Below are 144,179 nucleotides of genomic sequence, written 5' to 3' on the forward strand. Positions count from 1 at the left end.
CAGCTCGAATCCACGGGACCTTTGTCTTGCCTGTGTTTATTTTTAGTCCAGACATGCAATAAAAGAATATCCAGTCTTCAGGCTGACATCGGAGCCATCCAAAAAGAACTGGTTGTCATCAGCATATTGGCCTAGTTTATATTCCTTGCAAATCAAAATAATACCCTTAATATTAACATTTTCACGACTCGCGATATCCACGATCTCCGCTCCAAACAAAAATAGATGTGGCGAGAAATTTTTTTGCTTATACATCTGACAGGGCTGAAGCCTGTTTGAATTTCAAGTATCAGATGGTCAAGTACAGCTTTCAGTTTGTTAGTGATACATGTACTAATAATCTTAGACAAGGCAGTTAACAACGATATAGGGCGCCCTAATCGATTGGTGAATACGTATTGCGATGTACTGGAGCGTAATTAAGAAGTGGAATTAAGAACCAGAAGAAGTATTTTTCTTTGCGTGTGTGTGTGTGTGTGTGTGTGTGTGTGTGTGTGTGTGTGTGTGTGTGTGTGTGTGTGTGTGTGTGTGTTAGTGGTGTATCTATGCTTACAGATTGTGAAATCAGTCATTTCGTGGAATGACCGAAATAATTCAGTCATTTCATGAAATGACTAAGAGGGTGAGCCATTCGCGTCATTTTGTATAACAACAGTCAATACAACTTCAGTCACCGTGGTGATCCGAACAGTATTACTTTCGGGGAATAGCTTTCAGTTGGAATTCACATGGCGCGAGTGATAACCCCATTATTCCTTCCAGTGGAGGCTTTTCCCCTTTCACTGGGACGAACTTGAACTTCTGAATCATGGTGGTGAGGAAGAGGAAGAGCTCCATCCGGGCCATTGACTCCCCCAGGCAAACCCTTCGACCTTGAAATATGAAAACAAAAGTTCACTTCGTATAATATATGCATGCATATATTATATACACACACATATACACACACACACACACATGTGTGTGTGAGTGTGTGCGTGTCTGTACGTGTGTGCGTGTGTATGTGCACATGTGTTAACAGGTCTATTGCTTACTATATGATGCCGAGCGTATAGGTGCGTGCGTATGTAAATAACTCACCCAAAGAAAATGGGATAAATTCCTCTCTCTTCTGAATCTTGCCTTCACCATCAAGAAAACGGTCCGGCCGAAAGTTTTGTGGGTCTCCCCATACATCCTTGTCTTGGAGGACTGAATCAAGGTTCAATACGACTGAGATCCCTTTCGGGAAGGTGTATCCTCGGAACTGTACATCGTGTGGAACTGTGTGAGGGATAGTAACAGGAAGAATATTACCGTATCTCAAGGTTTCCATAATGGTGGCCTCTACGTAAGGAAGGTTCGTCTTGTCTTTCATGGATGGTGGTCTGCTCTGACCGACGTTTTCCAGAATCTCCTGGAAGCACTTCTCTTGTACATCCGGGTAGTTCAGGAAGTAGACCAGCGCCCAACGTATTGTGGTGGACGTTGTCTCAGAGCCCCCAGTGAACAGATCATCAACAGTCTTCGCCAGATTCTCCACTGCCAACACGAATGATAAGCTCAAATGCCCCCCATATCACCGCGAACACAACAATTACATGCCGACGAAAAACATGTTGAAATGCGAAAATGTTGTGACAGAATCAACCATGCCTTTACTTCGCTCTGTGTAGATTCAGTGTAGATTCCAAAAGAAAGTTCAACTTCCTCAGTCTGTCAAATGTTTACTGAACCAACAAAATTCTTCATCAGAGTTAAAAACAATAGCCAAAGCAAAGTCATGCTTTAACAATATGAGTAAAATAATACGGATTGTACAGCGTGAAGCCAAAATGAAGTACTAGTTACAGGTTTGAACAAATAAAGAAAAAAAACTATTCAAAATCAAACATCTCTGTCGTGGAAATAAATAATGCACATCCCAAGAACATCTGCAGATAATAATCTAATATCTAAATCTAAACCTAATGTCACTTACAATCTAATGTCGTTGTTTCTTGTTTCTGTTGGCGACGTTGAATCTCCTTCAAGTAAACATGGATGAAGTCGTCCCGATTTTCCTCATCATGATCCTTCAAGTGATCCTTAATGGAAGGTTTAATCATTAGATTTTCCACCATATCTATGCTGTCCACTGTTTTCCTGAACTTGAATGGGTCACCAGGCAAATATCGCACAGCAGGAAAAACGCTGAGTATTCCAGATATTGCGCTATTCTTAAAAAGTTCATCCATTGCTTTCAGAAACCTGACGAAGACAGGGTCGGTATATTCAAAACGTTTGCCAAAGACAATGGAACAGATGACATTTGACACGGCGTTCTGCACAAGACGTTCTATATTGAAACCCTGTCCTTTCTTTTCCTCCACGGCTAACACAAAGTGTGCAATTTCCTCGTGTATTTTGTCCTCCATGATAGTTCTTCCAGCCCCAAACGCTCGCAGAGTGTTGAGAGTAAAACGCCTCTGTTCATGCCACAAGTCCCCAGAAGTTCCGACTATTCCTGTTTGAAAAATAGAGTGAAATAGAATTCAGCTCTATGACGTTGCACAATTGTGGTCGTGCTTGTTGAAATTTAGCTGTAATATTTGAATCAAGGTGTTTGTGCTATGAATCAGTTCAGGGCCGTGGAGACCGCGGTTTCTCTATTGAGACTGGGCGACAAGACTATCGAGAAAGGTTCTGAAGAATTGGAGGAAACTTTTCATCTATACGGGGTCTGAATCTGGTCTTTGTTCACCTCACATTTCACGTTTCAAGGCCAGGAGTTATCGCGTTTCACCCTGCCTACTCAGCCTTGGCCTGTTTTGAATGATCCAGCACTGTTGCAGCGATGTGAATCTTATCATCACTATCTTTGTTGCCACAATGTTGCTATTATGTTATAGTTGTAATGAATTTGTTTTATACCGTTTTATTACTCTGTAATTAGTTCAGAATACATTTGTTAATTTATTCACATTTATTTGTTGTTTCAGACCTTTATATTTTGCACATACATCTCCCAAACTCTTCATTGTGAAACATCATAAAATTGGCTTCCACCATGGTGAATGGTGCATACATGCAAGCTGTGGTATTTGTGGTTCTTTGTATGTACGCCATTTGTACTGTGCCACCAAGGTATGTGGATCAGCTTTATAGTGGCACCTGGGTATAACATGGGTGAGCTGTACAGTGCTGCCAAGGTATGTGGATCAGCAATATAGCGGTGCCAATGTATGCCACTGATCAGTTGTACAGGTCTACCAAAGAATGGCACGAGTCAATTGTGCGGTGCCAGAAAGGTATGACATGGGTCAGCTACGTGTTGCCACAAAGGGTATGACATGGGTCAGGTGTACAGTGCAGCCAAAGTATGACAGGGTTAGCTGTATAGTGATGACCTGTGACAACTGTACGGTGCCACAAAGGCATGATATGGGTCAGCTGTTTAGTCCTGTCCGAGTGTAACATGGGTAAGCTGTATGTTGCTGCTAGCTGTTTATGTTGTGCACGTGCGAAACGTTTATGATAGTATGGAAATATCCTGCTTACAAACAAATAAAGCAACGAGTATTTTCAGTGTAACATCTATATCAATCTTTCATAGCGATTTTGCCTACATGTCAGTGATGGGCAAACATTCAAAGAATACATAACCTTTTGCGACTGTAAATTTGATTTATCTGATTTTATCACCCGAACACAGTCACCCATAGAAAATATGTGGCAGGAATGTTGTCACGTTTCTTGCTTTTTTTTCTCAAGGTTATTTGTGGTTTATATTAACCTTAATCTGGAAACAAATCTCCCAAACGCACCTCCTTAATGTGGAAACAAAGCTCCTGAGTTATACACATGAAAAGCATGCATTTAGTTCTAAAATGTGCTATATAAAGTCTTGCTAAGTTGAATTTAACACAGCTGAACTTTATACTGTCAATGTGGAGGTACGGAAAAGGCCATTTTGTGAGTACATTTCTGGTTTCAAATCAACCCTGAAAACTTGGCTTCGGTGATTTAGTGTGACGTTTTCATGCAGTTGTATGCACACTGAGGTTACAGTTGCATTGATTATCTTTATTCTCTTGTGGAGAATGTCACAGTTTAAGGCAACTACTTGTGCAGTGACCTAAGAATGTAATAAACGTATTTAGTCTCAGAAGGGTTTTATTTTCCTTTTGTCGTGATATGTGCAGAACGAACATCCATAAGGTTTCCTTTTTATTTGCGAAAGAATGTGCTGCATTCTTCATACATACCCTGATCGGTGTAAATCGATCTGTAAACGGGTCTTAACTTCATGTATATGGATGATAATGCCCGTCCATAGAAGATGATGCCAGGGAAAGATCAACAACATAACAAATATGGACTGACCTGTAATGTCACTTCATCTTAATGCCCTTGAACATAGGACATTATTCGGAGTAGTATTCACGGTCACAATGTTCGTGTCAAAATTGAATGCACGTTGTTTGTGTTCGTGTACACAAAATTTTCACTTTCATAAGCGTGTGTGTAAGTGTTTATGTGGACAACGCTGTGCAATAAGGTAAATGACAACTAACATCGTATCATGAACCACACACATTCTGCTTACAATGTATTGGCATGCTTTCAGCAATGAAAATCATCGACAAAATTAACAGTCATTATGACTGTCGTGGCTGTCATGTATTCCATGTCCTCGTCTGATCAGGAGCCTGATTCACTGATTAGATTCACTGTGAAACACCTTCAGTTTTGCTAAAATATAAACAGAACGCACCTTTTCCTTTGGAGTAGAAATCAGTCAGAAACGAGTGTCCTCTGTCGGAGAAGACGTCTGCGTCCTTGACTATGGCTTCTTTAAGGACGTTGTAGCCATTGAGGACGATGACAGGCTTGTGGAAGACATACAGACTGAAAATGTCGCCATACTTCTGTCGGAGGTTCTTAAACAAGACCCGAGAATCAGACTGCATGGAGAGGGCGTTCCCCAGGAACGGAAGGAGAGGCGGACCTGGGGGAAGTCCAGGTGCCCGCCGCATTGACAGCCATAACACTACCAGCACCACGACCAGAAATAAGGCAACTGTTGTAACTTCAAAATCCCACATGATGATTGTACGTTAATATCCAATCTCTCTAAAACCTGACACGAGAGAGCGAGACTTACTGCGACTGTCGAGTGTCACATTCCCACAACTGACTGATTTAGAAACCCAGGTTGTCAATGCTTACTGAGTGAACGAGTCACGATGTGATCATGTCGTGCACATGTGCACAAAAGGCCAAGGTCTGTCTCACAGACTCAAGAGACACCACACAAAATGAAAATATTAACCACATTTAGTAACGTTGGGAAATATACATGTCATCCGGAGGCCATATGAGCAACTTTTGAAATCTACGTATCACCTGGTTCTCAGATTTACACACATTTTTGCTAAAGTAAAGAACACACGTGTGTGCATGCGTGCGTGCGTGTGTGTGATGTAGTAGGCCGAGGGTGGGGTGGTGGTGGCGTTGGGGTGGTGGTGGATCGGTATTAGGATCCTGATAAGCCTTTCTGATGAGTAGGTAATATCCTTACTTTCAAAAAAGATGGTCACAATGTAGTAATGATTCCCGGTGTAAATTACTGCTGTAAATGTGAAAACCTGCAAGCACGTGATATGACTCCTTTTTGATTCGGAATACAGATGTTATCCCATACGGATGTTTTACTCAAATTTCAGTTACCCGACGGAATATACCGTACACCTATTTTCATTTCATCCTTGGGGAAGAATCTGTAGAGATTGCAACTGGTTACATAACTAAGCAGTTTTACTATGTATTGAAAGCTTACTACCTGACAGCATATGTGTTGTTCTTGAGTTTTCATTTTTAATTTTGCTGACGAGTGTCTGATTTGGTATACATCATTATATAATTATGTTAATCATTTAGGCATCCCAACATCATGGAATACAATGTGTACTTATTATCTGCGAGAGTACGAAACTTATTGTCTCAATCCTCTTCTGTAACTGAGAGAAACTGTTAGATGTATCGTCGTACAGTCTACATGAAATCGAAACTGAAAATTGCTAAATAAATGGAAAACTAAACTGGGTAAACATTGCTAATCGTTATTATTTATATATATATCTGTTTTAAATTATCAGTGTGCAGATCATGTCACTAACATAAAACTGATGGATGTATGGCGAAACTGGGTTCAGTCTTGAATGTTCCAAAGTAAATTTCTTCAGCTGTATCAAGGAATGATGAGGTACGCTCGTGGTTAACGAACATTTGCTTGAAAATGATAAAAAAAATACAATTGCCCCGAGGCTATAACAAATGCTTACACATAATTCACAAGTATAACAACATGAGCATCCATTTAATTCTTGTACCCCTCGGTATATATACTCTCAATCGCTTGTGTCTCCAGGTGACGGTGAATCAGTGGTTTAGGGGTCTATTGCAATTCGTGTGCATGTGCGTGTGTTGATGACGCTACATTGATGCCCTGTAACATCACTATTTGATTATGACTGACAAACACATGTTCATGATATGGTCGAAATCGTACCATGGATTAGCAGATGTATCATGACAAGTTTTTTGCAGATGGCTTCAAACTCGCGTTTACAAAAGCCTATAAGTTCGATCACAATACTTCACTTTACATTTCTGTTCTCTCAACATGCTCACGTCAAAACTTATTTAAATTCGAATTGCAGATTAAATATTAAGGCAATACCTAGTATGCCAAATTGTCGTTACCGTGACAACCCTGTGATATTTCATCTTATGTAAGAGAGTAATAAATACGATGCTAGGTATGGCATTACTACTGCAGATTACAGTATGTCATGATAATTTGTTTCAACTCTATCACTTCTAGCTGGGTATCTATACAATCATATGTGTAATGGAGAACTTGCCTCGTTACTTTTCTCAGTAATATGAATACATATGTATGTATCGTGAAACCGGCAGACACCCATGGAAGAAAGTGTTTGCCTACCTGTAACAACGATGTCCTGTATCTATAAAAGAGGCATAGCGTATAGATAAATATCATGTATTTGTATCTTGGTCCTTTAATGATGATACATACTGGGATCTTTCACAATAATCTCTCTGGCTATCAGACTTAGGGTACTTCTTATACACAACCCGTATTTCTATTATTACATCTATACAGTAACATTCTTCGAACGTTTGCCGTATACGTCAGTGAGACACATCGCACACTACCCCTTTCTCCTTTCATGCTTTCAAACGATTGTTACAAGTTCAAAGAATCCTGGTCAAAGTAGCACAACCTTAATACTACTATATATATTGTCATCACTTTCTTTCTTTATATATACTGTTAAAAAATCAGTGTTTAGTGTTTTAAGATTTAACGAATTGTTTAAATGTAAGCCAGTTGGTGGTTTTACACAGGCGTACGCACGCACACACACACACACACGCCCACACACAGAGAGCTTTTTAAACATAATAGTTATAATGGATAGAAGAAAGGGCATGTCGCAGAGGTTACAAATTTTTTTTGGCGGAAATTTTGCTCCACCAACCTACTTCTACAGGCAAACAATGGCAGGAAGTTATAACCATAGAGAAGGAGAGCCAAACCATAGAGCCAAGGAGAAAGGGATATATGTGAGTTATTTTCCAAAGACAAGTTCAGATTTGAGTACATGATGCAACAGTACCCTTACAAGGACAGTGATTGACAATACTGGCATCCTCAAGAGTACGAACAAAGGTGGAACCGAGAAATCAGCTGACCGACAACCGGTCATGTTTTCATCGACAAGTGGACAAACAGGGGAGGGCACTCTGGATACTCATCGTGATTATGGTGATGCCGACACAAACAAGTAAGATAGGGCCCTGGCCTCTCTATTCTATGCTGGAATGTAGAAGGACTGAGGAAACATGTAAATAATGAATTCTCAGACTTTAAAAACCTATGTATGCTATATGATGTGATAGGTCTGTGCGAAACATTCGTACGGCATACTGAGGAGTTTAGGGATTTTTTAGAAGGCTATCATGTGTACAACTGTGTTCGTGTTAAAGTGAAAACAGTGGGTAGGTACAGTGGTGGTGTGTCTGCTTTCGTAAAAAGATACCATGTCAGTGGTGGTTATGTTAGTCGTGTGTTCGATAATTTTGCAGATGCAATTGTTTTACTTATAAAAACCTCAAAGTTAGGACTTGATCGTGACATGATATTGATGTTTGTGTACATTCCCTCAGAATCCTCCCCAGTATATGACATCGTGGATACAGATGGAATGACACGACTATCCGGGTACATGGAGTTGATTATGCAGACCTATGATAATCATCATGTGTTGTTAGCAGGGGATTTTAATGCTAGAATGAGGGAGTTTTTAGACTACATACCAGGTGACAATTTGACGCATATATTACAAGATTGCGATGACTACCCATCTGATTATTTTGATATTCCGAGGAATACAGGAGATAATAAGCACTATAATAATTATGGTATTAAACTTGCAAATTTATGTTGTATTTTTGGTGTGCACACCTTAAATGGCAGACTCTTCAATGATCTTGCAGGTAATATGACATGTGTAACTCATAATGGTTCAAGCTTAGTAGACTATTGTATAGCTTCCAGTGATTTGTTTCAGTACTTCAATGACTTTAGGATTTTAGAACGAGATGACTCCTCCCATTTTCCACTTTCATGTACCCTGTCATGGTATAATTATGCTGATAATGGAAGAACTGATGCGGTTATATGTCCAGACACCTGTAATGTTGAGCCATGGTATAAATATATATGGAACGAGGAAAACAGGGGCACTCTTTCTGATTAATTTTCAAAAGCTGTTCATATGAGTATATGACTCCTTATATAAATCTGTGGAAGATGATGTAGTACAATGTGTTCTTGGTGTTCCAAGACTGTACCAATCAGCAGCTTTATGTGTGAGGGTAAGTTATTCTTGTCATAGAAGAGTAACACGTGGCGCCAACACCAACAGCCACCTTGGTGGGATGAGGAATTAGAGTATTACAAGCATAAGAAGCATTTGACACTGAATAGATGCAGGTGGTCCGGGATGGATTTTAGTAGCTACAGATGCCTATGGAATACATTTAAGTCCCTATTCTTAGCAAAAAGAGACATTTTTCACGCCCAACAGAGGTCACTACTTATGGAGAACAGAAAGAATCCTAAAACATTTTGGAAGATTCTGAAAAGACATAGAACTCCGATAGATCTGCCAAAAGGAATTAGTGCATACCAGTGGTTCAATCATTTTAAAAAACTGTTACATGTAGGTTCTAGAGACAGTATCGATGTTATCTCTGTTAAAGATAAGACATCTCATCTTTGCTTTGAACAGGATGCTTTGTGTTCGTATCATGGGGGAGATATAGTGATGATGGTCCAGAAGAACTGAACATTTCTTTTACTGAGTCTGGCAAATCTTAAACAAGGTAAATCACCTGGGGAGGATGGTATTCCAGGTGAGCTTTTGAAAAGCACTAAAACCTACATTGTTCCCTTATTAACACAAATCTATAATAGTCTTTTGGAATGTGGTATATTTCCAGCACAATGGGGTAAAAGTATTATCTGTCCATTATACAAGTCGGGAGATAAAAAGTGGATAATTATAGAAGGATTTCACTAATAGATACTCTGTGTAAAACCCTTGCTGCTGGTTTAGATAAGAGGCGCTTAGAACTTGGTGTGATAAGAAAAATATTATCTCAGACTTACAGGCTGGTTTCAGACCAAATCATTCAACTGTCGATCAAGTATTTTCCTTACAAGCAATGGTCCAAAAGTATCTCTCCAAGAAAAATGGTAGATTCTATTGTATATTCATTGATTTTAGGAAGGCATTTGATTGTATAAATCATAGTGTATTGTTCCAGAGTTTATATGATATTGGTGTTAGAGGTAGATTTCTGAAATTAATGATCTCAATGTATTCAGCACTTTCATCCTTTGCCAGAACACCCAGTGGAATAACAGAGTTTTTTCAGTGTAATATTGGAACTAGGCAAGGCTGTATTTTAAGTCAGATAATATTTATCATTTTCATAAATCAATTATCAGTTATGCTTGAGGAGCAATGGGGAAATGGTCTTTTCATGTCCCAAGAGTGCCCAAATGTGGTTGCATTATTTTTTGCGGATGACATTGCCGGTGTTAGTGATACTGCTGCTCAGCTTCAAAGGAAAATAAACGTTTTGGAAAGGTTTTGTGACGAGACAGGAATGAAGGTAAACATAAATAAAACTAAAATTATGGAGGTCCTCTTAGGTCCTGTGAAAAATGGTACTATAAGGGGAAGAGAATAGAGGTTGTTAATAGCTATAGATACCTTGGTGTTGTGTTTACTCCTACCATATCGTGGACTAGAGCTCAGAGTTGTATAGCATCTCAGGCAAATAAGGCCTTAATGTCATTCTATGGTTATCAGTATAAATATGGAATAGTCTCCTGTATAGATGTATTTAAAGTTTTTGATACAATGATTTTACCTATAGTTACGTATGGAGCAGAGTTGTGGGGTGTCCAGTAGTCACAAATTGTTGAAAAAGTACATACACAGTAATGCAAGAGAGTATTGAGGCTGAATAAATATACATGTAATGTTATGGCCTTGGGTGAATGTGGCAGGGTTCCCCTTCAGTATAATTACATGCTTAAGCCAGTTAAATACTGGTGTAATTTGATTACGATGGGTAACAACAGAATACCTTACCAAACTTATAGTATCCTTAAGTCACTTGATGATGTAGGGAGAATTACATGGGCATCCCATATCAGAAATATTTTATTTCATTTTGATTTTCGTATTTTGTGGATAAATCAAGACATAGGAAATGTAAAAGGGTTTATCTCACTCTTTAGGCAGAGATTGCCTGATTGTTTGAACCAAGATTGGCACCATACTGTTTCACTGTTGAACAAATGTCAGATATACTGTCAATTTAAGACAATGTTGAATGTTGAAAGATATTTATCTTTAGACATTCCATGGCATTACAAACATGTTTTAAGCCAGTTCAGATGTAATAATTTTAGACTTGCAATTGAAACGGAAAGGCATAATAATATACCCTACTGTAATAGACTTTGTTCATATTGGCATGACAAAGGCATGTCATTAGTTGAAGATGAATACCATCTTTTGATGATCTGTCAGCGTTATAAAGATGCAAGAAATGAATGCTTACACTATATTTATATGAGTAACCCGTGTAGGGAAACCTTTATAAGACTTATGTCAAGTAAGGATGTAAACGTTTTGATAAGTATTGCTAAGTTTTTGAAAAAGGTACGTAAAATTAGAAGTGCATAAACTTCAGTTACTATTCTACAACTTAGATCCAGTTGATACTTGTCAGACACTTATAGTGTCCCTTTGTACTGGACAATTGCCAGACTTTGAATGTGTATTACCACTAGAGAGTCACTTTTTACCAGCATGGAACAAAAATATATATTGATAATCTATTCTGTAATATGGGCCATGGCCCGGTATACTGAATAAAGATATCTGTCTGTCTGTCTGTCTGTCTGTCCTTAGAATAAATTAGAAATCTTTGAATACCATGTCTGAGTTCATATATTATGTAACTGTGAGGAGATGATAGTGTTAATTTCAGTGGGGGAAAACAGCTATTGACTTGGCCAGTAGGAGCTATAGCCAGTTTCATTAGAACGGTTTCCACCGATTTTATCCATTTTTGGTTGCTTTTGTTTGTACAAGCTTCAGTACATAAGATTTGGTATAAAAGTTTTGACTGTTTTTGTTCTTTACCAGATACGAGTCTAACCAAGAAACATACCATACGGAATTTGATAGTGTCAGACTTTCCATAAGTGAATTCGCCTTTTTGTTTCAGCATGATTTGTCGAATGCCAGTAGATTTTGTTCATGGATTTTAGGAGGCACATGTATTTTATATTTCATTGCGCTAGTACTGAAACGTATCCATATTTGTATACTATTTGTTTTCTTTTTCTGTCACCTGTTGTATTGGTGAGCTCTGTTTTGATAGGATGTGCTGAATAAAAGGAGTTGCTCAATATTTGAACATTTTTTTCACCCTCATAGACATACCTATGTCTCGAATAATCGATTAGTCGGATTTATTACTTGGTCTCCAGCGATTTGGCTCATCGAGATTTGACTGTAGTTAATAAGGGGTGGTCTTCAAAGCTCTCCGTTTATGACATATAATAGCGTGCTTCTGTTAACGGGAAGAAGTTTGCGTAAGAAGTTAAGAAGTAAACATGAACGGATTGTATATATTTAGTTTTCAAAACCCCAGATTTTGCAGCCGTATAGCGGAATTGGCTTAACCATGGCATCAAAGAGATGCAGAAGGCATTTTAGGTTAAATATGCGACCTTTCGCAGAACGATATACATTGGCTTAGTAGCAGATTCCGAAAGGGCTTTTATAGAGGTGTTAAAAGAATTATTGTTCGTAAAAATTGGTTACAAGATACGTATAATCTTTGACATATTCGATGTCTGCACCATTCATTAGCATGATTTTACTCATATCTCTTTTTGTACAGAACTTTTGTACAAAAACGATTTTTTTTGTTTTGCTCGCGTTGATGGCTAAACTCCATGTTTTACTGTAAAGTGTAAGTGCCTCAAATCATTTCCAGATTTGGTGGTTCAAGGGTAATAATACTGTGTGGTCAGCAAAAAGAAGCGCGAATAACACGAAGGACATATCTAACATTCCGTCGAGTGACTTAGCCTTAACAGAATGACTGGGTCAAATTTGAGAATGTAAAAACGGTTGCGGTTGTTAAAAAACAGTGAGAATACCATTGTGGAGAGTAAGTAAAATTTGAAAACAGACATGAATGGATAGCATTGTACACGTTAACAACAATTCAAATTTACATGCCATCAATACCTTGTGCTGGTAACCTTTTCCATAAACCAATGCGTCCAACTTTGTCAAAAGATTTCTGAAAATCAAAATAGTCATAGGTCTGCTCCAAGGAAGGGAATATTTATCTTGTGACAATGACCTATCCGACGAGGACATTTACAGTAACACATTTACTTGTGTGATACTTACTAGAACTCTGAGTTTATGAACCGGACAATCAAGACGAATTTCACAAAAGGCAACATCCAACATGCCTATGCTATACTCAGAGAACGCTATCTGGGCTCTCTGGTTATAATGGCTACACGATTAAAAACTATTTTTCATTATAAAGTCTCACAGAATATATGATTTGATATGCCATTGCTTGTTATCGTATACCTTTGCATTAGTGAAGAAAATGTGGACAACCATAAAGTTTATGTATTGTTATATTACAGTAAAAGTTGAGCGGATGGAGATATAACATGGTTCAGGCACTATGAGAGTATTAAGGAAAGTCACATGCAATGCATACTCATGTATTTACTGTTTTGCAATTCATCTTTGGAAATACCTGACAATGCAGTCAGGGCATACATGAACGGAGTGCTTGCACGTACGAAAATGTACGGTGAGCATATGTTTCAAAGGTATAGATTTGTATGCAATATATGCCCAAAGTTTAGAAATATCTGCAAACATACGAAAACCCGGTCATTGAATGTATTTCTTAATGTATGCACGTTTATTTCAGTGGTGTACTATCCGGCTTTTGGTCCTGTGTAGAGTATGAGAGAGTAATGCTCAAATCTAACGTGATTCGGCTGGTACAAATTGTCCCACTTTTACGCCACACTCTGCAATATTCCAGCTATATGGCGGCGGTCTGTAAATAATCGAGTATCGATTAGACAATCCATAAATCAGCAGCATGAGCATCGATCTACGCAACTGGGAATCGATGACATGTGTCAACCAAGTTAGCGAGTCTAATCACCCGATCCCGTTAGTCGCCCCTTACGACTAGAATAGTCGCCATTTATGACAAGCATGGATTGCTGAAGGCCAATTCTAACCCGGACATTCACGGGTCAGACACACCGTCAGTATATGTAGTAGTCTCATTAGTGATTTCCAGAAACCTTGAACTTGTTTACACTCCCGAAATAAGTGGGTTATCATGTCAAGTACATATTGAAGGGAGAGGTGTCCTTAAAGTAGTTTTTTTTTATAAGAATGACTTTGATAAACGCCTGTGAATAATTCTGAATTGGAGCGATCTCAGTTTGGTATCTAAAGCTGTTTTTTATGTGTTTTACATTCATTTCTACCAAAGTACATGCATATATGACTAAATCAAGGTGAATGTCCCATGCTTTCAAGATACTTTGCGTCTTACAAAATATTCGGGAGGACAAAGCATAGATCTGTAAACCGTTTTACAGCTGGTAATCTGGAACTAGAAATAACGGAGAGCTGTACTTCTTGGCAGGCTTCTGGACGAACATCTTCACTTCAGGATTACAGACCCGTTATGGTCCGGGGTAGAATAGGCCTTCAGCAACCCATGCTTATCATGAAAAGCGACTGCTTATCGTAAGAGGCGACAAACGGGATCGGGTGGTCAGGTTCGCTGACTTGACTGATACATGTCATCGGTTCAGAATTGCGCGCATCGAGACTCATGATGTTGATTTGTGGATTGTCTGATCCAGACTCGATTATTTACGGACCATCGCCATATAGCTGGAATATTGCTGTGTGTGGCGTAAAACTAAACTCACTCACTCAGGACTATATCTAAAGCAGTATCTCAACAAGCAGAGCACAGTGATTGGTGATTGCAAGGTGTAAGGGAATCGGTGGAGTTGACTTCAACGTTTTCACCAAGTTGTATGATAATGTTGTCTTACCAATTATTACATATGGAACTGCAATATGAGGTCAGAAAAGCTTCATTATATCAACGCTGTCCAGTACAGAGCAGGTGGGTTCTTTCTGGGAGTTGGGTGCTATACCCCTTATGATGCAGTCCCCGGTGGGCTAGGGTGGCTTCCCCTTGGGATAAACGATTGTGTGTGTGTGTGTGTGTGTGTGTGTGTGTGTGTGTGTGTGTGTGTGTGTGTGTGTGTGCATTCAAACGATATGTTTATGTATTTTATGAAATATATAGACTAACGGCCAAATGAAACGCCACCAAACTAAAACAATTGTAAATTGTTAAAATAATTGTCAGTCACACAACATGTCTATTCCCAGTGGACATTTGCACTTGCATTTCGTGTTTTGTTAATTATATCCCGAATTTACACCAATAAAACGGACACTATGACTACACCTATCAGAGAGGTGCACAAAGCCCGTAGTCTAAAATAACAGTTGTCCGACTTTGATTTTGTTGAAGACGGCTGAGCGGGTTAGGCGGTTGACTATGTGTGCTGGCAATTAGGTGCACCTTACGTCACTGTGACGTTCATACATACCTACATACATACACACACACACACACACACACACACACACACACACACACACACACACACACACACACACACACACACACACACATACATATTGGACAAAATATACCCAAACAAACACACACAAATCCCAAAAACAGAAACCCAGTGTACTTGATACTTTATTTGATGCTCCTTTCAGTAAATAATTAACGCAACTGACATTTCCAAAAAGGCTGTCGTGACTATTGAAACACTTTTTCAATTTGGCTAAAATACAAAGAACACGTACCTTTTCCCTTTGTTACAAAGCCCATTAAAGTAGAGTGCTGTCTGTCGCAGAAGACGTAAGCGTTCTTGACCATGACTTCTTTAAGGACGATGTAGCCATTGAGGACGATGAGAGACTTATGGAAGACATACAGACTGAAGATGTCGCCATACTTCTGTCCGAGGTTCTTAAGCAAAACCTGGGGATCAGTACCCATCGACAGGGCGTGCCCCACGAACGGAAAGAGAGGTTCGCCGGGCGAAAGTCCAGGTGCTCGCCGCGTTGATAGCACTACCAGCACCACGTCCAGAAATAAGGGAACTGTTATAACTCCAAAATCCAATATTTTTGTCCGCTAGTTTCCAATCTGTCTTGGACCAGACCAGAGACAGAACGAGATTTAGTACATCGGTCGAGTCGCGCATTCTCAGTATTGACTGTGATACGGTTTATCGGTGTTTACACAGTGAATCAGCCAAAAAATGTGCATGTCGTGGACATGTGCCAAGGAGCCTAAACCTATGATGGATTAAATGACAGTTTAACCGGATGGAGTGTACATGGTGACAGAGAAACCATTAGACGTCATACACTCGCAGAATACAGAAATAAAATATGAAATTAAATATCGTTTGGATTTATCCGTTGTGTCGTAAGAGCGAATATTTTTGTTGCTTAAAGGTCACATGCAGCCAAAAAATCAAACATACTTAAAACACATTTATCACTTATTCATGACATATAATATACATTGCTGCTTTTGAAAAAAACAAATAAACACAATTATAAGCGTACAATCGCGATTCAGAAGTACAATATTTTGTACTTGGGCTTACTTCCCCCGAAACGAAGTCCTCGGGAGACCGAACACAGTCATAGCGGGTGGATATGCACTCAAGTGTAACGACGGCTTCCGATTGGCTGTTTCATTTGCTGATATGCTGAGGGTTCATTGTGTGTACAGAAAGATGATCTGTTTGATGGGCATTTTGGAAGTATAGCCAGTCACAAGGGAGTAAGATTCTTCATGGATAACAACTTCTTTTTGTGTACTTGATGCGTCGTTTCAGTATGGATTCATATACTGTCGTCAAACAAAATCATATACACGAAAAGAAGTCGTTATCCACGAAGAATAACTGTTATACATGAAGAGTGTATATAGAGATGTTGGGTTTGGAAAATACATGTTCTCTGAATTTGCGCTCGATCCAATCAAAAATCATGTCAGTAGAGATGGTAAACTACTGCGTGGCTGGAATCTGCCATTCGTCCAAGTACAAAGCAGGACTTGAAACTGACAAGAGTTTGCACCAGTTTACGTCAGATCCAGTCATCCGAAAAAAATGAATGTAGTTTGTTTGCTACCCACAGACATAAAAACATGTCATATGTATCACACGTGCCTAATTACATAATGTGGCAGACACGGGACTCGGGTGCACGAGTCATAAATCAACTTATTTTCTTTATGTCGTGTAGTCTGATAGGTGTTAAGTTCAAATTGCACGTGGTCAGTGACTGAAGCTGTGTATTGCATGTTGTCTTTAGCAGACAGGCAGACAGACATGTTGGTGTGAATAAACCTGAGACACTGAGCTTTCTCTGTGACAGAGACTGTTTACCACAATCAACAAGTTGTTTTACGTAACGAGCAGATTATTTACTTGTTTGTGTACACAACCAAGATTAGACTACTGCTCACGACCTCAGACGCTGGGCATGCATACTGTTTCAAGCTCCGCGAACCTATTCACTGCGCATGCGTTATGGACGCAGCGTAGCACAGCTGTTGAAACCAGTTTTCCACCCAGCGCTGGGGGGAATTTAGTGAAACGTTTGAACTCCAATTTCCCGGGCTTTTTTTTCAACTTTATAGGTTGAATTGGCATTTTTTATGATTTGTTTCGGTAAGTGCACACCGAAAGGTACCAGAATCTGCAAAGTTGTGTTTTACGTTGCATGTGACCTTTAACTGTGTATAGAAACGGTAGCCACAATACAGGTCTTGCTTATGTACAAATTATGCTTCTTATGCTCAGTTTGCATGACCAAGACAGTCATTATTTGACTAATTTCAGTAGTTTCTCTGGACTTGTCTTAATCCTTTCAAATTTCGATAGCTCCGTTGAACCAAACATAACGGGAAACCTTTATTTTGTTCTTTATATCGGTAGTTTAGCGGTAATAACAGAAACACATCGGCCCTATCGGAAGCAATGTCGGTAATACTGGTGCCGATGATTACGAACAGCATGAACGTGCGCCATGAAGAAGTTTATGAGCCATAATTTTTCTTGCTACGAAGTGCAATTGACAAATTTAAACACATTTTACAAAAAAAATGATGTTATATCTGGCGCACGTTCGTAATCATCGGCACGACCTCGATGTTCAGATGTAAACAAACTACAGGGGCATGACTTGTGACGCTCTCCTAGAGTGACTATCTTTTCCTAAAAACATAAGCTATTGCCCCGACAACACCTCATACCTAAACGCATTCAACACGGGTGGTCAAAGATGGATAAGTATAAAAATGTAATAGTAGAAACTAAAAACAAATCTCACCGAGACGGGTGCTTCTTCCAACGTTTTGCTGCGTGAGTTTCCGCTCGCGACCGAAAAATCTCCGAAGATGGCCGATCGTGTTTCCAGTATTACCGACATTGCTTCCGATAGGGCCGATGTGTTTCTGTTATTACCGCTAAACTACCGATATCGCTGCAATTGTTTCGCGAGTGGGCTGCGTTTGTTTACATTTGAGATGCAATTCCTTCAAATTTGCTGTAATTCCTTCAATTACTTAGGGGGGCCTGAAGCTTAACGTTCTTCAGATGTTCCAAGACTCATCAATCGTGAGTTCCAAATTTAGAATCGTTCACCACCATATGAAGACCGCATAATGTAATACGCTATTTGTACAGAATGGACTCAACTAGTATTATATCAAGACTACCTTCTCGGCATGTTACTGCAGGTCTTTTGGATAAGTCGGTGTTACGTTACACATTATATGTCGAGTAGGCTGTTTTCTGAGCATTCATGCATTTAATAGTACTGTTGTCCCCATGTATATCAATGCCTGTCACTCCAAGAAGTAGGACGTTACGTCGTTTCATTGCACAGTTCCGGGTCTCAATCGCATTAAAATAACATAAAAAAATCCATATATACACAACAACAGCATCAAAGTATAGCAATCTCGAGAATAACATGCAATCCCTTTTCCTATTTATTTCACGTATGCTTGAAGGTATAAAAGAACGGCAGGCCCTGTTTGTTCGTAATGTCGGTACACGCAGTCTACGGGCTGAAGAGAGAATGGAATATTCCGAAAATAGAACATGAGTCGGGTCTGTTAGAATTTTGTTTGTCATTTAGATAATTTGCTGCTCCTGAAAATATCCGATACATTCGGTAGACCCAGTCTTTTGATGAAGTGTTAAGAATTTTGAGCTATTTGGTTTTGTTTTGAACAGACAGGTTCCCATACCAGCAGAGAAAATCAAATGTTAGGACGGGCTGGATAAAACTTCTATAATGGTCTAACTTGAAGTGTTTTAATCTCCATAGAAAATGTCACAGATGCTTGAATTTATTTATATACTTGTTAGTGTTGAATTTCATTATCGTTTTGAATCTAAAATAATGCCAGTCGCGAGATATTTGTATTCATCAACAACTTCAGTGTCTTTATTATTTATGTTTACTGGTGAGTTAGATAACTTAACTTTCCCGGAATCAATTATTATTTCTTTTGTTTTTTACATTTAAAAACAGAAAATTTAAATTGCACCACTCAACAAAGTCACTAAATTAATTTCTATAATATGCCTCAGATTTACTTATTATTCCCACCAGTGTGGCATCATCCGCAAATTTAACAGTAAAGGCAAATTGAGAGATACATGTACATCTACAATTGTTTGTGTAAGGAGTGAATACAAAAGGCGAAATAACACATCCTTGCTGAGCACCTGTGGCTGTATCAACACGTGATGAAAAAGTACCATTTACACAAACAAACTGCAGTCTATCGACAAGGCAAGAATCGATCCATCTGATCAAATTTGGGTTAACATTCATATCTAACAGTTCCTTCATTAATATATGAGGTTGAATGGTGTTAAATACCGAGCTGACGTTGGCAAAAAAAATTCTTACATATGTACCACAGTTTTCTAAATGTTGATAAATGCTGTTCAAAAGTGTAATTGTCGCATCTTCTACACCCCTGCTGGCTCTGTAAGAAAATTGCAGTCGGTCTAAAAGCGGATTTACTTGATTCCATAATATATTTTAATCAAACGTTCAAGGCATTTCATGGCAATAAAAGTCTGCAGTCATTTGTCTGCAATCATTGTTGATCGAGGGATCTGGTTCTTTTTGGCACAAGAACAATCCTAGATGTCTTTTTTAAAAAAATGGGAACAGTTTGAGTATTTATTGAAATTTGAAATAATGTTTGAAATTTGCATTCTTTCGATACCTCACGAATTCACGTGATATTCACTTGCAGTTATCCATAGGCCGTTTATGAGTCTTTGAACTACCTTCACATTGGTGTAGATTACGCATCTACATGCACAGCCAGTAATGAGGGACACATGTGACTAAAATGTTCGCGTTTACAGATGTCCCATATATTGATAACAGCATGGGGCGAGTCATTTTATGGGTCGTTTAAGAGTCATTAAACAAAACGTGTGTAAGAAATATCTGCTGTCTATAGTTCGATGCAGAACATTAATTGTGTGCATGCGTGAATCAGAGTTTCTCGTGTACAGCTGATATAAATATGGCGCTGTTCATGTTTTCAACGTGTGAACAACATATATACTTTGTTTCTGTACCAGAATCATAATCAGACGTAGCCCAGTCTAATACTTTGTAGATTTACGTCTCTTAAACACGGCAGGTTTGTGCAAGTTAGTTTGTAGGTTGACAAGAACCACACCTGTTTCTTTTCACTAAAATGCTCTACGCCTGAGCTCTGCGTGACTTTACACCTTCCTTCTACAGTAATCTAACACAACGTGATATACGTGGATTGCTGTTAAAAGCGGTTTTAACGTAGTTTATACCTCCATTTATCCCTGAACCTTACCTACAGTGACAAGGTCATGTACTTGTTTAAGTGCCTGACTGTGAGGGTCTGGGTTCGAATCCTAAATAGGACTCAACTCCAGAAAAAGTGATAGAATTACTTTTGTACTTTCATAAGGAAGTGTAATTCCTAATGTAACATATTTTACATTTGTCCACTTTCTAAATGACATTGTGTGATCTTAGCTTTCGGCCGTGGGAGCCGTGCCAGTTAACAGTTATCAGAGAGGTATACAAAGTCCGCAGTCTAGACAACCAGTCGCCCGACTTTCATTTTTGTGTGAGTCGCGGGGGCTGAGCGGGACTTTGCATGCTAACGATTGGATACCTGACTCGGAGAGTGTGGGTTCGAATCCCGTATGGGGCTCAACACAAAAAAGTATTAGAATTTGTACTTTACTAAGAAAGTGTTATCCTAAATATAACATGTTACATTTGACCACTTTCTAAATGGCATTGTGTAATCATAGAAATGGTAGGCTGGTTTGTTGAGTGTTTGTGCCAGTGTCAGACCACCTCCACGATCCAGTGGCTAGTGCATGTACACGGAGGGTCGGGTTCGATCCCTGGCCGTCATACTGAAAGACCAGGGCCTCGTTCCTCAAAGCGATTGTAGCACTAGGACAGTCGTCATTCTGTGTTAAAGTATGGGAGTAATGATCAACAGTCTATGTTAAAGTATGGGATTTACACTCACCTTAGCGTTACGACAGTCGTAAGTCTATGTTAAAGTATGAGTTACGATCACCTTAGCTCTACGACAGTCAGAACATGGTGAGCCTAAACTATACTCTCGATGTCTAATGTGTGTAAAGTTACCATTTAATTGTGATGGGATCTTCAGTAAATCCACATCCAAAGTTTCACATATGTGGGTAATGTAGTTCACGACATATGAGTCACCACAACACATTGGGGTATAATATTAGTAAAATGTCATTTGGTACCCCTTGGATAATGGTATGTCCTCAAGAAATATCATATAAGATATGTTCAGAATGATATAGAATATATCCCTGTCATAATCAACAGCCAAAGATTTGGATTACTTGATTTAGATTTAGACATGGACTGTCACTGACTACACTGCAACATCACCTGTCTGCAGTACTATCATCAGTCGCCACAGCACATCATCACTTGGCTACACCACATCATCACTTGGCTACAGTACATCTTTTGGTTACACTACATCATCACTTGGTCTACTTTCAGCATGACTCGCCAGCAGCACGTCATCACTGAGCAGGAGTAAGCACTCAATCGAAAGCCGTACATGAACACTCCCCTGTCGTAACAATACTGTCCGATCAACATCCTTCGCTTGCAGTACACTCTCGTTAACGTAGTGATTTTATTAAATCAAAACACAAATACTCCAACTGCAAAACATCTCTTTATAAAGCTGAATGCAGCTGATGTTCTAAAGAGTATAAGAAGTGCATGAACAAGCATATCAAGCAATATAAAAATTGATTTTATCAACTGATTCGAGGAAAGCAAAAGCATACGGCTAAAGAACTTTCGAAAATGTTTACAAAAAGTAAAGTCTACAAAAGAAAGGGAGATAAGTCATATGGACCCAAACGCATATGAACCAAATGCGACATTCATCAGATTCGGTAGCCTGATTGGTAAGTATTGTGAATAACAGACTTAACACTTTTTATAAAACATTAACGTATTACATCTTGCCCAGACGGGTTTCACAAATGTCCACTCAACAAATGACAACACCTTTGTTGTGAATATGCTCAACCAATTACTAAAAAGTAGCAAAAGCGTTCGATGATGTTTGGAGGTTTGGGCTACTCAACAATGTAATTAATGGTAGATTTTTAACTCTTGTTCAAATAATGTATGATAATATTAAATCGTTTGTACTGTCCTTACTAATGATAGATGATTCTGCCCCGTAAATGTTTAATGCCAGTGGTTAACTTCTCAGGTAGAATCAATCCTAAAGGGTCAATTTTACCGAAGTTGGAAAGCTGAGATAGACAACAGCCCTGAAGGTTTCTATTACAAATACATTAAAAATCTTTAGAAAATTATCTCCTCCTTCCACCTATGTATATTTACCAGTTTTAAAATACGAAACGTGTAACCATAACGTATATGTTGAAGTTGGCCGTTGCCATGGCATTGATCGTCAAAACAGAACCTGCAGTCTCTGTATCTATAGATCACTTGCTGTAGCAGATAATTTTCATTATTTATTTAAATGCGAAGCTGTTACTGAACAAAGAAATAAATACATTCCCATTAAATGCTTAATATCTTTCCCTAACCTAATAACGTATAAAGCATAAAACTACAAACCCCATACACTGACAACGAGCACTGGGCCGCCGGGCCGCCGATTATATGTCGCTGATCAAATGATCTTCTTGTTCCTATTGTATCGCAACGTTGGTAGGTTGGCTGGTTTGTTTAATTTGTTGTGTATCGCTGCACTCCGCAATATTCCAGCTGTACGGCAGCGGTCTGTAAATAATCGACCAGGCAATCCAGTGATCAACATCATAAGCATCGTTCTACGCAATTGTGATACAATGACCACCCGATCCCATTAGTCGCCCCGTCCGGCAAGCCTGGGTAACTGAAGACCAGTTCTAACACGGATGGTCACGAGTATAGAGAGGATCTAGGCATAGTGTTCTTGTTAACATTGTGATGATCCGAACAGTATTACTTTCGGGGGATAGCTCGTAGTTGGAATTCAGGTGGCGCATTTGTTAAACCCAGTATTCCTTCCAGTGGAGGCTTTACCCCGTTCACTGGGACGAACTTGAACTTCTGAATCATGGTGGTGAGGAAGAGGAAGAGCTCCATCCGGGCCATTGCTTCTCCCAGGCAAATCCTTCGACCTTAAAATATGAAAACAAAAGTTCAGTTCTATTACCGTATGTATGTATGTATGTATGTATGTATGTATGTATGTATGTATGTATGTATGTATGTATGTATGTATGTATGTATGTATGTATGTATGTATGTATGTATGTATGTATGGATGGATGGATGGATGGATGGATGGATGGATGGATGGATGGATGGATGCATGCATGCATGCATGCATGCATGCATGTATATATGGATGTATGTGTGTATGTGTGTGTGAGAGTGAGTGTGTGTGTGAGTGAGTGTGTGTGTGTGTACGCGCGTGCGCACGTGCGTGTGTATGCATGCACGTATTCATGTATGTATGCACGTACGTGTGTGTGTGTTTTCGTGTGTGTGTGTGTGTGTGTGTGTGCATGTGTGTGTGTGTGTCCATGCCACACTATGAAAGGAGCGTATGTGCATGTACTTATGTATGTGCATACAGGTCTGTTGCATACGATATGTAGCTTTTATATGTAACTCACCCAAAGAAAATGGGATAAAATCCTCTCTCTTCTGAATCTTGCCTTCGCCATCAAGGAAACGATCCGGCCGAAAGTTTTGTGGGTCTCCCCATACACCCTTGTCTTGGAGGACTGAATCAAGGTTCAACAGGATTGTGACCCCTTTCGGGAAGGCGTATCCTCGGAACTGTACATCTTGTGGAACTGTGTGAGGGCCAGCAACAGGGGCAATATTGCCGTATCTCAAGGTTTCCATAATGGTGGCCTCAACGTAAGGAAGGTTCGTCTTGTCTTTCATGGATGGTGGTCTGCTCTGACCGACGTTTTCCAGAATCTCCTGGAAGCACTTCTCTTGTACATCCGGGTAGTGTAGGAAGTAGACTAGCGCCCAACGTATTGTGGTGGACGTTGTTTCTGTGCCCGCAGTGAACAGATCAGAAATAGTCTGCGCCAGATTCTCCACTGCCAACATGAATGTAATCTTTAGTTTAAGTTCAAATGACAAATGTAAATTACCCATATAAACACAACACAGAAACACAACAACTACATGCGGAGGAAATGCAAAAATACTGTAACAGAATTGGCCATGTTTTCACTAAAAGATTCTAAAAGAAAGTTCAGCTTCCCCAGTCAGTCAGATTGACAAAATTCTCGATCAAAGTTAAAATGAAAGGCCAAATATAAAAAGAAATAATATGTGTTAGATATATATATATACCAAATTATATATATATATATATATAATATATATATATATACCAAATTCATTACACCATTATCTAAAATGATGTATTAGTTATATGTTTGAACAAATAAAGGAAAACAAAAAATTTAAAGTAAGTATCCAGCGGACCTCTCTGTACATACCATGAACATCTTCAGATTATAAAACACACGTACAGTCTAAAGTCGTTGTTTCTTGTTTCTGTTGGCGACGTCGCATCTCCTTCAAGTACACATGGATGAAGTCGTCCCGATTTTCCTCATCGTGATCCTTTAAGTGATTCTTAATGGAAGGATTAATTAGCAAATTTTTCACAAGATCTATGCTGTCCATTACTTTCCTGAACTTGAATGGGTCACCAGGCAAATATCGCACAAAAGGAAAAACGCTCAGTATTCCAGTTACTGCGCTATATTTAAAAAAATCATCCATTGCTTTCAGAAACTTGACGAAGACAGGGTCGGTATATTCAAAACGTTTTCCAAAGACAATGGAACAGATAATATTTGATACGGCATTCTGCGCTAAACGGTCTATGTGGAAACCTTGGCCTTTCTGTTCTTCTATGGCCAAGACAAACTGTGCGATTTCCTCGTGTATTTTGTCCTCCATGATCATTCTTCCAGCCCCAAACTCTCGCAAAGTGTTGAGAGCAAAGCGCCTCTGTTCATGCCACAAGTCCCCGGAAGATCCGACTACTCCTGTTTGCAAAATATAGTGAAATAGAATTCAACCCTATGCCGTAGCATAAATGGCACTGTATGTATGTGTATTGGAGACATTTGTAGAACAGTGTTGTATGTGAATCACGTTGTTTCTGTTAAGACTCATTTCGGGACGGCGGTGACCTGGTTACTATATCAAGACTGGGAGACAGGATTATCGAGTAAGGTTCTGGGCTTACTCTGGAATATACCAGTCCAGTGATGTCAGAAGAACTAGAGCAAACTTTTCATGTACACAAAACGGATCTCAGTCTGGTCTTTGCCAACTCACATACTCAGGTGTTTTGCCTATTTTGAATGCTAAAGCACTGTTGCAGCGATGTGAATCTTACCATCAATATCTTTGTAGCTACAGTCAATGTTATTATATTATAGTTATATTGAATTTGTATTGCCACGCTGTTTCATACCGTCATTGTAATTTCTTTGTATAACGAGGTATAACATTGTTCAGGTATATAATGCTGGGAAGGTATGACATTAGTGAGCTGTATTGTACCAACAAGGTATGACATGAATCAGCCGTATAATGCTGAAAAGGTGTGACACGGGTCATTTGTACAGTGCTGCCAAGGTATGACATAGTTCAACTGTATGTTGCTGCCAAGGTATGATGTGGGTCAGCTGTATGTTGCTGCTAAGGTATGACGTGGGTCAACTGTATGTTGCTGCTAAGGTATGACGTGGCTTAGCTGTATGCTGCCGCCAAGGTATGACATGGGTAAGCTGTATGTTGCAGCCAAGGTATGACATTAGGGCAACTGTCTAGCGCTGTGAAGATATGACGTGGGTCAGCTGTATAGTGCTGCCAATGCATGACATGGGTCAGCTGTATGATCCTACCAAGGTATGACAGGAGTCAGCTGTATAGTGCTGCCAAGGTATGACGTGGGTCAGCTGTATGTTGCTGCCAAGGTATGACGTGGGTCAACTGTATGTTGCTGCTAAGGTATGACGTGGCTTTGCTGTATGCTGCCGCCAAGGTATGACATGGGTAAGCTGTATGTTGCAGCCAAGGTATGACATTAGGGCAACTGTCTAGCGCTGTGAAGATATGACGTGGGTCAGCTGTATAGTGCTGCCAAGGTTTGACATAGGTCAGCTGTACGTTAATGCCAAGGTATGTGGGTCAGCTGTATGTTGCTGCCAAGGTATGACATGGGTAAGCTGTATGTTGCTGCCAAGGTATGACATGGGTCAGCTGTAAAGTGCTGTGAAGGTATGATATGGGTCAGCTGTACTTTGCTGCCAAGGTATGACATGGGTGAACTGTATGTCGCTGCGAAGGTATGACATGGGTCAACTGGAAAGTGTTGTGAAGGTATGACATGGGTCAACTGTATAGTGCTGTAGAGGTATATATGACCTGAGTCGGCTGTTTAGTGTTGCTGTGCGTTGATGGTATGCACGTGCTAAATGCCTATGATGGTATGGAAATACATAAAGGTAACAACGGGCGTAAACATGGCTTCTAAATGTTTATCATAGTAAAGCCTATTCACTGGATAAAAGAGTTATGTCCAGAACATTTCACATCTGTCAAAATTTAATAATTTCGTATCTCTGTGATTATTGATGGTAGATGTTAAATTCACACTACAACGTCACACGTCTCTAAAAATCAAGATTACAGTTCAATATATCGCAACTTGTGACCGAGGCTGGTTCGGGTAACACCGAAAACACAGCATTCGACAGTTCTTGATGTACGGAGCCATCGTGTACATTCCATACACGGCAAGTCTCGCCTGTATGGAAGCTGTTCGTCTCCAAGTTTCAATTATCGAGTTTAGGCAAGTCGCAAGGATAATGAGTCTTTTATCGAATCAGTAGGAGTGAGTGAGTCAATATTTAACGTCACATCGGCAAAGTCTCAGCCATATCGTGACGAGTCATCAGTAGGAAGCTTGTATCAAATATATATAGCATAGACCAAAATACTATCGAAAACGCGTGACATTGTGCCGTTAAACACTCTGTTTTTGTCGTTCAGATGCCCTCTGTAAACCTACTATATCGAATTTTCACTTTCACCATCAATGCAGTACAAAAAGGTAAATGACACAACCAAACACAAATTGCTTACGATGGTTTTAGCAATGACGATTATTGGCACTATTAACGTTTTCATTATGGCTGCCGTGGCTGTCATGGTCCAATGGTTAGAGCCACTCTTAAAACACCTTTAGTTCAGTTAAAATTTGAAGAAAACGCACCTTTTCTCCTTGCGAAGAAATCAGTCAAAAATGTGTGTGGCCTGTCAGAGAAGACGTTGGCGTTCTTGACTATGGCTTCTTTAAGGACGTTGTAGCCATTGAGGACGATGACAGGCTTGTGAAAGACATACAGACTGAAAATGTCGCCATACTTCTGTCGAAGGTTCTTAAACAAAACACGGGAATCAGTCTCCATTGACAGGGCGTTCCCCAGGAACGGAAGGAGAGGGGGACCAGGGGGAAGTCCAGTGGCGCGCCTCGTTGACAGCCATAACACTGTCAGCACCACGACCAGAAATAAGGCAACTGTTGTAAATCCAAAATCCCACATGATGATTGTGCGCTGGCTTCCAACCTGTGTGAAAGCTGACTGGAGAGAGCGAGACTAAGTACAGCTGTCGAGTGGCACATTACCACGACTGTCTGATTTAAAAGGACGCCCCTTATCAATGTTTGCAGAGTGAGTCAACCAATCAGCGTATATGTCGTGCACATGCCTTGTACATGTGGGGTTCTTGAGAGGCACTGAGAAGTCTTGTGCATGTGTCAAGAGGCCAAGGTCTGACTCCCAGTTACGGATAGGTGCAACACACCGTCAGTGTATGTATTTACCTTCCAACTAAATGAAATAAACACTGTGGTTGTTTGTTTCATAAAGTCAGCTCAGTAGTGAATTCTAGAAGCCTTAAATTTGTTTACGCTTCCAAATTAAGTTGGTTATCGTTTCAGCTTCACACTGAAAAAAGAGCATACGTTTCTATATGTATAGTAGCTGTTATATAAAAATGAGTTAGTTAAAGAACATTCAGTGAATAGTTCCGACTTTGAGTCATTTCAATTTGATACCTTATGTTTTATGAAGTGCTTTTATAATTCAGTTCTTTTTATGTTTAAATTTAAGGTGAATGTCCTTTTCATTCGTGATTAACTAGAGACACTTTGCACATGTTTGTTGACAACAACCTGGATTAACTGTGTAAAAGCTGTGTATTTGTCTTTTTTGTATACACTTTTAGCACACAGATGTCCATTATACTGATAACATTATGGGGCGGGGTATTTAAAGGATCAGTTAGGCGTTCATGTATAAATCGTGTGTAATAACTGCTATCTTTACTTTGATGAATTTGCTCAAACTTTGACCTATAGATGTCCCATATACTGACAACAATGTGCCACGGATCATTTTATAGGCCGTTAAGGAGTGTGTATAACAACTGCTTCATATACATCGTCTACAGCCGATGTAAATACAGGACGTTCATTTTCTCATGTGTGTACAATGTACTTTGTTTCTGTGATAGTATCATAATGACATGTGATCCAGTCGTCTAAGTTGCAGCTATTCGCGGTGTAGAGTTGCGTCCCTTGAGCACACCTATGAAACCTATGAGTGTTGTTTCGGATCCTGGTTTGTCATAAGTTCGTTTCTAGGTTTGTCGCCACCACGTTTCTTTCACCACAATGGTAAAGTTTGAGCCCTCCTACATTGATTGATCTAACGACGTGATGTTAGCGGAATACTGTTAAAAGCGGCTTTAACTAATTAGCTCATAACTCAAATTTCCTCTGAACCTAAGCTGCAGTGCGTTGTGCAGCTTTACACAGGTTGTACACTCCGCAAGACCCGTGCTTTTGTCATGATCCCCCCCCCCCCTTGGAAGGAACTACTCCACCCCACTGGGCACCCAAGTTGGCAATCAACTCATTTAGTGGGTATAACTACATTGTTGGCATTGTGGGTATTTGGTTCTGTGGAGGTCAGAGGGTAGCAGAGAGGGAAGGAAATGAAGTTAGTTATAATAGTAATATAGTAATAGTCCGCTTATATGGAGCTCATATCCAGGCACATTGCTTGCTCACGGCACAATGTACATTACTGTCCTCCAGTCAAAGGCTGTTAAAAGGACGCTATCATACTTCCCTATGCTTCTTCAGCTCACTGGGGATCATACAGCTATGCTGTCTCGTAGACACAATGAACTGAACACTCAGAGTTCCAGCACATCCTCACGGGCACCCATTTTACAGCTGGGTGAACTGAGACAATGTGCATCTTTAAACCTTGTCTACTAATGCTACGCAAGTGTGCCCACCTTGGGACCTGAACCTAGGTGCCTCCACCGGGGAGGAGACCCGTGTAGGTCCCGGGGTAGAATAGGTCTTCTGCAACCCATGCTTGCAACAAAAGGCGACTATGCTTGTCGTAGGAGGTGACTAACGGGATTGCGTTGTGGGGCTCGCTGACTTGGTTGACACATCATCGGTTCCCAAATGCAAAGGTCGATGCTCATGCTATTGATCACCGGATTGTCTGGTCTTACTCTTGATTATTTACAGGCCGTCGCCATATAGCTGGAATATTGCTCAGTGCGGCATGTAAAGAAACGCATTCATTTACACTATCCACACTATTACACTATATAAATATCCACGTAAGACTGGACTTAATGCTACATATTCAATACATAGTCGTTATTCTTGAAGTGGATTAACGGTCTGACGTGGCCCTGTGTGTGTTGTATTTACATGACATAATAAAATCTGTTCATGTTAAGATGTAGAGATCAACACTGTAACACATTTTTGTACACAAGCACAACCCTAACACTGTGAAAGATTTGGGCTTTACAGGAATTCTGAATTATAGACGTTTCTAGGTTCATTTTGAGAAACAGTGCCCCTGTAAAGAAAGTGGCACTCATACGTCTGTTGGTCTCAACCAAAAATCCTGAAAAGGAAGACTAGTTAAAACAGTCCTCCCTGAATGGGGTACGTTTCCACTTATGTCGTAATATGATCAGTTCCGTGCAGAAAGTCACGAAAGATTCGGCTTCAGAAAGTATTACGCCTTGTAAGTGTCTTATTGATCGAAAGCTTCATTTCATCGTTCCCTGAATACTTAGAGGGGTGTTCATGATATCAACCACTGGATTGTTTGGTCCAGACGACGTTTTTCATAGACTATTGTTGTACAGCTGGAACATTTCTTGAGCGTGTCCTTCAATAACAGGGAAACAAGTGCGTCAGTGTCTAAGGTGTCGTTGGAGGAAACTTGTATTTCTCACAAGCAAGTAAACTCATTAGTGTATGAGCGAGTTGGGTTTTACGCCGCCTTTAGCAATATTCAAGCACTATTATGGCGGGAGACTCTAGAAATGGATCGAAACGTGGCCTCCAACATGACAAGCCAATGCTTTAACCATAGGGCTACCACGCCGCCCCAACGATCTCATTAAGAGACGGCAACCTATTATTGTTATATAAAATCAATATTCGTGATCATTCGCCATGACACTATTATGAGAGACTCATCTTTCCCAAGGTAAATTCCGATAAGACGTTTCACGCTAATGTTCTATTTACTGCACTATGACCAGTGCACCGTCAGCTCAGGGCTTTTGTGTCTAGCTACAGTGCATTCAGGGACTTGACTGGCGGGGCCCAGTGTGTCACAATGCTCGGTGCAGAGATGTAACTACTCACACATCCGTGGTGGGTAATCAAAAGCCATCAGTGCAGCACATATGAATTACTCCATCCGCGTGAGATGTCTGTATTATTCTACCGCATAACAGATTCAGATGCATGGACCTTATTGTACGGTCCATTTTGGAAATGTCTCTTCAGTTTTATGCGTAACCAAACTTAGTTTTCCAGAAGGCTGTATCGAATGATTATCATACCACGCGGTGTGGGGCAGGAGGAAAGGCAACCATTGTACAGCATTCCGGTTGATGCTTGCAGAAACAGATGACTGTTTGTGAAAACGAATACACAAGAGAAACCTGTTTTACATGTCTAACGTCGAAGATGAAACTGATCATTGGGGTATAACTGTGTTCCAAATGTCATGTTTAATGCTGATTTTGGTAGGACAACTGTTCCAATGAATGAGAAAGTTCGAATTCCAATCTTATATCCTGCTTAGGTTAGTTGTGTCTGGGTGAATTGCCCCCTTATCCCCTATTGTCACACCAGTCATATGCTTAGGGTGGATGGACCCTCACTCTTTGTCATTACTTCATACACTGATGCACATTGTGAAATCGGTTACCACATGTTATAGTCAGATTGTGAAACCAGTTATTTCGTGAAATGACTAAGAGGGCCAGCCATTTCATGTCATTTTGTTTAACAACAACCAATACACAGCTATTGTCTGGTGTGGCTACTTTCGACATTGCAAGTGTCAAAGTGTCAAAATGACGCTCGCGTGAATTTGCACCTGTAACAGAAGACTGATGTTAATGTATGGTAACTAAAAACGTCAACGAAAATAAAGAAACTGCCCATTATATTTTAGTTAAACAAAGGACGAGTCATTAAAACAGTGAATATTTGAATATGTAACAACCAATACACAGTTATTGTCTGGTGTGGCTGCTTTCGACATTGCAAGTGTCAAAGTTTCAAAATGACGCAAAATGGCTGGCCCTCATAGTCATTTCAAGAAATTACTGATGTCACAATCTGACTCAACTAGTACATGTATAATATCAAGGGTGCGTTCTCTGCATGATACAACAGGTCGTTTAGATAAGTAGGTGTTATACACAGAATAGGCTGTTTTCCAAGTGTGTTTTATATTGTTTTTGTCGTTGTATACAACAAATTGGTTGTAATCTACTTGATAAAGAGAGCAGTTGTGCATTTAGTATGGTGGCTGAATAGGGCCTTAAATTTGCAGGCGAGAAAGCGATATCGCGAGACGAGAAAACAATGTCGCGAGACGAGAAAGTGATAATACGAGACCAGACAGTGATAACGCGAGACGAGAAAGTGATAACGCGAGACGAGAAAGTGATAACGCGAGACGAGAAAGCAATAGCACGAGACGAGAAAGCAATATGATTGCGTGAGAAAGCGATAGAGCGAGAGAGCGATATTACGCACATAAGCGATATTACGCTATTAAATGCTTTTTAGTAATGTTCTTGTAGGTGAATAGCATTGTTTAATTTGCCGTTTAGAAAATATCTAAGATAGATGTAGACTTTCCTGTGGCATACTATTTGAACGTATGCAAAAGTCATATCGTAGAATACCGGAAACATTCATTTTGTGAAGTGACTAAAGGAATTAAATATTTGATGCCATCACTGAATTGGAATTGTCTCAACCAGCTTTATGACACCAAACAATTCAAAATATGATGTGTTACCAATGTGTCGGAAGTGTCAAATGAAAGAGAGGGACCAATCACAAAATGGCATTGTGATAGCACTAACGCAGCCTAATACAGTATATTCAACCACATTCAAGCCATCATCCTAAAATAAAATCACTGCAACAACCGTCATTAAGTGAGTGAGTTGGGATTTATGTTGCTCTTAGCAATAATCCAGCAAATTGGAGTCATTTATGTTTATGTCACTTTATTGTATTTCATGGTTATCATCAATACAGCTCTACCTTCTATGAGTTATTGAAGATGATTAATATTTAATAACTGACGATATTGACGTATATGAACCCAAATCGCTATTAAACCAAGGAACGAAAGAGGCGCACGTGACAGTAAAACACCTTGGTACCTAAATGTAGAAACAGAACCATACCACAGTCAGTGGTCTAACCTTGGCAAATGAAAGGATGCAGTCAAACATCCGTCCAATCAAAGCTGAAACTAGTACGCAGGTAAACGCTGGTATAACTGACCATAGTGAACTTCGAGTGGCATTTAGGAGTTGATGTGTTGGACAATGAGGAAAGTTCTGTGGATATGCAGCTTCTTTATTATAATATAAGCGACGTTTGAGCATTTGAACAAGCCAACAGGTACAAATGTCTAGTATAAGTCTTGGTGTAGACAGTCATCAAACACGTGATGTACAATACTTCAGGAAAGATTTATATGCATGAGTAAAGTTTGTTCAGTAAGTTTACTCATTAACAATGATGCATGATGAAGCCAAGCGCCCATGTGAATAACAACCCTTTGCTCTGTAGCACTTTTATCTCATATCATACATATCATCACTAAAAGTATGTTATGAATATATCATTGAGACAGTTTAAATGACATTTTTTTGTCGAGAGTTGATATGTAAAAAATATTTGACCGCCATTGTAACATATGCGTACACAGTGATTTTCCAATCTCTGTATACATGTAGTATACATATCGTGGTCGTGTAGGGTTTGATCAGCTGATTGGTGACGCGTGTATTCAGTTAACCTTTTTCAGTCTGTAACATTTTCGTTGTCAGACGAAACTTGAAACTCGTTCAATATTTGTAATTATCTACCTATATTATCTTGGTTATGATTTGGTCAACCCCTGTCAAAACGATTCGAATTTAACAAGAAACAATAGGTGACATTCACTGGGTTGCAGACGAATAAATCCTCCTTCACATCTACAAAACACTTATCATGTTTACACTGGGCTGCGTCGCACCCCTCCTCTGTACCCTGCCAATTATGATTAACTACACTCCCAGCAATAGAAGGCCCTTAAAATAGTAAAAGGGGCAAAAACTCCCGACTTTTTCTTTGATATTCCTTCATCTTGTGTTCATTAATACACCCCTATCAATATGTCAGTTTTACAGTTTACAGGAGTTTCATGATATAGTGCTTTATTTCCGAAGTGATGATTATATTACGTTTTTGTTTAACCCACCTACCACGTCGATGACTTGTCGCACTGTCTCAAGCGTATAGTCTGGAGATAGGGAGGGACAGTTTGTTTAAGTATTACCTTAAGTACAACAATATTATGGACAACAATAACGGTATTATGTCATAAACATTTGGAACAATACCTTTTCACCACATATTTGTAGAAATATATATGTTTGAAATATGTACGCGTAAAAAGGTACTGATAAAAGGTACAGGGTGTATAACATTCCATCACTGAAACAATAAAGCCCAACGTCGAGAGAGAATATGATAGAGGATTTTGCCAACATTAACACCGCACTCGGCACTATTTCACCTGTATGGCGGCGTCCTGTAAATAATTGAGTATGAACAAGACAATCCAGTGATCAACATCATGAGCATCGATGTACGTGATTGGGTTACTATGACATGAGCCTGACCACCCGATCCTGTTGGTCACCTTGTTACCGCAGTAACACGGGGAGTAGGGAATATACTGGTTGTTAAGACTTTGCGGGGTATTGTCTCATTTTCTGATACTTGTCTTTATGGCGTGATGGCAAATGTGTAGCTTTAGCCCAAGGAATAAAAAGTACTAGTAACATACCTAATGAGAAATACTTCTGTATTGGTGGAACAGGATATTACGGAGTAAATTCTTATTCCTTCACCAGGTGCATGAAGAGACTAGGAAAAGCTATATACGAACATTTGAAACAATTGTGCCAAGATAACAAGGCAAGACTGCAGTTAATTAGCGCAAAATTGGTGGGGTGGATGGGCAAATGGAAAGCAGGGATTGTTTATCTAGGCATGAGTGATGAGATAACAATGGTGACATTTAAGAAGGGAAATGACAAGAAAGAAATGTAAGCCAGGAATTAATCCTGGCATAATTAGTGATTTAACAATAATGGTTGTTATCCTTTTCACAGGCTTTAAAAACACTCATTCATTTCAGCTGAAACACTAACGGTTTCTTGCGTTACTGTTGGAGTATTGTCCGGACAAGTTAAAAGATTAATTACAAAAATGCCACAGCCGACTAGAACAAATGGCAATTGAGCTTGAGCTTCCTGTTGGATTAGGTCATACGCAGACATGTGCAGACAGGGCAGAATTAAGGTAAATATCGCTTTCTCACTTTATTGCTCTATCGCTTTCTCGCCTCGTTATATTGCTTGTTTGCCTTGTTATATCGCTTTCTCACTTTGTTATATCGTTTTCTCGCTCTATCACTTTATCGTTTTCTTGTCTCGTGCTATCGCTTTTTCGTCGTGTGATCTCGCTCTCTCGCTTCCAAATTTTAAGCCGAGAAAACGATGGCCCTAATCAGCTACCATACCAACACCAGGACGTGTCTCCGCAGTTTGGCACATTGAATCACATTGCGTAATAGAACAAAGGTTATTTTATAGGCCGGTTAAATGTCATGGTGGCCACAGGGAACGCCACACTTAAAAAAGTACCATACCTTTGTTTTGTTAACATATGACAACATTAATCATTTTATGTATATTTTGTTCTTTAATCTTGCATTCTCTGCTTTTATTGCAGATTGTATTATCAGCTACCAACTAAGAAGTGTGTAAAATGTTTTCTTTTGTCTCGAATGCATGGGATACTCACATTCAGATTTGGATGTCCTATATGCTGGAGACGTTTTTATAGGTCGTTTATGAGTCTTTAAACTACCTTCACATTGGTGTAGATTACGTATCTACATGCACAGCCAGTAATGGGGGACACATATGACTAAAATGCTCGCGTTTACGGATGTCCCATATACTGACAACAGCGTGGAGCGATTGATTTTATGGGTCGTTTAAGAGCCATTAAACAAAGCGTGTGCAAGAAATATCTGCTGTCTATAGATGCAGAACATTAATTGGGTGCATGCATGAATCAGAGTTTCTCGTGTACAGCTGATATAAATATGACTCTGTTCATGTTTTCAACGTGTAAACAACATATATACTTTGTTGTTGTGCTAGAATCATAATCAGACGCGGTCCAGTCTAATACTTTGTAGATTTGTGTCTCTTAAACACAACAGGTTTGCACAAGTTCGTTTGTAGGTTTACAAGAACTACACCTGTCTCTTTTCACCAAAATGCTCTAAGCCTGAGCTCTGCGTGACTTTACAGCTTCCTTCTACAGTAATCTAACACAACGTGATATACGTGGATTACTGTTAGAAGCGGTTTTAACGTAGTTTATCCCTGAACCTTACCTACAGTAGTGACATGTTCATGTACTTGTTTAAGTGCCTGACTGTGAGGGTGTGGGTTCGAATCCTAAATAGGTCTCAACTCCAGAAAAAGTGATAGAATTACTTTTGTACTTTCATAAGGAAGTGTAATTCCTAATGTAACATATTTTACATTTGTCCACTTTCTAAATGACATTGTGTGATCATAGCTTTCGGTCGTGGGAGCCGTGTCAGTTAACAGTTATCAGAGAGATACACAAAGTCCGCAGTCTAGACAACCAGTCGTCCGACTTTCATTTTTGTGTGAGTCGCGGGGGCTGAGCGGGTCAGGTGGCTTTGCATGCTAACGATTGGATACTTGACTCGGAGAGTGTGGGTTCGAATCCCGTATGGGGCTCAACACAAAAAGTATTAGAATTTGTACTTTACTAGGAAAGTGTTATCCTAAATATAACTGACCACTTTCTAAATGGCATTGTGTAATCATAGAAATGGTAGGCTGGTTTGTTGAGTGTTAATGCCAGTGTCAGACTGCCTCCACGATCCAGTGGCTAGTGCATGTACACGGAGGGTCGGGTTCGATCCCTGGCCGTCATACTGAAAGACCAGAGCCTCGGTCCTCAAAGCGATTGTAGCGCTAGGAGTCATAAGTCTATGTTAAAGTATGGGAGTTACGATCATCTTAGTTCTACGACAGTCGTACGAGGGGATGTCAAAAAGTAGTGAGCCTAAACTCTATTCTCAATGTCTAATGTGTGTAAAGTTACCATTTCATTGTGAAGGAATCTTTAGTAAAGCCACATCCAAAGTTTGACATATGTGGGTAATGTAGTTCACGAGATTTGAGTTACCACAACACATTGGGGTATAATATTTGTAAAATAATTGCAGAAAACGAAAACAACATGTTATTTGGTACCCCTTGGATAATGGTATGTCCTCAAGTAATATCATATACCCCGTCGTAATCAACAGCCAAAGATTTGGATTACTTGATTTAGATTTAGACATGGACTGTCATTGACTACACTGCAACATCACCTGTCTACAGTACTATCATCGGTCGCCACAGCACATCATCACTTGGCTACAGTACATCATCACTTGGCTACAGTACATCATCACTTGGCTACAGCACATCATCACCTGGCTACAGCACACCATCACCTGTCTACAGTAAAATCATCACTTGGCTACAGCACATCATCACTTTCCTACAACACGTTATCACCTGGCTACAGGACATCATCACCTGGCTACAGTACATCATGACTTGGCTAAAGAACATCATCAATTGGCTAAATTACATCATCAATTGGCTACAGTACATCATCAATTGGCTGCAGCACATCATCACTTGGCTACAGTACATCATCACTTGGCTACAGTACATCATCACTTGGCTATAGTACATCATCACTTGGCTACAGTACATCATCACTTGGCTACAGTACATCATCGGTTGGCTACAGCACATCATCGCTTGGCTACAGCACATCATCACTTGGCTACAGTACATCTTTTGGTTACACTACATCATCACTTGGCCTAGGTTCAGCATGACTCGGCAGCAGCACGTCATCACTCAGCAGGAGTAAGCACTCAATCGAAAGCCGTACATGAACACTCCCCTGTCGTAACAATACTGTCCGATCAACACCCTTCGCTTGCAGTACACTCACGTTAACGTAGTGATTTTCATTTATCAAAACACACATACTCCAATTGCAAAACATCTCTTTACGTGTTCTAAAGAGTGTAAGAAGTGCATGAACATATCAAGCAGTATAAAAAATATATCAACCGATTACTGGAAGGCAAAAAGATAAGGCTAAAGAACTTTCGAAAATGTTTACACAAAGTAAAGTCTACAAACTAAAGGGAGATAAATCATATGGAGCCAAACTCATATGAACCAAATGCGACATTCATCAGATTCGGTAACCTGATTGGTAAGTATTGTGAATAACAGACTTAACACTTTTTATAAAACATTAACGTATTACATCTTGCCCAGACGAGTTTCACAAATGTCCACTCAACAAAAGATAACACCTTTGTTATGAATATGCTCAACTAAAAACTAGCAAAAGCGTTCGATAATGTATGGAGGGTTGGGCTACTCAACAGTGTAATTAATGGTAGATTTTTAACTCTTGTTCAAATAATGTATGATAATATGAAATCGTTTGTACTATCCTTACTAATGATAGATGTACATCTGTGAGTCTTTGTAGCTTCCCAGATATTGATATGAACCAATGTATTTCATTTATGATACTACTGTATGTAGATGTCACTGTCCTTTTTTGATGATTCTGTCCCTGGGTGGGGTGTACGATTTATATATATATATATTAGTCGCTCAAAGGGTAATCTGTTACAGGTATGAGCTATATTATGTTGGAACAACTCCAAAAATCATCAAAGTTGATTTAGATAATTATGCACTTATCCAAGGCGCTATCCAATGTTTAATGCCAGTGGTTAACTTCTCAGGTAGAATCAATCCTAGAGGGTCAATTTTACCGAAGTTGGAAAGCTGAGATAGACAACAGCCCTGAAGGTTTCTATTACAGATACATTAAAAATCTTTAGAAAATTATCTCCTTCTTCCACCTATGTATATTTACCAGTTTTAAAATACGAAACGTGTAACCATAACGTATATGTTGAAGTTGGCCGTTGCCATGGCATTGATCGTCAAAACAGAACCTGCAGTCTCTGTAGATCACTTGCTGTAGCAGATAATTTTCATTATTTATTTAAATGCGAAGCTGTTACTGAACAAAGAAATAAATACATTCCCATTAAATGCTTAATATCTTTCCCTAACCTAATAACGTATAAAGCATATTCATGAAGCAAAACCTGGAGCAGTAAAAAAGATATAGCAAACTACCTAAACCTAGTTGCTAAAAAGTGAGAAGAAACTGAATGATATATGTCGTATTTATGTTGTAAAACTATGCTTGTACTTTCTGCCATCTTGCCTTTATGTATATGTATTGTGTGTGTTCATAATGTTTCTCTTGTACCACCAGCAGTGTGTTCTTGATATTAAGAGAGCTTGAGAATACTCTTAGTTATCGTAACATAATGGATCATGGATGATTCCAGAAAGCTAAAAATTTATCGGAAAGGTTCCAGTTGGAAAAAGGACAGATAATTAATGAAGGCCACATTGGCCTGCAAACGTTTAAAACTACTAGCCCCATACACTGACAACGAACTCTCATTACCGCCGGGCCGGCGATTATATGTCGCTGATCAAATGATCTTCTTGTTCCTATTGTATCGCAACGTTGGTAGATTGGTAGGTTGGCTGGTTTGTTTAATTTGTTGTGTATCGCTGCACTCCGCAATATTCCAGCTGTACGGCAGCGGTCTGTAAATAATCGACCAGACAATCCAGTGATCAACATCATAAGCATCGTTCCACGCAGTTGTGATACAATGACCACCCGATCCCATTAGACACCCCGTCAGGCAAACCTGGGTAACTGAAGACCAGTTCTAACACGGATGGTCACGAGTATAGAGAGGATCTAGGCATAGTGTTCTTGTTAACATTGTGATGATCCGAACAGTATTACTTTCGGGGGATAGCTCGTAGTTGGAATTCAGGTGGCGCATTTGTTAAACCCAGTATTCCTTCCAGTGGAGGCTTAACCCCGTTTACTGGGACGAACTTGAACTTCTGAATCATGGTGGTGAGGAAGAGGAAGAGCTCCATCCGGGCCATTGCTTCTCCCAGGCAAATCCTTCGACCTTAAAATATGAAAACAAAAGTTCAGTTCTATTACCGTATGTATGTATGTATGTATGTATGTATGTATGTATGTATGTATGTATGTATGTATGTATGTATGTATGTATGTATGAATGTATGTATGTATGTATGTATGTATGTATGTATGTATGTATGTATGCGTGTGTGTGTGTGTGCGTGCGTGCGTGCGTGCGTGCACGTATTCATGTATGTATGCACGTACGTGTGTGTGTGTTTGTGTGTGTGTGTGTGTGTGTCCATGCCACTCTATGAAAGGAGCGTATGTGCATGTACTTATGTATGTGCATACAGGTCTGTTGCATACGCTATGTAGCGTTTATAAGTAACTCACTCAAAGAAAATGGGATAAAATCATACATGTATATATACATCCAGTGCTTTCAGAAACTTGACGAAGACAGGGTCGGTATATTCAAAACGTTTGCCAAAGACAATGGAACAGACAATGGAACGGCATTCTGCGCTAAACGCTCTATGTGGAAACCTTGGCCTGTCTGTTTCTCCAGGGCTAAGACAAAGTGTGCAATTTCCTCGTGTATTTTGTCCTCCATGATCGTTCTTCCAGCCCCAAACTCTCGCAAAATGTTGAGAGCAAAGCGCCTTTGTTCATGCCACAAGTCCCCGGAAGATGCGACTACTCCTGTTTGCAAAATATAGTGAAATAGAATTCAACCCTATGCCGTAGCATAAATGGCACTGTATGTATGTATATTGGAGACATTTGTAGAACAGTGTTGTATGTGAATCACGTTGTTTCTGTTAAGACTCATTTCAGGACGGCGGTGACCTGGTTTCTATATTAAGACTGGGAGAAAGGATTGTAGAGTAAGGTTCTGGGCCTACTCTGGAATATACCAGTGATGTCAGAGGAACTGGAGGGGGATCTGAATCTGGTCTTTGCCAACTCACATACTCACATATTGCAGCGACGTGAATCTTACCATCAACATCTTTGTGTCCACAGTCAATTCTATTATATTAAGTTATATTGCATTTGTATTGCCACGCTGTTTCATACCATCATTGTAATTTCTTTGTATAACTGGGTATAACATTGTTCAGGTATATAATGCTGGAAAGGTGTGACATTAGTGAGCTGTATTGTACCAACAAGGTATGACATGGGTCAGCGGTATAGTGCTGCGAAGGTATTAAGTGGGTCAACTGTATGTTGCTGCCAAGGCACGGTATGGGTCAGCTGTGTGTTGCTGCCAAGGTATGAAGTGGGTCAGCTGTATAGTGCTGCCAAGGTATGACATAGGTCAGTTGTATGTTGCTGCCAAGGTATGAAGTGGGTCAGCTGTATGTTGCAGCCAAGGTACGACGTGGGTCAGCTGTATAGTGCTACGATCGTTTAAATTCCATACACAGCAAGTCTCGAGTTTAGGCAAGTTGCAGGGATAATGAGTCTTTTATTGCATCAGTAGGAAGCTTGTATCAAATGTATATAGCATAGACCAAAATACTATCGAAAAAGCGTGACATCGTGCCGTTAAACACTCGTTTTTTCGTTCAGATGCCCTCTGTAAACCTACTATATGGAATTCGGTTTTTGCAATACCTACATCTAGCAAAAATTGAATGCACCTTATCTGTGTTCGTGTACACACAAATTTTCACTTTCACCAACAATGCAGTACAAAAAGGTAAATGACACAACCAAACACAAACTGCTTACAATGTACCTGATTTGACGATGGTTTTAGCAATGACGGTTATTGGCACTATTAACGTTTTCATTATGGCTGTCGTGCCCGTCATGGTCCAATGGTTAGAGCCACTCTTAAAACACCTTTACTTCAGCTAAAATTTGAAGAAAACGCTCCTTTTCTCCTTGCGAAGAAATCAGTCAAAAATGTGTGTGGCCTGTCGGAGAAGACATCGGTGTTCTTGATTATGGCTTCTTTAAGGACGTTGTAGGCATTGAGGACGATGACAGGTTTGTGGAAGACATACAGACTGAAAATATCGCCATACTTCTGTCGAAGGTTCTTAAACAAAACACGGGAATCAGTCTCCATTGACAGGGCGTTCCCCTGGAACGGAAGGAGAGGGGGGCCAAGGGGAAGTCCATTTGCCCGCCGCATTGACAGTCATAACACTGTCAGCACCACGACCAGAAATAAGTGAGTGAGTGAGTTAACATTTAACGTCACATCGGCAATATTGCAGCCATATCGTGACGAGAACAATATAAGTTATAGTAATGTTAGGATGAGAAAAGAGAAAAAGTAAAACCTGTCAGCGAAGGACAGTAAAAACACTAGAGTATCACAGAACATAAAACTAGCATTGAAAGTTAAAACATTGGAATTAAAGAAGACAATACAACATAAAACCGGGGCTATAGATCGCCAACAACTGAAGGTAGATCACCATACTAAGGTCCATGGGGACTTACATTACTTCTGCTACCTGCATGAACCCTAGTTGGATTTACACCATCCCTTCAGCTATTGGCGATTATCCTGAAATTTAGCTATGACTTAAAACAACAAATATTCTACGATTAAAAACTAGTAGTAGATTTAAATTGACTATGAGAGTATTGGACTTACGTACCCTCTCAGGAGGACAATAATTTTACAATACTTCAACCCCCTTTGAGGGTATCGCCACTAACAATCTAAGTTACTAATTTAAACTACCAATCATTAAAATACAACTATCTACAGAACATATCAATTACAATTCAATAAGAAAATCAATTTCTTTTAAAAATCCAAGAATTAAATGAGTACTAACTGTGCTAAAAAGATCCTTCATTGTTTTGACATTGAAATAGTTATCCCTTATGATGGAGAATTCAACACAGTCAAGCAGGATATGCTTGACCGTGGTTCTCTCATCACAAGGGATACAAAACGGAGGATCATCGCCTTTTAGTAAATAACTGTGGGTGTAACGCGTATGGCCAATGCGACACCGTCGCAGAATGACCTCTTCAAATCTGGACTGACAGCCTAAGGGAGTGTAACCAATATAAGGTTTTATGGCATGTAATTTATTTATTCCCACTTGGGTATCCCACTTCTTTTGCATCAGATCACGAATGTAAGTTCTAATGCTAGCTTTATAGTCAGAGTATGGAATAAGAAGTGGTGTCACAGATTTGTTGAGTGCAGCCTTAGCAGCAAGATCGGCCATTGCATTCCCAGAAATACCTACATGGCTGGGTAACCAACAAAAGACGATGTTGCACTGGCCAGTTGCAAGATCATTATACAATTCAATTATGTCAATTAAAAGTGGATGTTTACAAGACAATTTTTAATAGCCTGAAGGCAAGAAAGAGAGTCAGAAAAAATTATATACTGTACATGATTAGGATGTCTTTGAATATATTGAAGACCCGTTAATATTGCGTTTGCTTCTGCAGTGAAAATGGAGCTGTTATCAGGTAATCGAGAAGATATTGTCCTGGATCCAATGACAGTGGCACAAGCAACTGTGCCACCATCCTTGGACTCATCTGTAAATAAGGATTTGTATGTACTATAATTATTTTTTAATTGCATAAACCCTTGTTTATATTGTAATTCGTTTGTGTCTGATTTTTTTAACTTTGTTAAGGTGAGGTCAACCTGTGGCCTCACTAATTGCCAAGGAGGAGAAGAAAGAAGACGAGAAGGCGCTATACTTTTCAGCTCAATGCCGGCAGCAGAAATAAATGGTTTAATTCTGTGCCCAAGAGGCGGAACAAGAGAAGGCTTTTTGTTGTATAAATGCTCATAAAGAGGATCGAAAACACAGTTAAAAGCAGGGTTGGATTCGTTAGAGTATAGTTTTGTAATATATTGTAAAGCTAATTTGATGCGGCGCTGTGTAAGAGATGGTTCGTCGGCTTCGACATAGAGACTGTCAATAGGAGAAGTTCGGAACGACCCAAGACAAAGTCTCAGACCTTGGTGGTGGATAGAATCAAGGAGTTTTAGATTGCTGTTACAGGCTCCACCATAAATGATGGAGCCATAATCAAGCTTCGAACGGACAAGTGAACGGTATAGGTGCAGGAGAGTAGCTTGATCCCCTCCCCATTTTGAGTTTGACACAATTTTCAATAGATCAAGTGCCTTCAGACATTTAGTTTTCAAGGATTTGATATGCGGAAGAAAAGTTAAATGAGAGTCGAAAATCAAACCTAAGAACTTGGCCTCCTTAACGACTTTGATAGGAGTGCCATTTAAAAATAATTCTGGGTCCTTATGTGGTTTATACTTACGGCAGAAATGGATGCAATTAGTTTTTGTCTTAGAAAACTTCAAACCATTCTCAAGACACCATTTATTTATTTTGTTTAAACATACTTGCATTTGCCGTTCAATAGTATGCATATTCTTACCGCGACAGGAAATATTAAAATCATCCACGAAAAGTGATCCATCTTTTGAATCGTTTAAAACCTTGGATAAACTGTTGATCTTGATACTAAATAAGGTCACAGACAAAATGCTGCCTTGCGGAACACCCTGATCCTGATTGTAATGATCAGACAGGGTAGAACCTACTCGGACTTGAAATTGTCTGCCTTGTAAAAACTGCGCTATAAAAAGAGGTAAACGACCCCTTAAACCGAAATCATGTAAATCCTTTAAAATGCCATGCTTCCAGGTGGTATCGTATGCTTTCTCGAGATCAAAAAAGATCGATACAGCATGCTGCTTATTTATAAATGCATTTTTTACAAAGGATTCTAAACGTACCAAATGATCAATGGTACTACGATTCTTCCTGAATCCACACTGAATATTTGTGATAAGGTTGTTAGTTTCAAGAAACCATGTTAATCGATTGTTTACCATACGCTCCATGGTTTTACAGACACAACTCGTTAAAGAAATTGGTCTGTAATTAGATGGATCGGTATGATCCCGGCCAGGTTTAGGAATAGGAATGATTATAGCATTTCGCCAAGATGGTGGGAAATTACCAGAAGTCCAGATACTGTCAAAGATATTCAATAATGTTTGTAAACACGATTCAGGGAGATGTTTAAGAAGCTGATAATGAATATTATCGGGGCCTGAAGCAGTGTCATGAGCTTGTCCAAGAGCAGCAATGAGCTCATGAATAGAAAATAATTCATTATAATCCTCCCCATTATCTGAATTAAAATTAATATTCTTTTTTTCTTGATGGTTTTTAAATTTCTGAAAAGTCGGTGAATAATTTGATGAGGAGGATTGTTTAGCTAACGTTTCACCTAGTTTGTTAGCAATATCAGCTTTTTCAGTTAAAAGAGTGTCACCCTCCTTAAGATGGTGCACACTACATTTGGAACCTTTACCTTTTATCTTCTTCACCATATTCCATACCTTAGAAATAGGTGTTCGTGAGTTAATTCTAGAAACATAATTTCGCCATGACTGTCGTTTACTTTGTTGAAATGTACGACGAGCCTTGGCGTTTGAGATTTTAAACTGGTTTAAGTTATGGACGGTTGGATGTCGACGAAAATATTTTTCCGCCTTTTTTCTAGCCCTTCTAGCCTGTTTACAGTCAATAGTAAACCATGGCTTCCGAATATGTGGAACCATAGAGGACTTGGGAATACAATCATCGGCAATCATGTTTAATTCATCAGAAAACATCTGAATAGGATCAGACACATTGAGAAAGAATTCTGGTTTTAGTCTGTTAGTGCATAAGGTCTCGAATAAAGACCAATCTGCCTTGTTAAAGTTCCATCTAGACAATGGTGCAGCGTCACTGGGGTTTATGGCTGAAAGTATAGTGGGAAAATGGTCACTTCCACAAAGATCATCGTGGACTGACCATTCAAATTCATTGTATAAACTGGAATCAGCAACAGATAAATCAAGAGAGGAGTACGAACCTGTCGCGGGATGAAGATATGTATGAGAATTATCATTGAAAATACATAAATCAGTATTCGTGAAGAAATCCTCAAGAATCTTTCCTTTCCCATTGGTGTTACTGCTACCCCAAAGTGGGTTATGACCATTTAAGTCCCCCATGATAATACAAGGTTTTGGGAGTTGGTCATAAAGGATCTGATGATCGGATTGCTGCAGAGTCGATGATGGCTGAATATACAATGAACACAAGGTAATAACAATATGCAGAGTAACACGAACCGCAACTGCCTGAAGAGGGGTAGTGAGAGGAACAAGACTGTGGATAGTTCCCTGCTTCACCAAGATAGAAGATCCCCCTGTAGCTTTATTACCGGGAGGTGAGAAACAGTGGTATGAATCATATTGTCTGATATCAAAGTTATCCGTGGGTTTTAGATATGTTTCTTGCAAACATAATGCTGCTGGCTTGAAGTCTTGAATTAATAGTTGCAAATCATTGAAATTGTTTTTAAGGCCTCTACAGTTCCACTGAAGGATATCGAAAGAACAGCTCATGGAGGCTGAACTGGAGATCGTGATCTCGAGGAAGATCCTCTCCGCTGAGTTGTCGGAGAAGGAGTGACTTCCATGTCTAGAGGTTCAAAGTTGTTATGAACCTCTACAGGGGATGTTAATGGGGAAGGGACCTCTACATGTTTGAGGGTCCTAGATCCTTTCTTCTTTGATTGTTTCTTTTCCTTGTTAGTAAGTTTTACACTATTTTGTGAGTTTTCCACTGTTTCGGGCCCTCGAGCAAGCTGAGGTCCAGATTGAAGAACAGTCTGTGAAGCTGATGTTGATGACTTGTTGCCTTCAGGAGTCACTGATTGCTTATCAGTGACACAGCAGATGTCTGTCTGACATGCTCTGTCAACTTTGCTCTGTGAAGAGGTAACAGCAGCAGAGTAAGAGTGAGAAGCTGACTGAATTGGGTGAGTCTGAGTTGTCAGTAATTTTATTGCCTCTGAAAAAGAAATATTATTTGTATACTTCAGTTTGATAATCTGGGATTGCTTCTGAAAGAATGGACAGGATTTTGAAGAAGAGAAGTGGTCACCGTTGCAGTTAGCACACTTGATATCGTCTGTACAGGTATCCATACTTTCATGAGTTTTGCTGCAACGACAGCATGTTGGAGATTTAGTGCAGGACCTGGCCCCGTGTCCAAACTTCTGACAGTTATAACAACGGAGTGGAGTCGGTATGTACACATCGACTTCAATGTTGAAATAACCAGCCTTAATTGATGATGGTACTTTTGGTAAGGCAAAGGTAAGGAGATATGTTGTCGTTTGAACAATCCTGTCTTGCTCCTTCCTAGTAAATCTCTTCACAGATGTTACTCCTTGAGACTTCAGCTCTATCGCTATCTCATCCTCGGACATGTCAGACAGACATCTAGTGCGATCACGGATTACACCTCTACAAGAATTTAGAGATTTGTGTACCGAGACAGAAATTTCAGTGGTTCCAAAATGGCTTGCTTTGAGTAAATTGATAGACTGTTGACGTCTTGAACATTCAACCAGCAGGGATCCATTTCGTAAACGCGATACGTTCTTAACATCTCCACAAATCCCTTTAACAGCTTTAGAAACAACAAAAGGATTAATCTTAAGGGGTGTATCATTAATTCCATTGACCACCAGAAACCGCGGCCATGAGTCAGCATTATCCTGTGAGACACTGTCATCATCAGATGAAATGATTTCTGTATCTAGATGCCTTCTTTTACTTTTCGATCGTGAACCAGTGTATTGTAAGGTTGCCATGATATGGAAAAAGATTCAACATCCCTGCTCCCCACCCACCATGGAGTGTCAACAAGGACGGTGTCGAAGTGGAAGCCACCTACAAGCACCAGGGTTACAGGGATGCTATACTCCAGCAAAAGAGACACAGGTAGCTACAATAGTCAAACAGAGTGAAAGTAAGGCTGGTTCCGCCCTAGACATTTACCTGATGACAAGTAGAACCCGGAGGTCAATAATGCCAGATTGGCCCATGAGCCACCGCCTTCTGGCACAGGACTCGAGGCAAATTTATGTTACAATCATTTCTGTACTAGAAATCAAGATGACCAATACCCAATAAGATAAATGTGCAAAACAAAATTGCTATGCACAGGGCATGGCGTGACCAGCCGATTGATAGAATCGGGCCGATTCTACCACCCGTCTAGGTGAAGTAAGGGCCAAAGTGGTGTGTTGAGCAACAGGAACACGGCTCCAGGCTCCTACTGCCCTCAACCACCAGACTACCGTCCTCCACCGACGCGGGACGCAACCCACGGCAAACAGGTTGCCCAATTCGGTCGCTCCTTGCGACCAGCAATGGGGTGCTATGGACCTATTTGACCCGGGTCCACACGGGGGTTTGAACAGCTCTTAGCGTTACCCAGCACCCACCAAGAGGAGGTGGCTGTTCACGGGTGCCAACCAGAAATAAGGCAACTGTTGTAAATCCAGAATCCCACATGATGATTGTGCGCTGGTTTCCAACCTGTGTGAAAGCTGACTGGAGAGAGCAAGACTATGTATCATAATGACATGTGATCCAGTCGTCTAAGTTGCAGCTATTCGCGGTGTAGAGTTGCGTCCCTTGAGCACACCTATGAAACCTATGAGTTTTGTTTCGGATCCTGGTTTGCTATAAGTTCGTTTCTAGGTTTGTCGCCACCACGTTTCTTTCACCATAATGGTAAAGTTTGAGCCCTCCTACATTGATCTAACGACGTGATGTAAGCGGAATACTGCTAAAAGCGGCTTTAACTAATTAGCTCATAACTCAATTTTCCTCTGAACCTTAGCTACAGTGCGCTGTGCAGCTTTACACAGGTTAGACACTCCACAAGACCCGTGTTTTTTATCATGATTCATAACTCCCCTTGGAAGGAGCCACTCAACCCCACTGGGCACCCAAGCTGGCAATCAGCTCATTTAATGGGTATAACCTGTCAGGGGCATTGTACATGTGGGTATTTGGTTCAGCGGAGGTCAGAGGGTAGCAGAGAGGGAAGGGGAATGAAGTTAGTTATAATGGTAATATAGTAATAGTCCGCTTATATGGAGCTCATATCCAGGCACATTGCTTGCTCATGGCACAATGTACATTACTAACCTCCAGTCAAAGGACGCTATCATACTTCCCAATGCTTCTTCAGCTCACTGGGGATCATACAGCTATGCTGTCTCGTAGACACAATGAACTGAACACTCACAGTACCAGCACATGCCCACGGGCACCCATTTTACAGCTGGGTGAACTGACACAATGTGGATCTAGAAACCTCGTCTAAGAGTGCTACGCAAGTGTGCCCACCTTGGGACCTGAACCAAGGTGCCTCCACCAGGGAGGAGACCCGTGTAGAATATGTCTTCAGGGGTCGAATATGTCGTCTGCAACCCATGCTTCCAACAAAAGGCGACTATGCTTGTCGTAAGAGGCGACTAACGCGATTGAGAAGTAGGGCTCGTTGAATTGGTTGACACGTCATTGGTTCCAAAATGCGAAGGTCGATGCTCATGCTATTGATCACCGAATTGTCTGGTCTTACTCTTGATTATTTACATGCCGTCGCCATATAGCTGAAATTTTGCTCAATGAATGCATATAAAGAAGCGCCTTCATTTACACTTTTAACTCAAGCGATACTACGATACTTAAACTTCCATATGTATCGCGACAGGGTATGGATTTGACTTCAGCAATGAAATACCCACATTTAAATTGTGTCGAAATATGATCAGTTCGGTGCAGAAATTCACGAAAGATTCGTCTTCAGAAAGTATTATGCATTGTAAGTGTATAATCGATCGAAAGCTTCATTTCATCGTTCCCTGAATACGTAGATCGATGCTCATGGCATCAACCACTGGGTTGTTTGGTCCAGACGACGTTTTTCAAAGACTATTGTTGTATGAGCGTGTCTTTCGATACCAGGGAAACAAATACGTCATTGTCTAAGGTGTCGTTGGAGGAAAGTTGTATTTCTCAGAAGCAAGCAAACTCTTTAGTGTGTGAGCGAGTTGGGTTTTACGCCGCCTTTAGCAATATTCCAGCAATATTGTGGCGGGAGACATTAGGAATGGATCGAAACGTGGCCTCCGACATGACAAGCCAATGCTTTAACCATAGGGCTACCACGCCGCCCCGACGATCTCATTAAGAGACGGCAACCTATTATTGTTATATAAAAACAATATTCATTCGCCATGACACTATTATGAGAGACTCTTATCTTTTCCAAGGTAAATTCCTATAAGACGTTTCACGCTAATGATCTATTTACTGCACTATGACCAGTGCAACGTCGGCACAGTGGTTTTGTGTCTAGCTACAGTGCATTCAGGGACTTCAGATGAAACTGATCATTGAGGTATAACTGTGTTCCAAATGTCATGTTTAATGCTGATTTTGGTAGGACAACTGTTCCAATGAATGAGAAAGTTCGAATTCTAATCCTATATCCTGCTTAGGTTAGTTGTGTCTAGGTGAATTGCCCCCTTATCCCCTATTGTCACACCAGTCATATGCTTAGGGTGGATGGACCCTCACTCTTTGTCATTACTTCATACACTGATGCACATTGTGAAATCGGTTACCACATGTTACAGTCAGATTGTGAAACCAGTCATTTCGTGAAATGACTAAAAATGCCGGTCATTTCGTGAAATAACTAAGAGGGCGAGCCATTTCATGTCATTTAGTGTAACAACAACCAGTACACAGTTATTGTCTGGTGTGGCTGCTTTCGACACTGCAAGTGTCAAAGTGTCAAAATGACGCAAAATGGCTGGCCCTCATAGTTATTTCAAGAAATTACTGATTGCACAACCTGACTGTAACATATACAATGTACCATAGCGTCTTTCTGATTAGTCATATATTTACAACTTAAATCCCAGATAGGGAATTCTTTAGAAGCTGACACGGTTCCAGTTTGATATTAGTTTTGCTGAGCCTTTGATGAGGCCGCCATTTTGATCATAAATGGATCTAACAAAACATGTGGCAAATGTTTTCTAGATTCCTTTGGCCTAATTTGTGGTATGATGTTGATAAAACTTTGCAGCATCTATCATTTCTACGAAACGGATGGCAAAATACCAACTGTACCATTAAAAACATTCCAAACTTTGAAGAGACATTCAGCAGTGTCATAATTGATCAGGTTGGTCCTTTACATATCGTTTGGGATGAGGCCCATGGCCAGAATACCGCACTGTCATTATTCTACAGGATTCTGAAAACTCCATGACTTGACCCATTCCGTTCCCACAGAGGTTACTTGTCATATCTTCCTACGAACCTCTGTTCTAATACGGCCATATTTCGCAGTTCTCATAAAATCCCTTAGCGGCAAAATATGTCAGATTTATCTCCCTTTTTATCTGTCCAATCAGAACACGTGTTACATCGACTTAGATTGCAAGCAATGTGGAGAAATATAAATGGCATAATTGAGTTCTGTCTAGAAGAAACATTCGAGTATCGCGCTCGGGAAGAGGTTCTAGTTTTCACAGAAATTACCGAGATCTTTCGAACGATCACTTTTGAAACAAAGTCGCTGACTGCACTACTAAATCTGATTGCCTCCAATCACTAGTCTTGAATACTCGCACTATGAAAGGTTACATACGAAGATGTGACAAGTTACCACTGTGGGAAGAGAATGGACTTTGCACAGGAAGCAACTGCACGTGAGTCGAAAGAATGGCGAAATTTATACCAGTGGTCTATGTTCATATAACATTCTCGCTAAAAACAAAAATGAACACTTGAATACGGATAACTCATTTTTAAAGTGTGTTCGGTGGTACATAACAAGCCGACCAGACGAGAAGGATTTTTATGATTATGTTGAGAACTTTGTAAAGGCATTAACTGATCATTTGATCTTGAAACGATTGATAACGTAGACAGTGATAGTACTCTGCAAGAAACATGTCATGCACTTAATGATGCGGATAACTGGAATACGGATTGAATTTTTTAAGGATGCTCCACAAAAGTGTCTTCATTTACTATGTAGCTTATTTAATTTGACTCTGTATACTGGCGTTTACCAGAAAGAATGGATTTTGGGAGTACTTATTCCATTTCATGAAATATTCCATTTCACGAAAAGGGTAGCGCAGCTGATCCTGCTAACTGCAGACTCATATTCTCTTTAGAGGGTTTTGGGGAAATCTTTCCCCAAATTTTGTGCTGAAGGTCAAATGATTGTTCAGTGCTCTTGCGATAGTTGACAATCTTATATTTGGTGTCATGCCTAGATTTACTGAGGCTCAGCGCAACAATGCGATTCGTCAATTGGAGGCTGGGGAGTCTCAGCCTGCGATTGAAAGCAACTGAATGTGTCACAGAGTACCATACCATGACTTTGGCATCGCTTTCGGCAGCAAGGATCAACACGTGATCGCCCGAGGTCAGGTTAGCCCCGTGTGGCCACACCCACTCAGGACAGGTTTATTCGGCTTCGACATTTGCGGAACAGGTTCACCACGGCATCCTCAACAACATCGGTAGTGCCAGGACTCAGAGCAATTTCTGATCAGACCGCCAGGAACCGCTTACGTGAGGCTGGTATTCGTTCCAGACGACCTTTGCGAGGACCTGCCCTTACATGTCAACATCGGTAACAATGCTGCGACGTCCCGACAGAAGAGCAGGTGTATATCAAGTCGTAACGAACGCTACGCTGCAAATTGTGTACAGGAATTGGACAGACTTGGTGATGGAAGTGTGGTGATTTGGGCTGGATTCTCACACAGTGGCAGGGCAGATCTCATTCAGGTCCAGGGCAATTTGACAGTTCAACGTTACCGTGATGAAATCATCAGGCCTCATGTTCTTCCTTCTATGAACCACCAGAACGTCATTTTTCAGCATGGCCGCAGGGATTTCGTTGCTCGGAACAACGGTCAGGTTCTTGATTGGCCCTTGATTGACAGCTACAGACGTTACCTGCTCTGTTTGTGGCCTTGAGGGATGAGTGCCAACTCATTCCCAGACACGTCATCCGGAATCTGGTTCTGTCTATGGGACGCTTATGCCAAGCAACCGTTGATGCTAATGGTGGCAACACAAAATACTGACTGCTCTAGATCTGCAACCTTGACCTTGGAACACTTGTCATTTGTGACGTACAGTTTCTTGCAGCATTGAACCGTTAATGTTCATTCAGGTTTTCTTCATGACTACCCTGTACTACTGAACCTTAAGTGTATAAACTGATAACAATTTTCAGTTACGCGTTTCTTTTTTTTGAGTAGTATATATCTTCCACATATCTTTGCATTGACGAAATGAACCACTAAGGCTGCTTTCATGGAATGCTCTGCAGTTCTCTCTGTAACGCTTGTTCAAGTTCAAGTCAGGGAGTGAACATGGAGACAGTTAACACGAGTTTCTATAATGTTCCAAGCATGTTCAATAGTATTACGATCAGGTGATGGTGCAGGCCAGTCCAAATGTGTGATGTTGTTGATCAACACATCATTAACAACTCTTTTTCAGGCACTTTCATCCACGGGCGGGCACTATCATCCATAAATATGAAGTTCGGACCCACATGTGGCATCAGAAAAATGATTACAGGTAGGTTTTAACCGGTCAGACTGTATGTGTGAAATGTGGAGCACATTCATGTAGCACATTTTGCACGTGATGGTTTGGGTGGTTGTGTTCGGGTAATGATACCTATGTTATCAGATAACTCAATTTAACAGTCACTAGAAGTTATGCTTTCTTTGAATAGTTTCCTTTCAGAACCATACCGGCAGAAATCGGTATCAAGAATGACAAAGACATTACAGTGAAAATTATTGTTTTTATTTTTGTGAGGAGGAGTGGGTCTCGTTGCTATACGCATGAGTCTAACTGCATATCGGGTAACACCATTGCAGCTGGACCTAACACCACGAAGGTCAACTCGCGATGTTTCTGAACTAGAGCAGGTGTGTAATACGAGGCGAGTGTCGGCATATCGCTGAGTGGTTGAAGCTGTTTCCCATGATGTGATACAATTTGTGCATGACCGCGTATATTATTTACCCGAGAGTGCCGCCAGTCTTTTACCCCGCTTGTCCACGCTCGTGTCATCAGTGTTAGACCATAAGCATATTCTCTTCAAAAACGTAGAGGAACTGTACTTTCAATGTACGATTGTAGAAATTGGGAGATATATGTGATTGAATCAATGTTGATACAATAAAAATGGACGTTTTGAGAATGCATCACCACATGAATTTCATTCAAAGCAAAGCTGTTCGTTCAGTTATCCCCCTTGGTAGGTGATTGGAGTATGGCATGAAAATTTCAGGTGTACAATTTTAAGTCAGTAGTGTGTGATCTGATCCTGAAAACCCTGGCCATGCACAGATGCAAGAAAATTATCGAAAAACATGGTCTACAGTGATTTCTCGACCTGCCATGTAAAGTGTCCAGATTCATAATGACACCCCATGCACGTGTAGGAGGCTCCTACGTTGTGCACGTGCTTCCCATGCATTGTGCGTGCGTGTGGTGATAACGTGAAATGATGCTGCAATCACAAGATGAATGTCATTGTAACGTTCCTTAATTTGTTTTCTTTCTACCAGACTTCAAAGTTCAGGCTCCCCTACTTTTTTCACTTTTTTTCTTGGTCGCCATGAAAACCGTGACAGTTCTTTTTCCAGGGTTTGTTTTAAATAATGGCTTTATAACATAATTCTTTTGATAGATAAATTTTGTAGAGCGGGCTTACGTAGGTGAAACTCCTTGACAAAAAGTGCGGAAACTGAATCCGTTGTCCCTTTACTTTCTCAAAGCTGAAATATGTGTCAGTGTATGTTGGTTAATACTACACCATAGCTGTGTATATGGGAGACGAAATTGTTGACGTACCCATAAAATAATGAATTTTAGTGCTTTTGTACAAATGTGACAGATTTGATCGTTGGAGACCTTTCATGATGGGACATTTTCTGGAAGGTTTACTGTGCCTAAAGGACACAAAAATGAGAAGATGTCGACTAGAACTTTCCGACTTGACTTACGTATTATCTTGAACGTGTAAACCATACCAGTAAACAATGCGAAGAGCAGCATGCGGGTCATTGGTTCATCAAGCGAAATACTGATCTGATCAACCAGCTAATTTCTGTACGAATGGGAGGCTGTATTTAGTGTTATAATTAACTTTGCAAATATACCAACACTCTTTCCTAACAGTTTATTTTCTCAAGAACTTAAACTGTTTTGTTAGAAACGAATGTCTATTACCTACACTCACAGAGAGAAAACACAGCGAATTCTTTCTTGGTTATTTTCCCTCTTTATCAGGGAAACAGTCTGGAACAGTTCTGAAGTTTTCCGAACCCCCCAAACATGTTCGTTTTGTTGACTATGATAAAGACACATTTAGGGAAGGTGGATCCACGGAACTGAACATCATGGGGAATATGAAGGTAAGAAAGGTAAAACGTCTACGACCTTGGCCGAAACTGTCATCCGGAAGGCCATAAGTCTGACAAGCAGAGGATCACTACTTTCAAAACGATTTCCAAATACTGTTAAACAAAGCAAACTGGACACCGCATTGTGGTATCAGCCGCATGTAGTCGAAACCAAGTCCTGTCTCTGATTTAATGCCTGCAAGAAGATGCGAGATGTCCTGATGAATTTGTTGTTCAGAACAGACCGCAGGTATCTATGTTCACCTGTTTTATAGTTGACACAATTTCTTCCAGTGTGTTCATGCTATCATTGCATAATAACCCAGACTCTTAAGTATTGGGTGGTATCAACTTTATTTCAAAGGCATCAATAGTTGCTTATTGGTAATGAAACAACAACAAGGGTACTTTCTGGGGAAACAATCTCAACCAGTTGGTTTGAATGGATCTCTAGCACTTGAATAATGTACCAGGTACCTTTTTTATTTATCTTAGATAGGTATAATAAGCTATGGAGTGCACGACTCCATGCTGGAGCTGGTTACAAACTGGCAAGCGTGAAACTATAGGTATACAAAGTCAGGGAATGCACGACTCGAACTCCATGGGTTACATGCACGTTCGAGCTGGTTACACATCAGCTACAAAGATAATTCAGATACAGAAAACCAGGGAGTGCATGATTCCAGCAGCAAACTCCATGGGTAATGCTGGTTATACACTGGCCACAGAGAGTAGACCTCCAGCAGCAAACTCATGGGTTTGCATGTTGGAACTGGTTATTTATTGGATAAGAGAACTGTAGATTTTCAACGTGTGAAATAAATCTATTGGGCCATTTTTAGAAAGTCGGAGCATAGACCATTAGAGCATTTCCTATAATTTGTAACAAGGCAGTGTCATCCTACACACATCAGGTAATTCACATGATTTAATAAATTTGTCACAGAACATTCTACAACCTTTGGAGGCATAATATGACCATACACTGCGTCACGACCCGGATTTTGGTTCTCATTAATAGAACTGACCATACTAACTGAATATCGGTTCTTGAACTCATTAGAAGAAGGTAGACCGTCAGAATTACAGAGGTCCTTTACTTCAGTTATTCCATACTCGAACCAACTTTTAAGGTAAAAGGATGAATAAAAAAAGTCTTAGACAAAGGTTCTCAGGGAACCCTTAGACAAAGGTTCTCAAGGAATATCTGAGACAGATCATTCTGATCAGTTATGAATAGACTTCTGTTTCTCTTTCATTATAGAAGAACACCTTTCCAACATGGGTTGTCCACAGTGCAGAACTGATCAATGTCTGAGCCAGACTCAAGCAGATGAACAAGAACATTGAAAGGGTTATTAACGTCGTTGTTAATATACCTCTTAATAGCGCCTTGTTACAATGCAGCAATAAGGGATTTTAAATCAATCATCCTATTTCCTCCTTCCCTGTAATCCTTGTTCATGTTCATCCTCTTAATCTTATCAGGTTTACCACTCCAGATAAGACTGAACAACATGTTTTCAGTACCATCCAGGAAACTTTAGGGAGGATTAGAAAGCGATGTAAAATGTGTACTGAAGTAGATAGAAGTCTTATCAGTAATGTTTCTTTCTCGCCAATTCCCAAGGATTTTCGATAAAACTTTTGGCCTTCTCCGGGTGTTAATAACCATAAGGTCATTCAGATCAGCATTTAAAACGATACCAAAAATCTCAAGTACCCTGAGCGCCAGTCCAGGCCAAATTCACTACATATTATATCTTTACTGTTAGCCACAGCTCGAATCCACGGGACCTTTGTCTTGCCTGTGTTTATTTTTAGTCCAGACATGCAATAAAAGAATATCCAGTCTTCAGGCTGACATCGGAGCCATCCAAAAAGAACTGGTTGTCATCAGCATATTGGCCTAGTTTATATTCCTTGCAAATCAAAATAAACAGACTAGTATAAAAATGGTGGTGTGAAAGCTTGTCTGGATAGTCGAATATCTTTATCCACTGCATGGACAGTTATTATGGATGTAATCGTGTGTATGCTACTGGCGACGAAACCCTTTTCCATTCACAAAGACTTTCTGCCAAGAGCAGAATCGAACCTTTTTGATTTCAACTATATCATGACCATGTTTATACTTATAACCATCACGTAGATTTGATGCCAGATGTCGCAAAAAGACGAGCAAAAGGCGTTCGAACTGTGGCAACTGTTCTCACAAACACATGCACAGGCAGATGAGTTGTTCACCAGACAGACTCACAAGGACATATGGTGCAAGTCAAAACAGGGAAACTGTATGCAACAGGGACGCAAACCGCACTATCTATTTTGTTAATCTTTTGCTATCTAAAGGTATTATGACCGCGACCAACAATCCACACGACAACAACATCTTCTTCATGCATACTGACAACTTTAAACAACTTTAATCTTCATCTTTCATTTATTTCCCCACACAGCGTTCCCACCCTGACATGTGCAGATTACAGTAGTATATCTTCTTACCGGACTCATCAGCAGGGCAAATGTTGTGAGATGTCTGCAAGAACATTCAGTGTAGTTTTCAGCTCTAAATGTAGCGTTGCATCCATCAGTTTGCCAGTTACTGGAAAGATAAACGGTGCTTTATAGGCAGTCAATTTCTACAGGAAGAACGCAATTGATTTGAGCCATTTTTCTCAAACATTTCATCTGTTCAGTTTGCGTGTGTCCACGGCTGAGGCTTTGTTTACGCCAATGATACCTAGTGTCACGAAACTGACATACACGAAAGATGCCCTGATCAGAGAATGAGTTGCGTTTAATGCCACTATAACCGTATTTCAAGAGTCGCGTTACTATGCATACACGACAAACATCCAGCAAATGCAGATTCTAGAAGAATACCAGTAATATCAGATTTACCTCGGTTTTTGGAAGAAGGAATTCTACTATGTACAATGTATTGTCAAATCCCACAGGTTCCAGCTACGTTGTCATTGCTCTTTCATATTCATGTTTCCAAGGATCAAAGTCAATTTCATTATAATAAAACATGCGTACCCCGTTGATATGTTGAGGAAAACGCACTGTCCAGTTGCAGAATCCAGTGATTCCTGAAACAGGACAATTAATCCTTTTAGAACACTTCTACAATGCACTACAGCGAATTTACTGATCACCATGGTACTAGATCAATAACATCGTCAACAGAAACGGGTAGATAACTTTAATAGTTCAATACATGCAATGTGCTATTGATGGTTACATATTGGAAAATAATTTTATGACCAAGTAAACAAGGGTTTTAACGAAGGGACGATATAGAGAGAGTTTGTTTCGACTGATATGTACAACAAGGTGATCAGAACCAAAAGGGTTCGTTACTTCCATCAGTTCGTTACATCCATAAGTGCGTTATACGCGTATTCGCCATAAACTTATGAAGATTTATTGACTACTAACGTTTTGCAGTGTTGCTAATTAAAATTGATATTTTAAATTTTCTAATCTGTCTATATACACGTAATTACGTCTTACATTAGTATGGGTGAAGGTCAGTTTTAACGGCGGATCAAGCTCTTCCTCTTTGGGAGGAAACAGATTGAAAGCAAGGACATCTCCGTTGACCACCATGTTTGACGAACTATTTTCACTGGAAACAGAAAATGGTCGACAGTCACATACTTTCCTTTAAATTTTATGTTTCGCTTATGTACCGTACAATCTCTTTGGTTTTCTGTCTTTTGAATCTGTCCTGTAGATAAGTGTTTGTTCTGTGGTGTATTAGCCTGAGCAACTGGAATCATATCATAAAAGTTCTTCGTCGTGACTTATTTTCATTCCCTAAAATACTTTGGTCCTTTAATTCAATGACATGTTTTGTAGACAATATTTCAAATTTGTAACTCATTTTTTATCAATTGATGTAGATAGTAGATAAAATTAAAAATCTGTATCCCTTCAATCTTAATTCAGTGAAGTGTTCTTTAGATAAAATTTCAAATTTGTGACTCTAAATTGTTTATTCATTGAAATGTTCTGTAGATAAAATTTCGCATTTGTAACTCTTCAATTTTATTTCACTGAAAAGTAACTCTTTACTTTTATATATTCCTTCAAGTGGTCTGTAAATAAAATTTCAAATTTGTAACTCTTCAATATTAATCAATTGAAATGTTATGTAGATAGAAGTTTAAATGCGTGGTATATGACGCTGCTTCTTCAGAGTGACTTCATGTGAAGAAAGTAACGCCGACCTTACCTGAGCCCGTTACCGGAAGGTTTCTGAAGCTCTGTTCCCTCGGGAAGTAGAGATGATATATTCCTGTAGTAGATGGCACTGAAGCGGACCGATGTATTTCCTGAAACATGTGTTTCCACAGAAGGAAGCAGTGGGCATTGTTTCCTGAATGATAATTTTCCCATGATCCATGTATTTGAATGCAGAAAAAAAACATCATATGAATGACTTAAAAGCCCATCTATAATTATCGCAAGTCATATTGCTTTTGAACAAATATTCCTCTACCAGAACATGAAAGAGTGTATATACGATTGGCGAAACTATTTAGACATAATTTACAATCTTGAAGATGTTTGGATCGCCTGACAGTAAAAGTATTCGGATGTCACTTCGTAGACATGGGTTTGATTGCCAACATGAGTACAATATGTGAACCCCATTTATGGTGCCCCCGCTGTGGTATTGCTGAAATATTGCTAACAGCAGCATAAAACTAAACTCACTCACACATCTGCAGTTATGTCATGTAACTATCCTCCAACGTAAGGGTAAAGTGTCAAATAGGCTTTAAATTTCATCTGAAGTACAAGGTTACTATGATTTTCTGTGTCATGCATACATTCATGACAATACCTGGCAACTTCTCTAACGCTTCGCTTGTAAGTATAAGAGAACTGCTGGTTGTCAGTGTGTTGTACTGAGGCCCTTGCTCTGGGAACACGATGTCTTCTATGGTGATCGAACTCCTCTTACCAACTTGCAAGGCTTCGGAAGCAATGTTTGCAATTATTAATTAATCCATTATTTAAGAAGGAAAGCATGTGTACAAATGCAAATCATTTGATAGACTGTGATTTATACCAGGAAATAATGCAATGGAAGCTTTCAAAACCGGCATCTGCCCAATCCGGCAAGTTGTCATCACTGACATAAAATCTCAGGCCCATCCCTGGCTTGTACATATATCATCAGCTCTACGTTCCGGCACATTGTCTAAACCGGATTATTTCTTCAGTCACTATGAGTAGAGACAGGCAGACACACGCACACACACACACACACAGTCGGTATAGTCAGCTTCCACTGTATTTGCATCACTTCTTCAGAGCCGTCAATTACAATCTGTTTGCTCACTATTTGTTTGTTAGAGAGAGACTCGATCTACCTATGTTTGGAGATGTGAATGTCTCCGTTTCTCCGTCGTCGAGGCTGTCGGTAGCCACCTCCGTGACGTTGTCCACCAGCTCCAACACCGTGGTGGGTGTGGCTTGTGATTCCTGGATTGGCATAAAAATATCTGTTTAATATGACCATATTATCACGTCGGCAATAAGAGGTAACTCACCTTAAATCGTTTTCAAGGATACGCAACCATTAACGATGTAGAAAGAACGTTACAGTTTTATTCAATATGTAAAATCTGACAAAAATGGGCGTGGGACTGACAAATGTAGAAACATAATCAGGTCCACTATTCGAACATACAATTGACGTTTTGAAGCGCCATATGACAAAACTTGTATCCCTTAATCCCTTATAGACCCGTTGTTGTGAACCCGTGAAGATCCGGGTTAGAACTGGTCTTCAGTAACCCATGCTTGTCGTAAGAGACAACTAACAGGATCGGGTGGTCAGACTCGCTGCCTTGGTTCACACATGTCATCGTATCCCAGTTGTGTAGATCGATGCTCGCGATGTTGATCACTGGAGTGTTTGATCCAGACCGCCGTTATATATTTGGAGTTTTGCAGAGTGCAGGTTTCAACATCAACCTTCAATGAAGGCTATAGAAATTTTTGTGTTTGAAAATATGTATTGCTCCAGCGAGGTTGAGGTGTCGGGATCGAGCTCACCTGTGATCAGGCTTAAAAACCTTGGCGTCACCCTCGTGTTGTGCAGACTCTTTCCGTGTTGTCAACCCCCCGCCCAGCTAAACAAGTATCCCATAATAACCAACCTGTACATTTTTCCACTTGTCGACTGTCGTTGAATCGAGAATGTTACTGGCGCTTGCAACAAAGCTCTGAAACAAATAAAGAACAGAATGATCTAAAGCAAATTGTGAACACAGAAATATTGGACACTGACACTGAAGACCAAGAATTACAGTTTGCTGGTAAGAGACTGACCCGTGTGAGTTTCTAATACAAAGCAACTAAAAGGAGTGAGCATGGTTTTCCGCCACTTTTAACAATATTCCGGCAATAGCAATAGCTGGGGACACCAGCAATGGGCTTCACACATTGTGTCCATGTGGAGAATCGAACCCAGGTCTTAGCTGTGAAAATGGTACCCATTCAAATTTCACGTCATACACCAATCATCTTTCAAGAGCGATTTTTCTACAAAACTATGACCAACAGGAAATGGAAGTGGTGATGCACTCTCAAAACATTCGTTATTATCATACCAACATAGAGTGAATCCGATATATCTCCCATATTTTTCAGTCATAACTTTGAAATGAAGTTCCCCTACTTTTTTAAAGAGTATAGTTGAATAACAAGCGAATACCTTCCTTCGTTAGACACTCGTTTTGATCACGTAATTGAAAACGATAGAAATATACCGTACACAAATATTGCGGCATTAATCCTCAAACAGTTGCAGAAGAACACAACAATGTAGAGCAGTTTTGTAACTGAAATGTATCTGATGCGAAACCTTTGTGAACTGTTTCGTCTCATTCTTGTTCTCTGTGATGTTACTCTCCTTGGAAATATTCAGAAGCCGATCCAGGGATTCTGACACAAGCCCAATCTCCTTGCTGCCGAGTTCCGCCGGTTTTGTGTTGGCCGAGAGAGTCTCAGCAACGGTAGATACCTTAGCTACCTGCACTCCGTCCTCAATCCACTCAATCTGTGAAATACATTCAGTTAACCGGCATAACATGGCGGGTTCTTACAGCATTATATAGAGACGAATATGTGACTTTAGTTTTACAACGCATCCAGTAATATTCCTGCTACATGTCGGCGGTTTTCAAGTAATCGGGTCTTGACCAGAAAACCAAGTGATCAACAGCATGAACATCTATCTACACAACTATGATACGGTGACGTGTCAACACCCGATCCTGTTAGTCTCCTCTTACGACAAGCAAGGGTTACTGAAGATCAGTTCTAACCCGGATCTTCACGGGTACATATGTAGACGAAAAGAGTAGGTCCGAAGGTTTGAATTAAACAAAAGCATAACGATTACATACTGAAAACAATGCCAATTTCATGTTTAAAAATCCGTTTGGAAAGCATCACCATTGTAATAAGATTGCATAAGATTTCGGTTTTGTTTAATGTTTAGCCGCAATCAAATAGGAAGATACGCCGAAATCCCAATATATGTATTGTAGGTACAGCCATTGTTGTTAGTGTGTTTAATGTTTAACGCCACAGTTAGTAATATTCCGGCTATGTGGCTGTAAAGAATCCAGCGATAGATAGCAAGAGCATCGCTCTACGCTATTGGGAGACGATGACATGTGTCAACCAAGTTAGCCTGACTACGTACGTTACCTATTATACCTCTGTTGTGATGGCAGAGGCAGTTGCATAGGTAATTGTCTTGGTTATCAAACACGGGGCTAGTTGCAATATTAATTCCTTCATTCACTTTGGAGAACATATCTGGTGCAAGCAAAGAAATGCCACACCATCGGAACACGGTGAAGTATTCAGGCCCACATTCGTCACGTTCTTCCGGTAATAATATCTTCCCTCTAACACCTACAGTTATTTTACTAATGCATGTCTACATAGTTTGAACCAGAAATACAAAATATGTACATGGACTTACATCATCAAGGACCTTTTCTATGGTGGAACTCACACATTGGCTTCTGTTGACTTCCATCCAAGACCCATCAACACTGCAGGACCGACTCATCACACCTGTGCAAGGAACATTTGAATTCAAATTGTTGTGTATACTACCATGTGTGATGTAGACATATACCTCGCGCAGCATAAACAGCTAGTGCCTACGTATTTACAGATTTAACTAACAGACTGCGCCAAAGTGGGTAAAAAAGGCCTTTTCCGGTTAAACGCATTATGTTAGAAAGCGGACGTAAAATCCCCAAATCATCATCATCATCATCATCATCATCATCAGTAGCAGCATCATCAGTAGAAGCATCGAATAGGACATCCAAGGAAGAACTGCTTCCTCGAGCCCAACCAGAAACAGAAAGTTTGTTTTCCAGACCACCAGGGCCTTTGCTATTTGGGTGTCACTTTCATAACTCCCCTACCTACCTGTCTCTCCATCAGTACAGGGAACCTCTACGGTAGTCCCTGCTTGTGTAGCCTGCCACGCCCCCTCCTCATCACATCGAATTATGGCCGCTGGAACAATATTTAGGCAATATTTTCATGAACAATATCAACAAAACGAATTCAGTGATAATCTAAGGTTGTGGTAACGCTGACATCTTGTTATCGGCACCAATTATCTCGCTTTCTGAGTATAACGTCAATGTTGAGCATTAACAAACCGAATAATTGTTATTATCCATCAAGAAACATTCCATTATTCCATTCCATCCGCAATGCAATAAATTAGTTTAGTTCATAATATCGGTTACAAAATGTATCAGCTGCTTTCATATATTAATCAATGAATACCTCAATTTACAGAATTGTACAAATCTGACTGTATCATTACTGAGTGCGGCGTAAAACTAAACTCGCTGTTTGTGAACAGTTGAGTCCAGAGCAGACAATACAGTGACTGTCACCATGCGACACGATGACAAAACAGGCATTACTGAAAGACCATCAAAGAGTGGAGATGCCAGGTGTTGATAACAAGGTGAGCGTACCCAACGCAGGAAGTTTCACCCGTCATACGCATTCAAAGTTCACATATTATATAAAACTGTTAGGTTGTAGTTTGGAAAGTATGATATTGCTGGTCTCATGTGGTGTTCATCGTTAGGTATCTGGGCAGCGGTGAGACTCATTTGATAGACCTGGCAGCAGTGTGCAGCATGTATCTCTGATGTAAGCCTGTATCGTATAAATAACCACGGTTCTTCAAGACGAAGTTGTTCTTCTTCCATATAACAGAACCAAATCATGGAAAGACATCCATTCTTCGGAACCGAGACCACTCATGATCGTATCACATCATGTCATCTTAACATAAGCACTAACTGCCTGGTGTTAATATCAGACGTCAACATAAGACTCACGCTGTAGGATGTATACAGTTGTCACGGCACTGAAATCCCCACGACCAACATCGTTCTCTCCCCTACATGTGTAATTGGCGTCTGAGCCGATGGTGTCCGGAACACTAAAGGTGCTGAATGTTGACTGGTCTAGAAATGATTGAGTGAGGGAATATCATGGGGATCTGTATTAGGTAAACCAGTGAGTGAGAACAGAACCAATGAACAATTCGATCAGAGTGAAACGAAATAGAACCAGTCTTACAATTCGAAAGATAGATGTGGTTCCAACATGGATCACAGCGAGGAATTGACAAGGAAACTGTTTTAGTCCCTTCTTTTTCAGTGTTAACATTGTATTTGACTACACGTGGTCGTTTAAACATCGCTCAACCACATAACTATATTATGAATTAAAACAAGCATTATGATTTATATTAAAACGGAAATCGATTTTAAAATTAAGATCATTACAAGACGGCAAAGAATTTAATGTTGCCGAAAACAAAATGATTTCTCCTACCTGTCTGTATATCCTCACCATTCCTATACCAAGTTATGTTGGTGTCGGCAGTGGCTGACTCTGTCACGTTGCACTTTAACATGACAGTCTCACCGGACTTTACGAAGACGCTCTTCAAAGGCAGAAGTGAGACAACGGGGCGGACCACTACATTTACTGTTGTCCTCTTCATGTCCGATCGACCACTTTCATCTTTCAGGACACAAGTAAAGGGCCCTTGAAATAAGCCATAACAGTAGCAAATCATTAGTAAAACCATCAAAACCATCGGAATGTTTGAGGCGTACAATGTAGAGTTGCGCCCCGTAGTCGTACCGGGATTCCAAGCTCATTTGGAACTCATAACTCTCTCAGAAGAAATTCTTGTGAAAAGCCACTGGAAGCAAATAGCCTGGTTTACACTTTGTCTAGGTCCCGTGGTGGGTCAACTTTGTAGTTAAAGCGTTGCTCGTTACGCCGAAGACCCGGGTTCTTGTTGCCCGTTCTGATATTGTTGGAATACTGCTAAAAGTTGCGGAAAACTCACTCACTGAACATTAGCTTGGAACTAATGAAATACCATATCACATGCTGGTATATAACAGGCTTTTCAATTTGACATCAAATACAATTTCACAGGTAACATGACTCCCTCACCGAGAGTGTATATCGTCCAACTGACTACACAATTCTATACAGACCTTTATCTCTGAACAAGATGTTACTGGCAGTCAAGGTTCCTTGGTAAACCCCTGTAGATGGACTCGTGAAATTCGTCTGAAGTCGTGAGTAGGACAATGGTACCACGAGGGCATTATTAGACGTCATCCGCCATTCCATGGTGACGTCACCAACAGATTGGACAAAGGTGCCGGTACACGTCAACTGCACCTGGGTGTTGTTTCGTGTGTACGCAGGTGTATTTGTAGGTGTACCAGGACTTGAATACACCATGCGTGATATTAGGGCAAGACCAACTGAAATGTTATAGAGGTGATGTGAGGTGACATGAGGTTTTAAGTCGTGCTTAAGAATATTTCGATCATATCACGACGTGCATGGGTGTGTATGTGTGGCTGCTTGTATTATCCTGGGCTTAAGCTGGTTTCATAGTGCTAGCTCACTGTGGTATCATGCCGCAGTTAGGCATGAAGACCCCACTCGGGCATATTATACTGACTTCGAGTTGACCAGTCCTTGTTGTACCCATAAATGCCGAGCGCCAGGCAGGGATCAACAAGTACGATACCTTAACGTTGTTTGTTGTTATATAGGTAGTTACATTAGGTTGTTTCAGGATGTTCAGTTTCCATTTTTCATCTTTGTCAGGTATGATCAATTATGAAACATTATATGCATAAATGTTTGATCGTGACCAAAATAAATAAGAAATCGAATTACATTTTACTGGTGATGCGTTCAATACCGCAATCTCAGGCAGTTATGCGTCATATCAAGTGACGTCAGAACAAGTGCAAACTCTCAAGACAAATGCATAAGGGCTGGATTCATACCATTCATTTGTCTGGTGTATACCGTAATTTCAAAGTCAACGCAAAAAGTCACGGATTAAAATCAATTACCAAGCAAATTTATAATACCCAACATAATTAAACTATGGGCATCAGTGCTGTATGAGATATCCCTACTCCTTATCTTTGCTCAATAAAGTAATAATCGGGGATTATGTAGCATTTTAAATTAAGGGCCTTCCATTCCGAGTTAACAGCAACAGTTCTGTAAAGAACATATGAAACTTCGGACAGTGATTTTACTAGTAACCGTTGTATCACTTATTTACTTACTTACACAGGGTCGTCCTAACACAAGATACATGGCTTCGTATTTTCAGGTAAAACAATTTGTAAAAGGTGAAGAAAATGCTTAGTGTGAAGAAACATTGATAATAATTGTGAGCTTGCCGCATTTAGGACATTGTACAACTCTTCTGTAAGGAAACATGCATGGCAATGCGTCTCAAGAGTTTGCGTACAGAACGACTTCATGCTAGATTGATATTGCTCACTGGCTCTTTACCCATACAGGTCAACGGATGTGGCACAATGTGACACATGGACACATACCTGTGAAATCGTGCATATTAATCTTTCCCTCTGAGAAACAATGTGGAGTACTATATCTAGGAGGTATACATTTTTTCTTTCCTTCCTTCATTCAGTATCATTTCCCGAATAATATGATATCTGTGGATATTCTGCAATAAATTACCTTGGTTAATAAATATGTAGTTTGTTCTGTTCACTTCCAGATCTCCAACAGTGCCGTTATTGGTTATAGATGCGTTCAGATGATCCGTGCCATACGTAGCATTTTCTTCGTTTGTGAAGAGCATTGTGAAGTGAACATACACACTGCCCTCGCTGCATATAGACACATCATTCGTATTAACTCCAACACGAGGCCACTAAAATCTTCCGAACGTCATTACCATATTTAGCTGGGAAAGAATGTATCGATTCTTTACGAAATGCATTGTTTTCCTGCGACATTTCCTGTCGACATAAATGGATCATTTTATGGTGATTTCATGGCATGTCACTCAGTTTGTTCATAATGGTCAATGGAGGAATGCCCTGTATGCAACAAAATGTTATGGATAAATGAGATCTTGCGTTAGCTTCTCACGCAAATTTGGTTCCAAGCAATTCCATGTTATTATGTGTTCTCTGCAAGAATGGTTACACAACATAGTGATGTGCGAACATGTTTTTAATGTAATTACGTGTCATGTAATAATGTATTTTCTCTATCAGCGCCTTATATGGCAGAAATTTGTTATAACGTATGCCCTCTGCAATGGTATTGTCAAAAATGTCTTCCCTGCAAAGGTTTGTAGTGAAAAATGTGTTCTCTGCAGTGGTGTTACATAACAATATTTTCTTTGCTATGATGTGTTATGTATCAATGTGTTCTCTGTAATGTTATGTTATATAACAATGTGTTCTCATGTCCTAAGTAACTATGTGTTTTCTGCCATGGTGTGTTATAAAACAATGTGTTCTATGCAATGATGTGTAAGATAACAATGTGTTCTTTGCAACAGTGTGTTCTATAACAATATGTCGTCTGGAATAGTGCCTTGTGAATAAATCTGTTCTCAATAATAGTGTGTTACACACTGAATTGTTCTGTGCAGTAGCATGTTAAGCAAATTGGTGTTCTCTATAATAGTGTGTTATGCAATTATACACTGTAATAGTGTATGAAATGTGTTCGCTCACCTGAAAATCTCAATATTTACCACCAAATCGGACACTTTGTTCAATTCATTTTTAATCTGAAAGAAAGAAATAAAGATTATATTACATCGTCATTGTCTCTTATAAAGGTTAATTTCCGAAACGCGATGTCACTCTGCCAGTTGTATTTACCTGTTCTGTGACTTCAGATCTCAGAGCTGTAAAATCTGGCGATGTCTGTATGGCGTAGGAGGGGGTCCATGCTCTCTTGCTCAGCACAAATACAGATGTCCTAATGTATGCTGGTAAATAAACATAAATCAGACAATAATAATTCATAACGTTTCCGCCAAATGAAAGTTGACTCTTCGATTCAGGTTATTTGTTTCCTTCATGTCATTTTGTTTCCTAAACGCACTCATCCTGTCTCGTGTACATGCAATTAACTGAACAAAATAAGTTAGGGATATTCTTTTTAATGACGGATATCTTATCAGTGTGGAAAATGAATAAATAGTCTCATCATCAATACAAAATTTCAAAATTTACAAATATCCCTGACTATTTTTGCCAAGTATATTTGTTCTCATTCACCTCATTTGAATGCAGTAGCAAACTATGGGGGGTCATCAGAGGGCGGTAGTATAGCCTAGCGGGTAATGTGTTCGCTTGCCACGCTGTAACTCCTGCTTCGATTCCCTGATATTGCTGGAATATTGCTTAACGCAATAACTACACCCATGAAATGGTCATCGGCAAATAGTTCCGATATTGCAAATATGACAAAGGAAAAAATAACATTAAGCCAAAAACACTTGGAAAATATGTAAAATGGTAACCTTTTCAAAATGGTCGTGTCCACTTTACTCAGGCATTGTACTCTACATTTAATCTGATTCAGGCCAAGAACCACCCACCAACACAAAGGATGAAGTTAACTGATACAGTGACTTGGCCGGAATCCTTCGCAAGCGTGAAACTCGTTGATACGTTGTGGGTCCCCAGGGAACCCTTGGTGACTCTCAAAAGTCCGTTAGGTCTGATTTCCACTTGAAGGTCTGAATCGTCATCTAAAACATATATAGAGATTAACAAACCTTTGGAAAGAATATGAGACCAAATGACTTGTTTTGAAAACATTTCAATCTGGATATCGGTATTCAGACATTATCTTTATTTTGTCTTCCACTATTTCATTATAGTTACGAAAATGTTTATCAAGTAGTTTTATAGACAAAATAAAATGTATCAAAAGTAACCAATTTACTTTTAACGTTATATTGATTCAAAGTTTCTACATTAACCGACAGTTTTATGACCACAACGAACACACCATGGATTACGCCCCTTTGGTGCCCAAATGGTAAACGAATGACGTTGTTACACGTAGACCAATTTCACGTGGTGCAGGTCTAGTGTGGTTCTTTCTTTTTCCTCGACGCGCAGGCTCCTGTTTTAATCCACCTTATGTGGTCGGTTCCACACTGATACATTGTACAAATACTTTTACTACCTAACGAAATTGTATAACATGTCGTCTTCCGAAAACCAACTTTACCCCCAAACTCAAACGTTTACATACACTACATGCATGTAGCTTGCCATGTGAATGTGAAGACTTTCTACGACTGATACATTGCTACATAAATCGTACAATATATGACCCCCTCTTCAACCCTCACACTGATGTGAAAACCATTTCCAAATACATCCCGAAAATACAATTAGCAGTTTTGAATATTCTGTTTGAAATTCCATCGCTTATCTATATCATCCGCTTATTCTAGGGCAAATTCAGAGAAAATGACTCGTAAATATAGCCAGTCTACTAAATCACTATTCATCGCGAATTATTCGTTATTATTTTAGCAACAACAATGAAAAATGGCAAAGAAAAAAAAGGAAAAAAGAAAACCGTATCATTTTCATAGTTTGGCCGAATTACCAACGATCGTTCTAGAACATCGTTCATGAACCGAGAATCGCTGAGAATGACCAGCACGAACGTCGAAGTGTGTTTACAAAATCACGTCACACCCTTGTATGTCCGTTATGTTTTCCCATTACATCACAACTATAATTCAAAACCATCTTCCTTACACGAATCCTAGAATTCCTCATACAGTTCAAAACATAATGACACAAGGTATTTCTCACCAAAACCAAATGTCTCAGTGAAATCTAGCAAAATATATCAGGTTTCACGCTATGAAAGGACCATTCGTTTGAAATGTAAACAAAGCTCATCACGTATTTCACACTGTTTTCTCAAACTGTGAGAAATGTGTTCGCCTACCCGTTGCATACACTTGCTCATACGTTTTAGCACATGCATCTGAGGACCATCGTAGCAAGATATGTTTCAATGAAACAGATGTATTCCAGTTATTTCAATGATCCAACATATCATAGTTTCCGTTTGCAAGCGTTACGCCACACACAACGTTGACGGCACATCTCCTCATTTCTGACTACTACACTTGAACGCTAATTACAACCAGCAGATTGTCAGAATATGTCGGACCACTTACATGCCACATGTATGCATGCACGTTGTTTAAAACAACGAAAGGTTCTTTCCAAACATCCTCCGTGTTGATGAAAACGCCATATTGAGAAAGTGACTTCCGGATAGTGTTCATTCGAACGTCAACATTGATAGACATATTTGACAATTTCGTTGAGGTGAGGTTATAACTGAAAATACATATGATCATTTTAGTTGTAGTGATTCTTTCGCATTTTTACATCTGTGTTTTCACGTGATTAATGTCAGTATTTACATCTTTCGGCTTTGGAACTAGATACGAGACCAATCTACATCAGCTGGCGGCAATTTCGTCATAAACAACGGGCTTTAACTGTGACCTGTTTAGCTTGGCAATCAGAGAACTCATAATGGCATAACATTTCCGCACTAATAGTGCGGGTTATACATTCATTGTTTGGAAAATGAGTGTATATTTTCAGACATTGATATTAAGTAATTAAAAGATCCCATGCTGGTTGACATAAGAAAAGTGATTTTTTTCGTGTTCACTTCCCCTGTAATATATAACAATACAGAAAACATACGCTAATATATAAATTCACAAACAGACACGTACACACATACACACACACACACATACACACATACACACATACACACACACACACAACACACACACACACACACGCACGCACACACAGTAGTCAATATATAGTCTGGTTCATAATTATTGAGAATTTTTCTTCTTACTTTGAGCTATCCTAACACCTCAACTGATTCACTGATACTTAAAACTAAGTTATGGTATAAGGGAGGTAACTCATCTTGGCCTACTGAGTATAGTACAATTAGAGTTACCTCCCCTGAATTTGTAGCAGACGTCATTTTCCTCAGCACTGTCAACAATGTCTGCTGAAGATAAAAGAAGGTTGATTTTTGAGTTGTGTAATCAAGGAATTGATGATGTAAATACATTGGCAGAGAGAACAGGAACTCCTCTTTCTACTGTGTATAGGATTAGGAAGAATTTTAAAGAGGGAAAGGATTTTGGGCACCAGAAAGGAGCAGGGAGCCCCAGAAAATTGGACTTCTCAGATCGCGTCCGGCTGGGAATTTTAGCGTCTAAAAAGCAAAGGGCAAGCATCTCCAACATCAGGTATGAAATGATAGAAAGGGGATCAACAGTTGTATCAAAATCTACAGTTAGAAGAAATTTGATTGATCTTAGATGGGAGAAAAAGACTGGAATTCCTTCTCCTCTCATGAAACAAGAACATAAAGACAGGCGTGTTGAGTGGTGTTTGGCACATGAAAACTTTGACTGGGAAAATGTGATTTTTACTGATGAAAGCTCAATATGGGTATATCCCAATAATGTGAAAATATGGACAAAGTCTGCGTCAGCACCGTTGTATCGACGACCTACATACAGCCCAAAGTTTCATGCATGGGGAGGGATATCCTTATTAGGAACGACCCCGCTGTGTGTGTTTGAGGGAAATCTGACTAGTCAACGCTACACTAACATATTAGATAATTTTCTCCTTCCAAGTGCACATGTGTTTTATGGAAATGACTGGATTTTGCAGCAAGATAATGATCCTAAACACACCGCAAAACATGCCAAGCAGTGGTTTCAGGAGAAAAATGTGACTGCATTACCATTTCCTGCATATAGTCCTGACTTAAATCCCATTGAGAACATTTGGGGGATGATGAAGGAATGTGTGAATCAAAAGGGGTTGACAAAAATTGAAGACGTGAAGAGAGAAGTGGTCCGATACTGGGACAGCATAACTCACGAGACACTAACCTCTCTGATAGGAAGTATGCCTACCCGTCTTAGACTGTGCCGTGAAGCTCAAGGAGACTTGATAAAATATTAAATTGTTACCTACACAACATGAAAAGGTCAGTTCACTTTTACAATACATTCAATTTTATCTGATTTGTTCTCGTTTAATAATATGAAACGCTTTAGCTATTCTCAATAATTTTGAACCATACTGTATTTACACAGGGCATGGCTCATTTGCAGGTGTGCTATGACCAATGGAAAGATTCCTTAGTGTGCTACCATGAAGATCCTGGTTACAACTGATGTGCTACTGCCTCTCGCAAGGACTAAACAACGGAGTCGGGTGGTCAGGCTTGCTGTTGGTTGACACTTGCCATCGTATCAAAGTCGCGTAGATCGATGTTCATGTTGTTCACTAGATTACGTATTATAGCTGGAAAATTGCTGAATGGCGTTAAACAAGAAACAGACAGTCTGAATTCAACACTACAGTCTGCATGTTACGTAGGTCAACTGGCACTTTGATTTCTATTGCGCAGGAACTCCCAAGATAATTTCCCGTTATGCCTGTATTGTAGTAATACTCTCCACATGCTCAGGTCCAGGTATTAGCGTATAATGAGAAATTGATCAGAGGTAAAGTGTGGAGGCTAGACTCATATTGTGGTCCTCACAACATCAATACGATCATCGCGAAAACCATCGCCAACATCCTCCTCCTCCTCCTCATCATCATCATCACCAGCACCACCAGCAGCACCATCATCATCATCATCATCATCATCATCATCATCATCATCATCATCTTTGTCGTCGTCATCGTCGTCATCACCATCATCATCGACATGGTCATCGTCACCGTCATCACCATACACATTATAATGCACTGTATGGTCACAGTTAAAATATAGCTATAGTAGCCAAACCTTACCTCCGATTGTTCGGTAGCTAATCTGGAGATCTGGCATTTCAAACCCATCGCTGTGCTCGCATCTAAATTTGCCAACAATATTCCCAATGTTTTTGTAATTGGCGTATACTGGGGGATGTATGTCACAGCTTAATCGGACAACGTCTATCCGGATACTGATGACCGTCTCCATGCTGGGAATGCCGTCGTCCTTGATCTGGATGAAAACACGTGTACATTTATCACAAAAGGTGGAGATGAGCTTCACAAAGAGTTTCAAGAGGATCTCGACGACGTGTTGCTATGTGAGTAACGTGCGACACTTGTATTATTTTGTAGAGTAACATGTTGAAAAATAGCGTTTGCATATATACTCGACAAAATAAGTTAGGGATGTTGGTATTTTTATGACTGATATGTCAATGACCAAATACATCATTATTGTTAATTTCAAAATTTACAAATATCCCGATTAAACAGCGATTCATAACTTTGTGTTTTAAAAGTTCCAGCATCAGTCATTTCTCAAGAACCCATTTTTTGGAGTCAGATGTCTACACATTTTACAGTCTTGGACTAATCCGGAATTAACCTTCCGCAAGGTATTTGGATTACATACAACTGTTGCTGGAAAACTGCCATTGCAGTTGGCACTGCCCACTTATACGTAATGATTTGGATTAACTTTCTTTTTTTTTTTGTAAAATTAGTTTATCGTATGTTAACACATTTCTCTGTTATTCACAGGTTATACATTGACTTGTTTTTTTGTGTTGATGTGTGGGTCAACTTATTATTTCAGTTTGCAAGTTGACCCCTGATACCGTAAAATAGAGAACTGTTCAAGGCAAATATTGAAACAGGCATATCGACTTAACCGTTCTGCTCATTTTCTGTGTGATGGATGAAATCATGACGTTGACACAAAGCCACATGACTGGTAAGATATCAGTTTATAGTGCTTACACCAGTTACTACATGTTTTGATATCAACATATGTAATTAAAAGTTAAAGGGCGATAAAGTAATACCTCAATATCAATTGAGAAAATGCCAATTTGTAAACCAAACATTAGTTGCCCACTTGAACTGTCGATGGATATGTCAGACCGGGTGCCTAGAAATAGAACAGAACAAATCAATTTGATACAGTCCGGATACTGATGCCAAAGGGTGACGGGTTTGAAGTACCTTTACAGAGTTGTCCGAAGGGATTTGGACTAAAGACAAAACTGATTTCTGAATTAATACCATCAAAAGCTATGAACTGGTGCTTTTTGCTTACCGTTCCTATTCTCCCTTGAGTCACTGACATTCGATAAGTTACAAAAGCACAATTGTGATAATAACTACATGATTGTTAAAGTTATAATAATTGTACAAATTGCTGGTATTCAACACACAAACAAACATTTGTTTAAAATGCGTGATCTCGTTAGATAGTATCGGCGCTCGCTATCCCCGAGAGGACTACTTTTTAAGTTTATGTCAATGTTGAACATGAACGGTCCATCGCCTTACAGGAATCAATGTTTGTGGCAACGTACATGTATCGCATGACCTCAAGAAAGTATCCTGAACGGTGAGTGTTTATATTGAGATCCTTGAATAGAACTTTATCACCTGTAACGTACAGTGTTCCCAGAAATTATTGAGAAAATCTTTGTTTTTTTATAATGATGCTAAGATTGGAAAGAGGGTTTTCACTATGCACTAAGTATACTAAACAAGGGAGACAACTCTTGAAGGCTTAGAAGGCAGCTCTTTACGTCAAGAGTTATCTCCCTTGTCTGAGCAGACGGCTTCCTGTGTTGACATGGCAGAATGTACAGCAAGAGAGAAAAGGAAGCTCATTCTAGATGATTTTGAAAGGGGTGAGGCTGATGCTAAAGTGTTAGCTTGTAGACATGGTATTCCTCTGTCTACAGTATACAGAACTTTGAAGAATATTCAAACAGGAACCGGGATAGAGCACAAAGCAGGGGCAGGTCGGCCTAGGAAATTCAGTGTTGTGGATCGCCGAAGACTTGGGCAGATTGTGAGTAGGGGCAAATTGAAAAGTGTTGACAACATCAGAAATGAAATGATTAGCAGAGGAAGTCCTCAGGTGTGCAATGAAACAGTTAGGCAGGGATTACAGAGACTTAATTGGGTGAAAAAACGTGGAATTCCCTCGCCGTTGATGAAAGATGCACAAAAGGAAAAACGTTTAAACTGGTGTCGGGCTCATGAAAATCAAGATTGGGATAACGTTTTCTTTTCGGATAAAAGTTCTGTTTGGCTTTTCCCTAATTGTGTGAAAATTTGGACCAAAGATACTGTCAAACCTATCTACCAGCGACCAAAACATAGCCCGAAGTTTCACATGTGGAGTGGCATATCGGCTCGCGGAGTGACGCCATTGTGTGTTTTCATGGGAAACTTGACAAAAGAAAGATACGTTGACATTCTAAATGGTCACCTTCTTCCGACAGCACAAACATTGTATGAAGATGATTGGATTCTCCAGCATGATAATGACCCAAAAGACACTGCGCGCTACACAAAACAGTGGTTGTCGGGCGAAAATGTTCAAGTTTTAGACTGGCCCAGTTACAACCCAGACCTAAACCCAATTGAGAATGTGTGGGGAGTCATGAAGGACAGAATAAACCAAAAGGGACTGAGAAATATTGAAGATATGAAGGCCGAGGTGGTCCAATATTGGGATACCCTGTCACACGATTACCTACAAACTTTGATGGGTAGTGTGCCAAGGCGTATTCAGGCATGCATTGCTGAGCGAGGAGGTCTAACAAAGTACTAAAACAAGACTGAGACTGTAAAAGGATGATGTTTTAACATGTTTATGTAAGTAAAACGCCAGAAGTTAATAAACGTAATGAGTTACATGACGCAACATGATTCTCAATAATTTCTGGGAATACTATATAACTATAATAAGAACAGACCAAATGAGGAATCTGGCAAGTCCTCTCAAAGACTTGATTTCCAATGCTTTTGGAAAAAAGAGAAGTAATAAGAACAGACCAAATGAAGAATCTGGCAAGTCTGCTCAAAGACTTGATTTCTAATTTTGCTTTTCTGACGACAGTTCTTAACCTAAGCTAATTTTGTTTTCAGATACAGATGGTGATATATCAAGAAGATAGTTGAGCCGTGTAATCGGCTCGATCATGGTTGGAAACCAACTCGTAACGTGAGTTGTATGTTAGAATCACACCCCACACTTTTGCATGTGATTATTTATAGATTTAACTGGCCCTTTGGTGATGTGAGCATACATGACATTATCAATATTTTAAAATATCATGTCCTTGTTATTACCTTTATATCTGTACGTCAGTGTGTCACTATCTGACACGTTGAAGTCCTGTTGAACATTGATGACGAAGGGACTCACGTCTGTAGCCACGTTCAGTAAATACGACCGACTTGTTGCGTTTACAAATGGGGCATCGTTAAACCTAATTGAAAACACTATAGAGTCGTTGCGGGGATTAAAGTTGTTCTCTGTTGCAAGTAAGGTCACCTGAAAATATTTCCATAGCGAATATGTTGAATAAAATTCAATAGAGCAACAAAAATGTTCACTTGCATCAGAAATCTCGATTTGAGTCGATTGTGTTATACCGGATTTAGGCTGTGCCGATTGATTTCTCCGATGTATGAACCTAATAAACAGTCGTTTAGAGAGTTACACTGAAACTTTAAGCTTGGAACTAAATATACTGAAGGTAACAATTTAGGGAACATCACTTCATGGCAGTGTTCCTTTAAATATTCTCAGATTTCCTCCCACTGAGCGACTGAAAGATTGTGATGAAAATATTAAAGGAACACTGAAATTTTGTGTTCCTTGTTTGTTTCTCTCAGTATATATAAAAGCATGGCGTTCTCATACATATTTGGAGTTCAGGTAAGTAAAAATGTGGAAGTTTTTTTTTTTCATTTTTATAGAGCGATGCAGACAATCGATATACCACTTGGCCATTCATGTAATTGTCAGTTCTGATGCTACCAAATGGAATCTGTATGTAAGGAACACTAGTACTGAGTATTTTGTTTCCGTGTTACGTATTTACCCAACAATTGTAAACTAAATATCATATACATAGGATAACATACAAGTAGTCGCACTTACGTTCAAAACCGATTTTCGTGGGAAATTGCCACCGTTGAATGTAGCGTTTATATGGAGACACGTTTGCCATAACCGATAGTCAATATTGAGACAAAACAAGTTCAAGACCTCTTCTTCAGCAATCTGGAATTCGATGGAATCGTCGTTGTCGTAGCAGTAGGAGTCATTAGTCGTGTAGTACATGTCTAGACACACAATAGGCTTCCTCCTGTCCAGCATGTCCAACATGTAGGTCAGATTGTGGACTCCTTCCTGGCAAACAGGAACTGCTGTTTCTGGAGCAGGAGAGGATTCAAACAGTGACTTAGTAGATGGTGCCACGCTCCGGAACGACCCTAGAAGGTCCTGGCTAGAGCTGGTCTTCAGCAGCCCATGCTTGTCTTAAGAATCGAGGGCAATGGGGTAGCCGAGTGGTTGAAGTGGTTCGTTCGTCACTCTGAAGGCCCGGGTTCGATTCCCCACATGCGTAGACTGTGCGAGGCTCATTTCTAGTGTTCGTGATATTGCTGGAATATTGCTAAAAGCGGCGTAAAACTAACCCAAGTTAAGAATCGACCAATGAGATCGGTGGTAAGGTTCGCTGACGTGGTTGACGCATGACATCGTATCCCACTAACATAGATCGATGGTCATGATGCTGATCACTGGATTGTTTGATCCAGACTCGATTGTTTACAAAGTGCACATGGCCACAAAGCACTAATGTGCAACTTCATATTCTATTTACGAAAAATGGAACAATTACTAGAAAATATAAACCTGTCGTTTTGAATTTGTTGATAAAACATTCGGATCTTCAGGACACTTTTACAGTAAAAGAACCAGAAAATGTTTATTTTGTCTGTGGGCATGTAAAGAAAGGTCCAGTAGTCGTCTCTCTATACGCCTTCCATATTATAACATTTCCCTCTGTTATCTTCAGTTTTCCCCTGTTTCTATTTATTTCCTGTGATGTAATTAGTGAAAGTAAATATCTTTGGAGAGGGGTTTTAGAAGTTGAAAGAACTTGTCCCCAATCCTTTTCACATCATGAGTAAAATATGCTCAACCTAAACTAAAGAAAGGTCCTCGTGGCTGTACCTGCACTGGTGACGGTACATCCATTTAGCGTGCAGTGCTCGTTGTCTCCACATATGGCTCCTCCACATGAGGTACTGAATTCACACCGATCACCTGTTGCATAACAAATCGTCACAGTTAGACTCGTGGAAAATTAATATGTGTAAAAATACTGACATCAACAACAAACACAACAGCACGAATAATCCACGAATCCTCAGTAGCCTCACCTGAAACTGTTACTGTAACGAAAATAAGGAAATTGAAAAATATATTTATGCAAGAAAAGTGGCAGAATTTCGCTCTGTTGCTTCACGTTTACTACCGTGCAAATACCTATGCTGAGAGATTGCATGCTATTTTTAGTGGAAGGTATACATGCACACTTACTATGGAGCTTGTTCTGCAGCGATTTCATCTAGCATTATCATACATACTCCCTTTACTGTAGAAATTCGTTGAGGTACCATTTGTTGTTCCTTATCTTAGTTCGTATGTCAAAGAGTTTGCTCTAGTCAAGGAGAGTCAGATCATTAACGCACCTCACTCAGGTTTTATGAGTATAGTCCATGATGACATCTTCCTTTTTGTTTGTTGCTTAATGTCGCTTAATGTCGCTTAATGTCGCAGTGTTCAGATGGGTCAAAATGTGGAAGATGTTTCCAGCTATATATGATCGACCAGCCGATACAGTAACTGACACCATGAGCATCGATCTACACAACTGAGATACGATAACACATGCAACACTCTAGTCAACGAACCTTCGGGGTTGTGGGGTTGCTAACTCGGATAGCCACGGGTAATATGTCTGTATGGCACTCACAACAACAAATTCCATTATTATCGCCTTCCTTATAGGTTAGACGTAGAGTTTATTCTTCAACCCTGCACGTATGTACTAACTTGGGTCGTCACGAGTACTCTGAATGACACTTGCAAAAACAAATTTCAGTATCACCGACTTCCCCATACGAAAGCGTTTACTCTTCAACCCTGTATATACCTGTGAAGCTTTCTGTGCACACACAAACGGACGGCAACATATTTAGATCATTGCTGCACTCCCAATCCTCCAGTGCCCTACAGGTGCCATTATTCAAACAGGTGTCACTTCTGCATACAGGTTCAAGGGTCGTGATGATCGCATCCGACGTAGGGCCTGGATCTGGAGTTGTTGTGGAGCAAATAACGACATTAAGTCTGACGATGAATCCAACCACCAACAGGTATGATAAACATCTTCCGGGTCTCATTCTTTGGTGTTCCCAGGACCTGAAATATTAATCAAGAATATGTTTGTAGATGCATTCTTGTCTTGACAGGCGGTCAGATGGTTTCAGTGAACGTGTTTTGGTGCTATGGATCGTGCTGAAAACTGTAACCATTTCCGTTAACGCTTAGTGTCATCTTGTATTTTCAGTGATCCGTGAGTGAGTGAGTGAGTTTAGTTTTACGCCGCACTCAGCAATATTCCAGCTATATGGCGGCGGTCTGTAAATAATCGAGTCTGGACCAGACAATCCAGTGATCAACAACATGAGCATCGATCTGTGCAATTGGGAACCAATGACATGTGTCAACCAAGTCAGCGAGTCTGACCACCCGATCCCTTTAGTTGCCTCTTACGACAGCTGAGTCGACTTTTATGGCAAGCATGGGTTGCTGAAGGCCTATTCTACCCCGGGACCTTCACGGGTCTCAGTGATCCGTTCTTAAAATTTAAGATTTGTGCAAATTTGCTTTTGTTATAAGCATAGTTGGATAATCGAGACTGGTAACATTTGGACAACTACGTATGTATGTGGTTGTAAGACATACATTTTACTTATGAACAAGACTTAATGATATCTATGAATTGTATGTGATGGTTCATATGTGAGTTGGTGGTATTGGCTGACTGGAGCCATGTTTTTACATCAATGTTGAACACGGGACAATATTTATACATTTTTCTTTGTTGTATGTACACAGACTGCCCAAAACAAATGTTACCCTTCCTCCTGAAATGAAGCTATCAAAATCTTTGCAAGTGAGGTTGAAACGTTCTGCTGTAGTTTTCAGCCAAACAGCAAGAATTCACACCAACTCTAAAAATCTGAGCTGTTGAGCTTTTCTGCAACTAACTTTTCAACTAAGATAGCTTTTGGCGTTTAGTGTATTTGTTGGCGTCGGTTGTAACTACAAGACACGTCTTCACCTCACGTTTCTAAGTATCAGCTCCGAATACATGGTACTAGCAGGTAGTCGGTGGGTGTACACCATAATTGTAAGACAGCTTGAATATTTCTGCCAATCATGATTTTGTGTAATAATTTGGCCTGAGTTAATAATAAATTATCCTTTATTCATCATGCTGATGACGCCAATTGTGGATCATCTTGTCTTGATGAATCCGTCTAAATTGGTTTCTTCTTTAAAAAATGTAGAATGGATTTACGCATGGTAAACAACTTACAGATTGCTGTAAGTTGTTTAAACTCCCTTTAAAAGACACTCATGGTATTATATCTAATTATGAAGCCTGAAGTTGTAAAACCATAAGAAAAATGTCTCACTGTTCATCAACTCAACTTCTAAACTGTCAGTCAAAGAAGCCCGAGACAAGTTCTTGGTACTTCGGCTAATCCGAGAACCATCGAGTCCCACTAGCGGCCAGTTCCACGACTCAGTGGTGACCCGTGAAGGTCCTGGGTAGAACAGGCCTTCACAAACTCATGCCATGAAAGGCGATTACATGTATGCTTGTCGTAAGAGGTGGTCTGCCTCGCTGACTTGGTTGACACATGCCATCGGTTTCCATGCAGATCGATGCTCATGCTGTTGATCACTGGATTGTCTGGTCCAGACTCGATCATTTACAGACCACCGCCACATAGCTGGAATATTGCTGAGTGCACTTCATGCGATAACCTACCTGTTCTAGGATCATGATAACATTACGATCATTATGTGTAACTGGTAACAGCAGGGTCCTTGGGTGATTATGTAACTCAATGGAGTGGATCTTAAATTGTTTAGCAATCTTGACTATTGCTGACAACAGACTAAAATGACATTCATTCACTATTTGAAAGTTTACACGGATCATTCGTTGACGGTTATACCCGGATTTACAAAAGAAATGGATTCGAACTGACCTACCACCACTGTTATTGCATGATTCTTTATGGTCCTTTACAACGTAGGCAAGTGAGTGTGATTTCCGACATAGAGAACGGAAATTGCAGTTTACATGTTACATGTATCTGCCTCGCTGGCACCTTTAGCGTAGACGCACGTACAGATCCCTACCTTTTAAAAACAGCTTGCTAAGTATACAGAAAACAATCACCAGTTTAACTTACTGAAACCTATGCATTACACAACGTACATTACAGACATGCTTATACAAAGGAATTTAACGAATGTTTTGGTACTAGACAAAATTAGTAAGGGATATATGCACATTTTGAAATTTTGAATAATGATCTATATTCACTGACACAATGATAAAATATAAATCATAAAAATACCAAGACCCTTAACTTATCTTGTCATGTATATCTCCCACGAAAGGCGTACATTCAACTATTCACATCCTCCATTCAGAGTTTTTTCTGATCATCAAGTTTGCAGTCACGTGTGAGGCACATCTCCAGTGAAGCCCCGTGTCCAATGTATTTCGTTGTGCACATGCTCGTCCGTCAGTCATTAACAAATGAAATCTATTTTCGTTCCACCGGACGTCACGTTGTCATGACGTCACATTATTTTCCAAGTCATGGTGTTGTAAGAACAGTTTACTTACAAGTAATGACGGTTCACGTATACTCACGTTTAGCCGAAACATTGCGTATCTAAAACCCGTATAACCCGAATGGTAAAGATAATGTCAACAAACAGAATTATGATATGAAAAGATATGGCTATATAGGGATTAGAAATCAGAAGTGGTGCGATATAATTTTCCATGTGTATATATATACAGTGGAAGCTGCCAAATCTGGCACTCACTGGGACTGAGGAAATATTCCGCTTTAGTCAACGTGCCGGATTGCAGAGGTGGTGATAAATGTACAAGAAGCATAAGGGACTTGGATTTTATGCCGGTGATGACAACTTGCTGGATTAGATGCCGTTTTTTCAGCTTCTACTGCAAAGCGTGTGTGGGTCATAATTCTCACTATTGTGTGCGATGTATGCATAGGATGTAAATGGATAAATAGCATTTTTGTTGTATTAAAGCTTTAAACTGCTGTGCCTGATGACGCAGGTTTAATAAATGAAATTGTAACGTCGGGTAATTGCATGAGAATTGTCTTAAGCCGCCTCTTGCTCTGTTCCAGTAATATCCCACTGAGGAAACCAGTAAACGACTTCTTTCGTTATAACCATATGGGGAAACGATCCCGGACTTTCGGTATAACCAGCGAACACTTTACCCAACAACATACCCTTGCCCCCATGTAGGCGTGTCACTACATACACGCCGTTTCTGAGTTTGGCTTTCGGAGCATTCCACATATGCAGTTTCTAATAAAACCAACGCGATGGGGCAACCTTCTGTAATAACAAAAAAAACAACCCTGATGGATTCAGGCTTTTTTACCCCCTGGATGCCGAGTTTTTTTTCAGGCGCACATTTTCATAAAGTTTGAAAAGTGAACGTTGTGCGAGATTTGCGATCGCGTGGCCCAGGTTCTGCGTACGGCTATGAAATTGCACAGACATGTAGAATATTTGATTTCCTATCCGTTGGTATAAATATAATTGCGGCTACCTCAGGGGTTTGAGAAATAGACACTGCTAAAAGTTGTTCAAAACTTTTGTGTGTGTTCAAAAACAGTTTTTTATCGTGCACCAATAAAAGCACTCAGCTACGATTTTTTTAATTTGGCATCTTTACGGGAAGTGTCAGCGAAGAAAATACAGCTTGATATCTGAACGACATAAGTGTATATGAAATGGATGTATGTGCTAATGCATAACGTCATACTCACAAAATCAAAAATGACCCGCAATAAATGTCAAAAATCGATTTTCTACTATGACGTCAAACGTCGACAGAGAGGTCATGCACGTATAAAGATAAGGGGGCATAACTCAGCTATGGTTTACATTAGGTCAATGTAACTCCGATCACATGGAGAGAATTTGCTGTGGATATGGACAGTATATTTTCGTGATGTTTTGTTCACAGTGAACAAAACTATTCCAACACAAATTTCCCCAGTGTGAGAAGATACCTTTTGGTAGTTTCACAATTTGTAAGAAAAGATGCAAGTGTACTACATCAAAAATCAGGCAATAGCGATTTGGATGTCCCTATCCGATACATATTTTAGTTCTTAGATTCCCATATTCTCCTGTTTGTGTATATGTATTTTTATTAATTTTCCATCATTATTCAAGGAGTAACAGCCACATTTTCAAACGTAATGAAATAACTGAAAATAATGCGACATTTTAGTTGACGTCACAGCATGTTTTGTGCATTTTGTGACGTCGGAAAAAGACTACTCTGGTTGCTGATTAGTATATATCTAACCTAATTTCCACTCAATGTGTAAAAGATTTCGGCTTCTGTGTCAGAATTCAACACTTTTCAGCCAAAATATAAAATGAATGGTATTATCACTGAAATAGTGTCCTGAATATATCAACAATTACACGGTTTTACTATATATCTTATTGTGAGCAACACGCGCACCTGCCTAGCATCAATTTAGCATAAATGAAAATTTCACAACACCTGAATGTTCATTGAGTATTCATTTAGGAAAAAGACTTTTCTTCTCATGATTATGAAATCAATTCCCTTCATAAGTATGCAATGAAAGGTACAAAGAGATCGATGTTTCAGTAAAGAAGTATTAGAAAATGGACGTAATGCTTGTCCAAATTAAGACTTGACCTGATGTATATATTTTTAACAATTTCCGTATAAATATTGTTTGAGTTAGACATTCTGCCATCAGATATATTTAAATCGCATTTGAATTGACTTTATTATCGAAAAACAATGATAATGAATCATGAAACGTTTTGACAAACTCGCACCTGGTCAATTAATATTGATAATAGTTTTGTCTATAAAAACGACACGAACCAATACAATGAACAAGACAATTCCTTTAAATAGTAGTATGTGTGCCCCTACATTTGATAAAATGTACAAATCATTTTCATTAATATTATCCGTTTTACTTATAAGTTGGAATTAAATCGTTGTTTATTAACCTGTTCATATGAAACTGCAATATTTGTCCCAACGTATTGAATATTGCACATCACGGGAACTAAAGCACATGTTGCAGTAATGGCTACGTGTGATCTTCCAACACTTGTGTAGAGGCTTAAAATGTGGTATAATACACTTACTTAGACAGTTTCCCATGTAAATATTATTCAAACAATCAAAAGCTTTCAAAGAATAAAAACGGATACCTTATATCCACACATGATTTGGTGTTGAACATGGATATAGTAGATACTGAAATCAGTTTCATGAAAAAATATCTGAACGATGCGCAAAATATACATCACAATACTAAAAGTGCAATCGGAATGGTATGGGCATTGTGTTTACTCTTGTTCAACCGACCTTCACCTCAAAGAAATTGCCTAATATGTGCAACAATGTTGACGTATGACATCACTACCGATGACCGATTTCTTTCAAAATGGCGGCTTCGTTGAGAAGGGTACACAGGATTTTGCGACGACATTTTGCTTGATTCAGGTATCTTTTGTATATAAATGTGAGATGTAAGTAATCAGAATTATTCTGACTATCTGTGTATTGTGATATGTTCTTATCGTTTACATTGTAAATGACGGAAGAAGCCAGAAATGCCGATAAGTACCGTTGTCGTTCTGCGTGATTTTTCGTCAGTCATGGCGTCACGCTGCACTAAAAGTTTGACAGTTTCTTATGAATTACCAAATTATTTCATTGTATCTATTTTCAATTTGCTATTTTTTGCCACGATTCTCTTCCCCTGAATATACTAAGCGTATTGAGCTATTGTAAGCAATGATTAGAGGGCTGGATGTTAGGAAATTTCCGAAAATGCTACGCAGTGTAAAATTGGATTTTTTCTTTGTTTACATTTCAGTCAAGCGCTGTCTTTCGAGCACAGCGTTCGTTTTCATACAAAGTATATTTCGTTTCGTTTTGTCTAGACAGTTGGTATTGGTGACAAAGACCATTTGTAATTTGATTCTAAGATATATGGGGAATTCAATGATGCATTTGTCGCAGCTAACTATGAAGTATACATGATGTAATAGGCTTCTGAATACCGGCCTTCTCGAAACGTGATTTAGTAAACACTATCCAATATGGCGGAAAGCGCACTTCGGCGTTCGTGTAAGTGTATTTTCGAAAACATCCCAACCGATTCTGGGTACATCGGTGACGTTTCAGAATTATCATTCCGGGTTACATGAAAACTTGATATCAGTGATCATTAATATGCTATTTTTGAAATTCATTACTCCCAGTAATTATCCGATTTTCACATTTCAAAGCATACTGCAAATAACGCTGTGAATCTCGATTTTGTACAGTTTGAAAAATGGCGACATTTACGAAGAAGCCTATTTTGAAAGGCGATTTAAGCACTTTCGCTTGGTCTGAGATAATAGTGGATGGTATCAAGAAACTGGGAATTTTCCGCAGAATTCAAAACTGTGAAGTATTTATATATGCGTGGTATATTTAGAATTTTATTCGACTTCAAAGTGAGGGGTGAAGAGGAGGGACATATATGTCCCTGTGGCATCCAGGGGGTTAATGCTGATTTTGGTAGGACAACTGTTCCAATGAATGAGAAAGTTCGAATTCTAATCCTATATCCTGCTTAGGTTAGTTGTGTCTAGGTGAATTGCCCCCTTATCCCCTATCGTCATACCAGTCATACGCTTAGGGTGGATGGACCCTCACTCTTTGTCATTACTTCATACACTGATGCACATTGTGAAATCGGTTACCACATGTTACAGTCAGATTGTGAAACCAGTCATTTCGTGAAATGACTAAAAATGCCGGTCATTTCGTGAAATAACTAAGAGGGCGAGCCATTTCATGTCATTTAGTGTAACAACAACCAGTACACAGTTATTGTCTGGTGTGGCTGCTTTCGACACTGCAAGTGTCAAAGTGTCAAAATGACGCAAAATGGCTGGCCCTCTTAGTCATTTTACGAAATGACTGATTGCACAACCTGACTGTAACATATACAATGTACCATAGCGTCTTTCTGATTAGTCATATATTTACAACTTAAATCCCAGATAGGGAATTCTTTAGAAGCTGACACGGTTCCAGTTTGATATTAGTTTTGCTGAGCCTTTGATGAGGCCGCCATTTTGATCATAAATGGATCTAACAAAACATGTGGCAAATGTTTTGTAGATTCCTTTGGCCTAATTTGTGGTATGATGTTGATAAAACTTTGCAGCATCTATCATTTCTACGAAACGGATGGCAAAATACCAACTGTACCATTAAAAACATTCCGAACTTTGAAGAGACATTCAGCAGTGTCATAATTGATCAGGTTGGTCCTTTACATATCGTTTGGGATGAGGCCCATGGCCAGAATACCGCACTGTCATTATTCTACAGGATTCTGAAAACTCCATGACTTGACCCATTCCGTTCCCACAGAGGTTACTTGTCATATCTTCCTACGAACCTCTGTTCTAATACGGCCATATTTCGCAGTTCTCATAAAATCCCTTAGCGGCAAAATATGTCAGATTTATCTCCCTTTTTATCTGTCCAATCAGAACACGTGTTACATCGACTTAGATTGCAAGCAATGTGGAGAAATATAAATGGCATGATTGAGTTCTGTCTAGAAGAAACATTCGAGTATCGCGCTCGGGAAGAGGTTCTAGTTTTCACAGAAATTACCGAGATCTTTCGAACGATCACTTTTGAAACAAAGTCGCTGACTGCACTACTAAATCTGATTGCCTCCAATCACTAGTCTTGAATACTCGCACTATGAAAGGTTACATACGAAGATGTGACAAGTTACCACTGTGGGAAGAGAATGGACTTTGCACAGGAAGCAACTGCACGTGAGTCGAAAGAATGGCGAAATTTATACCAGTGGTCTATGTTCATATAACATTCTCGCTAAAAACAAAAATGAACACTTGAATACGGATAACTCATTTTTAAAGTGTGTTCGGTGGTACATAACAAGCCGACCAGACGAGAAGGATTTTTATGATTATGTTGAGAACTTTGTAAAGGCATTAACTGATCATTTGATCTTGAAACGATTGATAACGTAGACAGTGATAGTACTCTGCAAGAAACATGTCATGCACTTAATGATGCGGATAACTGGAATACGGATTGAATTTTTTAAGGATGCTCCACAAAAGTGTCTTCATTTACTATGTAGCTTATTTAATTTGACTCTGTATACTGGCGTTTACCAGAAAGAATGGATTTTGGGAGTACTTATTCCATTTCATGAAATATTCCATTTCACGAAAAGGGTAGCGCAGCTGATCCTGCTAACTGCAGACTCATATTCTCTTTAGAGGGTTTTGGGGAAATCTTTCCCCAAATTTTGTGCTGAAGGTCAAATGATTGTTCAGTGCTCTTGCGATAGTTGACAATCTTATATTTGGTGTCATGCCTAGATTTACTGAGGCTCAGCGCAACAATGCGATTCGTCAATTGGAGGCTGGGGAGTCTCAGCCTGCGATTGAAAGCAACTGAATGTGTCACAGAGTACCATACCATGACTTTGGCATCGCTTTCGGCAGCAAGGATCAACACGTGATCGCCCGAGGTCAGGTTAGCCCCGTGTGGCCACACCCACTCAGGACAGGTTTATTCGGCTTCGACATTTGCGGAACAGGTTCACCACGGCATCCTCAACAACATCGGTAGTGCCAGGACTCAGAGCAATTTCTGATCAGACCGCCAGGAACCGCTTACGTGAGGCTGGTATTCGTTCCAGACGACCTTTGCGAGGACCTGCCCTTACATGTCAACATCGGTAACAATGCTGCGACGTCCCGACAGAAGAGCAGGTGTATATCAAGTCGTAACGAACGCTACGCTGCAAATTGTGTACAGGAATTGGACAGACTTGGTGATGGAAGTGTGGTGATTTGGGCTGGATTCTCACACAGTGGCAGGGCAGATCTCATTCAGGTCCAGGGCAATTTGACAGTTCAACGTTACCGTGATGAAATCATCAGGCCTCATGTTCTTCCTTCTATGAACCACCAGAACGTCATTTTTCAGCATGGCCGCAGGGATTTCGTTGCTCGGAACAACGGTCAGGTTCTTGATTGGCCCTTGATTGACAGCTACAGACGTTACCTGCTCTGTTTGTGGCCTTGAGGGATGAGTGCCAACTCATTCCCAGACACGTCATCCGGAATCTGGTTCTGTCTATGGGACGCTTATGCCAAGCAACCGTTGATGCTAATGGTGGCGACACAAAATACTGACTGCTCTAGATCTGCAACCTTGACCTTGGAACACTTGTCATTTGTGACGTACAGTTTCTTGCAGCATTGAACCGTTAATGTTCATTCAGGTTTTCTTCATGACTACCCTGTACTACTGAACCTTAAGTGTATAAACTGATAACAATTTTCAGTTACGCGTTTCTTTTTTTTGAGTAGTATATATCTTCCACATATCTTTGCATTGACGAAATGAACCACTAAGGCTGCTTTCATGGAATGCTCTGCAGTTCTCTCTGTAACGCTTGTTCAAGTTCAAGTCAGGGAGTGAACATGGAGACAGTTAACACGAGTTTCTATAATGTTCCAAGCATGTTCAATAGTATTACGATCAGGTGATGGTGCAGGCCAGTCCAAATGTGTGATGTTGTTGATCAACACATCATTAACAACTCTTTTTCAGGCACTTTCATCCACGGGCGGGCACTATCATCCATAAATATGAAGTTCGGACCCACATGTGGCATCAGAAAAATGATTACAGGTAGGTTTTAAACGGTCAGACTGTATGTGTGAAATGTGGAGCACATTCATGTAGCACATTTTGCACGTGATGGTTTGGGTGGTTGTGTTCGGGTAATGATACCTATGTTATCAGATAACTCAATTTAACAGTCACTAGAAGTTATGCTTTCTTTGAATAGTTTCCTTTCAGAACCATACCGGCAGAAATCGGTATCAAGAATGACAAAGACATTACAGTGAAAATTATTGTTTTTATTTTTGTGAGGAGGAGTGGGTCTCGTTGCTATACGCATGAGTCTAACTGCATATCGGGTAACACCATTGCAGCTGGACCTAACACCACGAAGGTCAACTCGCGATGTTTCTGAACTAGAGCAGGTGTGTAATACGAGGCGAGTGTCGGCATATCGCTGAGTGGTTGAAGCTGTTTCCCATGATGTGATACAATTTGTGCATGACCGCGTATATTATTTACCCGAGAGTGCCGCCAGTCTTTTACCCCGCTTGTCCACGCTCGTGTCATCAGTGTTAGACCATAAGCATATTCTCTTCAAAAACGTAGAGGAACTGTACTTTCAATGTACGATTGTAGAAATTGGGAGATATATGTGATTGAATCAATGTTGATACAATAAAAATGGACGTTTTGAGAATGCATCACCACATGAATTTCATTCAAAGCAAAGCTGTTCGTTCAGTTATCCCCCTTGGTAGGTGATTGGAGTATGGCATGAAAATTTCAGGTGTACAATTTTAAGTCAGTAGTGTGTGATCTGATCCTGAAAACCCTGGCCATGCACAGATGCAAGAAAATTATCGAAAAACATGGTCTACAGTGATTTCTCGACCTGCCATGTAAAGTGTCCAGATTCATAATGACACCCCATGCACGTGTAGGAGGCTCCTACGTTGTGCACGTGCTTCCCATGCATTGTGCGTGCGTGTGGTGATAACGTGAAATGATGCTGCAATCACAAGATGAATGTCATTGTAACGTTCCTTAATTTGTTTTCTTTCTACCAGACTTCAAAGTTCAGGCTCCCCTACTTTTTTCACTTTTTTTCTTGGTCGCCATGAAAACCGTGACAGTTCTTTTTCCAGGGTTTGTTTTAAATAATGGCTTTATAACATAATTCTTTTGATAGATAAATTTTGTAGAGCGGGCTTACGTAGGTGAAACTCCTTGACAAAAAGTGCGGAAACTGAATCCGTTGTCCCTTTACTTTCTCAAAGCTGAAATATGTGTCAGTGTATGTTGGTTAATACTACACCATAGCTGTGTATATGGGAGACGAAATTGTTGACGTACCCATAAAATAATGAATTTCAGTAGCAATTAGTGCTTTTGTACAAATGTGACAGATTTGATCGTTGGAGACCTTTCATGATGGGACATTTTCTGGAAGGTTTACTGTGCCTAAAGGACACAAAAATGAGAAGATGTCGACTAGAACTTTCCGACTTGACTTACGTATTATCTTGAACGTGTAAACCATACCAGTAAACAATGCGAAGAGCAGCATGCGGGTCATTGGTTCATCAAGCGAAATACTGATCTGATCAACCAGCTAATTTCTGTACGAATGGGAGGCTGTATTTAGTGTTATAATTAACTTTGCAAATATACCAACACTCTTTCCTAACAGTTTATTTTCTCAAGAACTTAAACTGTTTTGTTAGAAACGAATGTCTATTACCTACACTCACAGAGAGAAAACACAGCGAATTCTTTCTTGGTTATTTTCCCTCTTTATCAGGGAAACAGTCTGGAACAGTTCTGAAGTTTTCCGAACCCCCCAAACATGTTCGTTTTGTTGACTATGATAAAGACACATTTAGGGAAGGTGGATCCACGGAACTGAACATCATGGGGAATATGAAGGTAAGAAAGGTAAAACGTCTACGACCTTGGCCGAAACTGTCATCCGGAAGGCCATAAGTCTGACAAGCAGAGGATCACTACTTTCAAAACGATTTCCAAATACTGTTAAACAAAGCAAACTGGACACCGCATTGTGGTATCAGCCGCATGTAGTCGCATGTCTCTGATTTAATGCCTGCAAGAAGATGCGAGATGTCCTGATGAATTTGTTGTTCAGAACAGACCGCAGGTATCTATGTTCACCTGTTTTATAGTTGACACAATTTCTTCCAGTGTGTTCATGCTATCATTGCATAATAACCCAGACTCTTAAGTATTGGGTGGTATCAACTTTATTTCAAAGGCATCAATAGTTGCTTATTGGTAATGAAACAACAACAAGGGTACTTTCTGGGGAAACAATCTCAACCAGTTGGTTTGAATGGATCTCTAGCACTTGAATAATGTACCAGGTACCTTTTTTATTTATCTTAGATAGGTATAATAAGCTATGGAGTGCACGACTCCATGCTGGAGCTGGTTACAAACTGGCAAGCGTGAAACTATAGGTATACAAAGTCAGGGAATGCACGACTCGAACTCCATGGGTTACATGCACGTTCGAGCTGGTTACACATCAGCTACAAAGATAATTCAGATACAGAAAACCAGGGAGTGCATGATTCCAGCAGCAAACTCCATGGGTAATGCTGGTTATACACTGGCCACAGAGAGTAGACCTCCAGCAGCAAACTCATGGGTTTGCATGTTGGAACTGGTTATTTATTGGATAAGAGAACTGTAGATTTTCAACGTGTGAAATAAATCTATTGGGCCATTTTTAGAAAGTCGGAGCATAGACCATTAGAGCATTTCCTATAATTTGTAACAAGGCAGTGTCATCCTACACACATCAGGTAATTCACATGATTTAATAAATTTGTCACAGAACATTCTACAACCTTTGGAGGCATAATATGACCATACACTGCGTCACGACCCGGATTTTGGTTCTCATTAATAGAACTGACCATACTAACTGAATATCGGTTCTTGAACTCATTAGAAGAAGGTAGACCGTCAGAATTACAGAGGTCCTTTACTTCAGTTATTCCATACTCGAACCAACTTTTAAGGTAAAAGGATGAATAAAAAAAAGTCTTAGACAAAGGTTCTCAGGGAACCCTTAGACAAAGGTTCTCAAGGAATATCTGAGACAGATCATTCTGATCAGTTATGAATAGACTTCTGTTTCTCTTTCATTATAGAAGAACACCTTTCCAACATGGGTTGTCCACAGTGCAGAACTGATCAATGTCTGAGCCAGACTCAAGCAGATGAACAAGAACATTGAAAGGGTTATTAACGTCGTTGTTAATATACCTCTTAATAGCGCCTTGTTACAATGCAGCAATAAGGGATTTTAAATCAATCATCCTATTTCCTCCTTCCCTGTAATCCTTGTTCATGTTCATCCTCTTAATCTTATCAGGTTTACCACTCCAGATAAGACTGAACAACATGTTTTCAGTACCATCCAGGAAACTTTAGGGAGGATTAGAAAGCGATGTAAAATGTGTACTGAAGTAGATAGAAGTCTTATCAGTAATGTTTCTTTCTCGCCAATTCCCAAGGATTTTCGATAAAACTTTTGGCCTTCTCCGGGTGTTAATAACCATAAGGTCATTCAGATCAGCATTTAAAACGATACCAAAAATCTCAAGTACCCTGAGCGCCAGTCCAGGCCAAATTCACTACATATTATATCTTTACTGTTAGCCACAGCTCGAATCCACGGGACCTTTGTCTTGCCTGTGTTTATTTTTAGTCCAGACATGCAATAAAAGAATATCCAGTCTTCAGGCTGACATCGGAGCCATCCAAAAAGAACTGGTTGTCATCAGCATATTGGCCTAGTTTATATTCCTTGCAAATCAAAATAATACCCTTAATATTAACATTTTCACGACTCGCGATATCCACGATCTCCGCTCCAAACAAAAATAGATGTGGCGAGAAATTTTTTTGCTTATACATCTGACAGGGCTGAAGCCTGTTTGAATTTCAAGTATCAGATGGTCAAGTACAGCTTTCAGTTTGTTAGTGATACATGTACTAATAATCTTAGACAAGGCAGTTAACAACGATACAGGGCGCCCTAATCGATTGGTGAATACGTATTGCGATGTACTGGAGCGTAATTAAGAAGTGGAATTAAGAACCAGAAGAAGTATTTTTCTTTGCGTGTGTGTGTGTGTGTGTGTGTGTGTGTGTGTGTGTGTGTGTGTGTGTGTGTGTGTGTGTTAGTGGTGTATCTATGCTTACAGATTGTGAAATCAGTCATTTCGTGGAATGACCGAAATAATTCAGTCATTTCATGAAATGACTAAGAGGGTGAGCCATTCGCGTCATTTTGTATAACAACAGTCAATACAACTTCAGTCACCGTGGTGATCCGAACAGTATTACTTTCGGGGAATAGCTTTCAGTTGGAATTCACATGGCGCGAGTGATAACCCCATTATTCCTTCCAGTGGAGGCTTTTCCCCTTTCACTGGGACGAACTTGAACTTCTGAATCATGGTGGTGAGGAAGAGGAAGAGCTCCATCCGGGCCATTGACTCCCCCAGGCAAACCCTTCGACCTTGAAATATGAAAACAAAAGTTCACTTCGTATAATATATGCATGCATATATTATATACACACACATATACACACACACACACACATGTGTGTGTGAGTGTGTGCGTGTCTGTACGTGTGTGCGTGTGTATGTGCACATGTGTTAACAGGTCTATTGCTTACTATATGATGCCGAGCGTATAGGTGCGTGCGTATGTAAATAACTCACCCAAAGAAAATGGGATAAATTCCTCTCTCTTCTGAATCTTGCCTTCACCATCAAGAAAACGGTCCGGCCGAAAGTTTTGTGGGTCTCCCCATACATCCTTGTCTTGGAGGACTGAATCAAGGTTCAATACGACTGAGATCCCTTTCGGGAAGGTGTATCCTCGGAACTGTACATCGTGTGGAACTGTGTGAGGGATAGTAACAGGAAGAATATTACCGTATCTCAAGGTTTCCATAATGGTGGCCTCTACGTAAGGAAGGTTCGTCTTGTCTTTCATGGATGGTGGTCTGCTCTGACCGACGTTTTCCAGAATCTCCTGGAAGCACTTCTCTTGTACATCCGGGTAGTTCAGGAAGTAGACCAGCGCCCAACGTATTGTGGTGGACGTTGTCTCAGAGCCCCCAGTGAACAGATCATCAACAGTCTTCGCCAGATTCTCCACTGCCAACACGAATGATAAGCTCAAATGCCCCCCATATCACCGCGAACACAACAATTACATGCCGACGAAAAACATGTTGAAATGCGAAAATGTTGTGACAGAATCAACCATGCCTTTACTTCGCTCTGTGTAGATTCAGTGTAGATTCCAAAAGAAAGTTCAACTTCCTCAGTCTGTCAAATGTTTACTGAACCAACAAAATTCTTCATCAGAGTTAAAAACAATAGCCAAAGCAAAGTCATGCTTTAACAATATGAGTAAAATAATACGGATTGTACAGCGTGAAGCCAAAATGAAGTACTAGTTACAGGTTTGAACAAATAAAGAAAAAAAACTATTCAAAATCAAACATCTCTGTCGTGGAAATAAATAATGCACATCCCAAGAACATCTGCAGATAATAATCTAATATCTAAATCTAAACCTAATGTCACTTACAATCTAATGTCGTTGTTTCTTGTTTCTGTTGGCGACGTTGAATCTCCTTCAAGTAAACATGGATGAAGTCGTCCCGATTTTCCTCATCATGATCCTTCAAGTGATCCTTAATGGAAGGTTTAATCATTAGATTTTCCACCATATCTATGCTGTCCACTGTTTTCCTGAACTTGAATGGGTCACCAGGCAAATATCGCACAGCAGGAAAAACGCTGAGTATTCCAGATATTGCGCTATTCTTAAAAAGTTCATCCATTGCTTTCAGAAACCTGACGAAGACAGGGTCGGTATATTCAAAACGTTTGCCAAAGACAATGGAACAGATGACATTTGACACGGCGTTCTGCACAAGACGTTCTATATTGAAACCCTGTCCTTTCTTTTCCTCCACGGCTAACACAAAGTGTGCAATTTCCTCGTGTATTTTGTCCTCCATGATAGTTCTTCCAGCCCCAAACGCTCGCAGAGTGTTGAGAGTAAAACGCCTCTGTTCATGCCACAAGTCCCCAGAAGTTCCGACTATTCCTGTTTGAAAAATAGAGTGAAATAGAATTCAGCTCTATGACGTTGCACAATTGTGGTCGTGCTTGTTGAAATTTAGCTGTAATATTTGAATCAAGGTGTTTGTGCTATGAATCAGTTCAGGGCCGTGGAGACCGCGGTTTCTCTATTGAGACTGGGCGACAAGACTATCGAGAAAGGTTCTGAAGAATTGGAGGAAACTTTTCATCTATACGGGGTCTGAATCTGGTCTTTGTTCACCTCACATTTCACGTTTCAAGGCCAGGAGTTATCGCGTTTCACCCTGCCTACTCAGCCTTGGCCTGTTTTGAATGATCCAGCACTGTTGCAGCGATGTGAATCTTATCATCACTATCTTTGTTGCCACAATGTTGCTATTATGTTATAGTTGTAATGAATTTGTTTTATACCGTTTTATTACTCTGTAATTAGTTCAGAATACATTTGTTAATTTATTCACATTTATTTGTTGTTTCAGACCTTTATATTTTGCACATACATCTCCCAAACTCTTCATTGTGAAACATCATAAAATTGGCTTCCACCATGGTGAATGGTGCATACATGCAAGCTGTGGTATTTGTGGTTCTTTGTATGTACGCCATTTGTACTGTGCCACCAAGGTATGTGGATCAGCTTTATAGTGGCACCTGGGTATAACATGGGTGAGCTGTACAGTGCTGCCAAGGTATGTGGATCAGCTTTATAGTGGCACCTGGGTATAACATGGGTGAGCTGTACAGTGCTGCCAAGGTATGTGGATCAGCTTTATAGTGGCACCTGGGTATAACATGGGTGAGCTGTACTGTGCCACCAAGGTATGTGGATCAGCTTTATAGTGGCACCTGGGTATAACATGGGTGAGCTGTACAGTGCTGCCAAGGTATGCCATGGATCAGCAATATAGCGGTGCCAATGTATGCCATTGATCAGTTGTACAGGTCTACCAAAGAATGGCACGAGTCAATTGTGCGGTGCCAGAAAGGTATGACATGGGTCAGCAATATAGCGGTGCCAATGTATGCCATTGATCAGTTGTACAGGTCTACCAAAGAATGGCACGAGTCAATTGTGCGGTGCCAGAAAGGTATGACATGGGTCAGCAATATAGCGGTGCCAATGTATGCCATTGATCAGTTGTACAGGTCTACCAAAGAATGGCACGAGTCAATTGTGCGGTGCCAGAAAGGTATGACATGGGTCAGCTACGTGTTGCCACAAAGGGTATGACATGGGTCAGGTGTACAGTGCAGCCAAAGTATGACAGGGTAAGCTGTATAGTGATGACCTGTGACAACTGTACGGTGCCACAAAGGCATGATATGGGTCAGCTGTTTAGTCCTGTCCGAGTGTAACATGGGTAAGCTGTATGTTGCTGCTAGCTGTTTATGTTGTGCACGTGCGAAACGTTTATGATAGTATGGAAATATCCTGCTTACAAACAAATAAAGCAACGAGTATTTTCAGTGTAACATCTATATCAATCTTTCATAGCGATTTTGCCTACATGTCAGTGATGGGCAAACATTCAAAGAATACATAACCTTTTGCGACTGTAAATTTGATTTATCTGATTTTATCACCCGAACACAGTCACCCATAGAAAATATGTGGCAGGAATGTTGTCACGTTTCTTGCTTTTTTTTCTCAAGGTTATTTGTGGTTTATATTAACCTTAATCTGGAAACAAATCTCCCAAACGCACCTCCTTAATGTGGAAACAAAGCTCCTGAGTTATACACATGAAAAGCATGCATTTAGTTCTAAAATGTGCTATATAAAGTCTTGCTAAGTTGAATTTAACACAGCTGAACTTTATACTGTCAATGTGGAGGTACGGAAAAGGCCATTTTGTGAGTACATTTCTGGTTTCAAATCAACCCTGAAAACTTGGCTTCGGTGATTTAGTGTGACGTTTTCATGCAGTTGTATGCACACTGAGGTTACAGTTACATTGATTATCTTTATTCTCTTGTGGAGAATGTCACAGTTTAAGGCAACTACTTGTGCAGTGACCTAAGAATGTAATAAACGTATTTAGTCTCAGAAGGGTTTTATTTTCCTTTTGTCGTGATATGTGCAGAACGAACATCCATAAGGTTTCCTTTTTATTTGCGAAAGAATGTGCTGCATTCTTCATACATACCCTGATCGGTGTAAATCGATCTGTAAACGGGTCTTAACTTCATGTATATGGATGATAATGCCCGTCCATAGAAGATGATGCCAGGGAAAGATCAACAACATAACAAATATGGACTGACCTGTAATGTCACTTCATCTTAATGCCCTTGAACATAGGACATTATTCGGAGTAGTATTCACGGTCACAATGTTCGTGTCAAAATTGAATGCACGTTGTTTGTGTTCGTGTACACAAAATTTTCACTTTCATAAGCGTGTGTGTAAGTGTTTATGTGGACAACGCTGTGCAATAAGGTAAATGACAACTAACATCGTATCATGAACCACACACATTCTGCTTACAATGTATTGGCATGCTTTCAGCAATGAAAATCATCGACAAAATTAACAGTCATTATGACTGTCGTGGCTGTCATGTATTCCATGTCCTCGTCTGATCAGGAGCCTGATTCACTGATTAGATTCACTGTGAAACACCTTCAGTTTTGCTAAAATATAAACAGAACGCACCTTTTCCTTTGGAGTAGAAATCAGTCAGAAACGAGTGTCCTCTGTCGGAGAAGACGTCTGCGTCCTTGACTATGGCTTCTTTAAGGACGTTGTAGCCATTGAGGACGATGACAGGCTTGTGGAAGACATACAGACTGAAAATGTCGCCATACTTCTGTCGGAGGTTCTTAAACAAGACCCGAGAATCAGACTGCATGGAGAGGGCGTTCCCCAGGAACGGAAGGAGAGGCGGACCTGGGGGAAGTCCAGGTGCCCGCCGCATTGACAGCCATAACACTACCAGCACCACGACCAGAAATAAGGCAACTGTTGTAACTTCAAAATCCCACATGATGATTGTACGTTAATATCCAATCTCTCTAAAACCTGACACGAGAGAGCGAGACTTACTGCGACTGTCGAGTGTCACATTCCCACAACTGACTGATTTAGAAACCCAGGTTGTCAATGCTTACTGAGTGAACGAGTCACGATGTGATCATGTCGTGCACATGTGCACAAAAGGCCAAGGTCTGTCTCACAGACTCAAGAGACACCACACAAAATGAAAATATTAACCACATTTAGTAACGTTGGGAAATATACATGTCATCCGGAGGCCATATGAGCAACTTTTGAAATCTACGTATCACCTGGTTCTCAGATTTACACACATTTTTGCTAAAGTAAAGAACACACGTGTGTGCATGCGTGCGTGCGTGTGTGTGATGTAGTAGGCCGAGGGTGGGGTGGTGGTGGCGTTGGGGTGGTGGTGGATCGGTATTAGGATCCTGATAAGCCTTTCTGATGAGTAGGTAATATCCTTACTTTCAAAAAAGATGGTCACAATGTAGTAATGATTCCCGGTGTAAATTACTGCTGTAAATGTGAAAACCTGCAAGCACGTGATATGACTCCTTTTTGATTCGGAATACAGATGTTATCCCATACGGATGTTTTACTCAAATTTCAGTTACCCGACGGAATATACCGTACACCTATTTTCATTTCATCCTTGGGGAAGAATCTGTAGAGATTGCAACTGGTTACATAACTAAGCAGTTTTACTATGTATTGAAAGCTTACTACCTGACAGCATATGTGTTGTTCTTGAGTTTTCATTTTTAATTTTGCTGACGAGTGTCTGATTTGGTATACATCATTATATAATTATGTTAATCATTTAGGCATCCCAACATCATGGAATACAATGTGTACTTATTATCTGCGAGAGTACGAAACTTATTGTCTCAATCCTCTTCTGTAACTGAGAGAAACTGTTAGATGTATCGTCGTACAGTCTACATGAAATCGAAACTGAAAATTGCTAAATAAATGGAAAACTAAACTGGGTAAACATTGCTAATCGTTATTATTTATATATATATCTGTTTTAAATTATCAGTGTGCAGATCATGTCACTAACATAAAACTGATGGATGTATGGCGAAACTGGGTTCAGTCTTGAATGTTCCAAAGTAAATTTCTTCAGCTGTATCAAGGAATGATGAGGTACGCTCGTGGTTAACGAACATTTGCTTGAAAATGATAAAAAAAATACAATTGCCCCGAGGCTATAACAAATGCTTACACATAATTCACAAGTATAACAACATGAGCATCCATTTAATTCTTGTACCCCTCGGTATATATACTCTCAATCGCTTGTGTCTCCAGGTGACGGTGAATCAGTGGTTTAGGGGTCTATTGCAATACGCACGCACACACACACACACACGCCCACACACAGAGAGCTTTTTAAACATAATAGTTATAATGGATAGAAGAAAGGGCATGTCGCAGAGGTTACAAATTTTTTTTGGCGGAAATTTTGCTCCACCAACCTACTTCTACAGGCAAACAATGGCAGGAAGTTATAACCATAGAGAAGGAGAGCCAAACCATAGAGCCAAGGAGAAAGGGATATATGTGAGTTATTTTCCAAAGACAAGTTCAGATTTGAGTACATGATGCAACAGTACCCTTACAAGGACAGTGATTGACAATACTGGCATCCTCAAGAGTACGAACAAAGGTGGAACCGAGAAATCAGCTGACCGACAACCGGTCATGTTTTCATCGACAAGTGGACAAACAGGGGAGGGCACTCTGGATACTCATCGTGATTATGGTGATGCCGACACAAACAAGTAAGATAGGGTCCTGGCCTCTCTATTCTATGCTGGAATGTAGAAGGACTGAGGAAACATGTAAATAATGAATTCTCAGACTTTAAAAACCTATGTATGCTATATGATGTGATAGGTCTGTGCGAAACATTCGTACGGCATACTGAGGAGTTTAGGGATTTTTTAGAAGGCTATCATGTGTACAACTGTGTTCGTGTTAAAGTGAAAACAGTGGGTAGGTACAGTGGTGGTGTGTCTGCTTTCGTAAAAAGATACCATGTCAGTGGTGGTTATGTTAGTCGTGTGTTCGATAATTTTGCAGATGCAATTGTTTTACTTATAAAAACCTCAAAGTTAGGACTTGATCGTGACATGATATTGATGTTTGTGTACATTCCCTCAGAATCCTCCCCAGTATATGACATCGTGGATACAGATGGAATGACACGACTATCCGGGTACATGGAGTTGATTATGCAGACCTATGATAATCATCATGTGTTGTTAGCAGGGGATTTTAATGCTAGAATGAGGGAGTTTTTAGACTACATACCAGGTGACAATTTGACGCATATATTACAAGATTGCGATGACTACCCATCTGATTATTTTGATATTCCGAGGAATACAGGAGATAATAAGCACTATAATAATTATGGTATTAAACTTGCAAATTTATGTTGTATTTTTGGTGTGCACACCTTAAATGGCAGACTCTTCAATGATCTTGCAGGTAATATGACATGTGTAACTCATAATGGTTCAAGCTTAGTAGACTATTGTATAGCTTCCAGTGATTTGTTTCAGTACTTCAATGACTTTAGGATTTTAGAACGAGATGACTCCTCCCATTTTCCACTTTCATGTACCCTGTCATGGTATAATTATGCTGATAATGGAAGAACTGATGCGGTTATATGTCCAGACACCTGTAATGTTGAGCCATGGTATAAATATATATGGAACGAGGAAAACAGGGGCACTCTTTCTGATTAATTTTCAAAAGCTGTTCATATGAGTATATGACTCCTTATATAAATCTGTGGAAGATGATGTAGTACAATGTGTTCTTGGTGTTCCAAGACTGTACCAATCAGCAGCTTTATGTGTGAGGGTAAGTTATTCTTGTCATAGAAGAGTAACACGTGGCGCCAACACCAACAGCCACCTTGGTGGGATGAGGAATTAGAGTATTACAAGCATAAGAAGCATTTGACACTGAATAGATGCAGGTGGTCCGGGATGGATTTTAGTAGCTACAGATGCCTATGGAATACATTTAAGTCCCTATTCTTAGCAAAAAGAGACATTTTTCACGCCCAACAGAGGTCACTACTTATGGAGAACAGAAAGAATCCTAAAACATTTTGGAAGATTCTGAAAAGACATAGAACTCCGATAGATCTGCCAAAAGGAATTAGTGCATACCAGTGGTTCAATCATTTTAAAAAACTGTTACATGTAGGTTCTAGAGACAGTATCGATGTTATCTCTGTTAAAGATAAGACATCTCATCTTTGCTTTGAACAGGATGCTTTGTGTTCGTATCATGGGGGAGATATAGTGATGATGGTCCAGAAGAACTGAACATTTCTTTTACTGAGTCTGGCAAATCTTAAACAAGGTAAATCACCTGGGGAGGATGGTATTCCAGGTGAGCTTTTGAAAAGCACTAAAACCTACATTGTTCCCTTATTAACACAAATCTATAATAGTCTTTTGGAATGTGGTATATTTCCAGCACAATGGGGTAAAAGTATTATCTGTCCATTATACAAGTCGGGAGATAAAAAGTGGATAATTATAGAAGGATTTCACTAATAGATACTCTGTGTAAAACCCTTGCTGCTGGTTTAGATAAGAGGCGCTTAGAACTTGGTGTGATAAGAAAAATATTATCTCAGACTTACAGGCTGGTTTCAGACCAAATCATTCAACTGTCGATCAAGTATTTTCCTTACAAGCAATGGTCCAAAAGTATCTCTCCAAGAAAAATGGTAGATTCTATTGTATATTCATTGATTTTAGGAAGGCATTTGATTGTATAAATCATAGTGTATTGTTCCAGAGTTTATATGATATTGGTGTTAGAGGTAGATTTCTGAAATTAATGATCTCAATGTATTCAGCACTTTCATCCTTTGCCAGAACACCCAGTGGAATAACAGAGTTTTTTCAGTGTAATATTGGAACTAGGCAAGGCTGTATTTTAAGTCAGATAATATTTATCATTTTCATAAATCAATTATCAGTTATGCTTGAGGAGCAATGGGGAAATGGTCTTTTCATGTCCCAAGAGTGAACAAATGTGGTTGCATTATTTTTTGCGGATGACATTGCCGGTGTTAGTGATACTGCTGCTCAGCTTCAAAGGAAAATAAACGTTTTGGAAAGGTTTTGTGACGAGACAGGAATGAAGGTAAACATAAATAAAACTAAAATTATGGAGGTCCTCTTAGGTCCTGTGAAAAATGGTACTATAAGGGGAAGAGAATAGAGGTTGTTAATAGCTATAGATACCTTGGTGTTGTGTTTACTCCTACCATATCGTGGACTAGAGCTCAGAGTTGTATAGCATCTCAGGCAAATAAGGCCTTAATGTCATTCTATGGTTATCAGTATAAATATGGAATAGTCTCCTGTATAGATGTATTTAAAGTTTTTGATACAATGATTTTACCTATAGTTACGTATGGAGCAGAGTTGTGGGGTGTCCAGTATTCACAAATTGTTGAAAAAGTACATACACAGTAATGCAAGAGAGTATTGAGGCTGAATAAATATACATGTAATGTTATGGCCTTGGGTGAATGTGGCAGGGTTCCCCTTCAGTATAATTACATGCTTAAGCCAGTTAAATACTGGTGTAATTTGATTACGATGGGTAACAACAGAATACCTTACCAAACTTATAGTATGCTTAAGTCACTTGATGATGTAGGGACAATTACATGGGCATCCCATATCAGAAATATTTTATTTCATTTTGATTTTGGTATTTTGTGGATAAATCAAGACATAGGAAATGTAAAAGGGTTTATCTCACTCTTTAGGCAGAGATTGCCTGATTGTTTGAACCAAGATTGGCACCATACTGTTTCACTGTTGAACAAATGTCAGATATACTGTCAATTTAAGACAATGTTGAATGTTGAAAGATATTTATCTTTAGACATTCCATGGCATTACAAACATGTTTTAAGCCAGTTCAGATGTAATAATTTTAGACTTGCAATTGAAACGGAAAGGCATAATAATATACCCTACTGTAATAGACTTTGTTCATATTGGCATGACAAAGGCATGTCATTAGTTGAAGATGAATACCATCTTTTGATGATCTGTCAGCGTTATAAAGATGCAAGAAATGAATGCTTACACTATATTTATATGAGTAACCCGTGTAGGGAAACCTTTATAAGACTTATGTCAAGTAAGGATGTAAACGTTTTGATAAGTATTGCTAAGTTTTTGAAAAAGGTACGTAAAATTAGAAGTGCATAAACTTCAGTTACTATTCTACAACTTAGATCCAGTTGATACTTGTCAGACACTTATAGTGTCCCTTTGTACTGGACAATTGCCAGACTTTGAATGTGTATTACCACTAGAGAGTCACTTTTTACCAGCATGGAACAAAAATATATATTGATAATCTATTCTGTAATATGGGCCATGGCCCGGTATACTGAATAAAGATATCTGTCTGTCTGTCTGTCTGTCTGTCTGTCCTTAGAATAAATTAGAAATCTTTGAATACCATGTCTGAGTTCATATATTATGTAACTGTGAGGAGATGATAGTGTTAATTTCAGTGGGGGAAAACAGCTATTGACTTGGCCAGTAGGAGCTATAGCCAGTTTCATTAGAACGGTTTCCACCGATTTTATCCATTTTTGGTTGCTTTTGTTTGTACAAGCTTCAGTACATAAGATTTGGTATAAAAGTTTTGACTGTTTTTGTTCTTTACCAGATACGAGTCTAACCAAGAAACATACCATACGGAATTTGATAGTGTCAGACTTTCCATAAGTGAATTCGCCTTTTTGTTTCAGCATGATTTGTCGAATGCCAGTAGATTTTGTTCATGGATTTTAGGAGGCACATGTATTTTATATTTCATTGCGCTAGTACTGAAACGTATCCATATTTGTATACTATTTGTTTTCTTTTTCTGTCACCTGTTGTATTGGTGAGCTCTGTTTTGATAGGATGTGCTGAATAAAAGGAGTTGCTCAATATTTGAACATTTTTTTCACCCTCATAGACATACCTATGTCTCGAATAATCGATTAGTCGGATTTATTACTTGGTCTCCAGCGATTTGGCTCATCGAGATTTGACTGTAGTTAATAAGGGGTGGTCTTCAAAGCTCTCCGTTTATGACATATAATAGCGTGCTTCTGTTAACGGGAAGAAGTTTGCGTAAGAAGTTAAGAAGTAAACATGAACGGATTGTATATATTTAGTTTTCAAAACCCCAGATTTTGCAGCCGTATAGCGGAATTGGCTTAACCATGGCATCAAAGAGATGCAGAAGGCATTTTAGGTTAAATATGCGACCTTTCGCAGAACGATATACATTGGCTTAGTAGCAGATTCCGAAAGGGCTTTTATAGAGGTGTTAAAAGAATTATTGTTCGTAAAAATTGGTTACAAGATACGTATAATCTTTGACATATTCGATGTCTGCACCATTCATTAGCATGATTTTACTCATATCTCTTTTTGTACAGAACTTTTGTACAAAAACGATTTTTTTTGTTTTGCTCGCGTTGATGGCTAAACTCCATGTTTTACTGTAAAGTGTAAGTGCCTCAAATCATTTCCAGATTTGGTGGTTCAAGGGTAATAATACTGTGTGGTCAGCAAAAAGAAGCGCGAATAACACGAAGGACATATCTAACATTCCGTCGAGTGACTTAGCCTTAACAGAATGACTGGGTCAAATTTGAGAATGTAAAAACGGTTGCGGTTGTTAAAAAACAGTGAGAATACCATTGTGGAGAGTAAGTAAAATTTGAAAACAGACATGAATGGATAGCATTGTACACGTTAACAACAATTCAAATTTACATGCCATCAATACCTTGTGCTGGTAACCTTTTCCATAAACCAATGCGTCCAACTTTGTCAAAAGATTTCTGAAAATCAAAATAGTCATAGGTCTGCTCCAAGGAAGGGAATATTTATCTTGTGACAATGACCTATCCGACGAGGACATTTACAGTAACACATTTACTTGTGTGATACTTACTAGAACTCTGAGTTTATGAACCGGACAATCAAGACGAATTTCACAAAAGGCAACATCCAACATGCCTATGCTATACTCAGAGAACGCTATCTGGGCTCTCTGGTTATAATGGCTACACGATTAAAAACTATTTTTCATTATAAAGTCTCACAGAATATATGATTTGATATGCCATTGCTTGTTATCGTATACCTTTGCATTAGTGAAGAAAATGTGGACAACCATAAAGTTTATGTATTGTTATATTACAGTAAAAGTTGAGCGGATGGAGATATAACATGGTTCAGGCACTATGAGAGTATTAAGGAAAGTCACATGCAATGCATACTCATGTATTTACTGTTTTGCAATTCATCTTTGGAAATACCTGACAATGCAGTCAGGGCATACATGAACGGAGTGCTTGCACGTACGAAAATGTACGGTGAGCATATGTTTCAAAGGTATAGATTTGTATGCAATATATGCCCAAAGTTTAGAAATATCTGCAAACATACGAAAACCCGGTCATTGAATGTATTTCTTAATGTATGCACGTTTATTTCAGTGGTGTACTATCCGGCTTTTGGTCCTGTGTAGAGTATGAGAGAGTAATGCTCAAATCTAACGTGATTCGGCTGGTACAAATTGTCCCACTTTTACGCCACACTCTGCAATATTCCAGCTATATGGCGGCGGTCTGTAAATAATCGAGTATCGATTAGACAATCCATAAATCAGCAGCATGAGCATCGATCTACGCAACTGGGAATCGATGACATGTGTCAACCAAGTTAGCGAGTCTAATCACCCGATCCCGTTAGTCGCCCCTTACGACTAGAATAGTCGCCATTTATGACAAGCATGGATTGCTGAAGGCCAATTCTAACCCGGACATTCACGGGTCAGACACACCGTCAGTATATGTAGTAGTCTCATTAGTGATTTCCAGAAACCTTGAACTTGTTTACACTCCCGAAATAAGTGGGTTATCATGTCAAGTACATATTGAAGGGAGAGGTGTCCTTAAAGTAGTTTTTTTTTATAAGAATGACTTTGATAAACGCCTGTGAATAATTCTGAATTGGAGCGATCTCAGTTTGGTATCTAAAGCTGTTTTTTATGTGTTTTACATTCATTTCTACCAAAGTACATGCATATATGACTAAATCAAGGTGAATGTCCAATGCTTTCAAGATACTTTGCGTCTTACAAAATATTCGGGAGGACAAAGCATAGATCTGTAAACCGTTTTACAGCTGGTAATCTGGAACTAGAAATAACGGAGAGCTGTACTTCTTGGCAGGCTTCTGGACGAACATCTTCACTTCAGGATTACAGACCCGTTATGGTCCGGGGTAGAATAGGCCTTCAGCAACCCATGCTTATCATGAAAAGCGACTGCTTATCGTAAGAGGCGACAAACGGGATCGGGTGGTCAGGTTCGCTGACTTGACTGATACATGTCATCGGTTCAGAATTGCGCGCTTCGAGACTCATGATGTTGATTTGTGGATTGTCTGATCCAGACTCGATTATTTACGGACCATCGCCATATAGCTGGAATATTGCTGTGTGTGGCGTAAAACTAAACTCACTCACTCAGGACTACATCTAAAGCAGTATCTCAACAAGCAGAGCACAGTGATTGGTGATTGCAAGGTGTAAGGGAATCGATGGAGTTGACTTCAACGTTTTCACCAAGTTGTATGATAATGTTGTCTTACCAATTATTACATATGGAACTGCAATATGAGGTCAGAAAAGCTTCATTATATCAACGCTGTCCAGTACAGAGCAGGTGGGTTCTTTCTGGGAGTTGGGTGCTATACCCCTTATGATGCAGTCCCCGGTGGGCTAGGGTGGCTTCCCCTTGGGATAAACGATTGTGTGTGTGTGTGTGTGTGTGTGTGTGTGTGTGTGTGTGTGTGTGTGTGTGTGTGCATTCAAACGATATGTTTATGTATTTTATGAAATATATAGACTAACGGCCAAATGAAACGCCACCAAACTAAAACAATTGTAAATTGTTAAAATAATTGTCAGTCACACAACATGTCTATTCCCAGTGGACATTTGCACTTGCATTTCGTGTTTTGTTAATTATATCCCGAATTTACACCAATAAAACGGACACTATGACTACACCTATCAGAGAGGTGCACAAAGCCCGTAGTCTAAAATAACAGTTGTCCGACTTTGATTTTGTTGAAGACGGCTGAGCGGGTTAGGCGGTTGACTATGTGTGCTGGCAATTAGGTGCACCTTACGTCACTGTGACGTTCATACATACCTACATACATACATACACACACACACACACACACACACACACACACACACACACACATACATACATATTGGACAAAATATACCCAAACAAACACACACAAATCCCAAAAACAGAAACCCAGTGTACTTGATACTTTATTTGATGCTCCTTTCAGTAAATAATTAACGCAACTGACATTTCCAAAAAGGCTGTCGTGACTATTGAAACACTTTTTCAATTTGGCTAAAATACAAAGAACACGTACCTTTTCCCTTTGTTACAAAGCCCATTAAAGTAGAGTGCTGTCTGTCGCAGAAGACGTAAGCGTTCTTGACCATGACTTCTTTAAGGACGATGTAGCCATTGAGGACGATGAGAGACTTATGGAAGACATACAGACTGAAGATGTCGCCATACTTCTGTCCGAGGTTCTTAAGCAAAACCTGGGGATCAGTACCCATCGACAGGGCGTGCCCCACGAACGGAAAGAGAGGTTCGCCGGGCGAAAGTCCAGGTGCTCGCCGCGTTGATAGCACTACCAGCACCACGTCCAGAAATAAGGGAACTGTTATAACTCCAAAATCCAATATTTTTGTCCGCTAGTTTCCAATCTGTCTTGGACCAGACCAGAGACAGAACGAGATTTAGTACATCGGTCGAGTCGCGCATTCTCAGTATTGACTGTGATACGGTTTATCGGTGTTTACACAGTGAATCAGCCAAAAAATGTGCATGTCGTGGACATGTGCCAAGGAGCCTAAACCTATGATGGATTAAATGACAGTTTAACCGGATGGAGTGTACATGGTGACAGAGAAACCATTAGACGTCATACACTCGCAGAATACAGAAATAAAATATGAAATTAAATATCGTTTGGATTTATCCGTTGTGTCGTAAGAGCGAATATTTTTGTTGCTTAAAGGTCACATGCAGCCAAAAAATCAAACATACTTAAAACACATTTATCACTTATTCATGACATATAATATACATTGCTGCTTTTGAAAAAAACAAATAAACACAATTATAAGCGTACAATCGCGATTCAGAAGTACAATATTTTGTACTTGGGCTTACTTCCCCCGAAACGAAGTCCTCGGGAGACCGAACACAGTCATAGCGGGTGGATATGCACTCAAGTGTAACGACGGCTTCCGATTGGCTGTTTCATTTGCTGATATGCTGAGGGTTCATTGTGTGTACAGAAAGATGATCTGTTTGATGGGCATTTTGGAAGTATAGCCAGTCACAAGGGAGTAAGATTCTTCATGGATAACAACTTCTTTTTGTGTACTTGATGCGTCGTTTCAGTATGGATTCATATACTGTCGTCAAACAAAATCATATACACGAAAAGAAGTCGTTATCCACGAAGAATAACTGTTATACATGAAGAGTGTATATAGAGATGTTGGGTTTGGAAAATACATGTTCTCTGAATTTGCGCTCGATCCAATCAAAAATCATGTCAGTAGAGATGGTAAACTACTGCGTGGCTGGAATCTGCCATTCGTCCAAGTACAAAGCAGGACTTGAAACTGACAAGAGTTTGCACCAGTTTACGTCAGATCCAGTCATCCGAAAAAAATGAATGTAGTTTGTTTGCTACCCACAGACATAAAAACATGTCATATGTATCACACGTGCCTAATTACATAATGTGGCAGACACGGGACTCGGGTGCACGAGTCATAAATCAACTTATTTTCTTTATGTCGTGTAGTCTGATAGGTGTTAAGTTCAAATTGCACGTGGTCAGTGACTGAAGCTGTGTATTGCATGTTGTCTTTAGCAGACAGGCAGACAGACATGTTGGTGTGAATAAACCTGAGACACTGAGCTTTCTCTGTGACAGAGACTGTTTACCACAATCAACAAGTTGTTTTACGTAACGAGCAGATTATTTACTTGTTTGTGTACACAACCAAGATTAGACTACTGCTCACGACCTCAGACGCTGGGCATGCATACTGTTTCAAGCTCCGCGAACCTATTCACTGCGCATGCGTTATGGACGCAGCGTAGCACAGCTGTTGAAACCAGTTTTCCACCCAGCGCTGGGGGGAATTTAGTGAAACGTTTGAACTCCAATTTCCCGGGCTTTTTTTTCAACTTTATAGGTTGAATTGGCATTTTTTATGATTTGTTTCGGTAAGTGCACACCGAAAGGTACCAGAATCTGCAAAGTTGTGTTTTACGTTGCATGTGACCTTTAACTGTGTATAGAAACGGTAGCCACAATACAGGTCTTGCTTATGTACAAATTATGCTTCTTATGCTCAGTTTGCATGACCAAGACAGTCATTATTTGACTAATTTCAGTAGTTTCTCTGGACTTGTCTTAATCCTTTCAAATTTCGATAGCTCCGTTGAACCAAACATAACGGGAAACCTTTATTTTGTTCTTTATATCGGTAGTTTAGCGGTAATAACAGAAACACATCGGCCCTATCGGAAGCAATGTCGGTAATACTGGTGCCGATGATTACGAACAGCATGAACGTGCGCCATGAAGAAGTTTATGAGCCATAATTTTTCTTGCTACGAAGTGCAATTGACAAATTTAAACACATTTTACAAAAAAAATGATGTTATATCTGGCGCACGTTCGTAATCATCGGCACGACCTCGATGTTCAGATGTAAACAAACTACAGGGGCATGACTTGTGACGCTCTCCTAGAGTGACTATCTTTTCCTAAAAACATAAGCTATTGCCCCGACAACACCTCATACCTAAACGCATTCAACACGGGTGGTCAAAGATGGATAAGTATAAAAATGTAATAGTAGAAACTAAAAACAAATCTCACCGAGACGGGTGCTTCTTCCAACGTTTTGCTGCGTGAGTTTCCGCTCGCGACCGAAAAATCTCCGAAGATGGCCGATCGTGTTTCCAGTATTACCGACATTGCTTCCGATAGGGCCGATGTGTTTCTGTTATTACCGCTAAACTACCGATATCGCTGCAATTGTTTCGCGAGTGGGCTGCGTTTGTTTACATTTGAGATGCAATTCCTTCAAATTTGCTGTAATTCCTTCAATTACTTAGGGGGGCCTGAAGCTTAACGTTCTTCAGATGTTCCAAGACTCATCAATCGTGAGTTCCAAATTTAGAATCGTTCACCACCATATGAAGACCGCATAATGTAATACGCTATTTGTACAGAATGGACTCAACTAGTATTATATCAAGACTACCTTCTCGGCATGTTACTGCAGGTCTTTTGGATAAGTCGGTGTTACGTTACACATTATATGTCGAGTAGGCTGTTTTCTGAGCATTCATGCATTTAATAGTACTGTTGTCCCCATGTATATCAATGCCTGTCACTCCAAGAAGTAGGACGTTACGTCGTTTCATTGCACAGTTCCGGGTCTCAATCGCATTAAAATAACATAAAAAAATCCATATATACACAACAACAGCATCAAAGTATAGCAATCTCGAGAATAACATGCAATCCCTTTTCCTATTTATTTCACGTATGCTTGAAGGTATAAAAGAACGGCAGGCCCTGTTTGTTCGTAATGTCGGTACACGCAGTCTACGGGCTGAAGAGAGAATGGAATATTCCGAAAATAGAACATGAGTCGGGTCTGTTAGAATTTTGTTTGTCATTTAGATAATTTGCTGCTCCTGAAAATATCCGATACATTCGGTAGACCCAGTCTTTTGATGAAGTGTTAAGAATTTTGAGCTATTTGGTTTTGTTTTGAACAGACAGGTTCCCATACCAGCAGAGAAAATCAAATGTTAGGACGGGCTGGATAAAACTTCTATAATGGTCTAACTTGAAGTGTTTTAATCTCCATAGAAAATGTCACAGATGCTTGAATTTATTTATATACTTGTTAGTGTTGAATTTCATTATCGTTTTGAATCTAAAATAATGCCAGTCGCGAGATATTTGTATTCATCAACAACTTCAGTGTCTTTATTATTTATGTTTACTGGTGAGTTAGATAACTTAACTTTCCCGGAATCAATTATTATTTCTTTTGTTTTTTACATTTAAAAACAGAAAATTTAAATTGCACCACTCAACAAAGTCACTAAATTAATTTCTATAATATGCCTCAGATTTACTTATTATTCCCACCAGTGTGGCATCATCCGCAAATTTAACAGTAAAGGCAAATTGAGAGATACATGTACATCTACAATTGTTTGTGTAAGGAGTGAATACAAAAGGCGAAATAACACATCCTTGCTGAGCACCTGTGGCTGTATCAACACGTGATGAAAAAGTACCATTTACACAAACAAACTGCAGTCTATCGACAAGGCAAGAATCGATCCATCTGATCAAATTTGGGTTAACATTCATATCTAACAGTTCCTTCATTAATATATGAGGTTGAATGGTGTTAAATACCGAGCTGACGTTGGCAAAAAAAATTCTTACATATGTACCACAGTTTTCTAAATGTTGATAAATGCTGTTCAAAAGTGTAATTGTCGCATCTTCTACACCCCTGCTGGCTCTGTAAGAAAATTGCAGTCGGTCTAAAAGCGGATTTACTTGATTCCATAATATATTTTAATCAAACGTTCAAGGCATTTCATGGCAATAAAAGTCTGCAGTCATTTGTCTGCAATCATTGTTGATCGAGGGATCTGGTTCTTTTTGGCACAAGAACAATCCTAGATGTCTTTTTTAAAAAAATGGGAACAGTTTGAGTATTTATTGAAATTTGAAATAATGTTTGAAATTTGCATTCTTTCGATACCTCACGAATTCACGTGATATTCACTTGCAGTTATCCATAGGCCGTTTATGAGTCTTTGAACTACCTTCACATTGGTGTAGATTACGCATCTACATGCACAGCCAGTAATGAGGGACACATGTGACTAAAATGTTCGCGTTTACAGATGTCCCATATATTGATAACAGCATGGGGCGAGTCATTTTATGGGTCGTTTAAGAGTCATTAAACAAAACGTGTGTAAGAAATATCTGCTGTCTATAGTTCGATGCAGAACATTAATTGTGTGCATGCGTGAATCAGAGTTTGTCGTGTACAGCTGATATAAATATGGCGCTGTTCATGTTTTCAACGTGTGAACAACATATATACTTTGTTTCTGTACCAGAATCATAATCAGACGTAGCCCAGTCTAATACTTTGTAGATTTACGTCTCTTAAACACGGCAGGTTTGTGCAAGTTAGTTTGTAGGTTGACAAGAACCACACCTGTTTCTTTTCACTAAAATGCTCTACGCCTGAGCTCTGCGTGACTTTACACCTTCCTTCTACAGTAATCTAACACAACGTGATATACGTGGATTGCTGTTAAAAGCGGTTTTAACGTAGTTTATACCTCCATTTATCCCTGAACCTTACCTACAGTGACAAGGTCATGTACTTGTTTAAGTGCCTGACTGTGAGGGTCTGGGTTCGAATCCTAAATAGGACTCAACTCCAGAAAAAGTGATAGAATTACTTTTGTACTTTCATAAGGAAGTGTAATTCCTAATGTAACATATTTTACATTTGTCCACTTTCTAAATGACATTGTGTGATCTTAGCTTTCGGCCGTGGGAGCCGTGCCAGTTAACAGTTATCAGAGAGGTATACAAAGTCCGCAGTCTAGACAACCAGTCGCCCGACTTTCATTTTTGTGTGAGTCGCGGGGGCTGAGCGGGACTTTGCATGCTAACGATTGGATACCTGACTCGGAGAGTGTGGGTTCGAATCCCGTATGGGGCTCAACACAAAAAAGTATTAGAATTTGTACTTTACTAAGAAAGTGTTATCCTAAATATAACATGTTACATTTGACCACTTTCTAAATGGCATTGTGTAATCATAGAAATGGTAGGCTGGTTTGTTGAGTGTTTGTGCCAGTGTCAGACCACCTCCACGATCCAGTGGCTAGTGCATGTACACGGAGGGTCGGGTTCGATCCCTGGCCGTCATACTGAAAGACCAGGGCCTCGTTCCTCAAAGCGATTGTAGCACTAGGACAGTCGTCATTCTGTGTTAAAGTATGGGAGTAATGATCAACAGTCTATGTTAAAGTATGGGATTTACACTCACCTTAGCGTTACGACAGTCGTAAGTCTATGTTAAAGTATGAGTTACGATCACCTTAGCTCTACGACAGTCAGAACATGGTGAGCCTAAACTATACTCTCGATGTCTAATGTGTGTAAAGTTACCATTTAATTGTGATGGGATCTTCAGTAAATCCACATCCAAAGTTTCACATATGTGGGTAATGTAGTTCACGACATATGAGTCACCACAACACATTGGGGTATAATATTAGTAAAATGTCATTTGGTACCCCTTGGATAATGGTATGTCCTCAAGAAATATCATATAAGATATGTTCAGAATGATATAGAATATATCCCTGTCATAATCAACAGCCAAAGATTTGGATTACTTGATTTAGATTTAGACATGGACTGTCACTGACTACACTGCAACATCACCTGTCTGCAGTACTATCATCAGTCGCCACAGCACATCATTACTTGGCTACACCACATCATCACTTGGCTACAGTACATCTTTTGGTTACACTACATCATCACTTGGTCTACTTTCAGCATGACTCGCCAGCAGCACGTCATCACTGAGCAGGAGTAAGCACTCAATCGAAAGCCGTACATGAACACTCCCCTGTCGTAACAATACTGTCCGATCAACATCCTTCGCTTGCAGTACACTCTCGTTAACGTAGTGATTTTATTAAATCAAAACACAAATACTCCAACTGCAAAACATCTCTTTATAAAGCTGAATGCAGCTGATGTTCTAAAGAGTATAAGAAGTGCATGAACAAGCATATCAAGCAATATAAAAATTGATTTTATCAACTGATTCGAGGAAAGCAAAAGCATACGGCTAAAGAACTTTCGAAAATGTTTACAAAAAGTAAAGTCTACAAAAGAAAGGGAGATAAGTCATATGGACCCAAACGCATATGAACCAAATGCGACATTCATCAGATTCGGTAGCCTGATTGGTAAGTATTGTGAATAACAGACTTAACACTTTTTATAAAACATTAACGTATTACATCTTGCCCAGACGGGTTTCACAAATGTCCACTCAACAAATGACAACACCTTTGTTGTGAATATGCTCAACCAATTACTAAAAAGTAGCAAAAGCGTTCGATGATGTTTGGAGGTTTGGGCTACTCAACAATGTAATTAATGGTAGATTTTTAACTCTTGTTCAAATAATGTATGATAATATTAAATCGTTTGTACTGTCCTTACTAATGATAGATGATTCTGCCCCGTAAATGTTTAATGCCAGTGGTTAACTTCTCAGGTAGAATCAATCCTAAAGGGTCAATTTTACCGAAGTTGGAAAGCTGAGATAGACAACAGCCCTGAAGGTTTCTATTACAAATACATTAAAAATCTTTAGAAAATTATCTCCTCCTTCCACCTATGTATATTTACCAGTTTTAAAATACGAAACGTGTAACCATAACGTATATGTTGAAGTTGGCCGTTGCCATGGCATTGATCGTCAAAACAGAACCTGCAGTCTCTGTATCTATAGATCACTTGCTGTAGCAGATAATTTTCATTATTTATTTAAATGCGAAGCTGTTACTGAACAAAGAAATAAATACATTCCCATTAAATGCTTAATATCTTTCCCTAACCTAATAACGTATAAAGCATAAAACTACAAACCCCATACACTGACAACGAGCACTGGGCCGCCGGGCCGCCGATTATATGTCGCTGATCAAATGATCTTCTTGTTCCTATTGTATCGCAACGTTGGTAGGTTGGCTGGTTTGTTTAATTTGTTGTGTATCGCTGCACTCCGCAATATTCCAGCTGTACGGCAGCGGTCTGTAAATAATCGACCAGGCAATCCAGTGATCAACATCATAAGCATCGTTCTACGCAATTGTGATACAATGACCACCCGATCCCATTAGTCGCCCCGTCCGGCAAGCCTGGGTAACTGAAGACCAGTTCTAACACGGATGGTCACGAGTATAGAGAGGATCTAGGCATAGTGTTCTTGTTAACATTGTGATGATCCGAACAGTATTACTTTCGGGGGATAGCTCGTAGTTGGAATTCAGGTGGCGCATTTGTTAAACCCAGTATTCCTTCCAGTGGAGGCTTTACCCCGTTCACTGGGACGAACTTGAACTTCTGAATCATGGTGGTGAGGAAGAGGAAGAGCTCCATCCGGGCCATTGCTTCTCCCAGGCAAATCCTTCGACCTTAAAATATGAAAACAAAAGTTCAGTTCTATTACCGTATGTATGTATGTATGTATGTATGTATGTATGTATGTATGTATGTATGTATGTATGTATGTATGTATGTATGTATGTATGTATGTATGGATGTATGTATGGATGTATGTGTGTATGTGTGTGTGAGAGTGTGTGTGTGTGTGAGTGAGTGTGTGTGTGTGTACGCGCGTGCGCACGTGCGTGTGTATGCATGCACGTATTCATGTATGTATGCACGTACGTGTGTGTGTGTTTTCGTGTGTGTGTGTGTGTGTGTGTGTGTGCATGTGTGTGTGTGTGTCCATGCCACACTATGAAAGGAGCGTATGTGCATGTACTTATGTATGTGCATACAGGTCTGTTGCATACGATATGTAGCTTTTATATGTAACTCACCCAAAGAAAATGGGATAAAATCCTCTCTCTTCTGAATCTTGCCTTCGCCATCAAGGAAACGATCCGGCCGAAAGTTTTGTGGGTCTCCCCATACACCCTTGTCTTGGAGGACTGAATCAAGGTTCAACAGGATTGTGACCCCTTTCGGGAAGGCGTATCCTCGGAACTGTACATCTTGTGGAACTGTGTGAGGGCCAGCAACAGGGGCAATATTGCCGTATCTCAAGGTTTCCATAATGGTGGCCTCAACGTAAGGAAGGTTCGTCTTGTCTTTCATGGATGGTGGTCTGCTCTGACCGACGTTTTCCAGAATCTCCTGGAAGCACTTCTCTTGTACATCCGGGTAGTGTAGGAAGTAGACTAGCGCCCAACGTATTGTGGTGGACGTTGTTTCTGTGCCCGCAGTGAACAGATCAGAAATAGTCTGCGCCAGATTCTCCACTGCCAACATGAATGTAATCTTTAGTTTAAGTTCAAATGACAAATGTAAATTACCCATATAAACACAACACAGAAACACAACAACTACATGCCTCAGGAAATGCAAAAATACTGTAACAGAATTGGCCATGTTTTCACTAAAAGATTCTAAAAGAAAGTTCAGCTTCCCCAGTCAGTCAGATTGACAAAATTCTCGATCAAAGTTAAAATGAAAGGCCAAATATAAAAAGAAATAATATGTGTTAGATATATATATATACCAAATTATATATATATATATAATATATATATATATACCAAATTCATTACACCATTATCTAAAATGATGTATTAGTTATATGTTTGAACAAATAAAGGAAAACAAAAAATTTAAAAGTAAGTATCCAGCGGACCTCTCTGTACATACCATGAACATCTTCAGATTATAAAACACACGTACAGTCTAAAGTCGTTGTTTCTTGCTTCTGTTGGCGACGTCGCATCTCCTTCAAGTACACATGGATGAAGTCGTCCCGATTTTCCTCATCGTGATCCTTTAAGTGATTCTTAATGGAAGGATTAATTAGCAAATTTTTCACAAGATCTATGCTGTCCATTACTTTCCTGAACTTGAATGGGTCACCAGGCAAATATCGCACAAAAGGAAAAACGCTCAGTATTCCAGTTACTGCGCTATATTTAAAAAAATCATCCATTGCTTTCAGAAACTTGACGAAGACAGGGTCGGTATATTCAAAACGTTTTCCAAAGACAATGGAACAGATAATATTTGATACGGCATTCTGCGCTAAACGGTCTATGTGGAAACCTTGGCCTTTCTGTTCTTCTATGGCCAAGACAAACTGTGCGATTTCCTCGTGTATTTTGTCCTCCATGATCATTCTTCCAGCCCCAAACTCTCGCAAAGTGTTGAGAGCAAAGCGCCTCTGTTCATGCCACAAGTCCCCGGAAGATCCGAGTACTCCTGTTTGCAAAATATAGTGAAATAGAATTCAACCCTATGCCGTAGCATAAATGGCACTGTATGTATGTGTATTGGAGACATTTGTAGAACAGTGTTGTATGTGAATCACGTTGTTTCTGTTAAGACTCATTTCGGGACGGCGGTGACCTGGTTACTATATCAAGACTGGGAGACAGGATTATCGAGTAAGGTTCTGGGCTTACTCTGGAATATACCAGTCCAGTGATGTCAGAAGAACTAGAGCAAACTTTTCATGTACACAAAACGGATCTCAGTCTGGTCTTTGCCAACTCACATACTCAGGTGTTTTGCCTATTTTGAATGCTAAAGCACTGTTGCAGCGATGTGAATCTTACCATCAATATCTTTGTAGCTACAGTCAATGTTATTATATTATAGTTATATTGAATTTGTATTGCCACGCTGTTTCATACCGTCATTGTAATTTCTTTGTATAACGAGGTATAACATTGTTCAGGTATATAATGCTGGGAAGGTATGACATTAGTGAGCTGTATTGTACCAACAAGGTATGACATGAATCAGCCGTATAATGCTGAAAAGGTGTGACACGGGTCATTTGTACAGTGCTGCCAAGGTATGACATAGTTCAACTGTATGTTGCTGCCAAGGTATGATGTGGGTCAGCTGTATGTTGCTGCTAAGGTATGACGTGGGTCAACTGTATGTTGCTGCTAAGGTATGACGTGGCTTAGCTGTATGCTGCCGCCAAGGTATGACATGGGTAAGCTGTATGTTGCAGCCAAGGTATGACATTAGGGCAACTGTCTAGCGCTGTGAAGATATGACGTGGGTCAGCTGTATAGTGCTGCCAATGCATGACATGGGTCAGCTGTATGATCCTACCAAGGTATGACAGGAGTCAGCTGTATAGTGCTGCCAAGGTATGACGTGGGTCAGCTGTATGTTGCTGCCAAGGTATGACGTGGGTCAACTGTATGTTGCTGCTAAGGTATGACGTGGCTTTGCTGTATGCTGCCGCCAAGGTATGACATGGGTAAGCTGTATGTTGCAGCCAAGGTATGACATTAGGGCAACTGTCTAGCGCTGTGAAGATATGACGTGGGTCAGCTGTATAGTGCTGCCAAGGTTTGACATAGGTCAGCTGTACGTTAATGCCAAGGTATGTGGGTCAGCTGTATGTTGCTGCCAAGGTATGACATGGGTAAGCTGTATGTTGCTGCCAAGGTATGACATGGGTCAGCTGTAAAGTGCTGTGAAGGTATGATATGGGTCAGCTGTACTTTGCTGCCAAGGTATGACATGGGTGAACTGTATGTCGCTGCGAAGGTATGACATGGGTCAACTGGAAAGTGTTGTGAAGGTATGACATGGGTCAGCTGTATAGTGCTGCCGAAGTATGACATGGGTCAACTGTATAGTGCTGTAGAGGTATATATGACCTGAGTCGGCTGTTTAGTGTTGCTGTGCGTTGATGGTATGCACGTGCTAAATGCCTATGATGGTATGGAAATACATAAAGGTAACAACGGGCGTAAACATGGCTTCTAAATGTTTATCATAGTAAAGCCTATTCACTGGATAAAAGAGTTATGTCCAGAACATTTCACATCTGTCAAAATTTAATAATTTCGTATCTCTGTGATTATTGATGGTAGATGTTAAATTCACACTACAACGTCACACGTCTCTAAAAATCAAGATTACAGTTCAATATATCGCAACTTGTGACCGAGGCTGGTTCGGGTAACACCGAAAACACAGCATTCGACAGTTCTTGATGTACGGAGCCATCGTGTACATTCCATACACGGCAAGTCTCGCCTGTATGGAAGCTGTTCGTCTCCAAGTTTCAATTATCGAGTTTAGGCAAGTCGCAAGGATAATGAGTCTTTTATCGAATCAGTAGGAGTGAGTGAGTCAATATTTAACGTCACATCGGCAAAGTCTCAGCCATATCGTGACGAGTCATCAGTAGGAAGCTTGTATCAAATATATATAGCATAGACCAAAATACTATCGAAAACGCGTGACATTGTGCCGTTAAACACTCTGTTTTTGTCGTTCAGATGCCCTCTGTAAACCTACTATATCGAATTTTCACTTTCACCATCAATGCAGTACAAAAAGGTAAATGACACAACCAAACACAAATTGCTTACGATGGTTTTAGCAATGACGATTATTGGCACTATTAACGTTTTCATTATGGCTGCCGTGGCTGTCATGGTCCAATGGTTAGAGCCACTCTTAAAACACCTTTAGTTCAGTTAAAATTTGAAGAAAACGCACCTTTTCTCCTTGCGAAGAAATCAGTCAAAAATGTGTGTGGCCTGTCAGAGAAGACGTCGGCGTTCTTGACTATGGCTTCTTTAAGGACGTTGTAGCCATTGAGGACGATGACAGGCTTGTGAAAGACATACAGACTGAAAATGTCGCCATACTTCTGTCGAAGGTTCTTAAACAAAACACGGGAATCAGTCTCCATTGACAGGGCGTTCCCCAGGAACGGAAGGAGAGGGGGACCAGGGGGAAGTCCAGTGGCGCGCCTCGTTGACAGCCATAACACTGTCAGCACCACGACCAGAAATAAGGCAACTGTTGTAAATCCAAAATCCCACATGATGATTGTGCGCTGGCTTCCAACCTGTGTGAAAGCTGACTGGAGAGAGCGAGACTAAGTACAGCTGTCGAGTGGCACATTACCACGACTGTCTGATTTAAAAGGACGCCCCTTATCAATGTTTGCAGAGTGAGTCAACCAATCAGCGTATATGTCGTGCACATGCCTTGTACATGTGGGGTTCTTGAGAGGCATTGAGAAGTCTTGTGCATGTGTCAAGAGGCCAAGGTCTGACTCCCAGTTACGGATAGGTGCAACACACCGTCAGTGTATGTATTTACCTTCCAACTAAATGAAATAAACACTGTGGTTGTTTGTTTCATAAAGTAAGCTCAGTAGTGAATTCTAGAAGCCTTAAATTTGTTTACGCTTCCAAATTAAGTTGGTTATCGTTTCAGCTTCACACTGAAAAAAGAGCATACGTTTCTATATGTATAGTAGCTGTTATATAAAAATGAGTTAGTTAAAGAACATTCAGTGAATAGTTCCGACTTTGAGTCATTTCAATTTGATACCTTATGTTTTATGAAGTGCTTTTATAATTCAGTTCTTTTTATGTTTAAATTTAAGGTGAATGTCCTTTTCATTCGGGATTAACTAGAGACACTTTGCACATGTTTGTTGACAACAACCTGGATTAACTGTGTAAAAGCTGTGTATTTGTCTTTTTTGTATACACTTTTAGCACACAGATGTCCATTATACTGATAACATTATGGGGCGGGGTATTTAAAGGATCAGTTAGGCGTTCATGTATAAATCGTGTGTAATAACTGCTATCTTTACTTTGATGAATTTGCTCAAACTTTGACCTATAGATGTCCCATATACTGACAACAATGTGCCACGGATCATTTTATAGGCCGTTAAGGAGTGTGTATAACAACTGCTTCATATACATCGTCTACAGCCGATGTAAATACAGGACGTTCATTTTCTCATGTGTGTACAATGTACTTTGTTTCTGTGATAGTATCATAATGACATGTGATCCAGTCGTCTAAGTTGCAGCTATTCGCGGTGTAGAGTTGCGTCCCTTGAGCACACCTATGAAACCTATGAGTGTTGTTTCGGATCCTGGTTTGTCATAAGTTCGTTTCTAGGTTTGTCGCCACCACGTTTCTTTCACCACAATGGTAAAGTTTGAGCCCTCCTACATTGATTGATCTAACGACGTGATGTAAGCGGAATACTGTTAAAAGCGGCTTTAACTAATTAGCTCATAACTCAAATTTCCTCTGAACCTAAGCTGCAGTGCGTTGTGCAGCTTTACACAGGTTGTACACTCCGCAAGACCCGTGCTTTTGTCATGATCCCCCCCCCCCTTGGAAGGAACTACTCCACCCCACTGGGCACCCAAGTTGGCAATCAACTCATTTAGTGGGTATAACTACATTGTTGGCATTGTGGGTATTTGGTTCTGTGGAGGTCAGAGGGTAGCAGAGAGGGAAGGAAATGAAGTTAGTTATAATAGTAATATAGTAATAGTCCGCTTATATGGAGCTCATATCCAGGCACATTGCTTGCTCACGGCACAATGTACATTACTGTCCTCCAGTCAAAGGCTGTTAAAAGGACGCTATCATACTTCCCTATGCTTCTTCAGCTCACTGGGGATCATACAGCTATGCTGTCTCGTAGACACAATGAACTGAACACTCAGAGTTCCAGCACATCCTCACGGGCACCCATTTTACAGCTGGGTGAACTGAGACAATGTGCATCTTTAAACCTTGTCTACGAATGCTACGCAAGTGTGCCCACCTTGGGACCTGAACCTAGGTGCCTCCACCGGGGAGGAGACCCGTGTAGGTCCCGGGGTAGAATAGGTCTTCTGCAACCCATGCTTGCAACAAAAGGCGACTATGCTTGTCGTAGGAGGTGACTAACGGGATTGCGTTGTGGGGCTCGCTGACTTGGTTGACACATCATCGGTTCCCAAATGCAAAGGTCGATGCTCATGCTATTGATCACCGGATTGTCTGGTCTTACTCTTGATTATTTACAGGCCGTCGCCATATAGCTGGAATATTGCTCAGTGCGGCATGTAAAGAAACGCATTCATTTACACTATCCACACTATTACACTATATAAATATCCACGTAAGACTGGACTTAATGCTACATATTCAATACATAGTCGTTATTCTTGAAGTGGATTAACGGTCTGACGTGGCCCTGTGTGTGTTGTATTTACATGACATAATAAAATCTGTTCATGTTAAGATGTAGAGATCAACACTGTAACACATTTTTGTACACAAGCACAACCCTAACACTGTGAAAGATTTGGGCTTTACAGGAATTCTGAATTATAGACGTTTCTAGGTTCATTTTGAGAAACAGTGCCCCTGTAAAGAAAGTGGCACTCATACGTCTGTTGGTCTCAACCAAAAAGCCTGAAAAGGAAGACTAGTTAAAACAGTCCTCCCTGAATGGGGTACGTTTCCACTTATGTCGTAATATGATCAGTTCCGTGCAGAAAGTCACGAAAGATTCGGCTTCAGAAAGTATTACGCCTTGTAAGTGTCTTATTGATCGAAAGCTTCATTTCATCGTTCCCTGAATACTTAGAGGGGTGTTCATGATATCAACCACTGGATTGTTTGGTCCAGACGACGTTTTTCATAGACTATTGTTGTACAGCTGGAACATTTCTTGAGCGTGTCCTTCAATAACAGGGAAACAAGTGCGTCAGTGTCTAAGGTGTCGTTGGAGGAAACTTGTATTTCTCACAAGCAAGTAAACTCATTAGTGTATGAGCGAGTTGGGTTTTACGCCGCCTTTAGCAATATTCAAGCACTATTATGGCGGGAGACTCTAGAAATGGATCGAAACGTGGCCTCCAACATGACAAGCCAATGCTTTAACCATAGGGCTACCACGCCGCCCCGACGATCTCATTAAGAGACGGCAACCTATTATTGTTATATAAAATCAATATTCGTGATCATTCGCCATGACACTATTATGAGAGACTCATCTTTCCCAAGGTAAATTCCGATAAGACGTTTCACGCTAATGTTCTATTTACTGCACTATGACCAGTGCACCGTCAGCTCAGGGCTTTTGTGTCTAGCTACAGTGCATTCAGGGACTTGACTGGCGGGGCCCAGTGTGTCACAATGCTCGGTGCAGAGATGTAACTACTCACACATCCGTGGTGGGTAATCAAAAGCCATCAGTGCAGCACATATGAATTACTCCATCCGCGTGAGATGTCTGTATTATTCTACCGCATAACAGATTCAGATGCATGGACCTTATTGTACGGTCCATTTTGGAAATGTCTCTTCAGTTTTATGCGTAACCAAACTTAGTTTTCCAGAAGGCTGTATCGAATGATTATCATACCACGCGGTGTGGGGCAGGAGGAAAGGCAACCATTGTACAGCATTCCGGTTGATGCTTGCAGAAACAGATGACTGTTTGTGAAAACGAATACACAAGAGAAACCTGTTTTACATGTCTAACGTCGAAGATGAAACTGATCATTGGGGTATAACTGTGTTCCAAATGTCATGTTTAATGCTGATTTTGGTAGGACAACTGTTCCAATGAATGAGAAAGTTCGAATTCCAATCTTATATCCTGCTTAGGTTAGTTGTGTCTGGGTGAATTGCCCCCTTATCCCCTATTGTCACACCAGTCATATGCTTAGGGTGGATGGACCCTCACTCTTTGTCATTACTTCATACACTGATGCACATTGTGAAATCGGTTACCACATGTTATAGTCAGATTGTGAAACCAGTTATTTCGTGAAATGACTAAGAGGGCCAGCCATTTCATGTCATTTTGTTTAACAACAACCAATACACAGCTATTGTCTGGTGTGGCTACTTTCGACATTGCAAGTGTCAAAGTGTCAAAATGACGCTCGCGTGAATTTGCACCTGTAACAGAAGACTGATGTTAATGTATGGTAACTAAAAACGTCAACGAAAATAAAGAAACTGCCCATTATATTTTAGTTAAACAAAGGACGAGTCATTAAAACAGTGAATATTTGAATATGTAACAACCAATACACAGTTATTGTCTGGTGTGGCTGCTTTCGACATTGCAAGTGTCAAAGTTTCAAAATGACGCAAAATGGCTGGCCCTCATAGTCATTTCAAGAAATTACTGATGTCACAATCTGACTCAACTAGTACATGTATAATATCAAGGGTGCGTTCTCTGCATGATACAACAGGTCGTTTAGATAAGTAGGTGTTATACACAGAATAGGCTGTTTTCCAAGTGTGTTTTATATTGTTTTTGTCGTTGTATACAACAAATTGGTTGTAATCTACTTGATAAAGAGAGCAGTTGTGCATTTAGTATGGTGGCTGAATAGGGCCTTAAATTTGCAGGCGAGAAAGCGATATCGCGAGACGAGAATACAATGTCGCGAGACGAGAAAGTGATAATACGAGACCAGACAGTGATAACGCGAGACGAGAAAGTGATAACGCGAGACGAGAAAGTGATAACGCGAGACGAGAAAGCAATAGCACGAGACGAGAAAGCAATATGATTGCGTGAGAAAGCGATAGAGCGAGAGAGCGATATTACGCACATAAGCGATATTACGCTATTAAATGCTTTTTAGTAATGTTCTTGTAGGTGAATAGCATTGTTTAATTTGCCGTTTAGAAAATATCTAAGATAGATGTAGACTTTCCTGTGGCATACTATTTGAACGTATGCAAAAGTCATATCGTAGAATACCGGAAACATTCATTTTGTGAAGTGACTAAAGGAATTAAATATTTGATGCCATCACTGAATTGGAATTGTCTCAACCAGCTTTATGACACCAAACAATTCAAAATATGATGTGTTACCAATGTGTCGGAAGTGTCAAATGAAAGAGAGGGACCAATCACAAAATGGCATTGTGATAGCACTAACGCAGCCTAATACAGTATATTCAACCACATTCAAGCCATCATCCTAAAATAAAATCACTGCAACAACCGTCATTAAGTGAGTGAGTTGGGATTTATGTTGCTCTTAGCAATAATCCAGCAAATTGGAGTCATTTATGTTTATGTCACTTTATTGTATTTCATGGTTATCATCAATACAGCTCTACCTTCTATGAGTTATTGAAGATGATTAATATTTAATAACTGACGATATTGACGTATATGAACCCAAATCGCTATTAAACCAAGGAACGAAAGAGGCGCACGTGACAGTAAAACACCTTGGTACCTAAATGTAGAAACAGAACCATACCACAGTCAGTGGTCTAACCTTGGCAAATGAAAGGATGCAGTCAAACATCCGTCCAATCAAAGCTGAAACTAGTACGCAGGTAAACGCTGGTATAACTGACCATAGTGAACTTCGAGTGGCATTTAGGAGTTGATGTGTTGGACAATGAGGAAAGTTCTGTGGATATGCAGCTTCTTTATTATAATATAAGCGACGTTTGAGCATTTGAACAAGCCAACAGGTACAAATGTCTAGTATAAGTCTTGGTGTAGACAGTCATCAAACACGTGATGTACAATACTTCAGGAAAGATTTATATGCATGAGTAAAGTTTGTTCAGTAAGTTTACTCATTAACAATGATGCATGATGAAGCCAAGCGCCCATGTGAATAACAACCCTTTGCTCTGTAGCACTTTTATCTCATATCATACATATCATCACTAAAAGTATGTTATGAATATATCATTGAGACAGTTTAAATGACATTTTTTTGTCGAGAGTTGATGTGTAAAAAATATTTGACCGCCATTGTAACATATGCGTACACAGTGATTTTCCAATCTCTGTATACATGTAGTATACATATCGTGGTCGTGTAGGGTTTGATCAGCTGATTGGTGACGCGTGTATTCAGTTAACCTTTTTCAGTCTGTAACATTTTCGTTGTCAGACGAAACTTGAAACTCGTTCAATATTTGTAATTATCTACCTATATTATCTTGGTTATGATTTGGTCAACCCCTGTCAAAACGATTCGAATTTAACAAGAAACAATAGGTGACATTCACTGGGTTGCAGACGAATAAATCCTCCTTCACATCTACAAAACACTTATCATGTTTACACTGGGCTGCGTCGCACCCCTCCTCTGTACCCTGCCAATTATGATTAACTACACTCCCAGCAATAGAAGGCCCTTAAAATAGTAAAAGGGGCAAAAACTCCCGACTTTTTCTTTGCTATTTCTTCATCTAATGTTCATTAATACACCCATATCAATATGCCAGTTTTACATTTTACAGGAGTTTCATGATATAGTGCTTTATTTCCAAAGTGATGATTATATTACGTTTTTGTTTAACCCACCTACCACGTCGATGAATTGTGGCACTGTCTCAAGCGTATAGTCTGGAGATAGGGAGGGACAGTTTGTTTAAGTATTACTTACGTACAACAATATTATGGACAACAATAACGGTATTATGTCATAAACATTTGGAACAATACCTTTTCACCACATATTTGTAGAAATATATATGTTTGAAATATGTACGCGTAAAAAGGTACTGATAAAAGGTACAGGGTGTATAACATTCCATCACTGAAACAATAAAGCCCAACGTCGAGAGAGAATATGATAGAGGATTTTGCCAACATTAACACCGCACTCGGCACTATTTCACCTGTATGGCGGCGTCCTGTAAATAATTGAGTATGAACAAGACAATCCAGTGATCAACATCATGAGCATCGATGTACGTGATTGGGTTACTATGACATGAGCCTGACCACCCGATCCTGTTGGTCACCTTGTTACCGCAGTAACACGGGGAGTAGGGAATATACTGGTTGTTAAGACTTTGCGGGGTATTGTCTCATTTTCTGATACTTGTCTTTATGGCGTGATGGCAAATGTGTAGCTTTAGCCCAAGGAATAAAAAGTACTAGTAACATACCTAATGAGAAATACTTCTGTATTGGTGGAACAGGATATTACGGAGTAAATTCTTATTCCTTCACCAGGTGCATGAAGAGACTAGGAAAAGCTATATACGAACATTTGAAACAATTGTGCCAAGATAACAAGGCAAGACTGCAGTTAATTAGCGCAAAATTGGTGGGGTGGATGGGCAAATGGAAAGCAGGGATTGTTTATCTAGGCATGAGTGATGAGATAACAATGGTGACATTTAAGAAGGGAAATGACAAGAAAGAAATGTAAGCCAGGAATTAATCCTGGCATAATTAGTGATTTAACAATAATGGTTGTTATCCTTTTCACAGGCTTTAAAAACACTCATTCATTTCAGCTGAAACACTAACGGTTTCTTGCGTTACTGTTGGAGTATTGTCCGGACAAGTTAAAAGATTAATTACAAAAATGCCACAGCCGACTAGAACAAATGGCGATTGAGCTTGAGCTTCCTGTTGGATTAGGTCATACGCAGACATGTGCAGACAGGGCAGAATTAAGGTAAATATCGCTTTCTCACTTTATTGCTCTATCGCTTTCTCGCCTCGTTATATTGCTTGTTTGCCTTGTTATATCGCTTTCTCACTTTGTTATATCGTTTTCTCGCTCTATCACTTTATCGTTTTCTTGTCTCGTGCTATCGCTTTTTCGTCGTGTGATCTCGCTCTCTCGCTTCCAAATTTTAAGCCGAGAAAACGATGGCCCTAATCAGCTACCATACCAACACCAGGACGTGTCTCCGCAGTTTGGCACATTGAATCACATTGCGTAATAGAACAAAGGTTATTTTATAGGCCGGTTAAATGTCATGGTGGCCACAGGGAACGCCACACTTAAAAAAGTACCATACCTTTGTTTTGTTAACATATGACAACATTAATCATTTTATGTATATTTTGTTCTTTAATCTTGCATTCTCTGCTTTTATTGCAGATTGTATTATCAGCTACCAACTAAGAAGTGTGTAAAATGTTTTGTTTTGTCTCGAATGCATGGGATACTCACATTCAGATTTGGATGTCCTATATGCTGGAGACGTTTTTATAGGTCGTTTATGAGTCTTTAAACTACCTTCACATTGGTGTAGATTACGTATCTACATGCACAGCCAGTAATGGGGGACACATATGACTAAAATGCTCGCGTTTACGGATGTCCCATATACTGACAACAGCGTGGAGCGATTGATTTTATGGGTCGTTTAAGAGCCATTAAACAAAGCGTGTGCAAGAAATATCTGCTGTCTATAGTTCGATGCAGAACATTAATTGGGTGCATGCATGAATCAGAGTTTCTCGTGTACAGCTGATATAAATATGACTCTGTTCATGTTTTCAACGTGTAAACAACATATATACTTTGTTGTTGTGCTAGAATCATAATCAGACGCGGTCCAGTCTAATACTTTGTAGATTTGTGTCTCTTAAACACAACAGGTTTGCACAAGTTCGTTTGTAGGTTTACAAGAACTACACCTGTCTCTTTTCACCAAAATGCTCTAAGCCTGAGCTCTGCGTGACTTTACAGCTTCCTTCTACAGTAATCTAACACAACGTGATATACGTGGATTACTGTTAGAAGCGGTTTTAACGTAGTTTATCCCTGAACCTTACCTACAGTAGTGACATGTTCATGTACTTGTTTAAGTGCCTGACTGTGAGGGTGTGGGTTCGAATCCTAAATAGGTCTCAACTCCAGAAAAAGTGATAGAATTACTTTTGTACTTTCATAAGGAAGTGTAATTCCTAATGTAACATATTTTACATTTGTCCACTTTCTAAATGACATTGTGTGATCATAGCTTTCGGTCGTGGGAGCCGTGCCAGTTAACAGTTATCAGAGAGATACACAAAGTCCGCAGTCTAGACAACCAGTCGTCCGACTTTCATTTTTGTGTGAGTCGCGGGGGCTGAGCGGGTCAGGTGGCTTTGCATGCTAACGATTGGATACTTGACTCGGAGAGTGTGGGTTCGAATCCCGTATGGGGCTCAACACAAAAAGTATTAGAATTTGTACTTTACTAGGAAAGTGTTATCCTAAATATAACTGACCACTTTCTAAATGGCATTGTGTAATCATAGAAATGGTAGGCTGGTTTGTTGAGTGTTAATGCCAGTGTCAGACTGCCTCCACGATCCAGTGGCTAGTGCATGTACACGGAGGGTCGGGTTCGATCCCTGGCCGTCATACTGAAAGACCAGAGCCTCGGTCCTCAAAGCGATTGTAGCGCTAGGAGTCATAAGTCTATGTTAAAGTATGGGAGTTACGATCATCTTAGTTCTACGACAGTCGTACGAGGGGATGTCAAAAAGTAGTGAGCCTAAACTCTATTCTCAATGTCTAATGTGTGTAAAGTTACCATTTCATTGTGAAGGAATCTTTAGTAAAGCCACATCCAAAGTTTGACATATGTGGGTAATGTAGTTCACGAGATTTGAGTTACCACAACACATTGGGGTATAATATTTGTAAAATAATTGCAGAAAACGAAAACAACATGTTATTTGGTACCCCTTGGATAATGGTATGTCCTCAAGTAATATCATATACCCCGTCGTAATCAACAGCCAAAGATTTGGATTACTTGATTTAGATTTAGACATGGACTGTCATTGACTACACTGCAACATCACCTGTCTACAGTACTATCATCGGTCGCCACAGCACATCATCACTTGGCTACAGTACATCATCACTTGGCTACAGTACATCATCACTTGGCTAAAGTACATCATCACTTGGCTACAGTACATCATCACTTGGCTACAGCACATCATCACCTGGCTACAGCACACCATCACCTGTCTACAGTAAAATCATCACTTGGCTACAGCACATCATCACTTTCCTACAACACGTTATCACCTGGCTACAGGACATCATCACCTGGCTACAGTACATCATGACTTGGCTAAAGAACATCATCAATTGGCTAAATTACATCATCAATTGGCTACAGTACATCATCAATTGGCTGCAGCACATCATCACTTGGCTACAGTACATCATCACTTGGCTACAGTACATCATCACTTGGCTACAGTACATCATCACTTGGCTACAGTACATCATCACTTGGCTACAGCACATCATCGCTTGGCTACAGCACATCATCACTTGGCTACAGTACATCTTTTGGTTACACTACATCATCACTTGGCCTAGGTTCAGCATGACTCGGCAGCAGCACGTCATCACTCAGCAGGAGTAAGCACTCAATCGAAAGCCGTACATGAACACTCCCCTGTCGTAACAATACTGTCCGATCAACACCCTTCGCTTGCAGTACACTCACGTTAACGTAGTGATTTTCATTTATCAAAACACACATACTCCAATTGCAAAACATCTCTTTACGTGTTCTAAAGAGTGTAAGAAGTGCATGAACATATCAAGCAGTATAAAAAATATATCAACCGATTACTGGAAGGCAAAAAGATAAGGCTAAAGAACTTTCGAAAATGTTTACACAAAGTAAAGTCTACAAACTAAAGGGAGATAAATCATATGGAGCCAAACTCATATGAACCAAATGCGACATTCATCAGATTCGGTAACCTGATTGGTAAGTATTGTGAATAACAGACTTAACACTTTTTATAAAACATTAACGTATTACATCTTGCCCAGACGAGTTTCACAAATGTCCACTCAACAAAAGATAACACCTTTGTTATGAATATGCTCAACTAAAAACTAGCAAAAGCGTTCGATAATGTATGGAGGGTTGGGCTACTCAACAGTGTAATTAATGGTAGATTTTTAACTCTTGTTCAAATAATGTATGATAATATGAAATCGTTTGTACTATCCTTACTAATGATAGATGTACATCTGTGAGTCTTTGTAGCTTCCCAGATATTGATATGAACCAATGTATTTCATTTATGATACTACTGTATGTAGATGTCACTGTCCTTTTTTGATGATTCTGTCCCTGGGTGGGGTGTACGATTTATATATATATATATTAGTCGCTCAAAGGGTAATCTGTTACAGGTATGAGCTATATTATGTTGGAACAACTCCAAAAATCATCAAAGTTGATTTAGATAATTATGCACTTATCCAAGGCGCTATCCAATGTTTAATGCCAGTGGTTAACTTCTCAGGTAGAATCAATCCTAGAGAGTCAATTTTACCGAAGTTGGAAAGCTGAGATAGACAACAGCCCTGAAGGTTTCTATTACAGATACATTAAAAATCTTTAGAAAATTATCTCCTTCTTCCACCTATGTATATTTACCAGTTTTAAAATACGAAACGTGTAACCATAACGTATATGTTGAAGTTGGCCGTTGCCATGGCATTGATCGTCAAAACAGAACCTGCAGTCTCTGTAGATCACTTGCTGTAGCAGATAATTTTCATTATTTATTTAAATGCGAAGCTGTTACTGAACAAAGAAATAAATACATTCCCATTAAATGCTTAATATCTTTCCCTAACCTAATAACGTATAAAGCATATTCATGAAGCAAAACCTGGAGCAGTAAAAAAGATATAGCAAACTACCTAAACCTAGTTGCTAAAAAGTGAGAAGAAACTGAATGATATATGTCGTATTTATGTTGTAAAACTATGCTTGTACTTTCTGCCATCTTGCCTTTATGTATATGTATTGTGTGTGTTCATAATGTTTCTCTTGGACCACCAGCAGTGTGTTCTTGATATTAAGAGAGCTTGAGAATACTCTTAGTTATCGTAACATAATGGATCATGGATGATTCCAGAAAGCTAAAAATTTATCGGAAAGGTTCCAGTTGGAAAAAGGACAGATAATTAATGAAGGCCACATTGGCCTGCAAACGTTTAAAACTACTAGCCCCATACACTGACAACGAACTCTCATTACCGCCGGGCCGGCGATTATATGTCGCTGATCAAATGATCTTCTTGTTCCTATTGTATCGCAACGTTGGTAGATTGGTAGGTTGGCTGGTTTGTTTAATTTGTTGTGTATCGCTGCACTCCGCAATATTCCAGCTGTACGGCAGCGGTCTGTAAATAATCGACCAGACAATCCAGTGATCAACATCATAAGCATCGTTCCACGCAGTTGTGATACAATGACCACCCGATCCCATTAGACACCCCGTCAGGCAAACCTGGGTAACTGAAGACCAGTTCTAACACGGATGGTCACGAGTATAGAGAGGATCTAGGCATAGTGTTCTTGTTAACATTGTGATGATCCGAACAGTATTACTTTCGGGGGATAGCTCGTAGTTGGAATTCAGGTGGCGCATTTGTTAAACCCAGTATTCCTTCCAGTGGAGGCTTAACCCCGTTTACTGGGACGAACTTGAACTTCTGAATCATGGTGGTGAGGAAGAGGAAGAGCTCCATCCGGGCCATTGCTTCTCCCAGGCAAATCCTTCGACCTTAAAATATGAAAACAAAAGTTCAGTTCTATTACCGTATGTATGTATGTATGTATGTATGTATGTATGTATGTATGTATGTATTTATGTATGTATGTATGTATGTATGTATGTATGTATGTATGTATGTATGTATGTATGTATGTATGTATGTATGTATGTATGTATGAATGTATGTATGTATGTATGTATGTATGTATGTATGCGTGTGTGTGTGCGTGCGTGCGTGCGTGCGTGCACGTATTCATGTATGTATGCACGTACGTGTGTGTGTGTTTGTGTGTGTGTGTGTGTGTGTCCATGCCACTCTATGAAAGGAGCGTATGTGCATGTACTTATGTATGTGCATACAGGTCTGTTGCATACGCTATGTAGCGTTTATAAGTAACTCAAAGAAAATGGGATAAAATCATACATGTATATATACATCCAGTGCTTTCAGAAACTTGACGAAGACAGGGTCGGTATATTCAAAACGTTTGCCAAAGACAATGGAACAGACAATGGAACGGCATTCTGCGCTAAACGCTCTATGTGGAAACCTTGGCCTGTCTGTTTCTCCAGGGCTAAGACAAACTGTGCAATTTCCTCGTGTATTTTGTCCTCCATGATCGTTCTTCCAGCCCCAAACTCTCGCAAAATGTTGAGAGCAAAGCGCCTTTGTTCATGCCACAAGTCCCCGGAAGATGCGACTACTCCTGTTTGCAAAATATAGTGAAATAGAATTCAACCCTATGCCGTAGCATAAATGGCACTGTATGTATGTATATTGGAGACATTTGTAGAACAGTGTTGTATGTGAATCACGTTGTTTCTGTTAAGACTCATTTCAGGACGGCGGTGACCTGGTTTCTATATTAAGACTGGGAGAAAGGATTGTAGAGTAAGGTTCTGGGCCTACTCTGGAATATACCAGTGATGTCAGAGGAACTGGAGGGGGATCTGAATCTGGTCTTTGCCAACTCACATACTCACATATTGCAGCGACGTGAATCTTACCATCAACATCTTTGTAGCCACAGTCAATTCTATTATATTAAGTTATATTGCATTTGTATTGCCACGCTGTTTCATACCATCATTGTAATTTCTTTGTATAACTGGGTATAACATTGTTCAGGTATATAATGCTGGAAAGGTGTGACATTAGTGAGCTGTATTGTACCAACAAGGTATGACATGGGTCAGCGGTATAGTGCTGCGAAGGTATTAAGTGGGTCAACTGTATGTTGCTGCCAAGGCACGGTATGGGTCAGCTGTGTGTTGCTGCCAAGGTATGAAGTGGGTCAGCTGTATAGTGCTGCCAAGGTATGACATAGGTCAGTTGTATGTTGCTGCCAAGGTATGAAGTGGGTCAGCTGTATGTTGCAGCCAAGGTACGACGTGGGTCAGCTGTATAGTGCTACGATCGTTTAAATTCCATACACAGCAAGTCTCGAGTTTAGGCAAGTTGCAGGGATAATGAGTCTTTTATTGCATCAGTAGGAAGCTTGTATCAAATGTATATAGCACAGACCAAAATACTATCGAAAAAGCGTGACATCGTGCCGTTAAACACTCGTTTTTTCGTTCAGATGCCCTCTGTAAACCTACTATATGGAATTCGGTTTTTGCAATACCTACATCTAGCAAAAATTGAATGCACCTTATCTGTGTTCGTGTACACACAAATTTTCACTTTCACCAACAATGCAGTACAAAAAGGTAAATGACACAACCAAACACAAACTGCTTACAATGTACCTGATTTGACGATGGTTTTAGCAATGACGGTTATTGGCACTATTAACGTTTTCATTATGGCTGTCGTGCCCGTCATGGTCCAATGGTTAGAGCCACTCTTAAAACACCTTTACTTCAGCTAAAATTTGAAGAAAACGCTCCTTTTCTCCTTGCGAAGAAATCAGTCAAAAATGTGTGTGGCCTGTCGGAGAAGACATCGGTGTTCTTGATTATGGCTTCTTTAAGGACGTTGTAGGCATTGAGGACGATGACAGGTTTGTGGAAGACATACAGACTGAAAATATCGCCATACTTCTGTCGAAGGTTCTTAAACAAAACACGGGAATCAGTCTCCATTGACAGGGCGTTCCCCTGGAACGGAAGGAGAGGGGGGCCAAGGGGAAGTCCATTTGCCCGCCGCATTGACAGTCATAACACTGTCAGCACCACGACCAGAAATAAGTGAGTGAGTGAGTTAACATTTAACGTCACATCGGCAATATTGCAGCCATATCGTGACGAGAACAATATAAGTTATAGTAATGTTAGGATGAGAAAAGAGAAAAAGTAAAACCTGTCAGCGAAGGACAGTAAAAACACTAGAGTATCACAGAACATAAAACTAGCATTGAAAGTTAAAACATTGGAATTAAAGAAGACAATACAACATAAAACCGGGGCTATAGATCGCCAACAACTGAAGGTAGATCACCATACTAAGGTCCATGGGGACTTACATTACTTCTGCTACCTGCATGAACCCTAGTTGGATTTACACCATCCCTTCAGCTATTGGCGATTATCCTGAAATTTAGCTATGACTTAAAACAACAAATATTCTACGATTAAAAACTAGTAGTAGATTTAAATTGACTATGAGAGTATTGGACTTACGTACCCTCTCAGGAGGACAATAATTTTACAATACTTCAACCCCCTTTGAGGGTATCGCCACTAACAATCTAAGTTACTAATTTAAACTACCAATCATTAAAATACAACTATCTACAGAACATATCAATTACAATTCAATAAGAAAATCAATTTCTTTTAAAAATCCAAGAATTAAATGAGTACTAACTGTGCTAAAAAGATCCTTCATTGTTTTGACATTGAAATAGTTATCCCTTATGATGGAGAATTCAACACAGTCAAGCAGGATATGCTTGACCGTGGTTCTCTCATCACAAGGGATACAAAACGGAGGATCATCGCCTTTTAGTAAATAACTGTGGGTGTAACGCGTATGGCCAATGCGACACCGTCGCAGAATGACCTCTTCAAATCTGGACTGACAGCCTAAGGGAGTGTAACCAATATAAGGTTTTATGGCATGTAATTTATTTATTCCCACTTGGGTATCCCACTTCTTTTGCATCAGATCACGAATGTAAGTTCTAATGCTAGCTTTATAGTCAGAGTATGGAATAAGAAGTGGTGTCACAGATTTGTTGAGTGCAGCCTTAGCAGCAAGATCGGCCATTGCATTCCCAGAAATACCTACATGGCTGGGTAACCAACAAAAGACGATGTTGCACAAAAGACAACTGGCCAGTTGCAAGATCATTATACAATTCAATTATGTCAATTAAAAGTGGATGTTTACAAGACAATTTTTAATAGCCTGAAGGCAAGAAAGAGAGTCAGAAAAAATTATATACTGTACATGATTAGGATGTCTTTGAATATATTGAAGACCCGTTAATATTGCGTTTGCTTCTGCAGTGAAAATGGAGCTGTTATCAGGTAATCGAGAAGATATTGTCCTGGATCCAATGACAGTGGCACAAGCAACTGTGCCACCATCCTTGGACTCATCTGTAAATAAGGATTTGTATGTACTATAATTATTTTTTAATTGCATAAACCCTTGTTTATATTGTAATTCGTTTGTGTCTGATTTTTTTAACTTTGTTAAGGTGAGGTCAACCTGTGGCCTCACTAATTGCCAAGGAGGAGAAGAAAGAAGACGAGAAGGCGCTATACTTTTCAGCTCAATGCCGGCAGCAGAAATAAATGGTTTAATTCTGTGCCCAAGAGGCGGAACAAGAGAAGGCTTTTTGTTGTATAAATGCTCATAAAGAGGATCGAAAACACAGTTAAAAGCAGGGTTGGATTCGTTAGAGTATAGTTTTGTAATATATTGTAAAGCTAATTTGATACGGCGCTGTGTAAGAGATGGTTCGTCGGCTTCGACATAGAGACTGTCAATAGGAGAAGTTCGGAACGACCCAAGACAAAGTCTCAGACCTTGGTGGTGGATAGAATCAAGGAGTTTTAGATTGCTGTTACAGGCTCCACCATAAATGATGGAGCCATAATCAAGCTTCGAACGGACAAGTGAACGGTATAGGTGCAGGAGAGTAGCTTGATCCCCTCCCCATTTTGAGTTTGACACAATTTTCAATAGATCAAGTGCCTTCAGACATTTAGTTTTCAAGGATTTGATATGCGGAAGAAAAGTTAAATGAGAGTCGAAAATCAAACCTAAGAACTTGGCCTCCTAACGACTTTGATAGGAGTGCCATTTAAAAATAATTCTGGGTCCTTATGTGGTTTATACTTACGGCAGAAATGGATGCAATTAGTTTTTGTCTTAGAAAACTTAAAACCATTCTCAAGACACCATTTATTTATTTTGTTTAAACATACTTGCATTTGCCGTTCAATAGTATGCATATTCTTACCGCGACAGGAAATATTAAAATCATCCACGAAAAGTGATCCATCTTTTGAATCGTTTAAAACCTTGGATAAACTGTTGATCTTGATACTAAATAAGGTCACAGACAAAATGCTGCCTTGCGGAACACCCTGATCCTGATTGTAATGATCAGACAGGGTAGAACCTACTCGGACTTGAAATTGTCTGCCTTGTAAAAACTGCGCTATAAAAAGAGGTAAACGACCCCTTAAACCGAAATCATGTAAATCCTTTAAAATGCCATGCTTCCAGGTGGTATCGTATGCTTTCTCGAGATCAAAAAAGATCGATACAGCATGCTGCTTATTTATAAATGCATTTTTTACAAAGGATTCTAAACGTACCAAATGATCAATGGTACTACGATTCTTCCTGAATCCACACTGAATATTTGTGATAAGGTTGTTAGTTTCAAGAAACCATGTTAATCGATTGTTTACCATACGCTCCATGGTTTTACAGACACAACTCGTTAAAGAAATTGGTCTGTAATTAGATGGATCGGTATGATCCCGGCCAGGTTTAGGAATAGGAATGATTATAGCATTTCGCCAAGATGGTGGGAAATTACCAGAAGTCCAAATACTGTCAAAGATATTCAATAATGTTTGTAAACACGATTCAGGGAGATGTTTAAGAAGCTGATAATGAATATTATCGGGGCCTGAAGCAGTGTCATGAGCTTGTCCAAGAGCAGCAATGAGCTCATGAATAGAAAATAATTCATTATAATCCTCCCCATTATCTGAATTAAAATTAATATTCTTTTTTTCTTGATGGTTTTTAAATTTCTGAAAAGTCGGTGAATAATTTGATGAGGAGGATTGTTTAGCTAACGTTTCACCTAGTTTGTTAGCAATATCAGCTTTTTCAGTTAAAAGAGTGTCACCCTCCTTAAGATGGTGCACACTACATTTGGAACCTTTACCTTTTATCTTCTTCACCATATTCCATACCTTAGAAATAGGTGTTCGTGAGTTAATTCTAGAAACATAATTTCGCCATGACTGTCGTTTACTTTGTTGAAATGTACGACGAGCCTTGGCGTTTGAGATTTTAAACTGGTTTAAGTTATGGACGGTTGGATGTCGACGAAAATATTTTTCCGCCTTTTTTCTAGCCCTTCTAGCCTGTTTACAGTCAATAGTAAACCATGGCTTCCGAATATGTGGAACCATAGAGGACTTGGGAATACAATCATCGGCAATCATGTTTAATTCATCAGAAAACATCTGAATAGGATCAGACACATTGAGAAACAATTCTGGTTTTAGTCTGTTAGTGCATAAGGTCTCGAATAAAGACCAATCTGCCTTGTTAAAGTTCCATCTAGACAATGGTGCAGCGTCACTGGGGTTTATGGCTGAAAGTATAGTGGGAAAATGGTCACTTCCACAAAGATCATCGTGGACTGACCATTCAAATTCATTGTATAAACTGGAATCAGCAACAGATAAATCAAGAGAGGAGTACGAACCTGTCGCGGGATGAAGATATGTATGAGAATTATCATTGAAAATACATAAATCAGTATTCGTGAAGAAATCCTCAAGAATCTTTCCTTTCCCATTGGTGTTACTGCTACCCCAAAGTGGGTTATGACCATTTAAGTCCCCCATGATAATACAAAGTTTTGGGAGTTGGTCATAAAGGATCTGATGATCGGATTGCTGCAGAGTCGATGATGGCTGAATATACAATGAACACAAGGTAATAACAATATGCAGAGTAACACGAACCGCAACTGCCTGAAGAGGGGTAGTGAGAGGAACAAGACTGTGGATAGTTCCCTGCTTCACCAAGATAGAAGATCCCCCTGTAGCTTTATTACCGGGAGGTGAGAAACAGTGGTATGAATCATATTGTCTGATATCAAAGTTATCCGTGGGTTTTAGATATGTTTCTTGCAAACATAATGCTGCTGGCTTGAAGTCTTGAATTAATAGTTGCAAATCATTGAAATTGTTTTTAAGGCCTCTACAGTTCCACTGAAGGATATCGAAAGAACAGCTCATGGAGGCTGAACTGGAGATCGTGATCTCGAGGAAGATCCTCTCCGCTGAGTTGTCGGAGAAGGAGTGACTTCCATGTCTAGAGGTTCAAAGTTGTTATGAACCTCTACAGGGGATGTTAATGGGGAAGGGACCTCTACATGTTTGAGGGTCCTAGATCCTTTCTTCTTTGATTGTTTCTTTTCCTTGTTAGTAAGTTTTACACTATTTTGTGAGTTTTCCACTGTTTCGGGCCCTCGAGCAAGCTGAGGTCCAGATTGAAGAACAGTCTGTGAAGCTGATGTTGATGACTTGTTGCCTTCAGGAGTCACTGATTGCTTATCAGTGACCCAGCAGATGTCTGTCTGACATGCTCTGTCAACTTTGCTCTGTGAAGAGGTAACAGCAGCAGAGTAAGAGTGAGAAGCTGACTGAATTGGGTGAGTCTGAGTTGTCAGTAATTTTATTGCCTCTGAAAAAGAAATATTATTTGTATACTTCAGTTTGATAATCTGGGATTGCTTCTGAAAGAATGGACAGGATTTTGAAGAAGAGAAGTGGTCACCGTTGCAGTTAGCACACTTGATATCGTCTGTACAGGTATCCATACTTTCATGAGTTTTGCTGCAACGACAGCATGTTGGAGATTTAGTGCAGGACCTGGCCCCGTGTCCAAACTTCTGACAGTTATAACAACGGAGTGGAGTCGGTATGTACACATCGACTTCAATGTTGAAATAACCAGCCTTAATTGATGATGGTACTTTTGGTAAGGCAAATGTAAGGAGATATGTTGTCGTTTGAACAATCCTGTCTTGCTCCTTCCTAGTAAATCTCTTCACAGATGTTACTCCTTGAGACTTCAGCTCTATCGCTATCTCATCCTCGGACATGTCAGACAGACATCTAGTGCGATCACGGATTACACCTCTACAAGAATTTAGAGATTTGTGTACCGAGACAGAAATTTCAGTGGTTCCAAAATGGCTTGCTTTGAGTAAATTGATAGACTGTTGACGTCTTGAACATTCAACCAGCAGGGATCCATTTCGTAAACGCGATACGTTCTTAACATCTCCACAAATCCCTTTAACAGCTTTAGAAACAACAAAAGGATTAATCGTAAGGGGTGTATCATTAATTCCATTGACCACCAGAAACCGCGGCCATGAGTCAGCATTATCCTGTGAGACACTGTCATCATCAGATGAAATGATTTCTGTATCTAGATGCCTTCTTTTACTTTTCGATCGTGAACCAGTGTATTGTAAGGTTGCCATGATATGGAAAAAGATTCAACATCCCTGCTCCCCACCCACCATGGAGTGTCAACAAGGACGGTGTCGAAGTGGAAGCCACCTACAAGCACCAGGGTTACAGGGATGCTATACTCCAGCAAAAGAGACACAGGTAGCTACAATAGTCAAACAGAGTGAAAGTAAGGCTGGTTCCGCCCTAGACATTTACCTGATGACAAGTAGAACCCGGAGGTCAATAATGCCAGATTGGCCCATGAGCCACCGCCTTCTGGCACAGGACTCGAGGCAAATTTATGTTACAATCATTTCTGTACTAGAAATCAAGATGACCAATACCCAATAAGATAAATGTGCAAAACAAAATTGCTATGCACAGGGCATGGCGTGACCAGCCGATTGATAGAATCGGGCCGATTCTACCACCCGTCTAGGTGAAGTAAGGGCCAAAGTGGTGTGTTGAGCAACAGGAACACGGCTCCAGGCTCCTACTGCCCTCAACCACCAGACTACCGTCCTCCACCGACGCGGGACGCAACCCACGGCAAACAGGTTGCCCAATTCGGTCGCTCCTTGCGACCAGCAATGGGGTGCTATGGACCTATTTGACCCGGGTCCACACGGGGGTTTGAACAGCTCTTAGCGTTACCCAGCACCCACCAAGAGGAGGTGGCTGTTCACGGGTGCCAACCAGAAATAAGGCAACTGTTGTAAATCCCACATGATGATTGTGCGCTGGTTTCCAACCTGTGTGAAAGCTGACTGGAGAGAGCAAGACTATGTATCATAATGACATGTGATCCAGTCGTCTAAGTTGCAGCTATTCGCGGTGTAGAGTTGCGTCCCTTGAGCACACCTATGAAACCTATGAGTTTTGTTTCGGATCCTGGTTTGCTATAAGTTCGTTTCTAGGTTTGTCGCCACCACGTTTCTTTCACCATAATGGTAAAGTTTGAGCCCTCCTACATTGATCTAACGACGTGATGTAAGCGGAATACTGCTAAAAGCGGCTTTAACTAATTAGCTCATAACTCAAATTTCCTCTGAACCTTAGCTACAGTGCGCTGTGCAGCTTTACACAGGTTAGACACTCCACAAGACCCGTGTTTTTTATCATGATTCATAACTCCCCTTGGAAGGAGCCACTCAACCCCACTGGGCACCCAAGCTGGCAATCAGCTCATTTAATGGGTATAACCTGTCAGGGGCATTGTACATGTAGGTATTTGGTTCAGCGGAGGTCAGAGGGTAGCAGAGAGGGAAGGGGAATGAAGTTAGTTATAATGGTAATATAGTAATAGTCCGCTTATATGGAGCTCATATCCAGGCACCTTGCTTGCTCATGGCACAATGTACATTACTAACCTCCAGTCAAAGGACGCTATCATACTTCCCAATGCTTCTTCAGCTCACTGGGGATCATACAGCTATGCTGTCTCGTAGACACAATGAACTGAACACTCACAGTACCAGCACATGCCCACGGGCACCCATTTTACAGCTGGGTGAACTGACACAATGTGGATCTAGAAACCTCGTCTAAGAGTGCTACGCAAGTGTGCCCACCTTGGGACCTGAACCAAGGTGCCTCCACCAGGGAGGAGACCCGTGTAGAATATGTCTTCAGGGGTCGAATATGTCGTCTGCAACCCATGCTTCCAACAAAAGGCGACTATGCTTGTCGTAAGAGGCGACTAACGCGATTGAGAAGTAGGGCTCGTTGAATTGGTTGACACGTCATTGGTTCCAAAATGCGAAGGTCGATGCTCATGCTATTGATCACCGAATTGTCTGGTCTTACTCTTGATTATTTACATGCCGTCGCCATATAGCTGAAATTTTGCTCAATGAATGCATATAAAGAAGCGCCTTCATTTACACTTTTAACTCAAGCGATACTACGATACTTAAACTTCCATATGTATCGCGACAGGGTATGGATTTGACTTCAGCAATGAAATACCCACATTTAAATTGTGTCGAAATATGATCAGTTCGGTGCAGAAATTCACGAAAGATTCGTCTTCAGAAAGTATTATGCATTGTAAGTGTATAATCGATCGAAAGCTTCATTTCATCGTTCCCTGAATACGTAGATCGATGCTCATGGCATCAACCACTGGGTTGTTTGGTCCAGACGACGTTTTTCAAAGACTATTGTTGTATGAGCGTGTCTTTCGATACCAGGGAAACAAATACGTCATTGTCTAAGGTGTCGTTGGAGGAAAGTTGTATTTCTCAGAAGCAAGCAAACTCTTTAGTGTGTGAGCGAGTTGGGTTTTACGCCGCCTTTAGCAATATTCCAGCAATATTGTGGCGGGAGACATTAGGAATGGATCGAAACGTGGCCTCCGACATGACAAGCCAATGCTTTAACCATAGGGCTACCACGCCGCCCCGACGATCTCATTAAGAGACGGCAACCTATTATTGTTATATAAAAACAATATTCATTCGCCATGACACTATTATGAGAGACTCTTATCTTTTCCAAGGTAAATTCCTATAAGACGTTTCACGCTAATGATCTATTTACTGCACTATGACCAGTGCAACGTCGGCACAGTGGTTTTGTGTCTAGCTACAGTGCATTCAGGGACTTCAGATGAAACTGATCATTGAGGTATAACTGTGTTCCAAATGTCATGTTTAATGCTGATTTTGGTAGGACAACTGTTCCAATGAATGAGAAAGTTCGAATTCTAATCCTATATCCTGCTTAGGTTAGTTGTGTCTAGGTGAATTGCCCCCTTATCCCCTATCGTCATACCAGTCATACGCTTAGGGTGGATGGACCCTCACTCTTTGTCATTACTTCATACACTGATGCACATTGTGAAATCGGTTACCACATGTTACAGTCAGATTGTGAAACCAGTCATTTCGTGAAATGACTAAAAATGCCGGTCATTTCGTGAAATAACTAAGAGGGCGAGCCATTTCATGTCATTTAGTGTAACAACAACCAGTACACAGTTATTGTCTGGTGTGGCTGCTTTCGACACTGCAAGTGTCAAAGTGTCAAAATGACGCAAAATGGCTGGCCCTCTTAGTCATTTTACGAAATGACTGATTGCACAACCTGACTGTAAC

General features: G+C 39.9%; 5 protein-coding genes across 5 annotated transcripts in view; all 5 read right to left on the minus strand.

Annotated features, from left to right (window-relative positions):
* The window catches only part of LOC137287129 (cytochrome P450 2J6-like), a 6,696-nt gene extending 1,447 nt beyond the window's left edge, over positions 1-5,249 (minus strand). The window contains exons 1-4 of the mRNA XM_067819274.1: positions 4,736-5,249; positions 1,961-2,485; positions 1,081-1,521; positions 1-872 (exon numbers count right to left, since the gene is read on the minus strand). The exon at positions 1-872 is cut by the window's left edge and continues 1,447 nt beyond it. Of these exons, the coding sequence (XP_067675375.1) occupies positions 694-872; positions 1,081-1,521; positions 1,961-2,485; positions 4,736-5,066 (1,476 nt within the window). The 5' untranslated portion in view covers positions 5,067-5,249 and the 3' untranslated portion in view covers positions 1-693. The remainder of the gene's footprint in view (positions 873-1,080; positions 1,522-1,960; positions 2,486-4,735) is intronic.
* Positions 5,250-22,082: 16,833 nt separating this feature from the next.
* LOC137287445 (cytochrome P450 2U1-like) lies at positions 22,083-28,048 on the minus strand. Its single transcript, XM_067819738.1, has 4 exons — positions 27,718-28,048; positions 24,953-25,477; positions 24,071-24,511; positions 22,083-23,569 (listed from the first exon to the last, which is right to left on the minus strand). Exons 1-4 carry the CDS (start codon positions 28,046-28,048, stop codon positions 23,391-23,393), a joined length of 1,476 nt encoding a protein of 491 aa, XP_067675839.1. The 3' UTR covers positions 22,083-23,390.
* A 14,085-nt stretch (positions 28,049-42,133) lies between these two features.
* LOC137286759 (uncharacterized) lies at positions 42,134-80,396 on the minus strand. The gene is made up of 24 exons (XM_067818738.1): positions 80,147-80,396; positions 79,162-79,254; positions 78,082-78,356; positions 77,265-77,469; positions 74,969-75,054; positions 73,959-74,154; positions 69,656-69,796; positions 68,931-69,040; positions 68,781-68,836; positions 67,768-67,919; positions 66,240-66,515; positions 65,560-65,775; positions 65,058-65,186; positions 64,120-64,209; positions 63,659-63,753; positions 62,528-62,722; positions 61,821-61,886; positions 61,029-61,140; positions 60,497-60,628; positions 59,882-59,981; positions 59,158-59,272; positions 58,681-58,733; positions 58,144-58,243; positions 42,134-42,370 (listed from the first exon to the last, which is right to left on the minus strand). Exons 1-24 carry the CDS (start codon positions 80,394-80,396, stop codon positions 42,134-42,136), a joined length of 3,480 nt encoding a protein of 1,159 aa, XP_067674839.1.
* An 11,896-nt stretch (positions 80,397-92,292) lies between these two features.
* Positions 92,293-99,315, minus strand: LOC137287142 (cytochrome P450 2J6-like). The gene is made up of 4 exons (XM_067819308.1): positions 98,867-99,315; positions 95,690-96,214; positions 94,810-95,250; positions 92,293-94,601 (listed from the first exon to the last, which is right to left on the minus strand). The coding sequence occupies exons 1-4, from the start codon at positions 99,195-99,197 to the stop codon at positions 94,423-94,425; spliced, it is 1,476 nt and encodes a 491-aa protein (XP_067675409.1). The 5' UTR covers positions 99,198-99,315; the 3' UTR covers positions 92,293-94,422.
* Positions 99,316-115,217: 15,902 nt separating this feature from the next.
* LOC137287325 (cytochrome P450 2U1-like) lies at positions 115,218-121,243 on the minus strand. The gene is made up of 4 exons (XM_067819570.1): positions 120,796-121,243; positions 117,997-118,521; positions 117,117-117,557; positions 115,218-116,705 (listed from the first exon to the last, which is right to left on the minus strand). Exons 1-4 carry the CDS (start codon positions 121,124-121,126, stop codon positions 116,527-116,529), a joined length of 1,476 nt encoding a protein of 491 aa, XP_067675671.1. The 5' UTR covers positions 121,127-121,243; the 3' UTR covers positions 115,218-116,526.
* Positions 121,244-144,179: the final 22,936 nt, after the last annotated feature.

The sequence above is a fragment of the Haliotis asinina genome, chromosome 6, assembly GCF_037392515.1.
Source record: "Haliotis asinina isolate JCU_RB_2024 chromosome 6, JCU_Hal_asi_v2, whole genome shotgun sequence".
NCBI classification, from domain to species: Eukaryota; Metazoa; Mollusca; class Gastropoda; order Lepetellida; family Haliotidae; genus Haliotis; species Haliotis asinina.

What these genes read in the sequence shown, in the direction of transcription:
- LOC137287445 (XM_067819738.1), bottom strand. Translation starts at nt 28,048, where the DNA reads ATGTGGGATTTTGGATTTACAACAGTTGCCTTATTTCTGGTCGTGGTG. An exon ending in AGAAACAACGACTTTAGACT is followed by an intron (nt 24,512 to 24,952) that starts GTACGTGTGTTT and finishes TCATGTTGGCAG; the next exon opens with TGGAGAATCTGGCGCAGACT. An exon ending in TTTTATCCCATTTTCTTTGG is followed by an intron (nt 23,570 to 24,070) that starts GTGAGTTACATA and finishes TCATATTTTAAG; the next exon opens with GTCGAAGGATTTGCCTGGGA.
- LOC137286759 (XM_067818738.1), bottom strand. Translation starts at nt 80,396, where the DNA reads ATGAGACCCGGAAGATGTTTATCATACCTGTTGGTGGTTGGATTCATC. An exon ending in CTGTACTGATGGAGAGACAG is followed by an intron (nt 63,754 to 64,119) that starts GTAGGTAGGGGA and finishes TTCCTTGCACAG; the next exon opens with GTGTGATGAGTCGGTCCTGC. An exon ending in AGCGTTAGAGAAGTTGCCAG is followed by an intron (nt 59,982 to 60,496) that starts GTATTGTCATGA and finishes CACATGTTTCAG; the next exon opens with GAAATACATCGGTCCGCTTC.
- LOC137287142 (XM_067819308.1), bottom strand. Translation starts at nt 99,197, where the DNA reads ATGTGGGATTTTGAAGTTACAACAGTTGCCTTATTTCTGGTCGTGGTG. An exon ending in TTTCTACTCCAAAGGAAAAG is followed by an intron (nt 96,215 to 98,866) that starts GTGCGTTCTGTT and finishes TTTTTCAAACAG; the next exon opens with GAATAGTCGGAACTTCTGGG. An exon ending in ATTTATCCCATTTTCTTTGG is followed by an intron (nt 94,602 to 94,809) that starts GTGAGTTATTTA and finishes TCATATTTCAAG; the next exon opens with GTCGAAGGGTTTGCCTGGGG.
- LOC137287325 (XM_067819570.1), bottom strand. Translation starts at nt 121,126, where the DNA reads ATGTGGGATTTTGGATTTACAACAGTTGCCTTATTTCTGGTCGTGGTG. An exon ending in AGAAACAACGACTTTAGACT is followed by an intron (nt 117,558 to 117,996) that starts GTACGTGTGTTT and finishes TCATGTTGGCAG; the next exon opens with TGGAGAATCTGGCGCAGACT. An exon ending in TTTTATCCCATTTTCTTTGG is followed by an intron (nt 116,706 to 117,116) that starts GTGAGTTACATA and finishes TCATATTTTAAG; the next exon opens with GTCGAAGGATTTGCCTGGGA.